Source organism: Hoplias malabaricus, chromosome 14, assembly GCF_029633855.1.
Source record: "Hoplias malabaricus isolate fHopMal1 chromosome 14, fHopMal1.hap1, whole genome shotgun sequence".
Lineage (NCBI taxonomy): Eukaryota > Metazoa > Chordata > Actinopteri > Characiformes > Erythrinidae > Hoplias > Hoplias malabaricus.
Window position 1 is genome coordinate 12,435,428 of NC_089813.1, and position 144,179 is coordinate 12,579,606.

Genomic DNA, 144,179 nt, shown 5'->3' on the forward strand with positions numbered 1-144,179 from the left:
TCCCACCTTGCGCCCAGTAATTCCTGGTAGGCTCTGGACCCACTGCTACACTGAACTGGATATGTGGTTACAGACAGTGAATGAGGCGGCACGGTGGTGCAGCAGTTAGTGTCGCAGTCACACAGCTCCAGGGACCTGGAGGTTGTGGGTTTGATTCCTGCTCTGGGTGACTGTTGGTGTGGGTTTCCTCTGGGTGCTCCGGTTTTGTCCCATGTTGGTAGGTGGATTGGCGACTCAAAAGTGTCTGTAGGTGTGAATGTGTCTGTGTTGCCCTGTGAAGGACTGGCGCCCCCTCCAGGGTGTATTCCCGCCTTATGCCCAATGATTCCTGCCACCGCGACCCTGAACTGGATAAGGGTTACAGATAATAAATGAATGCATGTGGTCTGATGATTTGCAGCGTTAAATAATAATCTTGTGATTTTTTAAGGATCTCAGTCAAGTGCCATTTTCTCTTTTCTTTCAAAGATAAGCTTTAAGCACAATTTAGCAGACAGTGGCACTGTGAATAGTGCATTTATGTTTGAAATAATATTTGCATAGCAAATTAATAAATTTATTGTAAACTAAAATAAGCTATAGTTAGTTGTTGATGAACATACATTTTGTAATGCTGTACATCTGGGTATGAATACAATGTATTTACCTGAACTGACATTCACAAAAAGTCATTGCAATTATACTGACATCAGACTCGGGTTGTCTTGTCTTGCCCCCCAGGGCCATGTCATCAAGTAGAGTCTTTTCTAGAATCTGTGCCAAATGTCCATATCAGTCTGTGGCTGATATTTTGTTCCATCTGTCCTCATATTGTCATCACTGCATTCACAATGTCGGCCTGTTTTGTGCTTTGTCTACGTACAGAAAATCTCTATGTATGTCTGAAATAATGTGCCTCTTTAAAGAAACACTTCAGCCTTTTTTTTTTACTCTGTCTCTATTTGTTGCATCTGCAATCTATGTATTAACTGTATTTGGAGCATTTCTATTGGTCCATTCATTTTGAAATGTGAAGGACATCTGATGTGTTCAAATGATATAATACACTACAATGAACAAAAATGGAGATACATGTTTTTCCTTGGACAGTGATGATATAAGAGTATGATAGGTCTGTAAAGCTAGCTTGGAGGTGGGGTGGGTCTGGGACACCCTTCCCTCTCACACAAAGGGAAGTGCCTACCTGATGACCCCTGAGGGGAGTTAGAGATTTTGTGGTTGCTAGTAGGAAGAGTGCGGACTGGGCCCGTTGTGAGACTCTAATTGACAAGCACCAGATATTTTAAATCTTATCCTGTGTATAATTCACCTACACCCGTAACAAGATCTGCAACATGATACAGGCCTCTCTTGATAAAACTATGTATAAATGTGAGTTGATTTCTGTGTTCTTTGATAGTATAGCTGTGAAAAATGAATAATAAAAAAATGCCCTGACCGCTATCTACAAAAAAGGGCAGTTTAGTAGAATGTACAGAACAGACAGTCATTTAAATACTTTAAATTTGCCTGCTCACATATATAACAGGAAGAGAAAGAAAGGTTCACAGCAGACACAGGGAACTAGAACATCATGTGATGCATTACTGGCCAAAGTATGCAAACTGGAAAAAACCAAGACAGCACCTCACTTCAAATCACAGAATTTCAGTTCCACTAGGGCCCATATTTTACAAGTTATTAATGTATCGTGAAGCAATATTAAATAATATTTAATAAGTTATACTTTTCCCTTGGTCATTGTGCGTTTAAAATGGCTATATGTAAATTACTTCTGTTCTGATTGGATGCCTTGTATTTTGTCTTATTCAAAAAGCAGTCCAGATTGAAAAACATTTTTACACGGTTACAGACAATTAATGAATGACTGAATGAACTAATGAATGAATGTACTTTAGTGTGAATGAGCTCTGAGTAAATGTCATGGATATTGAGACATATTAAAAACAAATAAAGAAATTTTAAAGAAATACTATATTATCACATTAAAACTGTGTATTTCAAAAGAGCTAAATATTCTGTATTGTGAATTATATCTGTTTTGAAAAAGAAAAGTTAAAAAATTACATTTAGTCATTTAAAAACACTATTTTTGGATAAGTTGGGAATTATTTCTGTAAAATGTATTAATTCATTCATATATTCATTCATTCATTGTCCTTAACCGTTTATCCAATTCAGGGTCGGGGTGGGTCTGCAGCCTACCCGGAATCACTAGGCACAAGATGGGAACACACCCTGGAGGGGGCGCTCATCCTGTGATATGTTTATTCTCTTAAATACAAAGAAAATATTTCCAGTGTTTTTGGGTTTACCAATTTGATCATATGTTGTAAATATAGACAAATTTTTAATTTGATGTCTTGCAACACATTTCAAAAGTTAAATAAAGTTAAAGCAAAATAACTGAATATAACTTAACAGTTATGCTAAATAGGCAATGAAGGGGGACAAAAATGACCATTTTGTCTCAAACTTCACAATTATCTTACAGACCAAACAAAATAGTTCTCAGTGCACAATTATGAAGTATTTTACAGCACATAATATTGTGATTTTAGAAATCCAGTGAAATTCCAGTCTTTGTAGGGCAAGAAACCACTTTTGAATGTGTATGATTTCATGCCTTAGGATAGCACTGCAAGAAATAATGTCATGGTAGCAGGATAAATATAGCCAAATGGACTCAGGAAAATTTTGGAAACCATTGTAACATAATATAACAGTCTGCTGCTACATTTCATAACTTTCTAACAGTTATGGATACAGGATTTAGAAATAACTACTCTGATTCCATGCTGGGAAAATGTGAATAGTGGATATTACAAAAATTATAAATCATCATCATCACCTTTTTCGCTTATCCATTTCAGGGTTGCGGTGAATTACAAATACTGCTGAAGTTATTTGGATTTTACGTGTTTGAGTGACGCTAGTCATTTTGCAACTCTTTATGCGTTTGTCAAGGATTTACACAATTAGACATGTGGAACATCTGTTACAACACACACACACACACACACACACACGCACGTAGATTAATGTTTAAAAGCTATAAAGTATCACATGACTCGAATGACTAAGTGAAGGGTCACATAGAGTTATATACAAAAGTTTGGACAGCACTGATCAAACTAACACAAACAAACCCAAACATGATATTGTCCGGCAAAATCCTATTTGTTGGATAGGTATAACATAATGGACATAATAATCCTTGAGTTTTGCACATTTTTCAATTGTTAAATTTATCCAAATAAATAAATAAATAAATACTGTGACATGTCTGTGATTTTGTGTGTGTTCTTGTTTTCACTTGGAAAGTTAACAAAACAAAAATTTAACAAAAAGTCCAGTGGTAAACATAATTTTGCATGCCACTGAAAAGTGACTTCTGGACTGAGAAAGTGAAAGAACAACAGTAGATAATTCATATTTGTGCACTGAAAATGTGTGGTGTCTTGGTCTTGGTCCAGGTTCACTAGAAATTTCTACACAATGAAATGAACAGCTGGCAAAAAGAAAAACCCAGTAATAACATAAAAGTTACAGGTTGTTGCTCTGTGAGCATAACACTGGCATACTTGTTACCTGCATCTTACATGTATGTTTAATGACTTGTCCACTGTCCTGCCCTGTGCAAGGCATGACTGATCCCTGTGGACACATGGTCCATTTTTCCTAATGGACTCTGCATTTTTAGAACAGTTGCCATGGCAACAGTTCATTTGGACTTGCAGGATTTCTGTCATCTGCAGTTTAGGCTTCTGCAGTGCATTACAGGGTTAGAAATGTCACTCTAACCGGATTTATCTACTTATCAGAATGAAAACACATGCATACACATGGCCAAATCCATTCATATACAGCAATGAACCAAAACATTAGGACTATTATTATATTAAGTGAATAACTTGGATTCATTTGTAGCATGTGTGTAGCTGTACAAGTTCTGACCCCTTAAGGAAATAATGAGTTGGACCCATAGTCCATAATGAGTTGGAAGATGTGGCTATATAGATGTACTATTGAAACAATTCAAGCTAGCAGATCAAATGTGATGTGCTGGGCAACTTGCTATTGGAGACCACTCTTTTATCTCTACCAAAACAGCAATTTAGGCAGGTGGTTATAATATTTAGGGTCAGTTAAAAAAAGTAAAAACATGTCACTGTCATGTTATTCAAATATCTTGAATCTATATTTAATCGCTGTCTTTCACATCATGTGAAAATTCCGTGATGAACGAACCAATAGAAATGCTCCAAATTTCTTGGAATAAAATCTTTTTTACATTTACTTACATAGAAAGTTAAGAAGGCTTTTACATTTACATTTATGCATTTGGCAGATGCTTTTATCCAAAGCGACTTACAAAAGAGGATCTAACATTCAAACTACAGCACAATTTATACAAAGTACCTTAAATTGAGTGCAATATGCCAGGAAGTAATAAGTGCATTAAAGAAAGACTTTGAGTGTAAGAGATACTCTCGGAAGAGTTGGGTTTTCAAGAATTTATTGAATAAGGATTACTTTTTCCTTCTCCTGTAAAGTTACTATTTTGAAAGATGCAAATTTTTAATCAGACAGTGACCATTTGTACACTTCCTGCTAGGCTGTTGCTAGGCTGTGGTTTCTATGGTGTTCCTGGCTGGATGATATGGAGGCTCAATGGTTGTCATAGTACTGCTTGTTGCTAGATTGTTGCTATGATGTTGTTAAGAGGTTGCTAGTGTGCTGCTTGGTGGTGTGTGCTTTGGTATCCCAGGGGATTCTACGAAGTTGATAGGTGGTTGCTATGGTACCCCAGGATGTTGCTATGTTTTTTAAGTTGTTGTTAGGTGGTTACTGTGGTATTGGCTACTTTAAATTAAGTTGTTGCTAAGTTGAAGCTAGGTCATTGCTGAGTTGTTGCTATGGTATATCTTTTGGTAGCTGTTGCCTGTTTGTTGCTAGGTAGTTGTGGTGTTGGTAAATTGTTGCTAGATAGTTGCTATTATGTTGGTAATTTAAGTATTTGCTAAGGTGTTGCTGTGATATAGTTGTTGGTTGCTATGTTGCGAGGTTGCTAAGGTGATGCTGGGTGTTTGCTATGGTGTTGCTGTTGTATAGGTGTTGGTTTCTAAAGTGTTTCTATTATATAAAAAAAAGTATTTTTTTTTAAAAAGGCGTTGGTATGGTATAGATGCCGGTTGCTGAGTTGTTGGTTGCTAAGGTGTTGTTTTGATATAGGTGTTGGTGCAAGGTTTTGCTTGGTGGTTGCTAAGGTGTTACTATGGTATATATGCTGTTTGTTAAGGTGTTGCTAGGTAGTTGCTATGGAAATGGGTTGCTAGCTAAGGTGTTGCTAGGAGGTTGCAGTGGTGTGGGTGTTTGCTTAGTGTTGCTGAAAATTAATGGGAGTAAATGGAAATGGGATGAAAAAACAAGGGATGAAAAATTTAAATACAGATGAGAATGGGTTAGAGCATGGGAACCTGCTCTGATGGAGGTCATGAAGTTTGCCTGTCAGGCAAAATATACTCTATGGCTTGGGCATGTTTGAAAATGAATGGAAGTAAATGGAAGGAACATAGGATTATAAAAAGAAGTGGGAGGTATAGAAATGAGATCATACGGGAGAAAAACTTGATTTATGAATGTATCCAAAACATTTATACAAGCTCGAATCACAGAGTCAGATCCCACAATCTGGAGCTGGAAGGTTGTTGATATCTCAAAAACTGCTGGATAGGTTATGTGGCAGAAAACTAAAATAAAAACAAAGCAAGAGTAATATACAATTGATAATATATTACAACCATAATTAGTCAATATTCAGCCAGGTGCAAAATACAACAGAAACAAGCGAGTACAGAGGTGTCCCAGATGTTCTCTACTTGTCTCTCTCTGACCTGGTGACCATGCTGTAGGGAAATGCTCCATCACTTGGCTAAATTCAGCAGCCAAGGACAAACAACATCTGGATCAACCCATTAACTTTCACCAGAAACAGAAACAATAAATTCAACTTACATATAACCTCTAACCCACAATCACACAGGCAAAATGGAGATACAAGGTTTTGTCCTAAACCCATAACATGAACAGATTAGAAAAACAATATGTTCAAAATGTTTCTGTGTCATTGCTGCCTCTTACAAACATTTAATTTCAGCTCCAGATAAATGATAACACATTGTTTCACAGAAGTCTTTATGTTGAATGAAATTACTCATGCAAATATCAGGTGTGGATAAGAGGATACTTTCTGAAAATGGCATAATTTTGGTATGATTATGAGTTGTCTGCAAGGTATAGGAACTGGCATTTTTAAAATTATTAATTTTAATTATTATTATTTGCCATTGTTTCAACTATATTTATTCTAGTTTCATCTGTTTCCGGAGTCAGTTTGGTTTTTTTTGGTTACAAGGAGACAACTAAACCATATGCACAACAGGAACTTGACCCATATCCTGCTGAAACACATGCCTTACTGTAACACGCCACTGAGCGCACACACACACACACACAGAGAGAGAGCGAGAGAGAGAGTGTGTCTGCCACCTGCTTTGTAGTACATGTCTCTTTTCTTGTTTCTGTATTAAATTTTAATGACTTACACTAAGTCCATATGTAGAAACCATTGCAAACACATTGTGGATACAGGAGTTTAAAAGTGCATGCAACACTTGTTTAAATTCTGTAGAAAAAAAACATGAAATGAAACAACACACTCTGAAACAGCCACACACAAACCTAAGTCCACCATATTCAGTGTCAAGTGTAGGTAACAGTGTATAAAGCTTACCAGAATTGGGCTGTGGAGCAGAAGAATTGCATTCTCTAGTGTGCTGGAGCACCATTTAATATCTTCAGTTGAGTGGCTTTTGTAATCAAGACCTAATCATCTGACATCAGCAGCTGACCTCATTAATGTGGTTGAACATAATCAAAACCTCACCAATGCCTTTCCTAAAAGCACAGAGTGAGTTAATGTAGGGAAAGTTCCAAATATTACCCTTCATTTCAGAAGAAATGTTAAGTGAGCCTGTGTCCAAATGTATAGTGTACTTTCTTTTGGGGTATGCCAAAATAATTTTAATATTTTGAGGCTGTAAATTATGAAATAACAGCATATCAATGAGTCAAAAGTAACCTGAGCCTGAATGGGCATAGAATGGGTAGGTGCACAGAAAATAAAAGAGTAATTATTCTAGTGTCGCCTGCCAGTCACAATCTGCTCTTGTTGGTGTGCTAGTTTCGTTTCTTTGTAAGCGCATAACCTTTATTCCTTTAAACTTTGTGTATTACTTGGCACCACCCCATTTGAGTTTAACCACATCTTCACTACTGCAACAGTGACAACAGCACCCACCCACATACACATTCAAAACACTTGCAAAAACAAAAAAATAAAAAATAAATAAATAAAAAAAACCCTGTGGCACAGAGCTGTAAGGAGCCAAATGTCAATGGTTTCATTTAGTTGCAGATGTTGGTTAATTGATTCTCTGGAAATTACTGGAAGTATTGGGTCACTACAAGCAATTGAAGTTAAGTGCAAGATTTAAAAAAATACAGCATTGTGTAAGAGCCACCCTTCATTTACCTAATTTCTGGCCCAGTTACCTGTTGACTGCCAAGTTATTCATGTTTCAGAAGCTATATTTGAAGAGATAAGAGTATGAGAGAAATATCTCTAATGGAAGGGAAAGAAAGAAAAATGCGATAGTATTCTTCTGCTTCAATAACATACAGAGGACATTGGACTCAACAACAATGCAAGTCCTACCATAACACGGCAAATGTCCATATCAGACAAAGAGTGCTTAAAAGGTTTTTCTTTCATAAAAAGTGACTCTGATAAAATTTTTTTAGTAGATCCTTCCACTGTGAGAATATAACCACACTATGTTTCTGAAAAATATGTGTAGCTATTAAGACACTATGGGGAAAAAGGAAACAGATAAAAAAGGAATATGCAAATCAAACAAAGCAGCTTCTGGTTTTCTTTCAACTTTAGCATGGCCCTGGAGCCCACACCTCATGATTGCCATATACTTTTAATAAAATTATTAATATTACTAGAAATAAATGAATGAATGGTCTTTGACTGCCGGTTCTGTTGAAGTAGAAGCAAATGATCATGTGAAACTTGAAGACCAGGTATTGTTTTATTCCATGATATGCTTGACAGGTTTCCTTTTGAGAACATCTCTGGTTTTAAAAAACAAAGAGGGTAAAATTAATACTGGTCCTGTTTGGTTAAAATTCATTATTCACAGACAATGTATACTTGCTGGACCTTTAAAAGCACAATACATAAATATGGAGATATTACAGAGTCTTGAAGCTCTCCTTCAATGGGAGCTGGGAGAGCTCACAGTATTTAAAGTACAGTACAGTTCTGGTTCTATGCTTGAATATGAGTGGGTTTACAGCAGATGTATTGGGTGGGGGGTGATATGGTTTACCTGTGGCCACAAAAATAGGGCAACGATGAGCTAGAGAACAAAACTACCGGGGTGATATATTCTGTGTCCTTTTCACATTTGTTCATCTAATAAAGCAGCTTCCTCTTTCTGAAGCCTGCTCTACAAAGTAAGGCAACAAAACCAAATAAGCAGAACCAGGTACTCAGGCAAAGAACAAAAACTGAACAATATGAAATAATAAGAAAAAAGAATTGCATCTGTCCACACAAGTGAAGGGTGAGTTAATGCTTCACAAATAACAACACAATTTACAGTAAATCATCAAATAACAATTCTTAAAAAAACATCCATCTTATAGTATTCCATACCAATCCAAAACAAACTTCACCTATTATAATACAAGGGGTCGCTGAAGGAGAATTTATATTAAAAAAAATAGTGGGGGGCAACTGTTCATGGGAGAACAGAATTGTGGCTTACAGTTGTATTCAAAATGTAGGGGGTTCCTGGTGGAATTACATTACTGATTTCCAAAGCGAACATTAGTGAATTTTGTGTTTTTTTTTGTTTTTTTTGTTTTGTTTTTTTTTGCTCCAGTTTAACATAATGACAAAATGGCCAAAAACTAAAGGTGACATTGCTGTGCTACATGCTAAACTGTTAAACTCGGCCAATAAATAGAATCTATTTTCAATTAGACAATCAATAATAAATGCCATTTGACCAGGGCTGCCTAAACTGAATACAACTATAAATGCTGGAACAGGGTGTGTGTGTGTGTGTGTGTGTGTATAATCCTGTGCGTTTGTGAAAGGGAATAAAGTAAGAATGACCAAACACATTTTTAAAAGAAGAAGAAAAAAGTGCTGAGGATAAGGTGAATTCAAGTAATTCATAAAGTTCTGTACAAAAGCTCCAGCAAGAGGTGGGGCTGTTGTCCTTTAGGGCTCGCCTCATTCGCTCTTCCGATGGTCCGTTACACTGGCGGACAACTCCAAGGCCTCTCCTTTTGTGGCGTGGGAAAGAAGCTCCATCCACTTGGCCACGAGTTCCGAATCCTGAGTGCTGAAGAGCCATGCATGTTGAGAGTTGCTGAGTCTGAACACATGCTTGTTTTCTGACTTCTCTGAAGGTGGTGGGGATGTGCAGACCTCGTAACCGGGCAGACAGATCGTTTTGGCTCCACGTACGTCCTGAGAAAAGAGAAGAGTGACCAGTGGTCAGACGCTTATCATTTATTCCTTCTGAATACACACATTTTTATGCATTAATAGTTTTATTTATATAAACTACTAACAATAACCCCATAGATACTGTATAAGCAGAGACCTAACAGTGCAAAATAAAAGTGATCAGACACCAAGCAATTCTTTTATTCTTGATAACCTAAATTATTATTTAACATTTAACATAGCTAGTTTTTAAGTGAGCAACAACAAAGTACTGGATTCAGAGAGAACACCCAAAACAACTATTTTTATAACAGATATTTTTATAATGTGTGTTATGTGAGGTAATGAAAGGAAATGATTGTGGAGAACAAGGAGGCTTTAAGTATTAAAGGAGAAGTTCAAGGTTGAAAATGATAAAATAGATAATTAAAATTAAACGCGTAAACCACCCTCACACATCTGTCTATAACTCATAAAGATTAGAAAATGAAGATTAAAGAAGAGTTAAGGAAGATTAACACTCACTTCTTTAAAATAACTTGAAAAATTTAGAATATTGAAAATTATAGTTCCATTGCTTGCTGTATTTAATTCTACTTTATTTATAGTATTGTTTTACTCTCGCCTGTTTTATTTCACTCTGTATTTTTATTTCAATATTTATATGTAAATTATTTAAGTGTATTTTGTTTTAGCTCACTGTAATAAATTCATCTGCAAAGTGCTTTTTAAACTCTTTTTTGAAAAGAGCCATATAAGTTCTTATAATAACAATAATAATAATAATAATTAAACTCCATAATAAATAGACATTAATTCATTATGGGCTGGTAATAGTTGCAGATAATTACAAGCCTAAACAACTGTAAGTAGCACATAATCACAGGTCTATATAAATAAGCGAGAGGCTGGTACGCTGTCTGTAATAAAGTCTTTTTTCACACTGCTAAAACCTAGTGAACTGACAAATACAGCGACAGCATGTTTTCAGAGATCATTATGATTTTTGTGCGAATGATGATGACTGTTTAATGATCTGATTTAACACTGTTTACTGCTGCAGCCACATGTTGTCACTCAACTAACTTGGGTTTGTTGGTAATGCCACGACTGATGCCAACAAACAACACATTTTACCTCGCCTCGACCTCTGAAACAATTTCTGCCACACAGTCTCCAAAGCTTCTCTTTTTTGTCTTTCGGTCCTCCATTGAATTCACTATCTCACATATAAATTAACAGAGAAGCCTATATTTATATATTCCGAAGGTTATTTGCATTGACCATTTATAGGTAAATGTGGGCTTTATGAAGGCGGAACATGAGACTGGTTCATCTGCCCATGTTTTGAAGAAGGTTATGGTATATAAAGAGAAAACAACGTTCAGGTGTGCGTACACATGGTTTTATAAATCAGACTTTTTTAGGCACACGCTATTTTCAGGCTTTTTTGCTCACACTCACTTTCACTCCAGAATCCACGCATTTTATTAACATAAGGATCATATACAAAGTGTGCCAACATATTATAGCCTGTAATATTTAGAATAAACAATGAATTAGTAGTTACAAACATCATCATATAAAGGCCCCAAAAATCACTAGAAATATCTAAAAGGTTTTATGGCCATTGTCGTTCCTTGGAAATTTAATAAAAAAAAAAGACTGGAATATGAATTAACATGCTGAATGACATTCCTTAGGAATTAGGGCAGAGACCAGGATTTCAAAAGCTTTCAGGTCTTTTAGAGGTATTATGATCCTTACCACAATAAAGCCTCTATAATAGTTTCATGAAATCTGGTCAAAGGTTAAGTGATCAATTTGACCAACACATGCCATATACGTTTGAATATATCCAATGCTTTACAAACTGTACTGTAGTGAAGCTGGGTGGGGGTAGTTCAAGCTTTACTGAGCATAATGCATGTAAAGCAGGACTGAAAAATCCCAGTCAACTAATCCTGTCTATAATCCTAATAGACTGTCGCTATGGCAGTGCGGATGGTGGGATTATTTTGACTTCACTTTCATTTCTTTGCCTTTTGTTAAGAACATAATGGGAGTAGAAATAATTTTAAGGCTGAGACACAAGACTGAAGGTACTTCTACAACTATAGGTGAGGTCACTCACTCTAAACAACACAGCAAAAAAATAACTGAGGTTTATTTAAAGATTTCATCTCAATATTTGCTGAAGGCTTTAAACTTAGACCAAAATGGCATGCGTTTAAAGAGTAATCAGCCACTTAGTGGGGCATAAAGTGGTTAATTCTGGGCTTATAAAAATTGAGAGTTACAATCCATATAAAATGAATAAATAATTAGATTTTCCTATGTTTAAGAGGTAATAAAGGACTTATTTCTTATTAGAATGAGTAATGTACAAATTATATCTAAAAAAGAGCTTAAAAAGAAGAGAGGAAAAACAAAAAGCAAGAATAGGAAAGAGTGAGCTTGTATTCAACACTGGACCTGAGGTCAGGACAGAATCTGGAAAATCTCTTTGACCTCAATCTAGTCCAAGGCATGAAAACACACACACACACACACACACACACACACACACACACACACACACAAATAAACAAACAAACTACCTGGCTGCCAGTCTGCAGGTAAAGCACTAGCGGCTCTGCTTTTGTGACGGCCGCCCAGGTCTTGGTCCAGATCTTCCCTTTCTCTTGAACCAAAAGCTGGCTGCACAGTACACAACTGTCCCCCGTCAGTGAGAGCTGCTTCTGCAACACACACACACGGTACCTTAGTCAAAGGGTTTATAAAGTTTTCGAGAAGTAACAGGGTTTTTTAAACATTTTAGAAATGACCAGGGGTTCAGAAACATCTGGTCTAATGTTGTGAATGCTCTGTGACTACAAGCCTTTCAAACACTAAGCATAATTTGTTTAAAATGTGGGACTATACATTTTTAAAATCTTGTTGTATGCAAAATAAATTGAGAATTCCTGGTCAAAACAAACACCTACATTTTATGTTTAATATGTTAATAAACAGAAACTGTGCAGTAATGTGCAGTAACTGTGCAGCAATAATTCCCCTGCAAACTCTTATACTAAGTTTTCAACATTATTGGGCACCCCCTTGTGGCTTGACCTTGATATAACCCCATATACAAAGCGGCATGTGACTACAAAGATGAAATAATAAAATATACATAAAGATATGAAATAATATGAAATATTATAAGATATGAAGATATGAAAAGATATGAAATAATAAAATATACAAAGATATGATAATAAATCTATACTAGACATTCGTTTCTTAGTTCTAAAAAAAACTTCCTCTATGTGGATTGCTGTTGTCATATTGAATTTGGTCACTCACTAACAGTGAAAAACTGACTGAATGCCTGTGTGTGTGTGTGTGTGTGTGTGTGTGTGTGTGTGTGTGTGTGTGTATGTCTGCATAAAAGGATTGCCTGGGTATTATCTCTTATCTCAGCACACTGCATATAGAACAGACGCTTCACATTTTACAACAGAAGCCACAGGTGTATATGAATATGTACATATTCATATGATTTCCTAACGAAGCAGCTACATATTTTTTTAAACATAATTAGCCCTCATTACACATTCCATTCTTTTTGGGACTATCAGAGAGCAGATACCTCAGAGACCACAGTTCATTTATGAATTTTCTTTCAAAATTGCAACAAGTCTTTCCATTTTGACTGGCAAATAGATAAAAAAAATTCCACAATATTTTTTTGTCTTTATGCGTGTCAACTATATGCATTGTGTGAGAGTGTACTGTGCAAATGTATTCAATGGAAAGTTTTTTCACAGGTATACAGTAGGTGAAGGTGGATGGTGGGAAGTGAAGAGTGTTTATGTGCACATTACTGTTGGTATGACCTTGTACCTTTTTTTTTTTTTTTTGGCAAGTTTTTTCATACTTTGAAAATGCCAGATATCCTTTATATTGTGACATGTCAAGACCAAAAGTCCAAAATTACTTGGAATAAATATTTGCTGCATTATTCTTCAGTACATATAAAGGATTCCCTGACTTATGCCCTATGATTCAGAGTATGCTTTGGACCCATGGCTAGGTCTGAACAGGATGAAGTAGTTAATGATAATGAATTGATGAATGAATGAAAATAAAGGATGTTTTTCTTTTTCTTTTTTAAGGTTTATTCTGATAGTGATAATGTATTCCAGTATTCCCTTTTTGTTTTTTATCATTAAATGTTACACAACCAATTATGCAGTGCAAAACGAAGCACTGGGGTTGTAGATTCAAATCCCAACTCCATGTCCATGTGGGTTTCCTCCCTCCAAAAACACACATTGGTAGGTGGATTGGATACTCAAAAAGTGACCGTAGGTGTGATATTTGTGAGTGAATGTGTGAGTGTATGTCGGCCTGTGAAGGACTGGCACCCACTCCAGGGTGTGTTCCCACCTTGTCCCCAGTGATTCCGAGTAGGTTCCGGAGTAAACGCGACCCTGAATTGGGCATGCAGTTAAAGACAATGAATAAACGAATGAATGAGTGTCCCCTTGGGAATCCTATTTACAGCATGGCGCAGAACATATACAAATATATGTGGGATGGCTGATATATGGATATTACTAAACCTTCTTACCTCTACCATTGGTTTTTTCTTTGGCTCAGCACTGCTGCCTGGTGTTCCTTCAGGTCCTTGCAGAGCCTCATAACACTGCTTACACATGCGGCTGTTCTTACTCTCTGAAACCTTTGAGCATTTACCACAGATAGCCTACAGGGGGCAGTACAAACAGAGGAAAGACAAGCAGATAAATGCCAAAGTATCATGAACGGATCTTTGTTTTTTCTTTTTGGTAATTTTTAATTTTTAAGTCTAGTACATAGTTTCAGCTGCTCAAATACATGTTCTATGTTAAGTATTTTTCAAAATATTTCTGCTAGTACTTATTGTTTTTAATTTCTTCACTTCTACATAACTATTTTGGTGTAATCTTCTTTTCACTAAGCTTACGATGTAGCCCACAGAGAATTATCTACTACTACTACTACTAATGTCCTGATTGTTATGCCTCATGCTTTCACATAAATTGGAAACAGAATTTAATTGAGAATATCTTGCATATAAGCACACTCACCGCTCCACAGCTCTTGCAGTGGTGCTTGCGTTTGGTGAAATTGAAGGTTTCATTACAGCCCTTACAGGTCTCTTTCTCCTTATCACGCTTTTTAGAACTCCGCTAAAGAAAAGACCAATACACAAGTTAAAGTTGCTTAATATAAGGCAGCTGTATCTAATGCATATTTATAATTTATAAGAGTATCCAGTGACCATCTAATCATCAAGTGAGCACGAATTTTATTTGCCTCTATATTACCAAGATACTGAGAGTGTGAATGTGTGTTGCAGGTTTGTCTCTCACCCTTTCATGTACACCTCCATCTGAATCTACATATACATTATTCCATGTACCCTATGAAGAGATGAAAACATTGTGTCAATAATTATGTTACATCACACTGGGAATATAGCAGCATGCTAATTAAAGTAATGAACTGATATAAACTACACTCCGTCCATTAGAGTTGTCAATATCAATTATTTTAACTATAACTGTGAAGTTATTCTGACAATGAAAAGCCACATTATAAAAATGGACTAGCCTTTTAAGCATTCCTAGATATTTTAATAGAGAATGAAAACATATGTATAACCCAAAAGCACACACTGCACAGAACTGTGCTAACTATGTCTTTCTTTTACTTTCCAGTGGAAACACATTCATTCAGTCATTCCCACACCTTCAAAATTCAGCTTTAGAAGTTGGTTGAATTTTACTTTGTTGTTGAGAGACATTCTGCCTCTGGGCTGCTCTAATGGTCATTCTGTTGTTCGGCTTGACAAGTATTGTGTGTGTGTGTGTGTGTGTGTGTGTGTGTGTGTGTGTGTGTGGTTAGCAAAGATCCTAAATTCAGCCATGATTTAGCTGAAAAGGACCTCATGATAAGAATGATATGCACAATCAAAGAAAGATTCACAGATTTACCAGAAATAAAAAAAAAGCACAACCATAAACACAACCACAGCCTGAGTCATAATCGCCTGGAGAAAGGAAGAAAAGGAGTAATGAAAGGATGCTTTACCGGTGAATCTGGTACACTCATGTGATCTTCATCACGAGACAAGGAGCTGTTGAAGGCTTTATTAAATGTCTCACTGTTCTGTTTATGCTTCTCTATGGTGGCAGAGATAACCTAGAGAGAGTGAGAGTGAGAGAGAGAGAGAGAGAGATTTAATTGAGCCGAAAGACAAAGCAACATTGTATACTACAGTCATGTCTATTGTCTCTTTTATTCAGATCCAAAACACACCAACAATTATCAGTGTGTTTATACATAGTCTAGACAAAATGGACTTCTCTGTGCTATTGTAATATCCAATGGATCTCCTAGGAACTTGGCCTTGTGTGTTTCTGCATGTGCAGTGTGTGTGTGTGTGTGTGTGTGTTTGTGTCCGTTCCAGTCTAGCAGACTACTGAGAATAGTTCATTCCAATGATTTTTCCAGAACCGCTCACAATACATTGATCTTAGCCAACTCTAGTAGCTCCACTAGCCCCCACTACTATTGATTCTCTCTGTCTGTCTCTCTCTCTCTGTATCTCTCGCTCACACACATACACACACACATACACACAGCAGCTTACCTGTATCCAGTCCTCCTTTTCTTCAGCGGTTCTGTCAAAGATAAATAAGATGTAAACAACTTTTTTTTACCTTTCCAAAACCAGGCACTAGCAGTAAAGCCACTCTTTTTATGGAAAACTCTTTTTATGTATTAGTTCCAAATGCAGACTTCAGCAAATGATGTCTACTCCTGTGGCATATGGTTACTGTAGGGCAGTGTTCACAAGGCACATGGCTAAAAAACTAGGCTTTTATGTTTTTCTCCCTGTTGTTTTGAAGAAAGGACCCCCGCAGGGCAGGTATTTTTGGGACGGTGGATTGTTGTCAGTGCTGCAGTGACACTGATATGGTGGTAGTGTGTTAGTGTGCTGCACTAATACCCGTGGATCAGAAACTGTGTTCACTCACTGGCCACTCTGTTAGCTGGTCTATCTTGTTGGTCCGCTACTAGGTGTAAAGTCAGAGATAGTAGATTATCTGTTGCTGCTCAGTTTTATTTAGTCATTCACTTGTTTTACATCACTGGTCACAGGATGCTGATTGCTGGTATGTTTTTGATTGATGAATCAATCATAGTCCAGTAGTGACACGTGGGGGTTTAAAAAACTCCAGCAGCACTGCTGTGTCTGATCCACTCATACCAGCTCAACACGCACTATCAAAACAATCAGTGTCACGAGTAGTGCTGAGAATGATCCACCTCCCATCCTGTGAGGGTCCTGATCACTGATGAAAAGGGTCGACTCTCCATAAAAATGTACCTAGGTGGTAGGTGGAGCTGACAAAAATGGACAATGTGTGCAGAAACATGGAGTTCATTAAATACTATGGCTGAACTGTGTGCTATAGTTTACAAAACCTAACTTAAGCTTGTCAAGTCGTAGTAAATACAATTATATTTAAAAGCACAGATAAAACAAAGCATATTTTAAATATAACATGCATATAATATGCATATAACATTAATTGATAAGGATATTTTAGGAAAAAAATAATACACCATAACACGGTTGTGGTCTATTGTGTTCTTAAAAACAGATTTTGAATACAACATTATGAAACCTGACTTTATTACGGTGTCTAATTTTGCACACATCCTCAGCAGAGAACAGACATATACATATTTTATTAAGCATAAGCACACACCTTGCCTGCAGCTCCAGACTACGCTGCTTGCCAGTGATGGTGAAAGTGTGGGGAAGATTCTGCTTTACATTCTCCTGAACCTGAAATGGTAAAAATTCATCAGTTCCCATATACAATCATAAAAACAAACACACACACACATAAGTCCCTGATACACATGCACTTTTATCCAGGTATTTGCCAGAAATGATCTTTAAACCATCTCTAACATCTCATTCTTTGAGAGGAAAACAAATCACAATAAACAGATGCTAGTCATAGCAAGTCATAATTACAAGATGCTAAGTCACAAACTTAATTTGTCTAAATAAATCACACCTTTTGTTTTTACATGCAGGAAGCACACATACACTCATTAACTTCCATATTAGTTTGTAAGAAGAAAAAAAAAAGGCATGAAGGAGCTGCTGTCAAGCATCAATATGTCAAGACCAGAACTTCACCTCAGGTCACTGGAAAATGATGATACAACTCATAGATGTAAATCTGAATATTAACTATACATTTAACCCCATGGCTTTTATTCAGGGCTTTATGTGTAAAAAGATCCACACACTCACAAAGCAAAGCACATTTATAGCACATACCTCCATGCCTGCAATGTCAATTCGTTCTCGGACGCTAAACTTCTGCCCCATCAGTCTCAACTTGGGCACGCAATACAGCAACATGTTATTGAACTGTATATAGAACACACACATACAATACAAACTCAGAACTCACAGTAAATGTAGTGGCCGAGAGCCATTTACAGAAATATTCCTTACGAGTAAATTTATGTTATTCTTGCTTATGTATTAACATTTTGGATGTGTGCATATTGCCTGCTGCTCTGTAACAGACAAAATATCTAACTAGTCATCTTCTACTGTATAGTTTATGATTTAAATCTTATCGGTGCAGTTACCATGACAACTGTGTTCTGATTACACAATAGCTATTACCGTAAGCAATTGTGGGTTTTTTTACATTAATAATGTCATCCTAACTCCAGATAAGAAAAGCTCACTACAAAAACAAACTTGACTAAACATCCAAAATACAGTCTTACCTGTTCACCAACCTCAGGGTTATCATTACTTACAAGTGTTTCTTTATTTTGATTACATGTTTATTTTTCAGCTGTGTGCATATTGCTGGAAAGTTGGCAATAGACATAACAAATCATTGTTGACCCTGATTCAGTAGCTCAGGATTTCCTTCACTGCGACAACTTGAGATAAGATGGTGTAATATCTTGTCAAACCGTAAGTTAGGACAAAATGGCACTTTTCCACTGTATGGTAGCTACTCTACTGATTGGCCACAGAGACATGAAATGCAGACCGCCAACATAAACGAGCCATCTGTAAAAGCTCTTAGTTATAGGTGCGGTCACATTTGTTTTTTTCATCCAAATCACAATAACAGCTTGTAAAATTACACCATGGTCTTTTGAAGAAGTTCAAACACTTCTTGGATCAGTGGTCGATGAAAACTCAGAGAGCCAAATGTGGGGTTTTGCAATGCCACTGACTACATTTTGTGGGGAACTGTGGTAGTGGCAAAGTGACCAAAGAAAGCGCGTCAAGCCATGCCGAGTAGATACCACACAGTGGAAAAGTGCCAAATGATAGACCATTCCCCATAGCTGTGGGTGACACTACTGCATTCCACAAAGCAGAGTTTGGCTTGATTTTCAGTTTATGCAAAAACACTATGCTGTACTAATAGGAAACTTGGGCATGGGCATGTCCTAATGCTTGATTGGCCAACTTCTATAAAACAATTCAAATTGAGAGTCACTTTAGATAAGAGTATGTGGCAAATTTTTATATTTCCAATTCAATGAATCATACACTCACCAGGTAGAGATATCTGTCCTGTGCAGTGCCATTTTTAGCTGACATCTTCTTTATATGGCCTTCTTTGATGAGCTCATTAGCAGGGTTAACAATGTCTTCCTCACCACCCAGTCGCTCATACACCTCCAAAAGCTTGTGCATTTTCTCCTACATGAGACATGCTGAATTAATTATCTTTAATCAGATGCGGTTGATTAGCTGCCCTCCACACACAAGACAAGATTATAATAAGTATCTCGGTCAGAAACACCAAAATGTACACATAAGAGTCATTGGGAAAGACATTGGGAAATTACATGAGCTTTACTCTTTTACTCTTTAACTTATTGATGTTCTGATTTGATTGGGAATGTAGTAACCTATGCATAGTACAGCATTAATATATTTTTTCCTTTTAAGTAATTTAATTACAAAGCAAGTAAAAACACTACAGAGAACACTACACTATAGGTAACAAAAATTCATGGCGGTAGTGAATGATATAGGACACTATCATGCCCTTTTTATTTTTAGTAAACAACAAACTGGATGGTGTGTACACTAATTTATACAGTGCATTGTGGGATTTGTACATTGAAAATTGTCCACAATGTTTGCAGACACTGTAACAAAATGGCGGAACACCAAAATATTGTACTATATAGTGAAAAGGTCACAGTTTCAGACAGAGAGAGAGAGAGAGAGAGATAGAAAAAGGGAAAAAAAATGCAGTGAAAATGAAAACACATTTGCTTAGAACACAATTATCTTACAACGGAGACAGGAAGTGGAAATAATACATCCTGTCTGACAGACATAGACAAGCTCAAAAAAAAAACAACAACAAAAAAAACCATCACACTCACCATCTTCCGTATGGCAGCATTAGAGTGGTTTGCAGCTGTGGAGATCAAGTCCAGAGCCTCTGAGAGAAAGAAAGAATGAAAGATAGAGAAAGAGTGAGAGTCATCACACACACACCCTCCCAAAGTGTACTTAACTCAGAAGAAAGGATTAAGGTGTCCAAATGCTTTATGGATGTTTTAAAACCGTGAGTTTAAACATTAGAGTCAGTCTGTAACACACACACACACACACAAGTGGGATGACTAAGTTTAGAAAAACATTATTGTGAAACGCAGTAATGGAATGACCTTTTATGGACATAAGAAATACTGGGGTAAAGAACAGTTAGGATTCATTCATTCATTCATTCATTCTCTGCAACAGTTTCATCCTGTTCAGGTTTGTGATGGGTCCAGATCCTATCCAAAATCACTTGGCACAGAGCTGGAACACATGCAACAAGAGCACCACTCCATAACTCTGGGATAAGTTGGAGTAGTGTTTGTGATCCAGAACTAATCATCGTCCAGCAACAGTTTCTGATCTCAATAATATTCTAGTGGCTAAATGCCATCAGATGCATGAAGACATGTTCCAACATCTAAAGCCTTCCCATATGAGCAGAGACGGTTAATGCACAGACGAGGGACATACTCCCTCCTATTGTCATTAGTTTCAGAACAAATATATATAGGAATCCACAAACATTAGCATATGACCATACTACTAAGCCTCTTTCTGAAGTGCTCATGACCACGTCACATGACCAGTATTATGTTACCAAAAAAGCTGTTATAACAACATGCAGCTTCCAACAATGTCAGAAATAATTCAATGTCAGCTCATATAGACAAAAGCAGTTCTCTTGGTTTGTGACACCTAGTTGATAAAGCCTTTATAAATGTAAAAAAGCTATGTCTGTAGTAAGGAACAGCTTATATAAATACAATGTAGCCTTATAAACACTGACCTACATCGGCATTTCTGGAGTGTATATGTATGTCGTCGCTGGCCAATGAAATCCATACATCTCCAAAATAGTAACTTTATAGGAGAAAGAAAAGACCTTTTTATCTTTTAATGGAAGCCAAGATAAAAAAATATATATTATTACGTATTAAGTAATTTTGGAGGATTTCTATTTGTCTGTTCATCATGAAATTATCACACAATATGAAAAACAGATGCTGTATTCAAGTGATGAATTAAATTTAAAATGGACAAATAATTGGAGATGCATGTTTTTTATTGGACAGCGACTTCAATTGAAAGGAAACATGAAAAGGGAAAGAGTATGTGTGGAGTGTTTAAGGCAGAAAATTTTAGACACACACACACACACACACACACATGCGCACACACACATACACACACAATGTTTTTATATGCACTTTACAGTAGATCTGGCCAATGGTTTGTGGAAATATCCAATTGCAAAACTGTAGTGCTGTCCAAGCCTATTTGTTACCAAATTTGGCTTTTTAAGTTTTAAACTGGGGCTTCAGGATCCCTAGTTGCTCAACATTCTAAAGGCTCATGTATGCTCAACGTTAAATATGGATACGGATAGGGACAGAGCCTTCAGTCCGTACTCTGCATTCACTTTGTACGTAATTTGGATATTTTCTGAAAGCTTATGGATGCAGACAGGATGGAGCAATACCACTGGAGACCCTGGGGGCTGTGCAATGTGCAAAAGGTGATGGTAATCGCTTTGCCTCATTCACAGACGCACTGTGCGAGTTCTCATGCCTGATGTGCGGGGCTCCTTAGTAAAGCAAGTTATAGAATGCCCTGGCGGACATCCGCAATTATTGGAAATGAAGACGAGAATAAAATTCAAGTCGAGACCAAAACTGACTTCTCTTCGTCGTTTGTTTACTGACATACCAGATTTGGGCACTTTGTGCTGTCCACCAAGCATGATGAGCTATTTAGTGGCTTTGTGTTTGAAAAGAAGTAGTTGCTCACCTGTCTCCCAAAGTTGGGGATTGTGTGCAATTGGGGAGAGTCATAGCTAATGGGTTGAATTAGTGACACATATATATGGGGAAAATGTATCCTTCAATGAAGTATTTCTTTAAATGCATATATTGAATGATGAGTTTCTGAATGGTGAACTTACTCTCCGCATCCTTTCTATCCAGTGCATCGCCAGGCAGTTTCTTAAGGTAGTCTTTAAGGAGGAGCTCATAGCGTGGGATGCGTTGCACCGGCTCTAGCATGTGATGCTGCAATGTCAAGTTTCCGCACACGTCTTGTTTCTGTACACACACATGCATACATAAAGATCATATATGACATTAACCTCATTGTTTCTGTAAACATAGAGGGGCACTTGTAGTTCTATCATTAAAGATGGTAGCCTATATGTTGCTCTGCTTACCTTTCCCCCACTACTAACATATCACTGAGAATGGTCTACCAGCTAAATAATACCTGCTCTGTGGTGGTCCAGACCACTGACAAAAAAGGGTTAAATTTAGAACTTAAACAGTGAATTTAGAAAAAAGTAGGTAGACATAAAGCCATGGTTGATTGTTGTATACAAACATGCATCAGTAAATACTACTTATTATCATGTAATGTCATCAAACTGGCATTTTTTTATTCGTAAAATAAAAAATAACATATTTAATATCAAATGTTGTATATATATATAGTGAGAGAGAGAGAGAGAGAGAGAGAGAGAGAGAGAGAGAGAGCTTAAAAGAGAAGTAATATTTTGTTTAGTATTGTAGCAGGATTCAAATACAGTGCAAGTGCATTTTTCTTACCATGATATTTACATCAGAAACGTCTATTCATATTGTCTGGTTGCTTAAATCAAATGATGTATTTACATTAAGCAGGCTTATTTCTAGGCGAATATGAACTCAATTATGGTCTTAAATATGTAAACATAATACATGTAAAGTAGTATATTTTTCCAAGGGGACAATTATGGAATCTGTGGTTTGAGTATCATGTGACACACAAGAATATGAAAAAATAGCTGCATATGTTGTGCAATTAAAAGATGTGTTGTAATAATTTCAGAAATAATTACATTCTAAATTGACTGGTCCCACTCAGCGTGAGCTGGAAATTGTATCCAGACCCCTGAAGGAATGTCAGATATAATGTGAAATTATAGCGGATACATGTGAGATTTGAATATTAATCACTATAATATTCTGTATATTTTAAATGATTTTACAAACAGACGTTATAAGCATAAACATTAAGATGCTTAATCAGAGACCTTAAAGAATCAACTACACACATAAGCAACACCCGGGCCATTCTCTGGTTAATAAACGAACACACATCCACACACATACCTGGATGTTCTGAACTACACTTTTGAACTGGGTTGACCGCTGCGTCCATGTGTTGACCAAGTCCATGGCACGATCAAAGTTTTTCACATACTCTCCATACATCTTCATAAACGGAGCTAACTTCTGCAGGATGTCACCTATACGCGGATTTGTGGTCCTTTAAAACACACACACACACAATTCTAATATCAATTACATGATTCTATGTATGTAAATAGCTGTCTTTACAAATTGTTTTTTACTCTTTTAACATGCATTAGGCAGCTTTTTGTGTAGCGATAAGAGTGAGTGTTTTATTTATATATTTATTTAAAGGAAAAAGCACTCACCACTCTTGTGTAATTCGTGTCTTCAGTTCAGGCAGCAGGAACTGATGGTGGAAGCAGTAGATAGAGGAAATGTTGGAGAAGATGCCAGTGATTACATCACTAGGAATACCAGCCGCTGTCAGCTTGGTACAGAACACCTAGAGAGAGGGAATGACAAAGAAATGACAAATACTTGTGATTATTTAGCTAAAGCCTTTCAACATTGACAAGGCCATACAGTGTCACTGATGTGAAGCACCACATGCTAAAAAGTCTTCAGTCAGCTAAACTGGAGTGAATGACTTACTGAATGAGTGACTGAGTGAGTGTGTGAGTGAGTTACATGTGAGTTCCTTGAGATGCTTCACATCTAAAAACACTTTGGCCATTAGTAATATTACATCAATATACTTCTATAAATGTAAACACTGTAATAACAATCAACTATAAACAAGTAATATATTTCATAATTAATTTCACCTGTGTGTGCCAGTTACAGACATACAGAATTTGCTTCTTCCAGTAAGGTAAGGGAAAAGTGAGAGGAGTTAATGGAAGAGTAAGAGGTATAGGACCGGGCTGTGGTTTAGGTTTTAAGCAAGAGCTAAGAAATGGAAATCAGTAGAGGAAGTATATCTGAAACAGGAAGCCGTGTGTGTGAAGATCTGGTCCATCTATTCTGTTCTGATGGTGGTGGTGGTGTTGATGAAAAACAAAATGAAATGAAGATTGTTTTGAAAGCGGCAGAAAGTATATATGCTCATTGTGTAAGATAATAAGATAATTGTGTAATAAGAGGGTTATGCACTATAGTCTTCTCTAATGCAGTATATATATATATATATATATATATATATATATATATATATTCTTTTCTCTGTCTAGAGCCTGAAATGATGTAGTGTAGGGTCTTCCCAAAGCCTTTAGACTAAACAAAAATGAGAAATTACTGTGTTACCTCAGGCCATTGAGTTCATTTGTATATTGATTGAAGATTAGCTATCTAGTGTAGGAAAACTGCTACAGTTAACTAAAATGTGCTTTTTAAAATAAAATTTATATAAATAATTAACAATTTTTCATATCAACCAGACCAAATTTATAATAACCACTTCCACCCAATAAGTACTCAGTTTGAGACAGAGTACAGACATTATAAGGGAGGAGACGAGTCTCTGGATGAAAAACGGAAATGAAAGCTTGGGATGCTAAACGTGGTGTAGGTTTACAGGAGGAAGTGTCCCTGTTTAACAACTCTCTCTGTGTGTGTGTGTGTGTGTGTGCGCGTGTTACCTGGTCCAGGAGGTTGAGTCTTTTGACATAAGCTTCTTCTGTGTGGAGCAGTTCTTGAGCGATGTTCAACAGCTTCTGAGAGTCAGTCTGCAAGGAGCAGAGACAAAAAAAAAGAAAGAAAAGAAACATATGAGCATGGGCCATTCATATGGGATTTATTGATTTTTGTCTTAAGCTTTTTTTTTAAGTAGCTTGATGGGAGCTAAGCTAATTTCCAAAGTCATTTTTTCCTTTGAGTATTGTGTGTGGCACATGGCTACAAATTGTATTCATAGTAATATATGTACAATATGAAAGCATCTCTTTAAACAGGTCAAAGGACAATACCAGTGTCCCGGTAGTAATTCATAAGCCATATAAATGTAACCAAATAAACTTAATCTCAGTGAAGAGAAATTCATTCATATTAAATGGACGGAGAGACATGTGGACAGACAGAAAAACATTACAATAGTGCTTATTTACTGTTAATAATGCTTAAATACTGCTAGTAAAAAAAAATGTAATGTGTATATTTATGCTATGTATTTTAAATCCGTTGTACGTATGTATGTTTATGTGTACACACATATACACACTAAATTCTAGGACTCTTTCAGTGAGAGATTAAAGTGGAGCTTTACTCCATCTTTTTTCTTTCTTTCTTTTTACTGCCCTCTGTGCACTCTTCACTCTTTTTTTCTGCAGTGAGCAAAAGTCCTTGCCCACATCCTGTGTGACAGCAGAGTCATTAAAAAGCTATCAACATGTCAGCTAGCTTGCTCGCTCTCTCTCTCTCTCTCTTTCTCACACACACACACACACACACACACACACCTTTCCTTTAAAAAGCTGTCACAACCTGGGCAACCAGGAAACAGGACGTTGTCTTGGATAGCTTGCTGTGTGTGTTTGTGTGTGTGTTCATTTCACAGTGTGTGTGAGCCAAGTGGTAGGCAATAAGATACTTATCAAACTTAATAATCGGTCCAATGTTGATGGCTCTTAAGTAATTTCCTGCTGATACATCAAAAAATGTGGAAATGTTTGTAGTCACAGAGGGTAAAGTCTGCTACTTTAAATCAACACTTTAAGGAGAACAGAACCTCCATCTTCTGCCACATCATGGCAGAAACTGCACTCCAACCCCCTTCATTTCTGGACAGTGCTGAAAAAAAGGGAATTACACTCTGCAAATGTAAGAGGAGCCCAGGAGCAAAAACACCAAATCTTACTTAGTGCCCCTTTAATATGCCCACACCCTGGACACAAATCTTCATTTGTGTGCACAGATCTTTTTGTATATTGTCCTCTTCTGGTTACATCTTCAAACAACAGGCCACAATATATATTTCAGAATAAATTAATCATGATCAGTATGTCTACAATGCCGCATGCAGATTTAGACCCATTACAGAGAGCCTATTAACACCCACAACAACAACCAGCGTATAGTAACTGCCAAAGTTGCCTAGTAACAAGCAGCTGATTGGATATCAGCTCATTATGCCACATCTCATTTTATTAAATACTTTTCACCAGCTTTCTACTACGGTCTTTGCACAGGATCATTGTACTTTTTTGTATGATGTCCTCTTGTTTAGTGGAAGTGATACAATATGTTTTCCATATCACCCCTCTTTATGGGCTCTGGGAAAAATATTAAATCAAAGGTATGTAATTACAAGGGAGGATGATAGAAGGTGAAATCGGCAAATCGTTAGGGCGTGTGTTCTGTCTGCATTGTGTGTGTGTGTGTGTGTGTGTGTGTGTGTGTGTGTAGGGCGTTTCCTGTAAAGAGGACCACAAAAAAGAACTAAAGCTTCCTCAACACACCTGGACACTCCCGAAGTTAAAGCTTCCCTCTCCCTCCCTGTCTCTCTCTCTCTCTCTTATTGTACACTCAGTGTCACACTCCCTTTTTTGCAGCTGAAAAAAGGCAACTTTTACAATGAATACAATCTTCTAATATTAAATTTAAAATAACATCTATTACTATTAAAATGGTCAAGTCTTACTTTATCCTGATCAGGGTTGCTCAGGGTCCAGAGCCTACCTGGAATCATTTGTCAGGAAACACACCCTGGACAGAGTGCCAGTCCATCCCAGGGCACACACACACACACCTGTAGACAAACATGCACAGCCAATCCACCTACAAACATGTAGTGGGGAAATGGAGCACCCAGAGTAAACCCACACAGACAAAAGGAGAACAGAGCAAAATCCTCACAGACCCACTGTGAAAATCAATCCCAGGACCCTGGAGGTGTGTGGCAATAAAATTACCTGCAGAATCGCGAGGACATTCATAAATCAAATTCATCTCAAGTGCACCTTGCCTAGTTCTGTTTTATCATGGTAAAGGAAACTGATCCTAGATCAGAGAACAGCTGTGGGAAAGAATCATTCATTGAACCAATATACCTATACTGACATTTCACTTCTTTGTTCCTAGGTTTCTGTCTCAAGCCCGTCCTTGTACAAACCCTGTAACAGACTCCTTTATTCTGTATTTTCAAATCACTTAATGCGCTTTGCAAACACAAATAGGAGCTTTTAGAAAAGGCAAAGCAACAGAGAAAAAGTATGTAGATGGGATGGTCAGATAAAGGGGACAAAAACTACTCCTCGTTAAACCACCCGCGATGATTCAGTTAATGGTTCTTTGGGAAATTATTCAGCACATCATCAAACCTCAAATCTGACCCTGCTAAACTCCAATAAATATAGAGAAAATCAATATTGCTTTTGAAAACTGCAGAACACAGAATATTGTTATTTGCGTATTAATTTGTACCTGCACAAATTATCTCATCGCAAAATACCTTTTATTGTTAACCCTTTACAAAGAGTTAAGCCTAAAGCAGGGAGGGAAAAACTACCCCAGTCAAACCCTTGATTTCAGATGAACTGTTTTATATCCACCAAGGGTTGACCATGTAGATTATCTCAGAATGTATAATAAAACAACCCAGTCCATTTTATGTCTCTTAGTCAAAACAGTTATACAAGAGCACAATGGTGAGGTTAAACAGAGCAAACAAATATATTACTGATTAAAAATGGCAAAAATGAGAACAAAACAGAGTGAAAATGGCTAAAATCTGCCCCTCGCTTCTCAATTCTGGGTATTTGCGCTTAACCAAACTATGGATCTTTCTCACTTAATGGAACAGGTGCTGAAACTGATCATTCTGAACAGGGCTGTGAGCACAGATTAGAATGTTGCTGGGTTCATTCTGATATTTTGAGCAAGGCATGTCACAGACCCCAGTGAACTGTTTTAACTTGTGGAAAAAAAAGGTCCCCTTTAAAGTCCAAGCATGAGAAATTAAATGAAACTCTTGAGGCTGATAGTATCAACCACACGAGCAACAACAAAAATAGCTGTGGCACTGCTGCTCCTGCTGTTAGTTACCAGCAGAAGATCAACTAGAACAATAAAAGCAGAAGCAGAGGGGCTGTATCTGTCTTTCACATTTATTTTCCTTCACTCATTATAGCATGTATTTCTATGATACAGACTCCTTTGGTGTATGTCAATATTTAAATCAGCTAAAACATCAGGGTCAGAATAGAGCAGATTTCACCTATCCAGTCATTTAAAAGTGAGAGAAACATGCAGCCATTTTACTTAAATTGGTTAAAATCTTCTTAGGAAAAGATTTTCCAGAAAATTTACCTTAACCCCTATACATATCAGCTGTTTGTGATGGAAGATTATGAATGGATTAGTTAGCATCTGGCAGCAGCTTTAACACAAAGAGCAACAACGAAATCCTTAACAATCCTGTTATACTGATAATATTTAAAAAAGTACTGTCCAGAATTGGAGATCAAACCTCAAGAGAACAACTCAATTACTGTATACAATTACTGAAGAAATATTTTGTATTTAAGTGGTATCCCTGCTCAGGGATTTGAATTTTGTGAATGTAATGATCTGCTTAAGTCATATAAATTCCATTCATGGTAGATACTATTAAAAATCAAACATGAAATGAAACCATCTGGTGCCTAAAAAGTGTTCTTAAAGGATGTTTGGTAAAGGCTATGATTCCATTTACAAGCATGAATTCTGTATGTAACCAATTTGCAACCGTTCTTCAGATTGATGGAGAATGTATTATAGATGGTTCTACTCAGAATCTTTCTGAAAATGGTTCTATACAGCACCAAAACTTACCATCTATTGTAAGAGAATGGATATTGTAACAATAGTAAAAAAAAAAAATAAAATTGTGGGTCTACACTGAAACAAATCACAACACATTTACCATAAATTTCAAGAAATGTGAATTTCACAATGCAACTGGTTATATACAGAACTCATGGTTCTTCTGTTGCCTTTACTAAAAACTTCATAGGGTCTTTATTAAACAACACTACCTTCTTTTGATTGAGTGCACATAATGAGTTATAGTGGGGAAAAATGGAGAAAAATGAAAAAAGAAAAAGAGAAAAATGGGCAAGGTTCTGCAGTGTTTCACAAATATTTTCTGCAGTGCACTCCTTTTTTTTGATAAAAATATAAAGTGACAAATCACTTTTACAGTGGAATTATTACAAGTAACATGCATTAAATATGCATGTATTTGCTTTGCTGAAAATATTTAGCAATTCTGATTCAGGTACAGAGTATTTGTTACCAGACTATCATGAAAAAGCTGTTCATGCTTAACTGAACTGCAAGTGTCCTCATAGTACCATATGACAGATAAATGTTGCTAATTATGTGAGCGCAGAGTTTCAAAAAGCACACAGGCACATACATGTGTACACTAAGTGAAGCTAGTAACAACATCTAACAGTAGATTTCCACTCTCTGTGGGACGTGGTGTAGGTCAGCAAAACAGAACAAAGCTGGCAAATACATACACACACAGATCAGAGTGACCTACCTTTGTAAACTAGCTTTTCAAATCACAACAGAGGTCCATTATCACAAAGAACAAATGTTCTGCCCTGTATTTTAGAACATCTTTTGGAATATTCATACTTCACTTTAGTATAAACATGTTTTGTCAGAGCTTTTTTTTTATAGTTTAAACAAGTTGCTTCATTCCATGCAGTTCAAGTGGAAATAGAGTTTAAGACACATTTTAAGTAGTTTGGATGAAATTTCCATGTAAATATAAGTCTTGCGTCATATTAGTTATTTTCATGTGAGGGTTTTTTTGGACCATAGATTTCTTTGATTTGTTCAATTTTCCCTCTATATTTACTTTTACTAAAATATGACTAATTTGTACATTCAGAACTGTTAGATACAACACTGCACAGCAGCTAGCACAGAGCTATGTGTGTGTGTCAGCTGTGTGAGGACTGGAGTGTCATTTGTGAACTACTAAAACCACACCAGCGTCATTTCAGGGAGGAAGTTAAGGTAAGTTGGAATAAACAGGAAGCTGAGGTAGCTTTTCTACAGTTCATCTGTTACCATCTACACTTTGGGTTAGCCATCGTCCAGTGCTCTATACATGGTCATCAGTTGTTTTTGACCACAGAACTTTTATGGGCTGAACATTTTTGGGTGGTAGATCATTCTTAGCAGAGACATTTATGCTGGTAAAAACCCACCAGCACTACAGTGTCTGATATGCACATTTTTGATCTGAGAAAGTTTTTTTTTTTTTTTGCTCGTATGACTTCTGTACCTGTTGTACACAATGCTACTTAAAAAAGGGTGCAACAGAGGGGCCAAAGTTTGTAACTACACAGCTACAGGGTGGACTATACATACTGGCCCTAAAAATCTGGCAATTAAGATATTCATTTGTAGGGTAGGTATTTAGATATTATTTTTATTTTTTTTACTAACTTATTTAGTGTTTTCCCCCTGTCCACGTGGGTTTCCTCCCACGGTCCAAAAACACACGTTGGTAGGTGGATTAGCGAATCAAAAGTGTTAGTAGGTGTGACTGTGTGAGTGAATGTGTGCGTGTTGCCTTGTGAAGGACCGGTGCCCCCTACAGGGTCTATTCCTGCCTTGTGCCCAATGATTCTCTGGACCCACCGCGACCCTGAACTGGATAAGTGCTTACAGATAATGAATGAATGAATTAATAATTTATTTAGGCTATCGATAAAGGCAAAGCTCTACTCTACAGATATTCAGGCTATCCAGTGGTAAAAAATAATAATAAATGTTCTACTCCAGAAAACTCCACCCATATTCAGGTTTGTCAACATAAAAGTCCTTGCTAAATGAAGGCTAAAAACTTTTCACATGCTAAAACAGCCAACTTACAACAAAGTATGGCAACACCATAGTTAGTTAGTTTCATACCTTGAATTAAACCAACTCAATGAAGTTCTGTTTAAACAGTGTATAGCTGGCACTGTGTGTGTGTGTTTATATATATACACAAATACAATCATGTCTTACTTTGCCTTCCTGACTCTCTGGTTCTTCGCTGCTCCCTTCATCCAAGTCGCTGTCTTCATCCTGCGTAGAGTCTCGCTTATTTTCAGTGGTAACACATGACATGCTCTCCGTTTCTGTAGCTATGCTGTCATTCCTCTCCTCCTCTTCAATGGGGACCTCGTTAGGAAACACTTCACCCTCAGCTCCACAAGATGGGCTATCAATACCACTGTCCCGGTTAGGAATTTTTCCATTCGATTCTGTCACTTCATTGTCCTGCCCATCGCAAGGGCCCCCTGTTAACCTGTTCCCATCAGGTTCTGTGTCGCTGTGGTTACGCTCCAGGTCACTAAAGATGCGCTCCACATCGCTGTGGTTACCATCTGTGTCACTGTGGTTAATGTCTTTGCCGTGGTCAAGCTTGTCCTGGCTTGCACATTCTATTCGTAAACAGTCTAACGCTGGTAATTCCACATCCTCTGAACTTTGAGGGGGATTAAGTGTAAGTCCTATGGCCCCTGGCTGTTCACACTCACCCAAGCAGGTGGGTGGAGCCTCCATGCTCAGGTGCAGCTGTAGAGGGCTCTTGGGTGGGGCTCTTAAAATCGGAACTCTGAAAGAAAACAAAATAAATAAATAAAACTTAGACAATCACATCAATACATCAATACACATAAATACAGTTCCACTCTGCACAAAGTTTGCAAAATCTTCATAGGAAAGCATGAAAGTTCTGGTCTTCTTATTCTCCAATGTAGAAAGTAATTAAAAACTAAACGTATTAAATAGACAAAAATTATATTATTCATAACTTCTTTAAGCTGTTTGTGAGATCCTAAATCAGATAATGTGTTTTACCAGAGCTCTAACAACATCATTTCATAATCATTTAAAAATAGAAGTCTGAGATTCATAAGGGGTTTATAAATAAATGGAAACTTTCCTGCATTTAATCAAAACAAAGAAGCTCAATCTTTCATTTCTACATTTTCTTTTGTTATTTGAAATATTGGCACCACCGAAGAGAAAATTGTTCAAATTTTTAACCTAAACCAAATGATAATCCATTTCTGTGTGTATCCTTTGTCTGAACAACTGGCTTCATGATTTATTTCAACCCCTGACTTGACACAATACAGAGAGAATTGGGCCAGCGAGACCCACTGTCAAAGAACACCCGAGGATTGGGAGGAAAGACTCTTTAGGATGTAATGTTGCTCTATTACTTCCCAATACAGGCTGAATCAGGGCAAACTGCTCCATACCTCCACTGTTCAAGGATGAAACTGCACAAGATCTTTGATTATTTATCTCCATTTGGAAAAAAAAGTAAAGTATAGGATGGCTCTCTGACTCAGCCGTTTTTATTTTGCCCTGTTTTACAAGGCTTCTGGTCCAGGGTTTTTAATTGCCTTTCAGAAGCTCCTAAATTACCGCTGGGTCTGGGCCCAATAACCATAATCTGTGGACACACTACGGCGCTGTCTGCTCTTCCAAATCATCTACATCATGTGGTGAGGGCTGGTATGGCTGAGGCCAAAATACTGACTCACTTAAACTGGAAATTGCCTTCTGGGCCATTGTTTAAATGCTGGCTGTCTAAGATGCTCAATTTTTCCTCCATAGGGAGTTTGTACAGCTGTAGGGTACACAAGAGTACATGAACTAAACCTAGGATCCCATAGTGGAATATTTCAAGGTGTTTTATATTTATATATGCTTTGTTTTTTTATTGTCTTTACTTTTTTATTATATACTATTGTTTTATATTATTATGTTATTATTTCTGTTGGGGAAAAAAATGAATAAAAATGTGATGCTCTGGAGTTGCTGCACGTGAGCTTAAGATCCCCATTCCCAAAGATAAACATCACCCAGAAGAGCATAAATCTCACCAGCAATGGGCTGTGGAGCAGAGGTATTTCATTTTCTAGAATGATAACGCCATCCTATAACTTAGGAATGGATTGAGGATGGAGAGGTGTTCGCGATTAAAAATAAATTATAATAACCATCTACAGTGCTTGACTAATGTCCTTTAGCTAGCTGAATGCCATCTAACACTCATAACAATGGTCCAATATCTAACATGAAATCCATCTATAAGAATCAAGGCTGTTACTGCAGCAAGGGGAACCTGGATGAACAGATGTCCACAACTTTTGACAATTTAAGATTACTTCAGTTATCAAGAAATCAATTTTTGCAGTTTTATATGAGTCATAGTTACAACATAAGTGTGTATTGAGGACAACATGTAAAAAATTGTCAACTTCACTCTTTCCATCTTCCTTTTTTTTTAGTTTTTTTTTTTTAAATTGGATGAATAATGTGATTATAAATATATGTCCCAACAGAATAAACACTTGTAATTATTGTGCTTTGAGTGTAATGTGTGGTAATGAATTCCAGTAATGTTGCATGGAATGGCTCTTTATGTGTATTAGGAACATTGCATAATTAAGTAAGTATCTCCAGGCAATGAAGCTATTTTTGTTACTGTTATTTGGATGAGCAAGAGAGAGAGAAAGAAAGAAGAGAAGAGAAGAGAAGAGAGAAAGAGCGAGCAAGAAAGGCAAAGAGACAGTGTAGGAAAGAAGGAGAAATGTGAGCCTTGGCTTATTCCTCATATTGCAACCACGAAACCAATATTTCCAATATTTTCAAGGACAGGGATGATACAAATGCAAACACAGAAGTAGTGACTACTATAACAACACAAACCACAAACACAATGGGGAAAGAGAAAGGAACATATAGAAACAATTAAATCCTCTCTGGTCCATGTCCTGTAAACACAAGTATACTGGTAATAGTGTCAAAGAACAATAATGCACAGTAGAGCTGGACAACAATTCAATATCAACATATAATCACAAAATAATACTTTTCAATAACAACTAAATGACTTTTGAACACATTTAAAATTTCAATATACATTTACAGCATCTGTCACATATTGACGTTAATTTTAGGATGCTTCCATTAGTTCATTTCACACAATTTTAAAGTTTTGACAAAACCAAGAGATTTATATTTGATGTCATGTTTCTTGTTTGTTCTTGGCAGTTTATCGTGGCTTTTATATGTCTATATCAGAATTATGATATCAAACATAATTAAGAAATGTATTGTGAAATCAATTTTGCCCATATCATCCAGCCCTCCTATACAGCAATTGAAACTCTGTTGTAGGAGTTGATAATCAGCAGAAAACTCAAGATGTACTTTTCTACAAAACAGAGATGTCCAATTTATCGTACCTGTGGAATTAACTGTAGTGTGTTAAACCGGAAAAGGGGGGGGGGGGGGCAATCAATATAAGCCAATCAAAACAAGCTATGTCTATTTTGAAAGAAATTAATTTACTATACGGTAGCTGTCCATATGATACATAATGGAAGACGATTGACTCCTAATAAATAGGTAACAAGCTGGAAGACCACCACAATATCTCCATCAGATAAAAACATAATTAAAAGCAGTCATTCGTTTTGAGACAGAAGTAAACTAAGCTCTACTCTTGCTTCTGAGCATACGCAAACGTGTGTCCATTCTTTCACTATGACAAGACAACTCAACACTATGGGTCTGAAAGGATGTGTAGCTGTCTTTACTGAGAAAGTCCTTACTGAGAAAAGTAAATAGACTTAAAAGACACAATACTATGAACAGACCAACCCAGAGTCCAACCACATTAGTGAAATTGTTAGCTGCATTTTCTACTTTTCACAATCTAAGACAAAACTTTGAAGGCATGGGAAAATATCTTTTCATATTTTTCATTTATTTATTGGATAAAGGAAAGCCTGTCTACTGGAAAGATTGGAAAACTAAAGCTGGACACACTAAACAAGCCATTAAATTATTCACTGATTCTCTCTTTAACTACCTCTATATCTACACCTGAACGGTTAGTACTTTTTACCCAGTGTCTGTCAGGCCTGGAAAAAAATGAATGACTTATGTCCTCTAATTAATTAGTATTAATAAAGAATTAATACACAGCATATGTTAGTCATCCTTACCTGGCGTTCTCAAACTTCTCAATGAGCAGACACACAGTCTTGGGCTGCTGTTTGGTCTGGTCAGAGGCGATGAATTTGGGCTTGGGTGGAGGGGTCGGGAGAGGTCGTCTCGGCGCTGGTGGAATATGCACTGGACGCTTGTCCTGCCCCAAAGCCAGCAGATGCACAGGCTTAGGGGGCACTGAGAGAGAGAAAGAGAGAGAGGTAGAAATGTAGAGGAGTCAGGAAAGTTTCATCACCACTGCAACGATGCACTTCAAGTTCTCCCACTTTCATCCAAAAGACGAAGCCTCCATATTTGCTTTATTACAATCCATAAACACCAGGATATTAAAAACACAAAAACAGTAAATAAAAAAGAGCCTTCAGCTGAAGATACAGAGCTGCAGACTTGGGCAACTAAGTAACTAACAGCTTCCTGCATTGCGAACAGGAAGTAGAAAAAATTCAGGCTGTGGTTGCTCAACAGTACACACGCACACACACAGTGCAGACATGTACACAGTACTGATACGTACACTAGCACTGTAGAGGCTTTGAAACACAAAGCCTTTCTTCTTAAAAATAGAACCCAAGGAAAAGCAATATATATTTCATATAAAGCACTTGGAAAGTTGGCATAATGTAGATATGACTTTCATATACAGTTCTAATAAGAGACATGACTCTGCGGATGCAGATAAGTTTGGCCTGTCTCGCTGAGTTTTGCTCATCCCACTTCCTTCCCCTCTATTCTCATTCTCATTTTTTCTCTGTCTATTTTCTCAGTTGTCGAGAGAGAAAAACAGTATCACGCTTCTACATATACACACAAATACTCAGAACTAGAATACACTGAAGTGACAAATGCCAAGAAGTATATTTTGATGGGTCTGACTTGCTGCCCCTTTAAGTGTACTGTACATTTTGTGGCTTTGCATTACAATGAGATGCAGAAGCGATGAGTGATAGTGGTGGGACATATGTGGAATCAAGTAACTAAACCAGTCAGAAGTAGTTTGACCTCTAGGTGGCAAGATAGCATCTACTGATCTGGCCTACTTTCATTGAAAGTACAAAGCTTACAAGTTCAATCTCCCTTGATGACACAGCTATCCGCAATAGAACATAAGTCGCATCAGGCTCACATTTTCTACCACTCCTACCGTGATGGTGACTCGCACCATAACAGTTATCACAGACTTATATCACTAATGCCAAAGGATTATAAATCAGGGCTCCCAAGTGACTCAGAGTTCTATTACCAAGCGATTGCCACTTCAGTCTTCAGTGATGCATCAGGCAATTGGCTTTGGGATGGCCCCTCACCCATCAGACAGCATGGTGCCAGTATGGTTATGTTGAGCTGGCGGCAGTACAAAAAGAGGCAGTGGCTGACCTCACGTGTCTCAGAGGAAGCATGTGCTTTCCACACCCTCCTAACGTTGGTGGTAATGTGTGCGATGGGGGAACTAAGAGCTTGGTGAAAATTCTGGCCAAAAAATAAAAAATAAAAATTTGGAGATCTCCTCCAAGCATGTTGGGCTGTCCAAGTTCATTCTTTACCTTATGCCATTTTTCACTACAAGCCAATTTGTTCTGCAAGTAATTACAGAATCTGATCTGTTATTTCTTGATATCTGGTCTATTATTTTCCAATATCAGTCTGGTACCCATTGTATAACATCTACTCCATTTCCTTCTTTATAATTAAGGCTGGGAAAAATATTCATAACTGCATCAAACACCTGGCGAAGGGAGACATTTAGTTGCCCCTTTAGGAGTTCAGGTCTGGAATTCAGCATGGCTTTGGTATCTGACAGAACAATCCTGTGTCTATTTTTATTCCTATTACATATTTTTTTTCCTCAATCTAAACACAAAATAATAAATGTTCCAGTTGTTTATTAAAATCCTCAAAGAGCCAGTAAAATAAGAGACTTGTGATCAGCTCAGATGCTAAAATCTGATTAGATAATATTTGAGAAGGATTCTTGGTATAACGCCCTCTTCTAATCTTATGGATTTATTAATGAATATTACACAACAAAACAGGGCTCACATGTGAACCTCCTCTCTTTGCTCAATAACTGGTTATGCCAGGAATCTCCTCTTGTAACTGATCAGACTTTTTGCTTGCCCTGAATCACTGCCAGCTTTTTCAGGCAGCTTTAATTCCGTGGTATTTTTGTGGGTTTTCAAGTATGGACCGCTCCTTTCAAGGCCAAAAGCTTCAGCTACCTCTCAGTCTATAAAGAACAGAATTTACAGCTCAGTGGTGGAAGGTGGGTCAGGTCTCCATGCAGCACTTTGTTGACCACTGTTAAGTGTGCATTTGAACAATATTGGATTTTTAAGAGGTTATAAAATTGATCCAAACATTTGTGAATGCAAACTTCATTATTTGGATTAAAGTTTGTTGGTGATTGCTTTCCCAGTATTTTTTCTTTCTTACCAGATAGTTTGGCCTGCAGTAAGAGCCTCTACTCTTCTAGGGAGAGTATGATATACGTAATTAAACACCAGTGTGAGGATTTTATGGAGCATTTCATCCATCAGGGACAGTTCAACTGTCCAAACTTGTCATTTGAATTTGAAGATCCCTTAATGCTGGTAGATATGAGTGCAAATATATATCACGATTAATTAAAAATATGACCTCAATTATGACTAATGAAAAATTATTTTGTTGTTTGCCCTCATAGTTCACTGACAAGTCTGGTATTGTAAATATGCTCAAGGACCTTTATATCTAATATTGTTGGGAGCTTGTCAGTCTCATTTGTTGAGCCATGCCCTGTTCATATTTGGTGATGTGATTTGGTCAAGTGTTGAAACCGACTGGTGGGATTATGACATGAACATATAGTGTGGGACATTAACAGATTTAACAAAAATTAAAAGGTAAACATTCATACATTCATTATCTGTAAGCGCTTATCCAGTTCAGGTTCATGGTGGATCCTTCACAGGCGCTAGTCCTTCACAAGGCAACACAGACACACACACACACACACACACACACATTCACACACACACATTCACTCACACATTCACTCACACATTCACTCACACACACACACCTACGGACACTTTTGATTCACCAGTTCACCTACCAACGTGTGTTTTTGGACTGTGGGAGGAAACCGGAACACCCGGAGGAAACCCACGCGGACACGGGGAGAACACAAAAGGATAAACAGAATAAAATAAATAAATAAATCAACATAATCGATATAAACCGAGACTGAGTTGATAAATCTTTTTGTGAATGACGATTTAGATTAGCCCTGCCCTAAAACCCATAGTACATTCTACATGTAGAACAGCATATTTAAATAAGAAGCAAGTGTCTTCATCATGAGACCTTCTTCAGGACTGAAAAGGAATGTATTAATATTGTTAAAAGCTTATTTACTAACTTAGGTTAATAACGTTGACATCAGAAATAACAAAACTGAATACTGGTTTTCCTAGTGACTTTCTGCATCTTGGACTATACAACCCCTAATTTGGGAACCCCTGATTCATGTGTGGTGGGGGGGGGTAGGGGTGATCATGAACAAATATGTAATACCTTGAGGTTTCTGAGGGGTGAGATTCCGGGGTGCAGCTTTGGGCTGTGGGTGGGGCTTCTCTACAGTGTTGGTGTGGCATGATCTGGGAGGAGGTGGGGTTTTCTTTTTCAGCACCAAATCCACTGATCCACAAGAATACTGTAGGACGGAGGGTGGCAGGTCTAGAGAGACAAAAATAAAAGAGAGATGAGACCTAACACACATACAGCTCTCCTATTGAAGTACCAGAAATAGGAGCAGACGTTCGACCTTCAGCAGGACACACATTTACCCAAAATACCTCTCAGGCAGGAAGAGATTGCACCCATCGATTTCTCGATCAATACATGCTTTCCAGAGCCAGAGAGAAGCAGTGATTCTCAAATGAACTGTACAGTTCTCCAGCTTTAGTTTAAGCATCGGCCTGTTTTATGAGTATGGACCTCTCCTCTGTCTGAAATCTGATAAATGTTTTAAGCAAAATATCACTCGCTGTGTCTTAATGGAGTGGGTTACAGTGGTGATTCACTGTGTGAGATTCTAGTCTTTTCATCACAGTAGTACCCACAGTGTTAGTGTTACCCACTTTTCTTTAAGATTAGACATACAATGTGTTTCAGACTTCATACATACTTTAAGCATGTTTTTATAGTTTGCTTTTAAAATAATCTTTAATTAATTTTTTTTTTCATAATTAATTCTCTGGCCACATTTGAAAACCACAGTAGCTCTTCATGTGATGTGATCTTGTCAAATAGACTGATAGAAATGGCCAAGTGTAAACAGGAATATAGTATTGGAGTAACTGGCATTTCATTTATCCCTGGTTTGGCCGTTGAAATATAGGTTCCTCTGGGACAACTCTGTTAAAAAGCAATCACCAGTTTCTCCAATATTTCTTCATAATTATATTTTTAATATAAATGTATGTCCCTTTATTTTTTATTTTTTTTGTATGTAATGTTTTCCTCTGGTCATCAAATTCATTAGTAATTCATCGCTGTTCATCAAAGTATTTCCAAGCTTAATACTCCCCTTATGCCTTAAAGTGGCTTAGATGCAACTCCACACCTTCACCCACTTTCAGTATGTGCAGATCTACTTGCATGCAATTAGTCCCCACCTCTATGTCCACATACCCCTATGCCACTCATTTGCAGCTCCAAAGACATTCCCCACAAGCCGACCAGAACGATTCCTTAGGTTTATGTCATAAGAACCCCTGGCTGTCTAAGAGTTTTCCATTAAAGCTTGGCTTTGGAACACTGCAGTTTCAAAGTGGAAATGCTTAGTCATGGTGCAGACTGCTATTTTTGGTCATGATACCACTGGACCTTAAACAACAAAACACGGACATGTTAACAACGAAAACAATTAGATTTGTTTCTGATTTTTTTTCCACACTCTTTTGCTGTGCACCTATAAACACCTCTTTACTAAGACTGCATTAAAAAAAAAAAAACAAAGAAACAAAAACAATCACACACAACATCCACATTTTAAAGCAAAACCTTATCCCTAACCTACACTCCTGAAATATAGTAACTTTTCCTATCACTGTGGTGGTCCCCTCAAGGGTACATATACAGCACACTTTTAGTCAAGGAGCATAATTGTGCTATATTCTATATCAATCATAGATTTTTAAATAGCATAAACCCTATTTAATCTCCAGGACTCCACTGCTGTACCTTTAAAGGTACATTAGTGACAATAAAGTACCTTTTTTGTCCTGAGAGTGCAGCATCGAATAGTGTCTTATACATAACTATTTAGTGTAAAGAACATTCACCTGAGGTACATCAAAGAGCAATTACACACATCAGACATCTGTTTCCTAATACACCAAGAGTGAATTTATGAATCAGGAGCTGTGATTGATTTTGTTTACAACTTAAAATTAATCCTGAAAAATCAATCAAAATTTTTGCTAAAGGTGTTTTCTTTAAATTTAAAAAGCCTCAGATTCAATTCACAGCCTTAAAGAATTCAAACAGGATTAATAAAGTTTGTAAAACAGTTCCATATTCTATTTAATATTCACTCACTGCTTGCTAGCAGGGCTTGTTTATGGGATGGACCATCTGGTCGGTCCCCGCTGAACTGTTGGATTAAATCAGATTCCTGTTTATTTAACAATAAATTTAACATCTCCTGACACAAAACTTTACAAACTCAGTTAGCATTTATAGATACGGATTTTTCCTTTTAAAATTAGAAATATGTATTTCTTTACAAAGAGAGGATTATGAAGACATTGCTTCGATGCTAAGTGTAAGCCATGGCCCTCATCTATTGGTACTGAGGTGTTTTCAGCAGCATATATAAAAGCAAATTATGCAATTATGAAGAGAATCCAGAAATAATATACTTTATAATGTGTGAGTGTGTTGAATTGCTGGAAGAGCACCACAAATATTTGGTCATGCATTGTACATTTTCATACCTTGACTCCATTTCATCATGATCATAATTTTTGTATTTCTGTACATGCTGGCATGCTGTATGATTATGATAATCAGATATAAACCTCGCCTTGCTTGCCTTTAATGCCCCAGTAACATCCAGTGTGTGTGTGTGTGTGTCGTCTGTTTCCTAAGGGCTTACCACCAATAGTGCAGCAATATCCCGTAAAATGCTACTCCCTTCCTCCACTCACTACACACAGACATGTATATATATATACACACACACACACTTCCAGACATCATCTGTCCTGGATTTCCAAACTGCTCTAGGCTCAGCTTCCCACTTTTTCCCCATTAATGAAGCTCGTTTTGCCTCCCGCCCTACTGACACTCCCAAACCGGCTCGGAATTCCCACCAGCACTTCCACAGGTTTGGCACTAGAAAAATTCACCAATTTTCCAGCACCTCATTCCAAATGCAAAGACAAATCCCTGTGGAGAAGGGGAAGTATCCTACATCAATTCGGCCTTGGGGCAAATTCAGGGCAAATGGGAAGGAAAGGAGAAAGGACAGAAAGACTGGCTGGTACATTCAAAAACAGAGGAATTTTTCATGAGATGTTTTGAGGCTTATCTAGGACAAGACCTATATTACACTCGGCTGTGCCGTCTGTAGAGATGGACTGTTAACAGGCTATGAAACTGGTCCAACCCCATGCAAGTGTAATGAATATTGTCACTGTCCTAAAAATTGTGCTTGTCAATTATTTAATTAATTTTCCACATTATTTAAACAGAGCCGCTGTTAATATTTTGAACATTTTAATGCTAAATGGACAAGTAGAAACACTAATGTCTTTAAATTAACTTACATGACAATTTTGAGTGTAAAATTAGTATTAGACACTAACCTTACCCTGCCCTCTCTTTTGTTTCTACATTAATTTTCCATTTTGTCAGCTCCACTGACAATACTGCAGCACTTTGTATTTATACAATTACAGTCTGTAGTTCTAATCATATAGTGTGTGTGTTGTGCTGCTAAATATCTTGAAAAACTTCATCTGTTGCTGCAGTTTGTGTTGGTCTTCCTCAAGTAGTTCATCAGTGGCCATAGGTCACTGCTCACAGGACGTTGTTGGCTGGATGTCTTTGGTTGTTGGAACATTCTCAGTCCAGCAGTGACACTACTGTGTTTAAAATTCCAGTAGAACAGCCATATTAGAGCCACTTGTACAAAAATCACAAAAATAATGGATGTTACTCAATCTCACCAGAAAGCGCAGTTCTACTGTGCCACTTTAATACCTCTTTACCCAACACTTGGCACCAAGCAAAGTGAAATAAGACAATGTGCAGCTGCTTCAGAGCACTTGAGGCCTGTAGTGTATGTCTGTCCTTTAAGTATATTCTAACCTTAAATGGTTTATTTTTATTATATCACAAGGTAATCTGTAAAGAATGGATTATTTCATTGTAGAGTTTAGAGTAACCTATTTCTCTGTAGAGCTGGACAATAATTCAATATCAATAGTTATATCATAATATAAAATGTCTCAATGACAATGATGATTTTATTTAAACACATTCAATATTTCATTATCAATTACATAATAATTGATCAAAATTAAGAAATAATTCGCAATATAAATTTTGGCCGTATCATCCAACCCTATTACGCTGTGCTTAAACCAATAATAAGCTCTGAATCTGAATGTAACATAAAATCAGACATTCTACAGTTAAACTCACCTCAATAGATGTTCTAACAACAGTTTCTGTCTCCATGCCAAAGCTGTTAGCTGTTACCTATTCATTACAGCTGCTTCACCACACCTTCTCTCGACATTACGCACTCTAATGATAATCTCTTGCCAAATACGATCCTGTGACACTGCAGATAGCACTAGGCTAAGTCTGTTTTGCTTATAAAGCACTGATGGACAGTGAGATTACTATTTTTACTCTCTGTGACCTTTACATTTCTCCCCATTGTGTACTGACCGTTAAATGTTAAGCAGATTTACATAACAAAATATATGAATATATGAAGAGTAATAATGAGAAAAAAGGGGGAAAAAATTCGCCATTGCAGGTGAATGTCCATAGAATGACATAGGAATCATTAAAAAGCTTTACAATAGATGTGGTAACATTTCTGTGAGGATCTGATTGCAGGCAGCCATAAATTTAAGGTTGGTATTTCTGTACCACAAAGCTCAATTCATGTTTTCCAAAGATATTGGACAGGGATTCATTTGCCTAGAGAATGTTCTTGGACTGCTCCTCAGCCTAAAACTGGGAGATTAATGCCCCTTTACCTAGCACTTGTCAGTGAGCATTATGACCATTACTATGTTCACACATACACACACTTTACCATTATACTATAACGGAGGGTTAAAATTGTGGTTAATCTAATAGGGTCTAGTGCCACTTTCTTCTTTAAAACATGTTTGTGTATCATCAACAACAGATGTGTACTTAAAAAATACAAAATATAAAAACTAGCCCACGTTTCTCATAAAAGTGCATCAATAAGTAAGATACTCCCTTCTTCATAACAAAACCAATCTGCCTTAAACCACGGACCAATCTATCTGAAATCAATGCCAATGCCATCTATTTTTCATACGAGAATTCCAAAAAAATGCCATACATAATAAACACTTCTCACAAAAACATGAATATAATTTCCACCCCCAAAAACAATACATAAAATGTGAGATACCAATGAACAGTAAGCTCACCCACTATGAGCTGACTATAAGTCATTTTTAATAAATCAGCTTCCTTACCATAACAACTCACATTAGTAATGAAAGAGAAAGAGGATGATCATAAATATGTAAAATGATACAAGAGAAAGTAAATTCTTACCATAGAGTGGTACCTGGTTTTATTTTTCATTTCACTCTTCTTCAGAATGCTGCTTATATATAAGTCAGATTCATTTCTAGCTCCTAAACACTCCCTCTAAGTGTCTGCGACTGAATCTCTGCTCTTGTGAATGTATGTGTGTGTGTGCGCGTGTGTCAGCAGCTGCACTTCCAGTTCCCTCCCTCCACAACCTGCTGTTTCTGCAGAGCGCACACACACACCTCCGGTTGCCAGGTGAGTGCGAAAAAAATACACACCTGTGTCCTGGGACTGCACCTGCTATCCTAAGCAGGACAAAACTGCACCTGCCAAACCTGCTCTACACACTCCACATGTGTTTGTGCCTGAGTGACAGTGATGAATAAACATTTAAGTATGTAAGTAACACACAAAAAAAATGTACAAAAACAAACAAACAAAACAAAACAACAAAAATAAGGAAATCACTGTTAATCCTATTTTAAACCCTGGCAGACACTTTAATCCGATACAGAATATATCACCACCTACAAAAGACCTTAAGGTCTCTTAAGCAATAAAGTGACAATTATAGCATCAAAACCTAGTTCTATAACTGGGAATTTTATCCCAAACTGAAGGATTTCTTTACTTAAGCCTGTGGAACTGAACTGCAACTGTTTGTTTTAATCCCAATAAACCCAGGTGTGAAGAGTTTCTCAACCATTCTTAGATTCCTAACAGTTTCCATGTAGGACAACGCTACCAAAACTTTAAAATCCTTAAGAAGTTACATAGTGCAGTTTCTGCAGTGTCAAGCCCAGAGTAGCAACAAAAGAAGTTCTATTCTCCCTGTTACATATCAGTGATGCATCATGATGATTTTCAAGATGAAATTCTAAGGTATAAATACTACATAGTGTAATCCCATAAAAGCCAAACATTTAATAAATGTAAAATCTCCATCTGTATAGCTTTTATCTTCACTTATTCACATCTCCACAACATGTGTGGGATTTTACCCACAAGTTGATAGAGAACAGTTTAGGGTCATTTATAGAATGTTCCAGTGCTGTGCATTTGGTTCTAATGGAAGCTGGGGTATTTCACTGAAGGGGCATGATTTGGGAGTCAGTGGAACAATCGGAAAATTCCAGACATCACCAAACCCCTGAGTTGTTTCCAAAATAACATGAGCACCTACTCACTTCCCCTGCTGTTTTCAGGCGGCACGTCTGATGTAAGGACAATGGAACGTTTTTAAATCTATCCCATCATTCATCTTGTTCAGAAGGTTCAACCAGAAGCACTTGAATTGTATCTGGGAATAGACAGAGGCTACGTTAATGGAAACGGAAACCTGCGCAGGCCATAAACCTGATTGGTGTCAGAGAAGCAGACACTTGAAATCAAGTCTCATGTATTCTGTATAATCTGGTATTGGAATGGGGACAAACACGAGGGTTCTTTTTCACAGTAGCAGTTAGTGGTAATATACGACTCTATCACAGACTTGGCCTGGCCTCATTCTGACACCATACAGCAGACAGAACAAATCAATATGAGAGAGAGAGAGAGATGGAGAAGGGGGAAAGAAAGAAACATAGAAAACACACTGATCTCCCTAGAGCTCCTCTGACACAAAAAACTTTTCCAAAACGAGTATCCTGACCTTGAAGCTGCTTTGTGCTCTCTCTCTCTCTCTCTCTCTCTCTCTCTCTCTCTCTCTCTCTGTGTCTCTGTGTGTGTGTGTGTGTGTATAGCCACACTGACCATGATCCCAGAAGCATCAGTCCTTCTGAGTCTGTGGGAAATGAATCCGACGAGCAGTTGGCATTAATTCCTTTCTAAATCAGGTCATTTGTAGCAGAAGCTGTGTCAAATAGAGCTCTGGCTTTAACCAAAGATACATTTTTTTAAACCCTTAGACTTAAAGAACTGTGATGGAGAGAAAAGGGAGAGGTCAGGGAAAGTTCACATTTAGCTACAGATCAATATGAGATTTTCAAATAAAAAAGGTATACACACATGGACATATGCATACACACATACAGTGCTGTTTAAAGTAGGCCAGATCCTGTCTGCTTTGCTTTCCCCAAATGGTTCTGAGTGTGCGTTCAGATCTCTCTCCCTCTGTGTGTGTGTGTGTGTGTGTGTGGGTGTGTGGGGAAAAAAAGTGAAAAAGTAAGCTTGAACTGGCAAACATCAAGGCTGAACTAGGCCAAGACTAAACTTAGTTGACACTTTATTTAAATTGTCCCAGTGTACACCAAGTACCAACCATTTAATGTTAATGATACATTTTAATCCTGATACATTTTTTCAAAACATTATTTTTAAAGGAACACTATGTAATATATTTACCTTTGGATTACAGCTTCAAAATTGTCATTCTCCACTGACCTGTAATAGGGAGAATAGAGCCTCTAATGTTGCTACTGTGGGCTCCACACTGCAGAAACTGTACTTGTAACTTGGGTAAAAAAAACCACCCACTTCCTCCACCTCCCTACAAATTTCTGCACAGTGCTGAAACTTATTACACTCTGGGCCAAAAATATAAATAAAAAGATTACGTAGCGTTCCTTTAAACTGGAACATCATTGTACAGCTCAAGTGTTGTGGAACACGGAGGGCCATTCTGTCTACCTAGAGAGAACAAAGCTGACGATGCACGTATAGATTCCTACTCAGGGAAGGCTGTCTCTCTCTGGGGATTTCCTGGTGACCAACTCAACGCTCAGACACTTTGCCAACTACCAGAATTTGGCAAACTCTGTGACTTATTTGGAATTTCATAACGAAGTCTCAGAGGGAGAGGATCTCCTGCACAGCAACATAAACACCAGCATAGCCTCAGGTGTAAAAGTGTAATTAATCCACCCTAGATACGCCTGTATTCAGCTGATGATGTCAATAATACACCTCTATATTCACTGACCTTTCTATGACACAGAAACTATGACTAGAGAGAGAGAGATTTCCTCAGATTTTTAAAATATTCAAGTTTAAAAAAAAACTTAAAATATTATAATAATTAAACACATTAAAAGTCATTATAACACATTAATTATTTTAACACATGGATAGAAAGAGTAAGTGACCTGTTATTTGCCAAATAGTGAACCCACATCCATCTACATTGTTAAACCTCAGTTCTTGCCAGATACTGACCTTATTTTGTCTTCTACATCAGTCGACTTTCACCCTGTCAACTTCAGCACATATTTGTTCATGTGTTTAACCATTTAAACCCCAAGTTTAATCATTCATTCATTCATTATCTGTAACCGCTTATCCAATTCAGGGTCGCGGTGGGTCCAGAGCCTACCTGGAATCATTGGGCGCAAGGCGGGAATACACCCTGGAGGGGGCACCAGTCCTTCACAGGGCAACACACACACACACACACACACACCTACGGACATATTTTGAGTCGCCAATCCACCTGCAACGTGTGTTTTTGGACTGTGGGAGGAAACCGGAGCACCCGGAGGAAACCCACGCGGACACGGGGAGAACACACCAACTCCTTACAGACAGTCACCCAGAGTGGGAATCAAACCCACAACCTCCTTTCAAACATTGAAAAGCATGAACCAAAATAAGGATTTTGCTCTATTCCTGCATCATTGATATTGACTTATTTTTGAGTTTCTAGAGTTTTTAGGTTTCAGATTACTCAAAATGGAACTGACTACATTTGTAAATGCACTAACTACATGAAAATAAACACAGAACCAATGTGCTGAAAAATCAAACAGCTTGAGTCACAATTGAACATATGTGGTAATTTAAACAGTGAATAAAAACTTAGCCATGTACAAACATCCATCCATCCATCCATCCATTATCTGTACCCGCTTATCCAATTTAGGGTCGCAGGGGGTCCAGAGCCTACCTGGAATCATCGGGCGCAAGGCGGGAATACACCCTGGAGGGGACGCCAGTCCTTCACAGGGCAACACAGACACAGACACACACACACACACACACATTCACACCTACGGACACTTTCGAGTCGCCAATCCACCTGCAACATGTGTTTTTAGACTGTGGGAGGAAACCGGAGCACCCGGAGGAAACCCACGCGGACACGGGGAGAACACACCAACTCCTCACAGACAGTCACCCGGAGCGGGAATCAAACCCACAACCTCCAGGCCCCTGGAGCTGTGTGACTGCAACACTACCTGCTGCGCCACCGTGCCGCCCATCAAGTTTAATCAATTAATTAAATTAAATAACTAAATTCACATTCTCAAGTGTTAGTTTTATTCTTGGCATTTTCACTAAGTTCTCGGACATTTTCAGTATGAAACAAAAAAATAGGTCAATATTACAGACCTTTGTTTAAAATCGAATTAATAACCATGTAATACACATATTTGACTTATTTTAATGTGGTACCAAAATATAGAATTCAAGATCATTTTACACCAGTTCGATTGGTCCATCTGTTCCAACATTTACAAATTATATTCAAATATATTTGTCATAAAAGCCTTATTAACAATGACCTGCAGTCAAGTGTTATCTACAGTTTTAGAGATGGTGAGGGAAATAACTTAGAGGTATTATTGCTCCTAATTCCTGTTTGAGGATTTTGTCCAATTCTGCTCTAGTGAGTCAGCACCTGTTTTGCTTTGCAGTTGATCACAACTCTCAGTTTCGAGCTTTAGCTTTTTACTTTAGACCTAAATATGTACCAAAAAGAGAAGCACAGATACTTATAGTCTTCAGTTCCAGTTGCAGAGTGTACAGAGATGTTCCGCTGTAATGTCATAGCTCCAAGTTCATTTTTGTAGCGTGCAGATTAAGCATAGCAGAACAGTAGCAGAGTCATGTAATTAATGTCCAGTCTTAAGGGGAATGAAATTACATGATCTTAAATAGCTGGGTTCGTCACCCATTGCTGCCTGTTAACCTCCTCAAGGAAGGCTTTACCCTTGTTGTTGACAGTGTTATAGACATTTAAATACAAGATGATGAGGTCCTCTACTGACATTAACCAATCTTACTCACTCCACAGGAACTGGATGAAGCTCCATCACTCCACAGAATGTAGTCTGTTGTCCCAAAGCCCAACGCCAAGGGATTTTATACACCTCTGATCAATGCTGGAGACTGTGAGTTTAATGTCACGTCTAGCTGCTACAAAGCATTTATTTTTGAGAGATAAATACTTTTCTGAACCAACATCTTGAGACAGACATTTTTAAAAAATAAATTTACTTGGAGAAAGTGGAGTGTTTAGAAAATTGTGTGCATGATAAAAACTGACAAAACAACTCACTTGGAGGAACTTGCACCCACAAACCACTTCTGTTTGCACATATAAATATGTTCTCTCTCTCGCATACACACAGACACACACACATGAATACATAAATAGCCATTGTTAAAACTCCTTGGACACAGTCACTTTCAGCTTTTACAGGTCACTCAAATGCACCTACAGCTACCAGAGCAAGAACAGAAAAGAAGGTAATTACTCTAAAAGACCCAAGCACACCTAAACACCCAGACTTGTGGGGAGACACACACACTTCTACACAGCAACACAATTAGCCACAGAATACAAGAAGTGTCTTTTAAAGAAGCTTGTGAATGAGCCTGGCCTTCTTACAACACAGTTGCATGTTTCTATATTTCTAACTCTGTAGATGCAAGAAAAACAATTGAAGACAATTCTTTTTGCAATTTTTAAAAGGAATATGCCCATTTCTATCTTCTGCATTTGTGACATATAGATAGAGGCCAATGTGTGGTTGTTAAACACACTATAAAACTTGAAGAAATTTGTCACTGACAGTGACTTGGATGAGGGCTGGACGACATGGCACTTATCCAGTTCAGGGTCACGGTGGGTGCGGAGCCTACCCAGAATCACTGGGTGCAAGGCAGCAATACACCCTGGAGGGGGCGCCAGTCCTTCACATGGCAACACACACTCTCACAATCACTCACACACTCACACCTATGGACAATTTTGTGTCACTAATCCACCTGCCAACATGTGTTTTTGGACCGTGGGAGGAAACCAGAGCACCTGGAGAAAACCCACATGGACCCAGAGACAGTCACCCAGCCTGTCTCAAAAGCCATGGAAAAACTGCTAAGAACAAACAAGAAAACTGACATCACCGTCAAACATGTAAGTCTTGGCCTTGTCAATTTTTATTATTATTTTATTTTTAGCGCAATAAACTGAGGACAGCACCCTGCAATGAACATCATTCAGTGACTGATCCTGTAAATAATTTATAATGAAATATTTAAAATGTGTTTAAATATAACATATCATTGCTATTAAAACATTTTATATTGGAATATTGTATACTGTATATTCAGTGATTCAATGTGATTGAAACTGGACAAACACCATCCATAACACATTATATATTTTCTGTCATATCCTGTACTACTGAGGATTACAAACAAATTTAGGATCAACATATTTTCAGTTCAGTTCTAAGTACAGACAAATGTGTCTAAAACATTGCCTGTGGAAATAGAGGGAAGACACAGAAGGCTAAAAAAAATTGTTGGAAAATTCATTGAGGAATGAAAGGCAGGAAGGTTGCTGAGATAGAGGAATGAAAAAGCATGAGCAAAGAGGCTAAGGAGAGGAAGAAGGAGAGACTGCAGACTATTATCACTTCAGGGGGGGAAAGATGGAGAGGATGCAGTCAGTTGTAATGCACAATATGCCACCCGATAATTACCATACAGCACTGCTGCAGCCAGCAAGAGCCAGGAGCCTCCAGGCAACATCTACCAACACATGCACACATGTGTGTCTGTGAGTGTTTCTGTACATTTATAGTGCAGAAATCTCCTTAATTTCTTGAAAAAGATTGCTATATTTCCAGTCATTACAGCAACTGAGTAGAACATACTTTTCACAACACCTTCAACACGCTGAGGTCTGGGTTCTGATGTGACATGTGGTGGTGGTGGGTTTGTGTATTGCGCTGGTACGAGTGGATCAGACACAGCAGTGCTGCTGGAGTTTTAAAATTCTCTGTCCACCTTGTAAATGTTAAGCCAGAAACAGTAGCTCATCTCTTGTTGCAATATATACCTGTACATCGAGAGAGAGAGAGAGAGAGAGAGAGAGAGGGAGGATGGATGTACAGTTCCATGTCCTGATAGTGTATAAAAACAAAACTGTGTGTGTGGTTAGGTGGAAACTGACCTGAAATCCTCCCAGCTCATCCTGCTGTCATTAAAAACATTGGTACATCAGGTGACAGAAAGATAATTACACACACACACACACACACACGCATATATATATATAACCCCCAACCTACAAGTACTCCCATGATGACTGAAATGGGAAACAGGTCAGCAGAGAGGAGACGAGAGGTACACCAATGCTTCCTAAGTACCGTGTCCAAAAAAACCTGTCCTCTGACCCTTCTGACGCAGTGTGTGTGTTCAGGCTTCAATGTGTGTATATGTGTGTGTAAAATAAGGCATGTCCTGAGGTGTATCCAGAGTACGCCTTTCTGATGAAAACATTAATGGCCCATTGGGGTCCTTACATTTGTGACAGAACACACACACACACACACACACACAGACATCCACAGATCTACAAGGAATTACAGTACACACACACACACATTTATACAGAAAACAGACAAAGCAAAACACACAGAAAAACTGTACAGTGAGCATCTTACCCGAATTCAGCTAAACGTAGCAGGATATGACTTTTCCAAACGTTACAGTGCACTACACCCTTAGTGAATAAGATGACCAAAATCAATATGACTCAGTCTGCCCTGACCCTAAAAGGAGCATTCTGACTGATGATTCATATCCAAGAAGGGTGCCTAGAGTACATTCAGACTCAAAAGAGCTGTGTCAGGCTGACTCAAATCCAAAAGAGTAGTTTAATCATAATTAACATTAGAAATAAGTGGAGCCACACACTGATGAAAAAAAATGAATCCTTATGTACCCCTAAATGAAACAGTAACAGACATTGAACACCATGGGGGGGGGCACTAAAATGCCTCAACACCTACAACTTATACTTGTATAAAATACAGTTACATTCCAAATTGTAAAAAGGTCAAGCTTTAAAGGTTTTAAGGTTTTATTTAAGAATAGCTGCTCATGTAGCATGTACTCTCCTTTTACCACACAGACCTCAGAGCTGAAGCAGAGCCTCCACCACGCACGAACACACACACACACACACTGATTCACTGCTGTGAAGTTTTTGAAGGACTGTGGAATTCTTTGCACTGTTTATTAAGCTTTGTTCACAGAATGTGCTGTTACCCTCTGTCTGCATCTTTGTGTCACACTTGATAAAAGACAAATGAATACTTCAACACTGTGACAACACAATAAATCAATTTCTTCTCATTCTTTGCCTTCTTATTGCATTCTCAGGGCTAGAAAAATACAGTTCACCGGACTGGATGTGTGGCTGTTAGTACATTTTTTATGTGCATTTGTGTGCCATGTTGCATGTGCTTGTTTTCTGCTGTCTGACACAGCCTCACTCCAACAGATGGCATTCCTTGTATTTGAGTGACCAATCAGGATGAAGGACATTTCCCTGCGTAGCTCCAGTGTGTTATTTTGCAAATACCAAAAAACTATTGCCCTTTGAACTTCTCTTCGCTGCACCTTCCACCAGACGTAGCTGAGTATCTTAACAGTATTAAAGATGTTCACGATTTTAATCAGAAACACTTTTAAAAAATTGAGGATGTTTCCTCACCATTTACTGCTCTTCTATCGGTGTGCAGTCTCAAAACTAGGCTAATGTGTTTACAAAGCCCCAATATCTGTAAATGGGTTTTTAAAAAATGCTAGGCTATGCTAGGCGTTCTCTCCCTTTATTCACAGCAAATAGACCTTCAAACATTGAAAAGCATGAACCAAAATAAGGATTTTGCTCTATTCCTGCATCATTGATATTGACTTATTTTTGAGTTTCTAGAGTTTTTAGGTTTCAGATTACTCAAAATGGAACTGACTACATTTGTAAATGCACTAACTACATGAAAATAAACACAGAACCAATGTGCTGAAAAATCAAACATATGTGGTAATTTAAACAGTGAATAAAAACTTAGCCATGTACAAACATTCATTTTTCATTATTTTTTTTGTCAAACAAACCATTCCACCATAAGACGTGGAGGTTCTGAACATAAACTAAAATGAGAGCGCTAGTTCCCCAGAATCGTAGACATTGGATATAAACCCATAGAAAAAAAATCTCATTTGTTCATTCATTCATCTTCTGTAACCACTTTATCCTGATCAGGGCCATAATTGAAATCACTGTGTTCAAGGCAGGAAGACAAACAATATAATAACTAATATTAAATTATAATATAGCATGAATAATACTCTTTCTGGTGGCATTTTCCCTGCGTGCCAGCAGACCAGTGTGACATTTACTAACACCATGCTGCACAGGGGATATCAGTAAGTAAAATCAGGCCTGGAGTTTTGAATAATAGATTGGCATAGTCTGCTCACACATGCAAATCATTGAAAATAATGATGAATTCTTCTTGAAATTCATGTTGTTGTTTTTTTTTATGTATCAAATCAATAAGTGGTGCCAGTCCTAATCTTTATTCTTTCTTTCTTTTTCCAAAAATGTAAAGCATACTAAAAGAAGCAACAATTTAAAGCAGAAGCTACAGACCACAACACAGAAGAAAATACAATTCTGTTATAGAATACAGGTGTAGACTGTGACAAGCACCATAACATGTCTTGAAAGGCATTGGAGAGCATTTACTCACACACACAGCTTGAATTATTCTTTTCAGTAAACTCTGCTCAAGTCAGCTCTGCTCCAATTATTCTCTTTACCCAAAGGGTATAGACGTGGCAGGGCATTCTTCTCTCTCTCTCTCTCTCTCTCTCTCTCCCTCTTTCTCTCTCTCTGAGTAAAACCTCATAGAACTGCCTTGCAAATCACTCACTCGTTCATGTTTAGCAACTACAGCATAAGAGGGTGCTATTGAGTGCTTTGCTTCAAAGACCCCATGCATCAAGATGTGGGGTCATAAATACATCCTTATTCTTAAATATATGTAACTGATATGTAATGTAATTATGCCCCATGTATATTGGGATACTGAGGTAGGCGATGTGTTAAAATTATATTTTTTATATGTTACATCTGAACATTCATGGAGCGGCACAGTGGCACACCAAGTAGTGTCATCGTCCTGGAGGACACGTAGGGACCTGTGGGTTGTGGGTTCAAGTCCCGCTCCGGGTGACTGTCTGTGAAGAGCTCTCCCTGTGTCTGCGTGGTTTTCCTCTGGATGCTCCGGTTTCCACCCACGCACCAAAAACACAAGTTGGTAGGTGGACTGGCTACTCAGAATTGTCCATAGGTGTGAGTGTGTGTGTGTGTGTATCAGCCTGTGAAGAACTGGCGCCCCCTCCAGTGTGTGATCCCGCCTTGCGCCCAGTGATTCCTGGTAGGCTCTAGACCCACCGCGGCCCTGAACTAGTTTCTGATTGCATTAAAAAAAAAAATAAATCGGTGGGGTCAGATACTGATGTTTAATGGAAAAGACTCCCAAGGATTGATACAACTTTAGCTAACGCCTGGCATTGGGCATGGTGATATTTAACTTGGGCACCTGCTCCAGGAAAATCCATTCCATTGGCTTCTGAGTTCTGTGGAGATTTTTCAAGGTATACAAGCTATCTATTATTCAGATTATTTAGGTGTGACATATACTTTATACTCATAAGCCCTAACACTAACCTTACTTACAAAAAAAATAAATGGATCTTCCCTGTCAGGACCACACAAAATCAAATCTGTGAAACCCTTTGCGTGTTTTTCCTGATGACTGGAAAACAACCAAAAGAAATACAATGTTCTTTAACATAACTTTTGAATTCACCCCTGTGTTAAATTTAGCTGCAATGACAGCTCCTATAAATTAAACAACGCATTTCAGGGCCTTCACACAGCCATCACTCCCTAATCTCAAAACATCAGCAATGTTTTATGGCTTGTGGATCTTGTATGGACCGTAGAAAGCCCCACATTCATCTCAGCCACCGCTTTTGGCCGAGCACTGTGGACTGTGTATTAGACAAAGACTGCTTTCAGTAATTAGATATATATTGCAATATTAAATTGGACATTTACAATTATCAGTGCAATTGGCTACACAGTGTATTGTTTCATCTAAGAGTTATTTTGAGCAGCACTAATGGCTTCTGTTTACACAAGCCCTAAGTACACTGCTATTTTCTGACCACATGATACAGTCTCTCCTCTGAGTGGATCAGACACAGGTAAACGTTCACAAAAGAAGAGGGAGGAAAGGTTCCAGAACTTAACCCTGCGTAATAAAAATGATGAAACCTCATGTCTTCTCCAGCTCAGACTGAGAAAATGAAGTCAGAATCTTACAAATTATATTTGCATTTATATTTACTGAAGTAAGTGATGCCAAAATTCTTGGCCAAAACCGAAACTGAAATTCAGGACACATTTTTTTAATAAAAAAAAATGGAAAATTCAACATTAATGGTTAACACATTTGATGCAGCTCCTTATTCTGATTTTCTGTTTCATTTTTTGACTGTTGAATTTTTTCAACAATAGCCTACAATAGCCTATATCCAAATTAGCTAGGATCATAATGCGTCAACACCCACACTACACTCAAAGAAACCCAGTGGGGTGAGTATGAGAGTGCATGTGCAAACACACACAGCTGTTTTACTTAAGGGTTGGGCATGGGATCTAAAACAGTTACTACTGGATTTCATCACTAAAGATGACTTACAAACTCTTCGAATGCGTGTGTGCATGAGAGAAAGAGACATTGACAAGACCATACACATACACAATAGTCTATATAACAGAGTGTGTGTATATATATGTGTGTGTTCTGAGTATGTTAAGGCAAAGAGTACTCAGCAGGATGGCCTTAAAAAGGTAGCCTCATCAGACACACACAGTAAACTGATCTTGGCTTTGAAGTTCACATTTACTACTATATAATCTTAGTTTACTACAGGACAAATAGTGTAAAATGTGTGTGAGAGAGAGAGAGAGAGAGAGAGAGATTTTTCTGACTGACTGAACCATTCACACACACAGGATGAAACACACTGTGAAATATAACAGAACACAGAAAAGGAGGCACACATTAGTCAAAAGTTCACATGCTGGCAGCTGACACACACAAACATACACACAACCATGAAAACACTTGGTATTTGAGGGAAAGTTCAGGCCTAGGATACAGACGATTGTTACTATAACAACAGCCTCTCCAGCCAGACCTTCTCTCAGGCTGAGGCACTTTGGCTTTTAGGGACCTCCTAAATAACACACAAAATTCCATTCATTGTGTGAAGACATGCCCACCTTATCACTAACTACTTCCAGCCAAACCTTTACCCTAACCCTAACCCTAACCCTTCCCTAACCTTAGCACATGTCTTCACCTTACAATGTAATGATTTACACTGCAGAGAACTGTATGTAATCCCCACAATGTGAGTGTCTAAAGAGGTTATGATCCCCAAATATAATATGTTTCTTGTACACACACACACACACACACACACACACCAACTCTTAAGAGTCCTTTACTTTCAAGAACTTCATGAGAACAAAAAACAAAATGTACTTTAAACTTCTTGCAAGAGTGGACCCTCAATCACTATTCTTCATTCAGAGTGAAAAGTAAACACTCAGCACTGCCCTAACAATGAATAAAACATCTACTCTACACCTCATCACCTCATATTCATTAGCTCGGTGTACACTCGGTGCTACATTTGCAAAATAATGACAAACGTCATAAGTACTACTCCCTCTATAAAAAATGAAGGGAAAATCTTCTGAGAAAACTCCCTCTCCCCAACACAAAAAATACAGCAGCAAATACAATGGTGGAAGTAAATGGATCAGATTTACAAGGCTATGGCTCTGTTTACATTTGGCTTTAATATCCAATCACCACAAACAGATCATGGTGATTAGACCATCATCCATCAGAGCACAGCTTGTTGTTACATGACCTTTTCAAGCAACTTGTGTCTAAAAATCAGTTATTTTCCACAAAATAATCTGTTTAAATTATATATTGTTAATTTTTGAAGCAATAATAAGAGAGTGGGAATGCTAAGGTTTGTTCTGAGTTTTATTTTTATTTTTTTGTTATTTATTTTTTCATGACATCGGATCATAAAATAATCCTTCATGTTTATTTTTTCTTGAAAATGACTTGCACTCATTTTCCTCAGTTCTCAAACATGTTTGTTTGCAGTGAACATGATTGGGCAGTTATATAATGAATAATACAGAAAAAAAAATGTTTTTAAAGGTGCTCCTGTGTGCTTTTAAATTTTCCTTCATGCTACTGAACATTTTATTGTGTTAGTACAAGTGTTAGTAATTCTACCACATGGCCTGAAATGAAGGTTTGCCAGACATAGCAACAGTAACTGATACTGCAAAACTGTCAACTCATTTGAGGTGAAAAGAGCACAGATGAACATCAATGAATGTGCATAAGGGCAATCATTCACTCTCCTCTCTATCTTTCTCCCCGTTTCTTCCTAAGCACTAAATACAGAGAAAAAGAAAGCCGTATCAGCGTTCAAACATTTTCCATCACTAGTCTGACGAGAAAGAGTCATTTGTGTTTTCCAGATGACAAATTAAACGTTTCCCGTTTCCTCTCTACCCCACCCTCCGTTCCCTTGCACAGGTGGCCAGCTTTTCCAACACTTGTTAAAAATACAGAAATGTGACATTGGTGCAAGAATGAACACTCAGCAGCTTTATATTGTGAGCTCACAAAATTTGAGTTAATATTTATACAAAAGGGTTAAACTGGAAAGTACTTGGGTCAATATTATGTTACCAATATAAATGCCTGAGAATATTTTACATATCCTCGGTACTCAACACAGAACAACCGCACTGTTTACACAGGGGATGTAACAAGTCACAACATTCATTACTGGACGTGATGTAGTACAGTGGCGTGCCTAATGGTTATATACTGATATGTTAATGTTCCTATTTTCAGTCTAGGAGAGTGTCCATAATGACAAAAATACAACAGAAACAAAAGCTGTGGAGAATTTTGTTAAATGTGAGTGAGTGAGTGAGTGAGATAGAGTTACAAGCCACGGCGTAGTTCCCATCTAAATGTCATTGCAATCTTTGCATGATTACTTTGCAAAATGTAGAACCAATGGGTCTTTTTGGTTGCTACCAACTTATCAGATCGTTAGCAAAATGAAATGTCAGGCATGTTGTAAAAATTCTGCTAAGTAAATTATAATGTCATTTGTTTTTTAACCTTGAATAAATGGGTTATGATTCGGAAAAAAGAAAAAGACTAGCATTTCTGAGAGGAAGCCAGCAAGCATGAATTTGCAATGTAAGTAACTTGATAAAACATGTAGGACACATTTATATTTCAATAGCCTCGAGAGAGCCAGTGCTCCTCCTCCTCCTCTTACTACTACTACGACGATGAAGGATACTACTGCTACTACTACCACCACCACCACCATAGAGTGTGCACGGCAGCATTGAAAGAGGAAACATCAGACAGTATTAGAAACGACAGAAACTAACAGAATCACAGAGACAACATTAGCATGGCATAATTAGGTCAGTATTAATAGTGGGGTGAAACAACATTATGAAGAATACCCTGCCCTTTACCATACTCAAAAAATAAATAAATAAATAAATAAATAAAAAAAAGGACAAGAAACCTTAACGTTAGTAAGAACTGAAGGCATAAATGTGAAGACACCACCCAGTGATATTTTACACACTCATACACTCTCACACAGCAAAGCTGAAGTTGGCTTCTAATGAACCCCATTCATCACCCAGCTAACACCCCACTCTTCCACGGAGAAACATGCGGAGGGTAATGGCAGAAACTCACAAGCAAAGCTCTTTTCACCATCTGCACCTGCTTCTTTCCTTCTCCTCCAATCTGTTGCTGAGAACAAACTGCAGGGAAGAAAAAACAGCCTCCGCTCTTTTAACACACAGTCCAGGTCAGTCTGGTGAAAAATAAAAACAGCTCTGTAAAAGGCACGAGGAACAAGCTCAGGACTCCACTCACATGCTCCTCCAGCCGGCTCTGCTTACTGACTCTCCCCCCTTCTCCCTCACACACTCTCTCTCTCCATCCTGCACACTGACGCTCTTCTACTCCTCCCCTCTCTTTCCCTCTGTCTTCTCCTCCTCCTCCCCCTCGAACACAATCGTCTGGTCAGCCCCCAAAATTCACTACCCCCCCCCACCTCCATCCCACTCCTTTCAGATTCACTGAGCTACCAACCCTATGAGCAATAATGCCACCAAGAGGTCTCCATAGCAACTAATGACAGTGGGGGGGAATGGGGGGAGAGTGAGACAAGCGAGAGAGAGAAGGGGAGGGGGGGGAGTCAAGAGGAAGAAGGATAGAGGCAATGAGAGAGAGAGAGAGAGAGAGAGAGAGAACGATGGAATGAGTGACAGAGGAATGCTTTTTATCACAGTATTCAGCTGATTGGTCACTTTTAGAAAATGTATTTAACTTTTTTTTAATAAGAATCATGGCTGTATTGTATAAATACTGTTAAATACATTTGTTTTTAAAAAAGATAATAAAAATAAAGGAATCAACAGTATAAACAGTATCAAATCTAAAGGCTATAGATAGTTCAGAAAATGGTCAAGCAAAATGTATAATGGACTTCACTTGCAATGGACTTTTCCTCACCAACATACTCACTTGTTGGTATGGTGTATGAACAGAAAACGCACAAATGCCATCAAGACACTGAATGCATGCTCCAAAGTGCCTGCTTCATATGCATATACAATCATTCCTGCTGTTACCCCATTTTCCCCCTTCTCTTCTACCATTGCTTCTTTATTTTTGGTGTAAAAGTACCCTTTCTTGTACTATCCTCCTTTAACCCTCACTTTAAAGCTTTAGCAGTACAAACACTTCATTATTAGTAATGCCGACGCACCCACCCCCCAAAGTGCAGTGAAATGTATTGAGTGATGGGTGGGCGAGGGTGACGTCAGTGGGTCCTCACATGCACTCTCACACGGTCAGAGCTGAAACACAGTGATCACCGTGGAAACGCCAGCAGCCAACCACAGCCCTGCACGTGCTCAGTTTAGAACAGGAACGAGGAGAGGAGGACGTAACAACAACGAAAATTGTTATTGGAAAACCAAAATTTAAGACCGAGTTTGTCGGGGGGTGGGGGGTTGGGAGGGGCTTCTTAGTTTGTTAAAATAACTATCTGCTCCACCTTAAGTAGTCCCACAGGTACATTCTGACACCAAGCTTCTTATCAGTGAAAATTTTCCATAGAGGATAGAGGATGAGTGGGGGAAGTGCTTGAGAGTGGGTTGGGTCAGTTAAAAAAATGGAATTGGGAAGTGACAGATTTTAATAAGAAAGGAAGTGGGATTAGTGAAATAGGATTTAATCTGATCCTGCAAGTGTGTGCCTGCTTGGGTGTGTGTGTGTGTGTGTGTGTGTAATGCCTGTTTGAGTATATTATGGACATATTGGATATAAAGGTGATCCTGTGTGTGTGTGTGTGTGTGTGTGTGTGTAGACATATTCTAGTGCTGCAGGAGCTTACTTTCTTGTCTCCTCCAGTTCTTTACACAAACCCCACTCTAATAATCTTACACACATACACTTCTATCCTATAATCTGCCACAAAACAAGCCCTGTTGTACAAATTGGCTTCAGCTAGCTTTGGGGCCAGTTTTGCTGAGGTCATATTTGGACAATTTGCTGACCAAAGAGACCATGGATTTTAAATAAATAAATGAATAAAAGCTCACACTTAAGCTCCTTTGAGTTCCTTTTGAATAAAATTACACCAATATACTGGGCCAACGTTTCTTCTCAAATGAAAGGAGTCAATAGGGGGTTTATCCTTATGGTGGTCGACAGTCTGAAACTTGGTTCTATCTGGATCCATGACCAATTTGTTAGAAATTCATGAGAATAAATAATAAGGTTCATGAAGCATTGTTTTACAGACAGTTGTGGCAATAGAATATAGGCAGAGCCAATCCATTATGATAAAACAAAGGCTTCACTCAGCTGAGCCAATTAAATTTCTTGTTGATTGTTTACTCTGGGTAGTTCACTACAGAGAGCGAGAAGGAAATGAGAATGCAGACAGCATTGCTTACTCCAAAATAAGAAAAGCTGGTTCAGAAAAACTAACATTAAAAATGAACGAACCAAGCAGTTTAGGTTCTTTCTTAATGAAGCTGGTTCTAAATCAGGTTCTGAAAACATGGCCTTAATCCAAAGCAGCAATGTGAAGTGCCACCGTGAGACACAGCACACAACTTTAGTAGTTTCACTGCTCCAGGGATTTATACTGCTCTAGCTGATACATGGTGCTGGGCACAGTGACCTTAAGATCAGTTGTAGCTGATCCACAGTGATTTTTCAAGGAGATCTGTTTGCACAGATTAACACCTGTTCCAGGAACGTGTGCACCTTAAAGTAACAGAATTCCTTTGTACATGGAGTGCATTTTATCTGAAATATAGTTGTAATTAAATAAATATATTTTAAAAATGTATAAAAACTATATCTTCATTTTGGTTGAAATAGTGTAAAAATAGCACTTATTTGTACATTTTTATAAATGTAGAATTAATAAAAGGCATCTCTGAAGTAATAAAATATATATAAAAATAACAACAATATTACTATTATTAATAAACTATTTGTATCAAATATCAATATATATTAACATCTGTCTATTGCTAGTATATATTTCTGGCAATGCTGCTATTATACACCTATAATTGTGCACAGACAATTTAATGAGTATTTGGTGCCATTTGTTTGGGTTGTGTGTACTTTGCTTGTGTGAAGGAGGATTGCATGGATTACAGACTGGTCTGTTATTTACCAGAGATGGGCAGGGCTAAAGAGATGTATATACACTATGGAGGATTCTCATAGCTTAACAACGTCTCAGTCTTTAAAACCCCCACGTCTGTAACCAACATATCAGTCATGTGATTATCTGATATTCAGTGTGTGTGTGTGTGTGTGTGTGTTACAAAGAGTATTCAAACATCTATTCAGCAATGGTTGCTTGTCTCTAATGTGAAGAGAGTGATATATTGGATAACCAAACAGTGCTTTATTTTTTAAACATGATTCCAGAGTACCACTCTATTAAGGATTTATTTAGACAAATATACCTCAAAATCAATAGACAACTATTCAGATAGACAGATGTAGAGACAGACGTATACAGAGCTGTGCAAATACACACACAGACAGATATACAGATAAGTAGACAGAGGGATGTGCTATCACTTGTTTCCCAGTCAGTAACATAGCTACTGTTTTCACAAGGTCTACAGTGAATTTTTTCCTTACAAAAAAAAAAAAAAAGAAAACAGTCAGATGCAAAATAAAAGCCACAGCATAAGCGAATGATTCCACTGCTAGTTTTTTTTTTTATTATGCCAGTGGACCTGACATATTAGTCCTTCGTGTGGAGCAGATGATTTTCAAGTGTTCTGTGCCAAACAATATTCGGGGGAAATGTTAGTGGCACGGATACTTCCTGTGCTCAGAAGCCTTATGCCCTACAGTAGAAAAGAGGCTTTGACTGTTATAGGCTACTGCCAAGGGTGTGTGTGTGTGTGTGTGTGTGTGTGTGTGTGTGTGAGAGAGAGAAAAAAAAACTGGCTACTTGACGACACAGATGTTTCTACAAGACACACAGATGGAATCAATGTCAGTCAAGGGAGACAGTCTGGTGGAGATAGCACTTGACCTCCAAGGCAGCGGCAGAGGGGTGTAGTAAAGCATAATACACACACTCGCACAGACGTCTAGATGGATGATAGGTTTCTCTGTAATATGGATTACAAAATGGCCTTTAATGTCCAAAAAAAAAACCAACAATAAAATAAATGTGTGGTTGTCATGGCGATGCGTCCTGGTGTGTATGTCTTGAGGACGATCCAAGCAGCCGGATGGTGGAGGAAGGATGCTGGCCATCATCATGGACACTATGCCAACATTCCACAGCATGCTGACTGAATTCCAAGACCCCCAACCACAGAAAATCCACATAAACCCTCTCACACTACTGCTCCTAATAATCCTGCTCTCTTTCCATGCGCGCGCGCACACACACATACACACACACACACACGTGGTTTAACTATACTCTAACACGACTGTCACAAATGCTACTCTAACACCTACCTGTATAGGATCAGTAGATTTGACATAACGATTCTTCTTCACACTGGGGAACTGCCTTTATGTGGACATCTATTGGCCTGGATTTGTCACAGATTCTGTACTATACAGATTCACTTTTAATCATGGTTGCCCTGAGCATGAAGTATGGAGCATAAACTGCATCATTCAAGGACCATGTTTAGTCCTTACAAGGGTAGAATAATAAGTTCACGCTCTTAGTCTTGTCTTTAGTTCTCATGTCAAAAAGGTTTCCCCGTCTCATTCCTTTTAACACTCCTTGAAAACCACACAGGGATATTATAAATGCACTACGTCTGACTGACACACACACACACACACACACACAACAGAGCTCCATATTAGCTTTCTCCTTGAGTACTCCTTCAAAGGAGCCCCTCAGAAGTAGAAGAGGGTGTGTGAAATGGTCATGAATATTTCAGGGAGTGAAGCCTTTAATTTATTATTAATTTCAACACTGATCCGGCTCAGAGGAGGCCATTAGAATAACAAACACATGTTTATACAAGACTTAGAAGTAGCCATGTAGACCAGGGCTATATATTCTATTCATGAAAAACACAACTACCGCAAACACATGTAACATTACGAAAATTATACTATGAATGGAAATGTCTAAACGTGGCACGTGCACAGAAAAATCTGCATATTCTGCAGTATATAAAAAAAAGACTATACTGATGTGTTAAAAAAATCCAGAGGGGTCTGTCGGGTTCATGGAAAAAAGGAAACAGCAATGTTCTCTGTGACACACAGACACAACAATCAATCGCTGACGCTGTGGCAGAATAGGACGATCATTTTAATCAAATTTGGAATAGGCCTCTTAAAATTTGATTTCTGGGTCTAAAGTTTGGGAACAACTCTTTCCTATAAGTAAATAAATAATGGCATCTACACTAGACACATCTACAAGGCTTTTGATTATATGCTGGACCACTGCTGTGAGCCTTTAAAGGGCATTCAGTAATAAGAGAGTTTTAAGAGGGTTTATTCATCTGAATATTGCCTACAAACTTTTGCAAGTACAGCGTATGTTATGTAATGGCTTAAGTATTGAACAAAACACAATCATAGACGACAAACAAAATTTGCAAGTAATTGGACTGTTTCCTATTGTACAGACACATTTATAGATGTAATTATAGAGATCAGCTCCACATTTCTGGGGTTTTGGGACATGTCAGATTTAGTGTGTGTTGGTCATCTGCTGAGCTGTAGGCAGCTCTCCCCACAGTGACCCAGATGGTCAGTAATTACACACGGATCAGCGAGATTAAAACAGAGAGCGCGAGAGCGGGACAATGAGGAAGAGAAAGAGATGGAGAGAGGGATTAGAAAGGGGAAGAATGCTGGAGAACAGGGATGGTGTGTGTGTGGGGAAGGATGAATAGAAGGATTGAAGAGGAGATAAAGAGCAGGGGTGGGGGGAACGGATATTTTTCACACATAAATATCCTAATAGCCCTCATTTCAGCACCTGCTTATTGTGATCGTACACAGCAGGGCTGAGCCATAACAATTACGGAAAATCTTTACAGCCAGAATAAGCAGCTAATATGTTGAGGTATATTATTCTAGTTTACATTAATTTTTTGTTTGCTTTTCAATTCTCATGTTGTAAGTCTTAAACACTTTGTCAGGCTATGCTGAGCTGAACTGCACAGTGTAAAAAACCCTTCACGCGACTTTGTGCTCAAAGATACGAAGCTCACACAGCCTGATGGTATAACCCCCCACCACCCACAGTAATACAGTATACAGTGTTAACATTTTGAGATGGTATACCAGTGTGCAAAATGTGGATATTTAGTTGGAACACAAAACCCCAGGACAGAGACATGACAGTGACACTAATCACAAGTCATTGTGCCATCATAAATCCCAGGTTCTTCGTGTTCAATATTCAATTGAACAAATTCAAATGAATAATCAAAAGCACATTTAAATATATGTTTTTAAATACACTGAACATTTGGATACAGACAAAATATCGTACTAGTGCCTAATCATAAAGCCCATTGTCACTCACACATACTGCCTTCTATCACAGTCTCCCTCACTAACACACTCGCTCGCTCACTCAGTCCATCACTTTCATTCACCCTCACTCCTTAATTCACTCCCTCCCTCCCTCCTGTTAACAAATGCTCCAAATGTGTGGCATCGTGTGTCCCTGTTATTAAGCGTTTCACACACTGCACTTCAGTAAATCCACTGAAATAAAACCAAATCTGTTCTTTCTGTAATGGAAGAAGTAGTTGCTCATGTACTAATGACATACGCATTATGCACAGAAAAGTGTGCTGTTTATTATAAGCAAAATAATAATCTTAACACAGTATATTTGTACAATATTCAAATATATATTCTGGTCAGAGGCATAATACAGACATCTTATTGTTGCAACTGGGGACCATTGCAAAATGTATTGTATAAATGTCATCTGTAGCAATATGGAATTTCATTATACAAGCCTGATATTGCAGTGGTAGACAATAATGGCCTGTACATATTGAAGGCAGGAAGTGTTTGGAAAATATTTCTTTGTCTTACACACACACACACACACACACACACACTTTGATTGATCATGTCTGGTCATGTTTAATCAGTTGATGCACAGAGGGAAGTCTCTGCAGACTAAAAGGATGAATAATATACTGCAATCACACTCACAAACAAACACACACACACTGCTCAGTGAATCACACCTTACATTACAGTAGCCAGAACCTTCTTTGTGTCCATATATAGATATGTACTGACAAAGACAGCCAAGAATAACTGAATGTTTGAATAATAGGCTAAAGTATTTTAGATTACAGCACAAAAAAGCAGCCCATACTCAAGCTTGTCCAAGAGCTAATGAACAAATCTTGCGTTTAGGGCTTCAGTTATCCAGCTAACTGTTTGCGAAATCCCACCCTGCTTCCCCACCTGGAGCAACCTCAGGTTTTCCATGCAACAGCACACCCTCTCCAGCTCAGGAAGGGCTTGTTAATGAGCTGATTAGGTGGATCAGGTGTGTTTGAGCAGGGAAAAACAAGTCCCGAAAGGCACACTTAAGCCTCTGGTCTTCCTCCAAGACCGCACGTGAGTGACATCATCGCCATGCCAAGCTTAAGGAAAACAAACCAAGGGCTTGAGGTTGTAAAGTGTGTGTAAATGAAGAACTCTGACTGGTCTTTGCTGGCTACGTAGGGTGAATCAAAAGGATAAAGTAATGTGTGGGTGGGCCTATCGTTTATGCTGTATCCAGGCCGCCATCTTGAAAGCCACCATATTGGATTACGGGCAAGTTTTTCCAATTGGAAGGAGGTCATGTAGTATATCAAAAGAATAAAAGGGTGTCCTGTGACTTTTGACTCACCTTGTACATTGATCAGCCTTAACATTATGACCACCTCCCTGTTTCTACACTCACTGACCTTTCTTTCAGCCCCACTGACAATAGAGAAGCATTTTTGTAGTCACTCTGTTGATCTGCATACTTTTTTGCACCCTTTTACTCGGTTCTTCAAATGATCAAGGCCCCCATAGTAGTCCCATGATGGATCATTCCATCCTGATAGTGGTGGTGGTGTGTCAGTTATAGATATGTCCCGGTATAGACGGATTAGACACAGCAGTGCTCCTGGAGTTTATAAACACTCACTGTCCACTCTAGCAGATACTCTTACCTTGTTGGTCCAACTTGTAGAAGAGAGTCAGGCAGTACCTCATCTTTTACTGCACAGTTTGTGTTGGTTTGGGTTTTTCACCTGCCTTTAAATCGTTTGTGATCAAGTTGCACCAGTAGGCAGGAATAACAATATTAATCAACAACATCAGGTTTCAACTCCTCCTTCCACCTCCCACAGTGATGTGGGAGAGCCTCTCTAACTCTGGGTTTTAGTCAGAAATACATAAAGAGGAGAAATGCATCATGGGTTCCCATCCATCCTGATGCTAAAAATAAAGCAGTTGTGAGAACTTTTTAAAATATTAAAAAAAAAACTTTATGCATAAGCATAAGGATTAAAGGTTTCTGTATGCAAGTCGCTCTTTGCCATTGTTAAACTGTGTGTGAGTACTTTATAACTGTTCATTTAATTTGTTTCACAGTTTAAACACTGCAGATTTCCAAGTATCACCATCATCATAATCTTTATTATCATCATCATCAGGGTTGAGGTATGAACAAATCAATAAGACCATTTACTACAGGGTACAATATAGGGTTGGTTTTAAACAGTCAATGGTCTGAACCCAAGGTGGATTTAATTATATGTGTAATGCTGCTCCCTAGTGGTCATAACGTGTCAATGCATTCAAAATTCAAAAAGGACATAGACTTAGACCTAATGTAGCTGACAATTTATCATTATTTTTTCCAAATCTGCAATTTAGCACTTGATATTGTAGTCCTTAATTGTATTTATCATATAACATCTTTAAAAACTGCAAACAAACATCTAATGGCATAAGTACTTATAGACAGTAGTCGCTAGTAATTCATGACAATGCCCATTTTATTGCATAGCATGGTGCTTGAAACATTGTGAACATTTGAAATTTTACATATAAGAAACGTTGAGACATTCCGTAATATTAAATTAAAACAAGAATTTCTGATTTGTTAATTATCTTGAAGTTCTATGTAACAAACTACAAAGAAAAGATTTCTTGTGTTTTCACAATGTGATTGTGGTTTGTAAATATAAATATATTTAGGATATGATGCATGCAATAAACTCAAAAAAGTGGGACAGATGCATGTGTTACATTGTTACATCATGTTTTCCTTTAATGATACTTTTAAAACTTTTGGTAATTGAAGATACTTATTGCTGCCATTTTTTACATTTATGCATTTGGCAGACACTTTTATCCAAAGCGACTTACAAAAGAGGATCTAACATTCAAACTACAGCACAATTTATACAAAATACCATACATTAAGTGCAATAGGCCAGGAAGTAATAAAAAGAGCTGGGTCTTCAAGGATTTCTTGAATGCAGAGAGGGTTTCTGTTGCTCTGATAGTGTTTGGAAGCTCGTTCCACCAGCGTGGTACCAGAGATGAGAATAGCCTCGACTGACCTGTACGGGGGGTTGGCCGTGTTAGTTGGCGCTCCTTTGAGGAACGGAGAGGGCGGGCGCTAACGTATGGTTTTAAGAGTCTATTGAGGTAGATGGGAGCAGAACCTGTGAATACTCTGAAGGCCATCATTAGTGATTTAGATTTGATGCGAGCAGCTAAGGGTAGCCAATGCAGCTCAACTAATAGGGGCGTGACATGTGCTCTTTTAGGCTGGTTGAAAACCAGGCGTGCTGCAACATTCTGGATCATCTGTATCATGTGGTCTCACAGCACAGGCCTGAAGATCTGTCAGGAGGGCGTTGCAATAATCTAGACGGGAGATTACTAACGTCTGAACAAGGAGCTGTGTTGTATGTTGAGTTAGGTATGGCCTAATCTTCCTTATGTTGAATAGAGAGAAGCGGCACGATCGAGCTACAGTGGTAACGTGATCTGCGAAGGTCAGCTGGTCATCAACCATGACACCCAGGTTTCTTACAACCTTGGTGGGAGCCACTGATAGGGACTCTAGCTTGATGCTGATGTTGTGGAGAACTTTTTTAAAAGTTGGATTTAGGTTAATACTTGCTTTATACAAAAATTCATCTACTCAACAGTCCATGGTTGCAATCATGTGATTCTCTTTTTTCATGATGCACCATATACATATTTTTAATTCTAAACAGACCTGGACTGCAGGTAGACCAATAAAACACACACTCACATGCTGTTACAGCAAAAGCAGAGCGAGGCATAGCATTGTCTTGCTGAAATAACCATGGACTTACTGGAACTGAACTTACTGAAACATTGTCTTGATGGCACCTAATGTCTCTCTAAATCTCAGTATACAACCCCACACATATGCAATCCATCCATACAGTGAGCACTGATGGACCTCAATATAATGCAAGTTGCCTTTTACAACACCAATCTTTATTTACAAAGACTGCTAAAAAAAGGCTCCTTTAATATACACTCTTTTCTTACTTGTTACCAATTCACCTGCATTGAATGGAACATTAAAAAATTCAATACCATTTTCACTCTGATTCAGACACTATCCCAACTTTGAGTGTGTTGCAGGCATCAAATTTATTCATGAATTCATTCAAAGTCTGGAACCCCTTCATCCTGACCAGGGTCACGATGGGCCCAGAACCTACCCAGAATCAAGGGCACCAGTCCATCAAAAAGCATCAACACTCACAAATATGGACACTTTTGAACAGTCTATTCACCTACCACTGTGTATTTATTATTTATTTATTTATTTATTTATTTTTTTTTTTACAGTGGGAGGGAGGAAATAGGAGCACCCGGAGGAAACCCACCAAAGACCTCTTCAAAAGATTGAACCCCACAACCCCAGAACCCTGGAGCTGTGTGACAGCAAAACCACATGCTGTGACATTGGCAACAGAGTTAATGCATTGTTTTTACTGCATTTTACAAAATATCCCATAAACTTTTCCAGAAATGGGTCGTGTATTAACAGGGATCTGATCTTTGCGATACATTTGTGGGAGAATATCATTGCACAAACAAATGTGATTTCTGAAGAACTCAAAAGAGCTGTTGTTCATTAGACCCTTTTTTTTTTTTTTTTTTGAAAAGGCCAAGTCAAAGTCCTGACAATACACAAACAGAATGCTGTTGGAAGACCTGAAGTGAGAGTTCCGATATCCCAGAGTTGAAGCTGTTCTGCAGGGGGAATGGACTGAAGTTCCTCCAAGCCAAGACAGATCAACTCTTGGAAACCATTATTTTCAGTTACTTCTGCATAAGGAGGTCTCATATGATACTGAAAGCAAAGATTCGCATACTTCTGACACTCACAGATCTGTAGTATTAGGCCATTTTCCTCAATAAATAAATGAGCAATAAAATATTTTTGTTTCAATTGTTTAAGGGGTTTCTCCATCTATATTTAGGACTTATTTAGGAAAATCTGGTGATGTTAAAGGAATATTCTTAGGTTTTTTTCAGCAGTTTTAATCAAGCAAGAACCCACAGAAACCAACTCAAACTAAATGTATTTAATGGTGTTTAGAAAATGCAGTTTTACTAATCCAGGGTTAGCTCATGTGCAGCTGCTCCAGAATGTCCCGTTCTGTTTTGAATTTTTAATGTATGAATGCACCCCAAAGGAACATTTGAATTTATTTTTTTTGCTCCTGGAGTGCCCCCTAGTGAATTTCACTTTTACAGCACTGTACAAAAGTCAATAGAGAGGGGGAAGGAGGGTGATTGTTTTATACCCTCCTCCAAAAGTTACATAGTACAGTTTCTGCAAGTTCCTCCCAATGTTTCTTCCTCAGCTGACGGAGTTCTTCCTTGCCACTGTCGCCCTTCACTTGCTCACCTGGGGATTTTTACATCTTTACATTCTTTACATTAGTCTTAATGGAATTCTATGAAGCTGCTTTGTGACATCATCAGTTGTAAAAAGCGCTATACAAATAAATTTGATTTGATTTCTGCAGTGCTGAGCCAAACGTAGCAATGGAAGAGGCTCTATTCTCTTATTAAATGTCAGTGAAACATCACGATGACAAAAGCTGTAATTTTAAGATAAAAATATATCATAGTGTTCTTTAAAGTACTTAAATTTGTTTTTTGCTTTCACTGTCCAATTAAAAAAACTAAATTTGGAGCATTTTTTCTGGTACATTCATCATGAAGTAAACTAAAAACTATTTGGTCCATAAGAGGAAAGAATGATATGACCATAAAATTAAACCTGACACAAATCTGCGGGGTGGGGGTATCCAGGCCAGTGTAGTGATGCTAAACAGCTTTACATTACACACACACACACAGGTGTTTCCTCTCACTAGTCTGTCTCAAGTACGTTGTCTGTAAACACGGATGGACAGACAATCTCTCTCACACACACACACACACACACTCATCACTACAATTCCTTCATCCTTTTCCTCCTCTATAATCTGCTCACTAAACACTGAGCACTGAACATTCTCACGTCATCTTTCTTTCTTTCCCCCACTCTTCCACACTCACGTGCTCTGTTCCCAAGACTTCCACTGAACATATATGGATGTGGAAACAGAGGGAGTGTGAGAAAAAGAGAGAGAGGGGTGAAAGAAAAGAAGGACAAAGCTTGCAGTGTTATTGCCATTGCCCAGTAGAGAACCACAAAGAGGAAGAGAACACACAAGAGGAAGCCTAAAATCCCCTCCACCAAACCAAATGCAGCACAGGACCAAAGAGAGAAAGAGAGATACAGTGTGTGTGTATTATTCAGGCATTATGCTTTAGTGAGATATATAACTTTGTCTTATATAACAAAAAATAACTCTGATGTAGGGCTGAAACTGAAATTTCGTGGGCAGTGGTAGATAAAGTTTGTTTACCTGAGCTCAATTTAATTTGTTCATTAAATGTAAATTATAATTTCATAAATGTAATTTTTTCATTGTCTAATTCAAAATATGTCAATATTTTCAACAGAGAATACAACATATTTAATTCACAGTTGCTGTTTATTTGCTGAATTTTAGTTGGAAATACATTAACTTTGGCCTGTGTAAAATGTAAATAAAAAGCATTACATAAAATAAAATAAAATAATATACACTAATATTTGACTAAACATCTATGACTCTTAATTACAACAAGGTCTTGCTACAGCCAGGTGGCCCTCTCTAATCCAAAGTCCATGATCAGGAGTCCTGACCGCTGTAGCACTTAATTAGGTCTGCTTTTGGCATTGGATGCTCCACTGAATCTCATGGAACCAAATTCCTTGACTGCACTCACCGGAAATTAGTAAATGCTTGTTGTTAGTGAGTAATGGAAAGTATAAGAAAACAGTAATTCAAGAAGGAGTCTGAGAGTGGAACTTTGGCCCAGGTTTCATTAGGATTCATTGCTAAAGAACAAAAACAAGAACCATTTTAATTTATTTTCTGTTAAATTCAGTTTAAATCAGTTTATTTATGTGGAGCATTGTCCCAAATCATCTTTACAGAAACCAAGGTCCAAACCCCTAAGGTGCAAACATTTCATAACCATAAGGAAAGACCACCAAGAGTCTAAACCTCATCATGCAATGCTGGCTAATCCCTCCCTGTTGGCTTAAATTCCCTTGACCATAAACAAAGCATAACTCTAGAACACCATTCTTAGTATACTGTACATTTGACACATAGTGTACACAGTAAAGCTAAAACACTAATAAAATACCATTAAAGAATTTTCCCTTTTTATCTATGCTAATGAAAATTTTGCAAATGTGCAAAGAAAAACCTGAAAGAAAGAAAAAAAAAATCAACAAAATCAAAAGTATTAAGGTGTATAAATAAGAGTATAAACAAAATAATTCTTTCACAAAGAAGCTCTGCAGAAATCTGCGAAGTGTGAATAATATTAGTATTATCCTCCTCTAAAACTGTAGTACCATTTAGGACCATGCTCAGGTTTTTTGGAAAGCCTCTTGCTGTTAGAAGACTAAGATGCCTCAAATAGCAGAAGCACAATGATGAAAGCTTGTAAAAAGCTAAATCAGTTGTAGCAGTCCCTTCCTGGACCGAGGCATTGTTGTGACGGAAGGGCTTATGTGTTCTATTGACCTCCAAGTCTATGTTGTCAGGAGCTATGACCTCCAGGCAGAGTTTCCCATGATAAACAGGTCTTGAGTGAACATCCAGACAAACACAATCCATGATCACGTTTCTGATTAGTACTCCCAAAATAACAGTGTGTACCCTGCCCAGTGTGGGCTGTGGAACCAGACACCTTGATAGGGGTAAATTTCTCTCCTACTCAGGAGCTGCCCACGGTGAGAGGCACCAGGAGTGTGTTAGGATACCCACAAGTCCCTGGTTGGTGACCGTACAATTTGAGTTTGTTCCTATAAACGAGAAGGTACCTTGATGAAGCTTCAGATTACACAGTTGAAACTTTTACTGTTGTGTGTGCATATGCACCCGACAGAAGTTCAGAATATTCACCCTTTCTTGGAGACAAACAGAATTCCATGCACTGACTCTATTGATTTGCTGGGTAACTTCAATGCTCATGTTGTCAGTGACTGGGAAATTAATTTGTGGTCATATCTTCTGACCTGAGGCTGAATGTTTTAGACACACTGGTAAAGAGGGGCTGAGCTGTCATCTGGTGGTGAGTTGGATCAGATGGCAGAGAAAATCTGAAGCAGGTAGAGGACAGAGTCTGATGGGACCCAGTTTTTGGCCTCTGGAGTGCGTGCACCAATTATCAGGCATCACACAGCCTCCCTTGGGAAAAACTATGCCAAGATCCTAGAAAGGAGAATCCGTCAAAGAGTCGAAACTTGGATTCAAGTAAAACAAACAGAAGGCACATTTCATTCTACATTGTACAATGACAAATAATTGCACATTTACATTTTGCTTGTATCCTTAGCAGTAATTATGCTTGATCAGTGTGGTCTCTGGGCTTTATCGGGGCTGATCCTTGTCTCCACTTTCGTTCCAGATATGGAAAGCAAGGCATGGTCTTGGACACATGGGCTTCCATGTGGTGGTGGTAGGGGGAGATGAGACAAAGCAAAGCTCTCAATTTACAGGTCAATCTATGTCCTCAACCTCACCTACAGTCATGACCTATGGGTAATGACTGAAAGAACATGACACAAGCAGCTGAAACTAATTCTCTCCAGCAGGCTGCTGGGCATACTCTCCCCTGGACAGTTGAGGAGCTCAGCATGCCAGGAGGAGCTTGTGACAGAATGCCTTTGAGCACCTCCGGCTGGAGGTATACCAGAGTTGATGGAATGCTGCTACAACGATGAGTTGTAGCAGTCAAGTGAGTTGTGTCTGAATGTTTTTATAAATGACAGTATGCCAGACATTCTGAGAAAGCTCACAAGCCTCTCTATTTGAGATTTCTTAACAATGCAGCATGGTTTGTGGTAACTATGGTGACATAGAAACAGTTTGCACAATGTGCAGTGATGAAATTCCAACACTTGGTAGTGACATTAACTTTGAAGTTCCTGCTAAAAATCAAAGAAGTAAGTTACCAAACATATCTTAGGTAACTGACTACATCTGACAACATTTTTCACCATACGATTCCTTTAAGACAAAGCAAAAGAAAAGTCACAGAAAAAGAAAATGGGACCTCAGGGTAGTTGACATACATAATAGCACACCTGAGCATTCCTGGTGCACCATTCTCACTTTCTACCTCCGGGCCCCTCTTTTGCCCAAATTACCACCCAACCATTTTTGCTCACTGTTGACCAGCAGGAATTAATTTCTAAATTAATTTGAAAAGACACTCCCCATATACATCTCAGAGCAGATCTCAGTATTCCAACACAAAAAAATAACAGGGTCCAAACCACACAAACATAATACAAAAGTCACCCTCAGAGCTAAATGAATCATGTTCTCTGCCCCAAGGTACAGTAATCACACGCTTGTACAAATAGAAGAGAAAACACGAGGATAAAGTGAGCCTGACAGGCAAGATCAGTATCACTTACATCTTACATTACAGCTCAGCTTCTGTACTCAAAGCCCAGGACTGACTCCAGGACATTCAGGAGAGGAAAACAAGAGGAATATCTAATAAAAATAAATCATTTATTTTATCTTGTATTATTTTGATTAAGAGTAATATCATTTTACCCAGTATGCAGCAAATGTGGTTATTTTTTTATATATATTTTACAAACGCAAGTTCTATGCTATTTTTGCTCTACCTATTAAATGTTATGAATTAGCTTGCAATTACATGCTCACAAAATTGTGGTCGTGTCATTGCTAAATAGCATTTTAAATCACCTCCTACATAATTTAGAGATAAACGATTGACTAGTATACTTCCAATGCTTACTGTATAGGTCTGTTATTACTTTTAAAACTGATTAACCAATTAATTACAGGCATTTTAAACAAATTTTAACATGCTGCTTAATATTAAACAATCACTATCCCCATCCCACTCTTTAGAAACTGACCGACTACGCAGAAAATTAGTTGGAACTTGAGTGCTACAGTTTTTTCCATTAATTTATTTCATTCCTTCATTTATTTTCAGTGACATGTTCAGGGTCTTGGTGGACCCCATCCCATCGACACTGCTCCAGTCAATCTCAGTGGACCTGCTGTCATTAATCACATTCATCATAAACATTTCCTTGTCTCCTGGATCTACTTCCACTCCATGCAGGCTCTCCAGTGGTGTCCCTCAAGGCTCTGTGCTGGGTCCTCTTCTCTTCTCATTGGATACCCGTTCTCTTGGTTTCTCTTGCTACTGTTATGCTGATGACACTCAACTAATACTTTCCTTCCCACCTTCTGACACTGGCATCTCATCATGTACGACTGCCATTTCTTCTGGGAAGACATCTCATCACCTGAAGTTCAATCCTAGCAAAACATAGCTGCTTTTCATCCCTGAAATGGCCTGCCTTCGCCAAAATATTGCCATCTCATTTGAGAACTCCTCAGTTGTTCCATCTGGAGATACAAGGAGCCTTGGTGTGATGCTGGATGACCAGATATATCATTTGCAGCCCATATCATGAACTTGACTCAGTCATGCCGATTCCTACTGTACAACTTCCGGCGGATGCGACACTTTCTTTCTCAGGAGGCTGCCCAGGTGCTTTTCCAGTCTCTGGTCATTTCAAGGCTTGATTACTGCAACTCACTCCTGGCTGGTGTTCCTCTGTGAGCCATCAGGCCCCTTCAGCTGATCCAGAATGTAGCTGCACGGCTTGTCTTCAATCTTCCAAAGTTCACTTGTGTCACTCCACTGCTGTGATCTTAACTGATTCTTCACACTTCACTGGCTTCCTGTAGCTGCCCATATCAGGTTTAAAACTCTCATGCTTGCTTACAAAGCCAAGAACGGACCAGCCCCTCCCTACTTTATGGCAATGGCCAAGAGTCAGACTGCACCTTGAAATCTTTGAGCTTCTAGTCCAGCTCAACTTGACCTGCGATACCTAAAGTCACATGAAGGACTAGTGTCAAGACTAGTTCGCGGTCTTGGCACCCAGATGATGGAACAAACTTCCACTGGCTGTCTGAACAGCTGACTCTCTTGCGGTCTTCCATCCCTTTCTCACCCACTTAGGTGGGCACTAAAATAAGTGCTCACCGCAACATGTTTTGCACTTATTTGAAATTAGCTCCTTTCATTCTAGGCATGAGCAGTGACTATATTTTATTGTGTATTGCACTTACTATATTTTGTTTTTGTTCTGACAAGTGACTGAGCTCAGAGGGAATTTGGACCCTAACTTATTTAGCTAGGATACACACTCTATCTGAACACTAAGCACTTTTGTAAGTCACTTTGGATAAGAGCATCTGCTAAATGCTGTAAATATAAACGTGTGTCCAGGGCCTACCTGGAATCACTAAGCAGGAGCAAACCCTGGAGCAAGCAACCACTCCATAATAGCGCAGCACACACTCACACATTCACTCTCAATTATTGGATTGTGGAAGGAAACAGGTGCACACAGAGGAAACCCATGCAGACACACAAAGAACACACCAATGTCATCTCAATCAGACAGTTACCCAAGGCAGGGTTTGAGCCCACAAATCCAAGGACCCTGGAGCTGTGTTACAATGACAGTACTTGCAGTGCCAAGGTGCTGCCTGCTGTCATTTTATTTGTGTATAATTTTCATACTGATATTGGGACACTAGTTTTAGGATGATGCCACATTTTATATTAACAGCTGCTGTTTAAAAGACCTGCCATTTTGGAGCTATATACTCATATAATCTGGTCCAAAAAGTATTTATACCATGAGAATTTGGCTTCCACTTAAGTCTATTTGATGACCTCTGGATTATGGTGTATAGAAGTCTCTTAGCATCAATTACAGAACATATAAGTATTACAGACTTTTTTAAAGTAATAAAATCCACATGAACCGTCTATTTTAATCTTTGCAGTTAACATTTGCAGCCTTAACACATCACTATCATCTGCACTCAATAACCCTAAAACCCTGCACTGAATACTGACTTCTTTGAATGTCTCTTTTAAGCATCAGAGCACTATCTTTTGAGATGTGGTCTTGAACAGACATAATTTAAGGCCTACACTACAAACACTGCAGAACCAAAAGAGGAGCCACATGCACACTCACACAGAGACACCGAGCATGTGACAGTAAACAGGCATGTGAGGTCCCAGTGTGTGAGTTAAAGAGAAAGACAGTGTGTTTGTAGAACCATGCAGATCTCTGTCTTCTTCCTCCAACTGTAAATATGGCCTTTTGTAGCTCTGGCAAAGAATAAGGCCCTGAGTGACCCTAACACTTTCAAGAAGTGAAACGCTATCACTCAGTCTACATCTGTGTGTTCCTCTCACTTTCTTCCCGGTGCATACACACAAACACTCTTTCTCTTGTGCTCTCTCTCTCTCTCTCTCTCACACACACACACACACACACACACCAAAGGGGAGGCCGGACTGCAGCACTGTTGGAAAGGACTTCTGTTCCTTCCGTTTGACCAGCGAAGGGAAAAAACATGATTCTTCCAAAAATGGCCTCGCACACAGAGATCAGATCAGATCAGAGGCGCACAGCGGTAGGGAAGAACGCTCTGCTGATTCTCCTCCGGCCATTTAGGTTTGAGCAACATTACAGAAATCAAAGTGACAGAGAGAAAATCAGATAGACAGAGACAGCTAGACAGAAAGAGGCAGAGAGAATACTCCCACTACATATACACTGTAGCAGGAGAAACTAAAAGGGGGGAGGGTAGTGGGTGACATAGTGAAATTACCATGAAATACCGTAGTAAAACTGCACAACACTGCAGCTGGATGGCTACAGAAAAGCAGTTTGAGGAGTGTCTGTAAAAGACTGCAGCAAGCGCACACCAGAGAACAAGAGAGCGAGAGAGAGAACGAGTTAGTGAGAGACACACACTACCATACAGTCACGAGAGAAGGCTCATAGGTTGAAGAAACAGATGGGGGGGGGGTGGAAAGGAGAGGGTGTAGGAAAAAAGGAGTGTGTGTGTGTGTGTGTGAGAGAAAGAGAGAGAGAGAGAGAGAGAGACGGTGAGAGTGGTCTACTGAGAGATATAGAACAGCAGAGACTAATGGAAAACAGCAAATTATTTATCCTCTGTTCACCCCATGACACACATACACACACCATTTCTCTGCTGTATTCGTCCGTCTCCACTCCCCCGCTCTCCTGAGTTCTTTCCTCCTATTCATTCTCTCACTGCACTTTGGTACAAATGAGTGTTTATAGCCATCCAGGCAAATCCAGTCACAGCCAAGAGCTTCTGTTATTAATACTGAATATAAACACTCATCCATAGGCCACACACACATGGCCATACACACACACAGACAGACACACACTCCCTGTCTGACCAACTGGCACAGTGAGAGAGACACTTAATCACATTTGTTAGTATCTATTGCTGTTGAACTCTGCAGAAGTGAATTCCAGTTGCCTTGGTCCAGAGAAGGCCTCCCTCTCCTTTTCTCTCTCTCTTGCTCTGTGTCATACACCCACACACAGAGACACATCCTCACACCTCTGACCCATTTGTGAGTCAGTGCTGGCCTGGAGAATTGTCTGTCCTGAGCATCTTCTGTTTTTTCCTGTCCTCCACGAGTGGCTGAGTGTGATGGTCAGAGCAGTGTGGACACTGCTGCAGCTGAACTGTCTTTCTGTCTTTGTCTATTAAGCTTCTGATTGATGTAATCTGACATATATTGCCTGCTAACATAGATGACCCTCAGTTGTGTGTCCAACGTCCCTTTCCATCAACAGACATGAACAAAATACGAAGTGATAACATTTAGTCAGTGATCATTGCCAATGCTAAACTTAAAACTGTAAAAACCATGCAGAATTAGTTCAATTTTGTGATTTTTAAAAGCTACATTTAGCTCATGTAGTAAGCTACGACATTTATATAAATTACAAGTGCATTGTGGGAGACTGTAGTCCCCTCAAAATCACTTTTGAATTTGACTTTATGAGTCAGACACCCCAAAAAATGCCTAACGTATTCAGTAGTGTCCTAAAAAATAATTACGGTAAAGTAAGTTAGCACAAGCAAACACACAAAAATACTTAGCATTATTTAGCATGCTCCTCCAAGCATCTTGAGCAGTCCAGTGGTGTTGTATTTGCAGCAGTTTGACAAGTAGTGCTACTTAGATTTACATGTCTGGAAGAAAGCATGTGCTTGCCATTACCCTCTCAGCTCAGCAGCACTGTGTGCAATTGGAGGCATTTTAAAAAACAGGTGGTGTTGCCAACAAGTAAACTGGATAGAAAATTACAAATGAAAAAACAAAAAGGCTATTCTTAATGAAAAAGCTGCTTTATAGTGTCTTGGTCTAATGTATTAATAATACATTAACTCTGGGTCAAGGCTGAGACCAAGGCTGTAGTCACAAGGTAACATGTTAGTCATGATACAAAAATGCAATATGATACAATAAAATTAAACTCTTTTGTTCTTCACAACAGTAGCACATTTTATCCTCTTGGAATTTTATCTTGCTAAGTATGGCATTTAAGTGAGTGTCAGTCTTTTTTAGTAAATTCTAAAACCTGCAATTTTATTGACAAAAAATTGTGCTTTGTGACTCATTAGTTATCACCATAGCTCTAGATTTATAATCACCAATGTTTTGCTAACAGAATAATCCTTGTGTTTCAGTCACGTTTTGTTTTGGTCTTTTTTCCACAAAAGTTCAATCACCTCTATGCATCAGCATGAAAGGAAAAGGCTGTTATAGTTTGTTAGCCATATTAGCATTTTACTCATTGAATCTAATGGAAAACTGTCCGCATGTTACTCTATTGTAAGCCTCCAATGCATTTTTCTGTGCTTGTGATGGTATCAGTCATTCATAGACAGAGAGAATACAAACTTCAGTGACCATGTTATTTCACTCATGTTTTGATTCAGTGTGACATCACTGGTGATGCTTCCATGCCAAAGCAAAACCAAGGCTGAATCTCAAATGCCTCACACACTATATGTAATGCACACTGCACTTTTAGGCTACATTTTTATAAAGTGATTATCAACAGTTCTCTGCACATGGTGTTTTCCCTGTTCCCAGCATCCAACTCTGCTTCATTTCTTTAGATTTTTAACAAGCCTTTCTCGATTAAATAGGTTTGTTAGATCAAAGAAAACACTAAAATGTGCAGTACAGGTGTTCACCAAGACCTGGGTTTGGAACATTTGCTTTAAAGAGAACATATTATACCCCTTTTTCCAGACTTTAACAGAAATGTCAATGAAATGCTATGGTTAAAATAACACAAGGATCAAACAACACAGCACTGGGAGATTTGACAGCAGATTAGCATCAGCAAACAACAACAAAAACATGAACAAAGTTATATAGTGTCCCAACAGAGTGCTTTAAATTAATATCTGTTTATTTAAAGGTAGCGAGGAAAAAAAGTAATAAAATTGCTCTGCTTGGATTTAGACACTGTTAAATATAGAGTTTTTAGTCTCCGGAGCAGAACTTGCACACTGAACTATGGAGATTTTTATGTTTTGAAGAATGTTTTATTCATGACTCAGGACAAGCACCACATTTTAAAAGGTAAGATATGGATGGATGGATGGATAAGCCTGTTAAAACTTTTCAGTCTGTCAGTTTTTCATCTTCTGGGCAGGATAATCAAGATGTAAATTTTCCTAGGTCTAGCAAAATCTTAACCAATGGATTTGAGTAGTATGACTGCACCTGGAGAATATGGAAGTATGTTATTACCATGCATTATTATATATTGATCTTTACTGATAATTATCGTGATAAAAAATATTTCCATATTGTCCATATGTAGTCACAGCAAGATGTCGGGTATCATTTTCAGCATATTTCATCAGTAAATGTATCTCTCTGCATTGAATGTTCTGTTTATCCCATGGTCTGTTTTATACTGATTAGCCATAACATTAATACCAACTTCTTATATATACACTCACTCCATTCTCTCAGCTCAACTAACCATGCAGAAGTACCTTGTAGTTTAACAATTACAGATTGTAGTCCACTGGTTCTTCATACTTTGCTTGCACCCTTTCACCCTGCTCCTCAATAGTCAGGATCCCCACAGACCAGATATGATTTGGGTGGTGGATAACTGTCAATGCTGCAGCGACACTAACATAGTGTAGGTGTGCTTGTGTGTTTCGTTGGTGCGAGTGGATTAGACACAGCAGTGCTGCTGGATTTTTATTTTTATTTTTTTTAAAACACGGTGTCCACTTACTCTCCACTTTATTACACACACCTGCCTTGTTGGTCCGTCCTCTAGTCCTTTATCAGTGGACACAGAAAGCTGTTGGCTGGAAATGTTTTGGTTGCTGTATTATTTCTTCTATTTTTTCCAGGACTCCAGAAGCATTGCTGTGTCTGAACTCGTAGCAGCACAACACACCACACCATTGTTACTAAGGCACCAAGTATGATCCACCACTGAAATCATACTGATCTGTGTATTTTATGGTTTGTAGGTTGGTAAGCACTCCAGATATAAAAATGAATGTTCTAATGCACAGACAAAGTCACTTTTCATATGTCTCCTTTAATGAATATTATGACTTTATTTATGCTCATCTTCCTGTAGTACAACTGGCATTTAAATTAAAATTATATTTGGTAAATCACAACTGCTGCTACTATTACTATTAGTTTATTTGACTATGACTTGTCTGAGTCTAAACCTAGAGAATCTAATCTGAGCTCAAATTGGATAAAACGTTTTATACAACTGTAGTTAAACTGTAAACTGGGATGGAAGAACAATACAACAAAGTCATATTAGCCAGTGTCATATCTGGAAACATCAGATACTGTGCTAGTGATGATAATGGTTTTGGCTTTTGCTCAATAAGCAGTGAGATTTGCCGTGATGAGTTCACAAGATATACTCATTCTGTACAACTGGCTATTTGCCCAGGCCTCTGCTCACACTAATATGGTTCTTATGAAATTGAGGGGAAACCACAGTTTATTTGGTTTTGGGTTTTTTTGTTGTTGTTTTTTTGTGCGCGCGTTTGTGGTTGTGCGTTTTTGTGTGCGTGTCTGTGTCCTTGAGCAAAGTTTGTTCCCATGGTCAAAGAATAATATAAGAAAAACATTCTCATTCAACAGCTGTTGCTCTGAGCAGGAGGAAAAGAGAGAGAGAGAGAGAGAGAGAGAGAGAGAGAGAGAAAGAAAATATTAAAGATGAGGGGGAAAAAAGTCATATTTTTTAGAACAGTTCACTCCCTACTGCTCATAGCTCACTCCATTGTTTTTCCTCAATGCCAACCAATCACTTCCCGGTCAAATGTATACACTCAGTTACTGATGGCATGAGGAAATGTGGCTTCCCATGGGAAAAGGCCCTGAATAATGTGGCTCGCTACAAAAACAAGTTCAGCTCTGAAACCACATATAAAGTCTATCCATTTGACCAGTTATTCAAAACAAATCAACACCAAACCAGTGAATGTCTGAGGTATAGCAGACACTCAAATCTTCCCACATTTACAAGTCTGTTTTGACCACATCATTTATAGTCACCCTGTCTTCCCATCATTTTCCAGAATTGATCTTCCTTAATCATCTTATTTATGTTCTTTACTAACCTATATCTAACTTATGGAAATGCTTTCATACAAATCTGACTGGCTGCAACAGTCCAATTTTAAAGGAAATTGTAAATAAGTGACTACAGTCGAAAAAAATGATATGTTAGTACTTTTAAAGGAAGAATAAGTCAATGTTATCTCTGGGAAACAACATATATGGGGAAAGTATATGTTACTCATATTCCCCATGAATCTCTGATATACCCAGGCCATTATGTATCCACAAAATGGTTGATTCATAATGTGAAGTAGAATCATGGAGGAAAATGACTGATTCCTGTCGCTTAAACTATAAAAATCAGAGTAAGTTATTAATAAAAATGACCACCCTCCCGACATCCCTAACATACGCTCCAATCCATGACTTTATAAATGCCCCATCAGTGCCACTATCGTCATGATCTTAACTCATGACATCATTGCTGTCATGAATTTGTCTCCTGACGTCATTCTCCTGCCCCTCATGTGGGGTCAGAGCTCTTTGCGGACACAGACTGGGATGAGATTCAGTTTCTAATAGAAGAGATGGAGTACAAAGCCGGCTTTCACTAAGAGTTTTCACTGTAGTTTTGAAGCTGCCGTGGTGCAAAACAGAGTTAGCGATTTTGAGGACAGTAAATTAGCATGGTGTGTCAGTATGATGATGTCAAAAGCTGGTCCAGAATTCTCTTCTGTTTTAAATCTGTCAGTCAGGAATTTAAGTTGAAAGGAATTCGTGTTGTCAAAGAACGTTTCACTGCAACAGCTATGATTCTCTGTACTGGTCTGGCCACTTCTCTAACCTCTCTATTGTTGATAACAAAACTAGCTTTCCTTACAGTGTTACAGACAGTATTTTCGGTAAATAATAAAAATATATTATAAAATATTACAAAAAAAGAGCTAAGAGAGTCAACACAAATGCGGTGCACATTGAGTCCCACTGATGTACCTTTGACATATAGAATGATAGGAGGCTTGTCCAGGAACTTTTATTAGTGGATTATGGTGAGCTTTTCTTGTCAGGGAAACAAACCCTAGGTTGTGGGTTATTTCCGTTATTCAACTGTCTTTGGAGTACTGCAGTTTCTAGAGATAAATGGCAAACTACAGGCTGTTCACCGCTTAATGTGGCCATGAAAATTAAACAAGAAAAAAAGTATATATATTAAAAGTCACCACATAGAAAAATAGCAAGGTGACATACTTAATTTTTCTCTGGAGGTGGTCTACAAACTTGTGATAATGACTGACAAACTCTTTGATATTAACTACAGTTCAGAACTGAATTTTACACATAAAAAATAAATACCGGTGAACTATTAAAAAGCTCGATACATTCCCATTGATAAATTAGGTAATGTTTCGAATATGGGTGAGACATTAGTCTAATGGATACACGAATGTTTTCTTAATAAGGTCAGGACTGATAAAACTGCTACTAAAAGTGGTAATTTAGGAGTAGTTTCTGCACCCGACAGAGCCACAACAAATAGTCGCGTGCACACAACGGCCAAAAGAATCAGAGCCTTTCACCGCTGACTCCATTCACTCCAACACTACGGTGGAGAGGACGCTATAAACTCAGACAACTCACACTTTCTCACACATTCAACAGCTACTTTATTTTTTAGGATTCATTTTCATTAGCGTGTCTCTCAAAACCTAAGACGAATCCGAATTTGTCTTCGAATTTTCCAAGGCTCCGTTCCACCTTAAATGGTGCAGCACTCAGTCAAGACAAGTTCAGCAGACCAAAAGACTCAGGTCTGCGGTGAGTAGATATATTACACATTGTACTAGTCTCAGTAAGGAATTAAACGCCTCTTACCTTGTGTCTGTGTTCCCTGCATTGTAGATTTCAGTCTCTTTATCTCCCTGTGGTCTGACACTGTTACCACATTTTAGCTCATCTGCCCCCAAATTAAAATCTGCAGTTCAAGTTTCCAAACGGATCTCAGTTCAGCTCCGAGTTCTCTTTGCATACGGTCCCGAATCTCTCTCGTTTATTCGGGCATTGATCCGTTTATTCTCCCCCTCTTTCCCCGCTCAGTCCGGTTTCCTGTAGAAAGGACTGCTGCTGAAGTTTTCCCCCTCACTGTATCCCTCCCACTTGTGTGTGTGTGGGTGCGTGTCTGTGCCGGGTTTTTATCACGAATTGAAATCTGTTTACAAACTCATATTGTGACGACTGCTCATCCCTGTGGGTTAGTCAGGGTTAGTGTTAGGTAGGTAACATTTTTTCAATACGGGAAGAGAAAGTCGAGAGAAAATGAATTAAAGACTATGTTGTGTCCCCACAACTCACAAAAACAAACCCGCATGTGTGTGTGTGTGTGAGACATTAACTCTTCCCCAGTGAAGGGATATATATATATATATATAGTTAAAACAAGTCTGAAAGGAAAATGAACATATTTATATAATTATATTTGTCCCTTCACTGGATGAGAGAGTTTATGTCACTTAAGTAATCTTCTTGTGACCACACTTTGGACATCTTTGTGTTAGATTAACATAAGTGACATGTTACAATGTGTCAAACCTCAGAGAAATTTCCACTCAACATGGGCCTTGTTCCACTTTTTACAGTTAGACATGACAAACTGAAATCATCATAAGGCTGTTACGATTCTGAGTTCATATGAATAAAATGTCCCCATCCCCAGTTTGTTCTCCATCCCAGGACAGCGCCTGAAAACCAAAACGTTCAGCCCTACGTCTTCACCACCTCCTCAGCAATCATTTAGCAAAGGTCTGCAGGAAAGTTTACAATGACTTATGTTCCCAGGGGACTGTTTGAGGAGCTGCTGTGTCCATTCAGTTATGCCTCATTACCCTTCTTTATCCAGCACAGTGCCCACGTGCCTCACACATGTTGCACAACACACCACATAATAAGGGCCTGGATAATAACTTTCTCATCTGGCTCATTGCCAAGCTTTTAGCTGTGCTCTGTTTTACATCATCTGTCAGAAAATGCAATCAAGGCACTGAAGAGTTAACTCTGTACTGTAGTTAAGGTTTTGGTATTTTTTTAATTATATAAAATAGTAGTACCTTAATTTGATTGATTATCCATCCATCCATCCATTATCTGTAACCGCTTAAACAATTCAGGGTCACGGTGGGTCCAGAGCCTACCTGGAATCATTGAGCGCAAGGCAAGAATACACACTTGAGGGGGCGCCAGTCCTTCACGGGGCAACACACACTCACACATTCACACCTACAGACACTTTTGAGTCACCAATCCACCTACTAACGTGTGTTCTTGGACTGTGGGAGGAAACCAGAGCACGCGGAGGAAACCCATGCGGACACAGAGAGAACACACCAAACTCCTCACAGACAGTCACCCAAATCAAACCCACAACCTCCAGGTCCCTGGAACTGTGACTGCGACACCGTGCCGCCCTTGATTGATTATTATTTAAAAGTGGAATATCACAAACCAAAAATATGAAATATGAAAAAAATGAAATAAAAATTGAACACATTGTTTTATTCAATATTATTCATTCATTCATTATCTGTAAGCGCTTATCCAGTTCAGGGGGTGGGTCCAGAGCCTACCTGGAATCACTGGGCGCAAAGTGGGAACACACCCTGGAGGGGGCGCCAGTCCTTCACAGGGCTAAACAATGTTATTATAAACCAAACAAATACTTAATAAAACTTAATACTAATTACTTTTTTTCAGAATCTCTGTTATTTTAGCATTATTAACCTTCTCTGTGAAACATACCTTCTGACAGAAAAAAGCTATATTCTATATAACCCCAGAAATTCTTTGTTGCACCAGGAAATGTACCACGTCTTATAAAATCACATCTCTATGGTGCAACAATACAGAAAAAGCTAAGTTCAACAAACCTTTTCAAATCAATCTTCTAAATCTACTCTTAGGACATTGCAACAATGTGACAAATTACCTTCTTAGCAACAGTTGAATTTGGTGCAAATGTATGGTATTTCAGAAGGTCAGCTACATGATTTTAAACAGACTTTAATTTTGACATGTCTTTTAAACACTGGATGTTTTGTGTACTCAGACACTGACAATTTTTTTCAGCAGACCTTTGGGTACTTGGTGTGTAAAGTGATTTAGAGCTCTTTAGGATTGGATGTATGGGGAGATAAAGTGAAAATGCACAGCAGATGGGAGGGGGATTGAATCTGCATTCACAGCAAAGCAAATGTCTTGGCTTGTATCTGCCTCCTCCACTCTCCCTTCATCTCTCTCTCTCTCTCTCTCTCTCTCTCTCTCTCTGTGAAGTGTCTTTAGCACATGCTGTTAGAGAGAAGGGACAGTCCATTTTTCTCCAGTATGAAGTCGTCCGGTCCCCTGCAGGCACAACTGCACAGCTGTGTTGCTATTGGAGGTCTTCTTTTCAGTAACACTGTGCCAAATTTAAAGGGGAAATCCACTTATTCTTTCTACATTATTTTCAGTAAAATAAATAAATAAATAAATAGATATAACAGATCTAGACAGATTAGATATAACAATTTTATTTACCATCAAAAAAGACCAGTGAACCTAAACGTAATCATTAATAGTGTGGTAAAATAGGGCTAAGTCTGAAAAAATATTGTTAAAATATTTATTTCCTTACAATTTCCTGTATGTACCTTTCCATCACGAAAGTATTTATTTAAAATATTGTTATATATATAGCATTGAACCATGTCTTGTAAGATGTATTTCAGTTTTTTTAAGTATTTATAAAAACACAAATCTCTCTCTCTCTCTCTCTCTCTCACACACACACACACACACACTTATAAATACACAAAGAAAGACTTTAAGGCAATTGTATGTGACCTGGCGTACCACTTTCTGGGTCTCTCTAGCCATGAGTGTGTGAGCAAGATAAGAACAGACATTAGACATGGGGATTTGAGACAGAGGAAGATGTGTGTGTGTTAATGATTTGAAACCCTTATGGGAACTGTAAACAGAAAGACAGACAGGACTTGTGCAGAGAGATAAAAGCTATTCACAAGAAACACTGCAGAGAGCCATTAGACACATTTTGATCAGAGCTTTTGTTATGAGGTGGACATTGAGAAACACAGATATGATACAAAATATGAGCAGGGGGTTTATCATGATGTTTATCAGTGGAGTATTTCTATCCCTATTCATTTTCAGCAGTGTTGTGTCCATGCATGATATTTCCCCCCCCCCAAGTTCTGTTAAAAAATATTATTTTAAAATATGAAGACAGGGTACTTGGCGCTTTAAATTTAAAATGAATGAGCAAGTATGAGATATACATAATGTAATCATTATTTACCTCAGGACCGCCAACTTTATTAACTATATTTTCTCGACGGAGATAGAGCTAATTGGCTAAACCAGCCTGGTAAATCTGGATGACAGCTCTCCATTTAAGCTATTGCAGTTTGTGGCAATCACTAGAGCTTAACATGTACTTTGACACACTTAATATATATCAATAAAGTTTTTTCTAATTTCATTTCACTTCATTTCAGTGTTTATGTGTCCTGATTTTAAGTTTCTAATTTCATGTGAGGTGGCACGGTAGTGTCGCAGTCACACAGCTCCAGGGACCTGGAGGTTGTGGGTTCGATTCCTGCTCCGGGTGACTGTCTGTGAGGAGTTGGTGTGTTCTCCCCATGTCCGCGTGGGTTTCCTCCCACAGTCCAAAAACACACATTGGTAGGTGGATTGGCGCCTCAAAAGTGTGTGTGTGTTGCCCTGTGAAGGACTGGCGCCCCCTCCAGGGTGTATTCCCGCCTTGCGCCCAATGATTCCAGGTAGGCTCTGGACACACTGCGACCCTGAAGCGGTTACAGATAATGAATGAATTTCATCTGATTTTTACTCCATTATCGAAGTACTATACAGTGTTTTATGGGTTGCTTCACAGAGGGAAGGAAAATGGTCAAAGAGAATTTAACTGCTTCAGAAACAACTGGATTCACAAAAAAAGTGGTCAGTTACTTTTTTTAAATAAACGCTTAAGATGGTTGTGGACTTATGAGATCATGTTACAGCATGTGTGTCTGTGTTCTCTGAGAGGACTCCTTTGGGCTCCACGTGTATGCTGACCATCATATGACATGATAAGCTGAAAAAGGCATCTTTGTATTTCACACAAACACAGAGCAAGGGGAGGTAATAATTAACACTCAATTAACCCTATACTTATTTGCAGTGTAATGACACCTTGTGGTGAGTGTTGGAGTTGCAGGACCGTGAGCAGCAGTTGGTGTAAAGTCATGCTTAGCTCTACACTGAATGACTCCCTCTCTCTTTTTCTCTGACTTTGGCAGAAGAGGATATTCTGCAGTGACCCTGATTTGAGTGCAGTGATCTGGAGAAGAGGAGCTTCCTCAAAGAGCTCTTTATGGAGAGTGCACAGATGATGTCATGAGCTAACAATGGGGCAGCTTTGGGTCATTTGATTAATCCGTTACATTTGATCTGAAAAACTGAGCTTCTGAATCTAGACCACAAAGCTTTAAACTAGATAAAATATGATTTAATAAAAAAGTAACTATGGAGATACTGGATATCCTTGCTACTTTTAAGAAGTTGGGATGTCATTTACCCTTTAAAATGAACCAAACTGGCTAATCTCACACGTCACAATAATGTGTATTACTGTGCACTGCAGCTGTAAATGCAAACTGGATTTGATATGAACATTGTGATAAATATATAACAGCATACATAGGTCAACAACTCACATGTCCAGATCTTTCATGGTCAGATGGTCTTTAGACTATCAGGGGCTGATTTCGCAGTCTCACTGGTTTAGCTTCAGTTCTAATATTTTCATAATGACAATGACAAGAGGGATACATGTGTGTTTTACAAGTGGATCAGACACAGCAATTCTGCTGGAGTTTTTAAAAATGGTGCTTAATCAGACACGCCACACATGTTGAGACATTAGCTCATTTGGTGTTGCATTTTGTGTTAGCAGTCATCCGCTACCATCCAGTGTCCATTTAATGTTTGGCTGATGTGTATCAGTAATGCGTTCTGAAATCTTTCCATCTGCATAATTAGTTGTTTTGTTACGTGCATTCCTACAATTGAAAATACTTACTATATTTAAAAAATATAGCTAAGTTACCCAATAACTAGTTAGATCCAATCTGTTCTTGATTTTCTTGATTTTGTTATTGCACATTATCTGTCTAAAAGTTTATTTTGGATGGATAGGTTAGTTTTTGTCAGTTTTTTTAACCAAATCCATCTATTTTACATCACTTCAGCCTGCACTGATCTCATAAAAGTGAGTGTCTGCCAGCTTTAAAAGTATTTACAAATTGCTAAGTATTCAACATAAAAATATTGGTTCTTTTTCAGCGAGACTTTGGCTGACACTAATTTAACTGTTAAACTTGAAGTTCTACTTTCAAATATACACTAAACTGCCAAAATGTACTCCTCTAGAAATGCTATAGACCAGATGTTGGAAGATTGTTTTAATGATTTGATGGCAATAATTCAGCAACAAGAACATTAGCAAAGTCAGGTGCAGGATTATTTGTTTCAAAGTAAATACCAGTCCTAGGAGAAATTCTGAAATGTGAGTCTTATTCAATTATAAATTCCAGATATTCAATTGTTCAGGTCTTGCTATTGCATTATATGATAAACACTGAGTGTCTAAAATGATGAGCTTACCATCCACAGCTGGGGAAAACCCTTTGGGTGAGCTTTGAAATTGAGTGCTTTGTTAACTACTGATATACAGAGATATACAGCAATCAAATCAGTCTACTGGAAGCTGTGAAAAAGAAGCAGGAATAAAAACACGGCTGACTGATGTTTTAGTCCCATTTATTGATTTTAACCAGCATGACTACCTTTACACAGACCAAGTCACCCTCTACAGAAAACAAAACAACACTTTTTCTGGGTTAGTTCAGCAGTAATACGTCACTTAAAAGCCAAGTACATTTCTTATTTCCTTTAAATCTTTTTTTTATTATTTTATTTTATTATCTAACCTCTTTAAAGTTCTACGTTTGTTTTCAGTTCTGTGTAAAAGTTTCCATGACTTAAGTAAAACATGCATATGACATTGAATTTGAGTTCTTTTTTTGCCACTAATCATAATGCACGTTATTGATAAAGATTACAGTACTGCAAGACATTTCAAATAAATACCAACGTATGGATGAATTCATTATTTCATATAAAGGTATCAAACTCTCCTCGCGGATCAATACTGAAACACAATATGACCATGTAAATTTTGCACAGCTAGTTGAATATCACAACGCTATCGCTTCCAGCAAACAGAAAACCTCGTTCTCTGAGAAAATCACATTCTGAGTTGCACTTGATTCAATTTTTTTTATTTTGCTAGCATCCCAAATGTGCTAAATTATGTTTACGCCTCAACAAACCAGTTGTGACTTTCATGGCACTGTTCAAGCTTGTTGATGCAAAATTCTGTTTTCTGTTTCCTGAAATCACAATGCTTATAAAGATTATGTATAAAAAAAGCATTAAAAAACAAACCAAAACAGCAAACAAAAAGTGAGACTCAAAATGGACAAAAAGAGGACTCGCGTTCACACATTTGTCAACAATACTATCGTTACCACGTTACCTTCACCAAACAAAAGCTATAGATACACCAGTCTCCATCAGCAAAAACACCACACAAACGTGTGGTCTCTCTTTTTTTTTTGTTCATTATGAGGCAAAAAGAATTCGGATTCCCACCACTTGATTAAAAAAAGACCTTTTGCTAAAACCCCTGAATTTGCTATTGGGATCGCTGATCTCAAGAATTCAATGCAACTTCAAAGTTTAATTCACCAAATGTCTGAGACTAACAAAACACACGCTCGCAAAACCGATTGTGTGTCTTCTGCATTTATTGCTGCTTCTAATTGTCCTCTGAAGGAAGAAATTCTTTGTCAATTGCCTTACCTTCAGCAACATAAACTACAAAAACTAAAAGCTAGATTATAATTCTCTCTTGAAACAACGAAAGGCACTACTGGTCAGAACGAAGAGCAAAAACGAAGAAAAGAAACAAAATGGAGGGTATGAAAGTGGGGACGGCACCCACCGCAACAACACCTATGCCATCTGTCCAAAGTCAATCCTTTTTACTTTTCATATCAAACATAAAAATGGTGTACCGAGACTTGGCACGATAAATAAAGAGAGAATGAGACCATTCCAATTTGGAATTGATTCGATTACGTTCGCAGAAAATTCGTAAAGTCAGCGATCCCTAGAAAGCTTGAGTAAAGACGGGCAGGAAGAAAAACAAAATCCACGCATTTTTTCCTCGCACCGTCGCACATTTTGGTTTTCCCCAAGCCTGCTTTACCGTGTTAAGCCAGAACGTTGTCAAGTTTCTCCACGTTCACTTTGAACTATTCCTAAGAATAATAAATAGACAAAAAAGCCCAGCATCTGACCACCCGGGATTTTGTTTCAGAATATGGCAGTAGAACAAATGTGAAACATAATTCAAATACAATAAAACAACAATAAATGATCGACATTATAAATGAAATATAAATGTCAAATGCTTGTAGATTCATTTCACAGAATACAACAGGACTGGTTTGCAGTGGGAGTAGATTTGGATAAGTGAGTATGTATTTCTCTGTTCGTTGTATACAGAGGGCATATATATGCGTGTAAAATCTATTACTATCAATATATATGTGTAGTGTAACATATACTTGAATTGACTCACAAACCAAAGCACTACAAACCTTCCCTAGATTAATAATAAAGCAATATTCTCCTATATTAAAAGTGCACAGGTTAAAGGAAAAAAAATTATAATAATAAAAAAAAACAAATAAAAACAAAACAAATGACTATTTTAGTATAGCATCTGTTTAACCCCTTTTCTTGTTTTCAGATTAGGATTTAAACGTACTTAAATAGCCAATAATAATTTATATTGGGGGAGTTTTCAATTCCTTGTGAGCACAGGCTTCAGGTTAAATCTTAAAGCAGAAAAAATAATGAATTTCTTATTAATCATTACTCATTTGTCAAATGAGGGTAAACTGGGTTATTATCCAGAAATTTGAATAAATTGTTTTTAAATATTTAATCTTCCAGTGGATTCCACCAGTCTATAGCTTTATGGCAGACTGAGTGTGTCAGCAGTGACGGAAGGTCGACTTCCCAGCTCAAATAGGGGGGGTTGAATTTTACTGCAAAATGGAAAACACAAATAAATTAAGATATTAGCATTACTGTTATATTATAGCAGTGTGAAACATGCAAACTAGAGGCATGCTGGCAGCACGTTTATTAAATGCCAACGCAAACCAGAAATGCAGAGAACTAAATAAAATGCAAATGCACAGTTGGAAAGACAAAATTAGAAATTATTTTATGAGCAAGAGTCAAACTGGGTTAGTCACCAAAAGCCAAATATAGCTTTAAGTTGAACCCCAGAAAACAGGAACAGCGAGTGCAGAAAGCCATTAGCTCACAAGTATCAAAACCCCGCCCATTTGCTTTTGAAGCTCCACAGTCTCAAACTGTCCTCAAGACAGTGGCACAGCACGTGGAGCTTCTCAAGTGCCATGCAGGTTAATAATAAAACCAGGCATGTTATTGCATGCATGCCAACCAATGAGAAAGCAAAGTGGACTTTGAAGAGTGGACATTGACATCACACATCGTTGTTAATTCTGAATACTATATTAAATTAAACATGGCATACTGAATCAGTTGTCTATGACTAGTATAAAACGTCAATGTCCTCAGAGCCCAAGAATGACAAAAACAAACAAAAAGACAAAATGTACAAAGCTTAATTCCTAAACACAATTCATTTTTTAGCCCGTTCACAAAGTTCTGGGGAGTTTTCCACCCGTCTCGTCAAATCTGAGCAGTAAACTCTCCTTTCCTGACAGAACTTTTTAAAAAGGTCCAACATCTTGCATTAAGCCTTCTGTTGCCAACAGAACGAATGAAGGAACAGAAAAAGAGTGGTCAGATCCAAGCTGTGTTCATGTGAGTGTGTGAAGGTGTGCATATATGTGTGTGTGTTTGAGATAAAGAGAGAGAAAAAGATGAGAGCGATAGCTTTGTGTCTGTTTAATACAGTACGTTATCTAAAGGCCTAACAAGGGCTTATATGCAGCACAGTCAGTAGCAGAGTTGAGGACTGAGGTGTGGGCTCTTCCTCTGGCTAGGAGGAAGTTCACCTGGGAAAAAGGTTTCACCTGAATAGGCTCTTGTTACGAATATATATTGGTTAATAAATTTAATATAATATAAAAACAGTGATTTCCTCATCTGTCCTCAACTCTGCTTTTAGTGTAATAAAGCTAAGTAATTTTCATCGCCAGCATTGTCATCCTCATCTAAGCTCATGATTATTATTTTACTACAATCTCCACCCCCTGTGTTTTCGTTTAATGTAGCCTAGCATTAGCTTGCAACTTTAAAGCTTTATTTCGTTAAACAAAATGAGATGGGTCCCCCTTCCTCAAGTTGAAATGCCTTAGAAACTAGAGACATCTGGCTTGTTTATCACCAATAAAAAGGATAAACTCCACTCCGCCTCTGTTTCCTCAGTGCGCTCCTTGAGAGGAGGTCTATGACTACGTTATAGGAGCATTACCTGTAGTTATTTAAAGGGAGAATGATGAAGCGTGTGTAACAAGCTGCTGACAATCTATAAGGAGGAAGGTGGCAGGAGGAGCAAGGAGAAGAAACAGACGTTAGACAGGATAGAGGCCAATGACCGCACACTTATACACCCTACAACTCACTTTAGGTAACAGATGGAGAAAGGGAGGGGGTAAGCACTAGCTTTCAGCCACAAAGGACGGGGCTTTACACTGAGAAATGAACAGTTGCTAATAGAAATCAAGAGACAGGCACTTTTTCTATGGTGATGTCTGCTGTCATTTTACTCATTTTCATTTTGACATCCTGATCAGGGTGCTTTCTAGGTTGTGCTCTTTTTTTGGATAAGTTGGACCACCACCAATCAAAACAATTTATTTTCAAAGATTGTTATGTTTGTGTTTTGTTTTCTTTTAATCTGCCATTTTGTGCGGCAAAGTACGGAACCTGAGGCCCCTAGCTGAAGTGCACTTGATTTTGAGGGAGAGGCTTGATTTTTTCCCCTCCCCTCCTTCTTTATTCTCCAGTGATATGGCTATAAAGGACCTTCTCTATGATTCAGATTACAGATTCATGGAGAGAAACGTTCCTCTTTTGTAACTCCCCTCTTATGCATGTAGAGCCCTGTTTCATATGTGCTCAAAGTGGAGACGGAACCCAAGATGCTGTACAGTTCTAAGAAAGACAAAAGACAGGTTTTCGCAGCCAAGAATCTGTTAGCAATTGCAAATCGCATGCAAGTGCCAAAAAATACAAACCACCTGAATTTGAGCTCGTCATTCTGCGAAAAAAAAAAAAAAAAAAAAGTAAAACACGATCACCCCTCTCCCGCCCACCTCCACTAGAGCGAGGAAGGATCAAAAATGTCCTAAATTTTTTGGCAAACCCGTCTTTTTCACTTTTGTATGTTTTAATTTGTATCAAAAATACTTGTGGTTCTCCTCTATGGTGAGAAGAAATTGTGGGAATTTGCATATTCATGAGTTTAACAATGTAAACATTAGCCACCTGATTGGACATCGGGTTGCCGGGTTCAGGTTCTCCGAGGCAGGAGAGAGAGGGAAAGGGAAAAGGTTAGAAAAAGAGATCATGGGAAGGACATCTGCTGAGTTGCGGAGGGCAGCTACGTTTACAGCACAACCACAACACAACGCCCTCGTGGTTCCAACTAGCATGACTAGCTATCATGTCAGAATACACACGCACGCGCACACTTTTGGATACGAAGCTGCCACTTAAGATACAGCACCATGAGTACAGAAGGAAACAAATTGCCTTCTGTGTGGAAAAAGGGGGAAAAAAAAATCAATTTGGCAGCATTGAGCTAGCACTACCATATTAGCCACCTTCATTCGCAATAGCTACTAGTACAATGGTAGGCATAAACATATACAGCCCTAGTGGACACACATACACACCGTACATGTCAGCAAAAGAGCGAGCAAGAGAGCGCATGTGAGTGGGGCTTTGTACATTGACTTAGTGCCATTTAAGACACGCACACAATAGCGAAAGCTTTAGTCGCAGTAGATCTTGTATTTCTCGCTGCAGAACACCACAGGTGTACCCAGAAGGCCGTTGGGCTCACCGCGACCCCCACAGGTGGCTTTGAGGGTGGGACTTACATGCGGCTGCTGGATAGGATTCTGGGCAGATTTGGCCCGGGACGACTTGGTGCGGCCAGCTCCACCGCGGCGTGACTGCTCGTGGTCAAATTCCAGGTCTTCTAGACGCTGGGTCAGAGCCAGCTTCTGCTGAATGGCCATGCGGAGGAGAGAGTTCAGCGTTTTCTTCTCATCCTCTGCTGCTGCCAGCTGCCTTTGCATCTCATCCAGTTGAGTAACATACTCGTCACAGCTAGAGAGGGAAAGGTTAAAGATACATTAATTTATTATGTAATGTAACATCTTAATGTATGTTACAGGGCCTATTTCTGTTGCAGTACATTTATTCAAATTGGGCCAATGTTATATATATTTAATAACCTAGGATTCTGAGCCTTTTAAGTTTCTATAGCACTAAGTAAAATAGTCTGACTTCCGAAATTTGGTTCATGTCTTTTACAGTTTTATTAATTTTTCCCATTCTTATTTCCACTCTATTTTCTGTTTAAAGTAATTATGCATTACTCTGGGCAGAACCTAATCTCACAATATACGTATTACTTTCATCAGATAATAGTTTTTCAATCATTTCAATATATTTCAAACTGCAATTTATTTCAGGCAGCGCTGAGCTGTGTTCAACCACAAGATGGCGCTCCGGAGGTTTGAATATTCAAACGTTCAAACTTCCAAGCTGTTTTTTTTTTTTTTTTGCAGCCAATTGCATATTCTAAGGGACTAAGTACTTAGTACATACACTAGTACTTAGGTCTTAAATCTGCGATAAATTATTTAAAAACAACAACAACAACAACACAAGTGTATGTAAAATAATAAAAAATAATCCCATACACACAATGTGGCCATCACCCTGCTAGCATTACATGCTATGCTAATATATGCAATATGTATTTGAATGGGGAGATTTGAACAGTTATGAATAACAGATTCATAAGAGGCCCAGGCTTTGAACAGAGTGTTAGCAATAGAAGGCTCTAAAATAGACAGTAATGAATGAAATGGACATTCTTATAATGTATGTATAGAATCAATTTCTCTCTCGTTTTGTTCAGAATTTAAATTTTCTTCCCAGCTTACATTTTCTCATTGAAATCAATTCAGCTAAAAAAAATTTTCACTCTACACACACATCTTTTACTGTGTATTTTGTGTAATGGTCATGCAGGTGCTGAAATATTGTCTCTTCCCTCTGTGCCAGTGTATATCCCACCAGCATACTTAAAGAAACTACATTCAAATATGCTAATAATAATGAATGAAAATCAGCAGGGGGCAGGCCTGAATCAAACAGATTAATTCATGCTAATGAACTCTTATTAGCATTTATTCATAGTATGAACTTCTTTCCTTTAAAAGGCTTCTAACCAACATTTTTTGGATTTTTTGCCTCTATACATATATGAAATTTCAGTGATTGTATGAAAAAAAAACTGCAATATTTACATTACAAAAGCTGTAATATTTACATTACTATTTTCCAACTTCTCTTTATACCTTAGCATTGAACAGACTATTTCTTCCTTGTTTCTTTAAGATTAACACTAATATATACCCTGTGTTGTACGTTAAAAAACAAGAACAAACACTACTGGATCATTGTGAACCATTGTGGCTATGATATTTGTAAATATTTTGGTAATTGTGATAAATACAACGACACAATTATTGTATTAAATCAAATTTTTGAGGAATATTCACTTTACGATGCTATCTGCTATGCCCTCTTCTTTCCTTCTCCCCTTCTCCCTGACTCTAGTTACGTAACCTGACATGTGAGGACTCCTCTGTGATATGCCACACCTTGGTAATTATATTAAATGGTCACTCCTTTGCCTTAGGTTGAGCTTGACAGAACAGGTCTAATCTTTACTGATTGTCCAAGAGCATCAAAGCTTTATATACCTTTATTCTCAGCTTCTCCAGTTATTTTGCCTAGTAATTATGAAGTTATAAAGACAGAAAATCAAAGGCTTTTGAAAAGGAGTGGCAGGAGCAGTCTAACGGTTCACATGTATGCTTCTATGGAATTGGCCAATAGGTCTGTCACAATTATTTGTAACTGACAGATCACAATTATGTGCATTGATTGTGCTAACCGTAATTATTCTAAACAGATTCTGAATATATAGTCACATGTTTTCTCAACAAACAGTATGGGATATTTGTTTGTTTGAGTGAGATGGGATTAGGCAAATGCAAAAAAAAAAAAAAAACATAAGCATTTACAGACATACAGCAAACATCTTTTTGATTTGGACTGTTTTATAATTTCTGGTACTGTAATATATTTAGAAGACAGTTGATGAGAAATGTTTGTCACTGTAGCTGTGTCTCATCAGTTGGGAGCAATGAAGTAACAACAGTTAGGATATGTTAGATCATCCACATAAAATGAATACATTTTTATCTTATCATAACATTGTTATCTAAAATGCTGGAGGACACTGTTACTCAAGCTCATGAGTGAAATGAGACTATGTTACTAAGGCCAATAATTATGAGAAGAAACAAAGGCCAAAAATAATTTCTGATTTAAAAATTGGGTAGTTACAGGAATGAGTCACTAGTGCTGATGTATATTGAATAATTTTGTTCTAGGTATGTTCTGATTGGTCACTGGTGAGCTCTTCTGTGAAATGTTATTGGCTGTCAAGAGTTTTATTGACTGCCTTACAGCTATTTCCCACGGGGATGAACCTTAACCTAACCTTGGTCTAGACGACCCAAACACACACCCTCTTGTTTGTGTGTGTGTGTGTGTGTTTGTGAATCAAAATGAGAGTCAGCATGAGTGCAAGTGTGTGTGTGGGTGCTAGTCTTCCAGGCCATATAGACACACACATACACACACACAATGGAGATCAGTGAAGCTCCATTAGCCACAGTGTTCCCTTGGGAAACCTTCGTTCAAAAGATGCTAAAGTTCAGATGAGGGTGGGCAGATTTTCCCGGGAAAAGTGGAAGTGGGGTTTCTTTGTGTGTGTGTGTGTGTGCGCGCACACACTCATGAAGAGCCGAAAGTGAGAGAGTGGTAGAGCATGATAGATATATACACAACAAAATCCTAGAGGGGTGGGTGAAGTTGTATTGTGAGGAACGGTCACCACATTCAACACACACACAGAAAGGAGCTGCACTTTTACAAGGAATTAAAGGGCTACACAGTCCCTTCAGCTGTTCATAGGCAAAGTGGCATGGTCCAGAGTTAAAGAAATAGAAGAATAAAGAGAAAGGAAACAAAGAAAGTCGTTCAAAAAAAAAAAAGAAGAAGAAAGAACGAACACTAGATTGTATCTAAAGAGACACCCACTAGTGCCGAATGCAGGAGCCTGTCTAAGAGGATTTCTGTGATCTAACACCATTTTACCTGTTACGCATTGTCTACAAGGCCACTTAATGGTCCAACTCTGACACTAACTTATCATTATAGATTTTCAAGAATAATTCGCACAGCTGAACAGGCCTACTGCAAACTCCTAGGATCACTTACAGCTCAGTTGGTGGAAGAATATTTTCTTATGCATTTCCTAAACCCTGGAAAAAGTACAACTGCAATCTCGATTAATGTTTAGGCACGTAAATGCCTACATATTTTGTAGTTCTTTTAAATTGTGTTTATTTGAAGCACAATTCAATTATTTACTAATATTCCTATCTAAACCATTCTGAAATTCTGAAACTTTGTGAAATAATCGGCATATAAATAAATCTACAATATACTAAATAAAAAAATAAATGACAAATATGTAAATATTGTTCTTAAATATCTTAAGAGGAAAACAAGATCAAGAAGGAAAAGAAGAAGAAGAAAAGGGGAACCCAATCACACAAGCATATCTAATTCTGTTAACAAGAAGCTATACAGCTAATGGCGTGTGTGAGAACAGGAAATGGGTAAGGGTCACTATAGTTAAATTCAATAAGGACATGTACAGGCAAGCCTGAAAAAGGACAGGGTCTCTAGCACACACACACACCCCTTTCTCCCCAATCCCCTTAATCTGAAGTGCACTTGAAATACTGCTTACGATAAGAGCTAGACCAAATTTCCATATCTTCAATCACTATTCATTTCTCCCATAGTGTTATGGAATAATTAGCATGATAAAATCCTTCAAATATCTCAGGCCACCAGCATCCTAACATCGTCTACTGACCTCCTTTCAGCTTTTAATGTATCTCTATCACCAGCTAACCAATGAGAACTGATTCTAGAACAGCACTGGGATGGTGGGAAATTGGATTCAACCTCCTGCATGAAAATCCGCTAATTACCATAGCAATACCAGGCCCCTCCCTTACTGGGTATATATGAAGCTTTCATATGCAAAACCCAGCCAATCAGAGCCCCTTCCATTCACTGGTTTGACATTTGGCTCAGATGAGGTTATGAGAAGTCTATTTTGTAAAACTGAACTAAGGGAGCGTGTGGAAAAATGTGTGTGGTGTCTTTGTAATAAGACATGCTTTAAAATAAGTGGTAAAACCTCTTAGAAAGCTGCCTATATAGATGCTTTACGGGCAAATGCCAGAGCATACACACACACACACACACACACACACACATATAAACACAAACACAAACACAAACACATTCAGGCTGGTAATGGTTGACAATAGCAGTTACTGTGGCTCCAGGGTCCAAGGCAGTATCAGATTCTGTAGTGTCTTAGAATGGCGGTTACCATAACAACAGCATTCAATATAGGTGACTGCGTCTCGAGATAACATCCTGCCACCATTCATCACACAGTATTAGCTCATAACGTGATTATCAATGATGAAACTTATTACATATAAATGTAGATTAATATTTATTTTTCCACATGTAATAAAATCCACAGTAGAAGCACTAGAGCAACTTAGAACTGTAATCTTAGAACTGAATTAAAACGTTTTGAGCTTACAATCAAATACGGGTGGCTGTATGTGGGGGCTGACATTACTGATTCAGCAATCCTAGATACCCTTTCCTGCCAGGCTGCTTTTCATCAAACACCATACTGGCCACAGCATGTTGATATAAAGTTGCAAGACAGCTGCAGGCAGCCTCTATGATCAGATACAGCTATTGGATTACTAGACAAATTGCTTGGATATGTTGGGTGGGTGGGTATCTAAGCCACTTTCATGAGTAAGACACAGACAATGTTGTCACTTAAAATCAGTACCACAATCTCAGGCTTTTGGGAAGATTATGGCTACATTCTTATTCTATATAAGCAAAATATGGGTCAGAGGAAGACTTGGTAAGACAAACAGGTACAGAAACTCTCATCTCTGTAAGCAATCTAGACACACATCAGAACATAATGCAGATACCATCCAGGTGCCTGTACTGTGCCTTTTTTAAACACTTTAATCTGTAGGGGTTTTTTATGTAAATCTTACTTCCTGTTTTGTAATGGTTATGTGGAACTGAAGTGTACAGGCATTCATAGAGTTGATGTACTCTGCTAATATTTTCTACATGTCTGTACTTGTTTCCTGACGCTTTAAATGTTTATGCTATTCCAAATTATGCTAAAAACACAATGCTTTTAATATAGGATAACACCGAACAGACCTGATGACTGTCAAACTGATTTACAACTAGCCCATTTAACTAGTCCAAAGAAGAGGATAGAAAACATTTAAAGACTAGATGAAAACTGTATCCTCTCCCTGTGTAGATCTCCATTAGCCCCATATGCAAAGCAACACAAACACTTTTCATTTGTGTCCAGCCCTAGATTAGGTTTGGCCTCAGGCTAAATGGCTTGGGTAGTGGGGTTTTCCACTGAAAATCCTTTTTTAGTACACTAGCTAATCTTAATCTGTCTCTGAATACCCAGCCCTTTGTGTTGACATGACACACAGTCATATCCTTAACCATATGGCCTGCCTGCTGATGTTGTTTGATTGTAGATTAACTCTATCTCAAGTTCTAGTGCTTGCCTACTCTTTTGCTGGCTTTCAACCCACTCACCTTACACTGACCTGCGCCCCAGGAATGAAAGTTGCTAGAATATTATAATTATTATAAAATATAGAATGCTGGCCTTTGAAAAATATGTACATCCAGATATTTCTGTGTTATATCAAATGAGAAAGTAAGAGTGTGTGTATGTCATACCGTGTGGCGAACATGGCTCTGAGGGAGGAGAAGGTGGCAGCGTCCTCTTTCAGGGCTTTGAGCTCGTTGCGAAGCTTCATCATGGTCTCAGTCACCATGGCCTTCTCATTTTCATACTTGCTCTTAAGATTGGCCAGTGCAACCTCAGCAGTCTGAAGGGAAAGAGCACAGAAAGATCATAATATTAAGAAAAGGCAAGAACCATATCGAGGTAAAAAAAAATTAAAATTAAGTAATAATAAAGAAAATTAAACTATTATTAGTACAAAGCATTATGGCCACTACAGCTGAAAATCAACAAAACAAATGTGTTAAAAATGATACTTTAAATTTAGCTTTAAAGTCTACAGAGCCTGGAATATTATTGTGTCTATGTACTTTTAAAAGTGTTTTTTATGACTAATTTTATTTCATGGACTCAGACAAAGCACATTCTTTGTGTGTTGGACGGGCAAGAGGTCACATAGCACCTTCAAAGAGCTGAGAAAGACAGACAGCCACCTACCCAGACCAGACATCCTTTAAAACCTTGATCTTTATACGGTACAAAAAAAGAAAAAACAAAGCACCAAGAGGGTCAGCTGTCTGCAATAGAGACGCTGTGATGCGTCAGTGCCTACTCACCAGACTACATTTGCTCTAACAGGTGTTCCACTTTTTCAGTGCTCTGTTTTGTTTTCTACTTCACTCCTCTAAATTCAGCCAGTACAAGACCACACAAGTCTTGGAAAGAAGCCTGTTATTCTTTTGCTAGTGGATGCTTTAGTAATTTTGCATATTAACACCGCAAGCACAAAGAATGAACTATTGGATTTTGGCCAGTTTCAGTGGTAATTTTCACATTCACACTGTATGTGAACGCTGCTACACTTAAACCTAAGTGTTGTAGTGTAATTATGCATTACACATTATGATAAATAGCCAGTTGCTACTTATCTTTTACATCATAACACTGAAAATAAAAGGTACTGGCTTTACAGTGTTCTATTTTGTCACTGTCCAAGGAAAAACACGCATCTCCAAAATATTATCTTTACAGGAGAAGTGGAAAACCTTTTGGAGCATACCTATTGGTCCATTCATCAAGAACTTTTCACACAATGTGAAGGTTAATGCTGTTTTCAAATCATGGAGATGCAAGATTTTTTTGTGTAGAGTAGCTCCAGTTATAGATTATAGACATAAACCTGTCTTGGCTGATTTTGTGGAAAGCTTACTGACCTGCTTATTGGCCTTAAGGACAGTTCGTAGGGTGGCAATCTGCTCCCTCTTGGTGCTGAGGAGGGACTTGAGCTTAAGAATCTCCTCCAAGCTGGCCTCCTGGTCTCTGTCTGTGCCAGGGCCCAGCTCCATGGAAGCCACACGCTGGCGGGACAGCTCGGTGGTACGGTCAACGGCCAGCTGAAGGTGGCGGATCTGGTCACGGATTATGGCTACCAGGTTGTAGATGTTCATGGGCTCCTTGCGTGGGTCAGCCACTGGGGAGGGCAGGGAGGAGGAGATTGGAGATGGACTGTCTCCCTCAGGGCTGGGGAACAGGCCTCGGGTCAGCAGGATGGGTGAGCGGCGTTCACGGCTTTCGGGGCTGCTACGGCCGGTGGGGTTGGCCTTGCCCTCGCGGTAGAAATCTAGCATGACGCGATTAGGAGTCTCATTGTTGCACATACAGACGTGGTTGTAGAGGTTGGCTAGCTCTTCGCTGAAGGTGGCTAGCTCATCTTGGGCAACACTGAGGCTGCCTTGAGATTCTCCGGCTACCTCGCTTGCCTGCCGCAGCTCCTTTTCCAGCCGTGCCAGCTGCTCCCGATCTCCCCGGCTACTGTGCTCTAAGGCACTCAGCTGAGAGCGCAGGGAGACGACCTGGCTCTCCAGGCGAGATCGGTCTTCCTCATACTGCGACTGACAGGTGGAATACTCTGCTTTCAGGGTCTTCAGCTCCTCCTTCAGGTGACCCGCCTCAGATACAGCAACCTGGGATATTAAAACAGCAGGAATGTCAAACACACAATTCGAGAGATTATGATAAATCTTAAGACAATTTGATGAGAAATTTCTGAACAGTTATCTCACCTTGTACTTGCACTCCAGGATCTCAGGGCCATTGATGTCCACCTCATAGTAATCTCCATCCTCGTTGCTATCGCGTTCCTTCTCATTGTCCAAGGCAGACTGGCGCTCCTTGCTGGCCTGGAGCTTGCGCATGGCATTGAGGTTCTCAGTTAGACGGCTGACTTTCTCATGTTCTTCTGAGAGAGCTCCGCTAGCTTGCTCCAGCTGCTTTTGAGAATCCTGTAGTGTGGACAGTAACGACACCTTCTCTCTCTCCACCTGACAAATCAGAACAAGACATGATCACATTTTTTGTTCACAAATGATGAAAACAGTAACATTTCATGAAAACTCAGAAGTGCCTACATCGATGAACTTAATGCTCTCTATTTAAACATTTTCATTTTGAAGAATTTTGAAGTTGGGTGTGTCAGCAGATCGCTGAAATGATTTGTTTGTATTAAAGCTGAGTTTCGCCTAAGGCTGTTGTTGTGGCACTGTGATATTTGAGTATCTTTCCAACTGAATATGTGATTACACTGCCAAGAGCTGGGTGGGACTAATGAGACAATCTGAAATGATTGAAATCCCACACCCATGGGCTGATTTATGGTGATTGATGGTATACCGGTGTATATTCATTTATTCATATTAAAGACCAATTTATTGCCTAAAATAGCAGCATTAATCAACATCACAGAGGTACAGAAAATTACACAGCATCTGAAAAGTATACACACCAAACTAATACAGAATAATAATACAAAATAATACAGAAGTAAGCCTGTCAATTTGCTCAGTGATGGAAAAATAAGAATTTGTTTTGTAAATTCACTCTAAATTTGTTTTGTTGGATCATTGTTTTCAATATGGCCAAAAAGTAATAAAATATATATTGTTGGTATCAAGTTGAATTTAATAACACATAGTCTGTTTAAAGAATGATCAGCATGTTGCTACTCTGGTGTTGCAGCAATAATTGCAACTGTAGCTTTATCACAGATTCATGTTTTTATTACAGCAATGTACGTATGCAGTGCTCAGCTATCTTTCAAATATTACACTGAATCTCAGTTGTCTAAAGAAATCTAGAATATATTTTATAACAGAATGACATGCACAAGGTTAGTGGCATGTTATTGTCTCTGCTGGTGAACGTGAATTCTGAGTTTTTACAAGCAATTGACATTCGTCAATGACTTCATATTCACTTTATTTACTTTTGAGAGATGACTCATAGATAGTTCACATGTTCTTCAACTTTAAAGATAAACCTTTTTAAAATCAATTTTTCTTCACTGCCACACACACACACACACACACACACACACAGAGAATGGTGGAGTCTTGGGTTACGCTATCAGACCAGGGCTCAGCGGGGTGTTATTTTAGAAAGGTTCATGTTTAATTCCTGAGTCGCAAAATCCTCATTCACCTTCATTTATAATTCAACAAGGAGGAAATACAACCCCTTGACATGAGAGATCATAAGCCTGGATTTAATGAATATATCCATGTAACAAGCCAAAAACTACATTCCATGTTGTTTAACTGTAGGTTTGTAATGTCAAAAACCGCAAAAAATCGTCAACAACATTCAGTGTTGTCCTCTGATATCTGAATATGCAAAATCACTTTCAATGTTGTCTTATAGTATTTGATGTGATGCTATTTAATGAGTGTTTTTATTTCACCTTGAGCCAATTAAAGATTTCTCAAAGGCAGTGCTCAAGAGCAGCTCTTCGTCTAAGCTACACTAACATACTATGACGTGACCCAAATATGCATGAGGCAAGTCAGGAGACATCTCAGGACACTAGCTACTCCCTGACTGAGTGGTGGTCTCACTCTCCCAATGGCTGTGATGCTAGATTTGTTTAGCCTCGAAGAAACCACCATTGATTGGCTGGTGTTTCATGGATAGCTCTTTGAGAAAAAGGTTTCAGCGAGCATCTTATTGGCCAGATTCAGATTACCACTGTGATGATGCTTCTCCCAAACCTGCTGGTTGTGGCTTATAGTGCATGGTTAGAACAAGCAACTTCTTTGATGAATTCTTTCAGACAGAAACAAGCAGCTCACCCCCTTGCCAACAACTCACAAGGCACCCTGGTTTCTATGGTGATGGCCCTTAGAGGTCAAAGTTCATAGGCTGATTTCCTAACAGATGGCAGGGCTGACAGTCCACTGTGCCAAAAGTGGGCGGGGCTGGGGAGCTAGGCTCGTTCTACTAATAGGATTTAAACAGCACAGCTGTCAGCCAATCACAATATGGCATTCGTCACACAGAAGACACATTATTGAGTAAAGAGCTCATTTTACATTAATGGCATCAACTTTAGTGGAGTTCCCATCATCATGAGCAAACAGTCAGATTAATCACATAACTTTTTTTAAAATTCTCTTGTTCTAATTATCATGTAGTTTTATTCACAAGTTGACTGATTAAATTTTTTTTGCATTATTTACTGAGATAACTTATAGTGGATTAAAACCTGGCTAAACATTTGGAAACAAGAACCTTACTTTCCTGTACAAGGAACAGTTCTGTTTTTAGATTCACCTTTTGACAAATAAAAATGAGGAACATTTTTTGGTTAAGACAGATGAGCTATGTTTCAGACAAATATCTCAAATAAAAGGCATCACAGAGTAAATGCAGAAAGGAAAAGCTGCACAAATATGTGTGCAAAAAGATTCTGCAAGATGTTATATTGCCTCCTGATGACAAGTCAGCATTGTGTGTTGCCTGCAGAAGAACAATTTTTATGGTGCAATATTGTCTCTTGATGGCAGGCCAACTTTGGTATTTTCTGCTAGGTCTGAATATGTATGTTTAATATTGGCCAGCTCACAGGCCAGATTTGTTCTTACCTGCACAAGCTGTTGTTTGAGCTTCTGAATTTCTGAGATGTTGAGTTCACTCAGCAGGTCGTCTACAAGGCTGGGGGCAGGATGGAAAAGGTCGCTCTTTTTGGGTGTGGAGATGCGGTTGTCGTCGCCGTTGGTGATCTTGTCGAAGCCGTTCTCGTAACCATGAATGGGGTCGTCGTTGTTAGGCTCAGTTGCTGCGTCATCACTGAACTTCAGTCCATCCAGGGAGATGTTCAAAGGATTGTGGTACATGGTGTCCCCAATGCTCATGTAGTGGGACAGCTCCTTCCTCAAGGCCGCCTGTGTCAAAATAGTGATTCTTCAGTTTAGTGAGCAGTACTTTTGCATGCAGCATAAACATTATCATAACCATCCAACTGATATGTAAATTCAAAAATTCTAATAAGCTAAATCCAGACAGACAATTTCGTATAGTCAAATATTTCATCTGGGGCAGCACAGTGGCCCAGCAGGTAGTCACACAGCTCCAGGGACCTGCTACGCTACGGGTGACTGTCTGTGAGGAGTTTGGTGTGTTCTCCCCGTGTCCGCGTGGGTTTCCTCCGGGTGCTCCGGTTTCCTCCCAGGGACCAAAAACACACATTGTAGGTGTTCTTTACCTCATTGTACAGCTACACTATTAGGGGACTGATGCCCCCTCCAGGGTGTATTCCCGCCTTGCACACAATGATTCCAAGTTGGCTCTGGACCCACCGTGACCCTGAACTGGATAAGCGCTTACAGATAATGAATGAATGAAATATTTCATCTCCATTCTGAGCTTAAGGAACAATTAATATAATTATTCATGATTAATTGCAGCTAATTGCAATGAAACTAAATTGTTTAATTTGCTCATATTGGACTCGAATATATTTTTACTATTAAAAAAAAATTATTTAATGAATGTATGAATGTGTTTTGTTTCAATCTACATTTAGAAAAATACTATTGGTTCTTTATTGGCAGTTGCAATAAATTCATGTATCTGTAATATCGGCCAAATTTATGGACCATTAAATACCTAATTATCATTATTTGAACTAATTTAAGCTTATGTTTAGACTCATACACAGTACACATAGGGTCATCCATCAAAAAGTCTAAATGTAATTACTTAACTGGGATAATGTGTTTATCCCCACTCATTATGACAGATATTCTAATTTGTTGTATGCTATGGGCTGTGTCTGTTTAATTCTGCTACAGCTCTTGCCTTCTGCTCTCTCTCAGTCTTGATGGTCTCCAGAGCTTCTCCCAGCTGCCTCTCTGCTATCTCCTTCAGACGGATGGCATCCTCCAATTGGCTGTTCAGGAACTGTGTGTCCTCCTCCAAGCGACGAATCTCATGCTTCAGTCCCTCAAACTCCACCTACAAGAGGAGACATCAGACAGGAAGAAACAACTGATACATTGTCGTTTAATACAACCACACTCAATTTTCCAGGACACGAATCACTTCGCAACTGAAAATCAATGAAAATTCATCAATTTAAACAGGATTTTTCTCTTTTGAGGGAAACCTTCAGTTAATACATGTTTGATTCATTTTTTTGGTGCCCATTTTTTGGAGCCTAAACAAATTACTCCATGATTTTCTATAGTATGCTCATATAAAGGCATTAAAGTATTAAGAAGACCAATGGTAGTTAAACTATTGCAGCTTTTAAAATCTGCACACGTACAAATGCAAAAGTTTGTAGACATCTGCTCATTCAATTCTCCTGAAATTAAAAATATTAATAGTTAATTTTTCCCCCGCTGGCTGCAGTAACAGTTTTTACTCTGCTCAGGAGCTTTAACACGGTTGGATGTTGGAAAACATTGTGACTGAATTCAGCTACATAAACATCAGGTGACAATCACCACTTCAACCTAACAATATGAGTACAGAAGAGTTTTATAGCATGTGATATCTCCATGTAAATTTACCTTTGAGAGCAAACAAATTAGATTCTAGGGCATCGTTCTAATATGACTATCTATAATTATATGAGACTGCTTAAATAAATACATAACTGTGACAATTCTAAACTGTGTCTTCTGAAACGTGTCTTTCAGCATACAGTTTAAGCTGTAGATTTCGGCAAAGCTCCAAATCACTTCCAAAGTTATTTTAAGAGAGCCAATTACACTGTGTACTTTTGCCTGGAGAGCATGTACTAACATGTATTGGACTATAATTATTAACCGTTATGGTAGGCATGTTTCAGCAGAGGCATTTTTCTGCAGAGCAATGTCTAATTCATCAGTGACTGGTTGCTGAACTTACCATTCCCATGGACTCTTTAAGGAGAAGTACTGATTGTCATTTAGGTAAGTTTGAAGTTATTGGACAGTAATAACAGATCATTTGGCACTTTTTGTGACAGAAATTGCATTTTCCCAGCGTGAAATTAAATTGTAGCATTAGGAGGCATTAGGAGGAATCCACACCCAGTTTTGTAGTGTTAAAATCTATTAAAATATACAAAAGGATTTTCTTCAGACCAAAATCAAATGTAATCTGACTACAATTTAACGGGTGTGGTTACATTCATCAGTGAATCAGTGTTATTATCTGGTTGTTAGTGCTCATAGATGTGTTTCTGAAAAGGTGAGCTTAAATTGATGGTAATTGATTGGCGGTTTTACCTGGCCCTGTTTGAGCACAGAGACATGTTTCTGCAGAGCGATGTTTTCCTCCTCCAGCTCGCTGTAGTCCTGCAGCAGACGAGCCTCACGGAACTTGTACTCTTTAATGTCATCGCGGAGACGGGCCCTCTGCAGCTCCACCATCTGACTGTTCTGTTAAACAAAACATAAAAAGACACACAACAGGATTAGGTCAGTTACATAAAACACGCTTATTAATGAATAACACTCAGCATCTTGCCCACACCTTGTTAACCCTAATAGTGTAGCTGTACAATGAGGTAAAGAAACAATAATGAGAATGATACATCCTCTTGAATAATGTCAAGGGTATGTGGTGTGCGCTTGTTGGAGACAGGCTATTCCCAGTTGTCATAGCAACCACCTAATGGTTCACTGGATGGCATGGAGGTGACACAGATGGTGTGCGTATGAGTGTATATGTCTGTGTGTACAGTCTTGTGTGTGAGTGAAACACAATGGGAAATTAACACTGAAGAAAAGTCAGATAATAACCAGAATGCGAGATACAAACACAAGATCACTCACATGCATGTGTAATGATGTGCAAACCACAAAAACACACACTCACACACACACACACACACACACACACACACACACACACACACATACCCATGTATAGAAAGAATCATGAGGATATTTGTGTGTGAGTATGTGTGCTCCACTGTCACATTGGGTAGCTGAGACTGGCATGTCTTGACTATCACAGCCTAAGGTATAAGCATGGAGGAAAGCAGAGAGAGCATGAACAAACAGGCTGCAGGCTCCTAGGAACAAATCAGTCAGGCTTAAAGCCCAGTGTCTCACAAATCATTATTATCGTCTCCCATCCCACTATTGTATGTACCTTAAAAATCCGCTTTGATATTCCATTGCATCAGTCATTAACTGAGTTCAGAAAAATCACCAGAAAACCCTCCACCCCCAAAAAAATAAAACTTAAAATACAATTTACTTTTTATATGAATAAAGTTATTTACGTTAAGACAATGAAACATGCAGTTGTTAATGTATAAATGAGAATACACTGTATAATTGTTTGCTACAATAAAGATATTATATTCCTTACTACTCCCTGTGTATGGTTTATTGTTGAGTTAATCTCACTGTTGTTTAGTGTTTACTCCAGTAACTAATATCATCTAAAATATCATAAAATATCATCTCACTGATAGCTTGCTCAATTAATCATATTACAGCCGGTGGCTGTAAAAGTTACCTGATGAGTTCAGTAAATAAAATGTATAGCATGCTCAAGTTTCCTCTGTAGTAGAAACATGTTGTTCATACTCAAATGTATTACGCAACATAAGGCAATGTATTCATTCTGAGAGCTAAGGATAATGCGGAAGTCACCCTGCGCAAGTCACAATGTGGTTCCCTCATCGTTTGAAGTTACTACATAACATATATGACATAACTGAGTATCAAATTACTTTTAACAAAAGGGTAATATTGCACTCATGGCCTTTTGTATTATATATACACTTTCATCTCAAAAAAGAGTGCCTCGCTTGCGTGCCTTCACTCCAAAGCTTCAGCTGCGTACCTCTTCATCCATTCACCCTCTCAACTTCTAAGCCTTTGGATCTGAGACATGCTACACCTATTTCTTTATCCCTCTCTCCATCTGTCTTTCGTCCACAATCCCAACTATCAGAGAGGGCAAAGCCCAGTCCCAGGGAGACATAGGTGGGGCGCTGAGAGGTAGGCCTATATATAAGCCTTCAAAGAAATTTCATATATTATCTATACACACACAAACACACACGCACACATACACACTTTTATATTTTAAGATTCTCTGTATTTTCTTTCTTTTTTTTAAAGAAATTCAAATTAGGATTTTAATAATGCTTCCAATTAAAATACCCCTAAATTCCAAAACACTTTACTTGGAGGGGGAAAAAAGCAGAAACATGTTTAACAAAATATTACACTAGACTCAACCACTAAATATTTACAGCCTCCAATATTTTTTTTTAAAAAATGCTTTCTAAACTTCTAAAGAAATTTGCAGGGATACTTTTCTAAAATGTTGCTTGTTTTAGCCATAGCACAGTCTAACGGAATCCTTAACGTGATGCTAAAAACAGGTCTACTAATACTTTTGAAAGACAAATGATCCTTTCTGTTTAAATATTTATTTCTGCCTAGTTATTTTAGGAACACAACCACAAAAGCACAACAGCAGAAATGAGTGTGTCCTGTTTGCTGTGCATGCATTAGTTTACAATGCCATTTCCTTTTCCAGAAAAGCACTGGAAGATATATCAACAGTCTTGCATTTGCACATACTCTCAAAAACACACCTAGTTCTGAAAACATTGATTTTGACCTAGTACACTACTTACAAACTACACCCATCAGGTAAATACTGATGAGTCTATGAGCATGCACAGTTATGCTCCTTGATGATATTATTTGTGTTATTTATGATTGTAAAGGTTAGAGAAAAGGTTACAGATAACATTATACTTGACCTGAGGAAATGCGAATCATGTGACAAGTGAGTTAACCAAGGCCACAATCATATATTTCACTGAGCAGCTCTAAACATGTCGGCACCTCTCACAATTCTTTAGGCTTGAGAGTGACCATGTGAACAGTAAATCCACAGGAGGTCCCAGTCAGTTTCAAACAAACAAGCAAAGCAAAATTATACATTCTGCCTGGCAAGAACTGCACTTGCAATCGTATCATAAAACCAGGTTTCCCATGTAGCTAATAATCTTTCTAGAAGTGCTGTGAACCAGCTAGCCTGTTTAATTAAACATTATATTTCCTAAAGAAATATAGAACCAGGGTTGTTTCATAAATAATGCAGCACTGCTATGGAGAGAGCTACAAGACGTACTGCTACATTAACTCTAATTTTGTTCTTAGAACCAGCAAATAAAAAGCAAACGTAACATTTTAAAACAATGCATAATAAAGCAAAATACTTTTAAACCATATTCAAATAATGCTTAGTAGATATTTTATATGTCCTATTTCACAATGCAAAATAATTGTCAAACAAAAGGTCATACATCTGACATTCTGACAAAATAGTCTTGAGGGGTCGCCTTTATACTTCTATGTAAACCTTTCACACTTTAACATTTATGTCAGTAAAGGTTAGGGCTTTTCATTTATAGTGACTGAATGTTCCCTACGGATACATGCATGTTCTTGATTGTAAATTATGTCCGATGTGACGGTGTTAGCTCTGTGTGAGCATTACATTTAGTAATTTCAAGACCCCAACTGTGTCTAAAGCATCGGATACTATACAGATAATAACCTAAGCCTAGGTCTGAACATTGCTTATCCTTTTCATTTTAAATGTGCAACTGGCATATTAAAGTAAAACTAACATCCAGCTATGAATTATTACACTAATATCAAACTTTACCTACTCAAGTGTGCTTAGACTAACTCGCCATATTCAGACTGTATCAGTCACCATGCTTTCTGTAGTTACGAACAAGTACTCGTCGAGAAGTCATGCAGATGGAGACAATTTAGTTTGTTTTGGAAAGAACGGAGACAGTTTATTTTAACGGCAGAGACAATTTACCCTGCCCTTCAAAAGACTGCACTGGAAGCAAACAATATTGAATGACCTTAAATGATCCCTAACTCAAAATATCCCAGACAATTCATGTCTAAACATTTGACCTACAGAAAAGTAGGCACTTATTAATTTAATTTTTTTTTTAAATGCAGGGACTCCTAACGTCAGTAAAGTCAAATACAACATTGAAATTTAATACATACATGACAATATACAGTTACTTTAACTTTTGCAAATCTTGCAATCAAATTAAAAGGGATTTATCCAGATCCAGTCATTTCTATTTAGGATTAAGTGACAATGCCAAGAGCAAAAACACTATTGATTTATCTCAAATGAAGAAGGAAAAAACTAATTAATCTTGGCCTCCTGTCTCCACATTTTTACAAGTATGAATCAGTTTTTACTCTCTCCTCATGTGAACTTTTCATTATTTTTCACATCAGATTAATCCTGACAGCTATGAACCACGCAGCAGCTAATTTTCAGTTGCTTTTGGCAAAGTCACAAGCTCCTCTCTGTGTCCATCACAGTAAAACTGAGGTTTAAACACAGTGTAAGACTTTTAACTTCGATTTAAGCTCCTGTATTTAAAATACATTGTATATACACCAAACACAAACAGAGAATGATGGAAATGGCCTGTTATAGTCTGAGTCACTCTCTAAAATTCCTATCTGGTGAACTGCTTTCTCTGTCGTTATAATCAGAACCAGCTGTGAAAGACTACAGAGCAGGGCTGCTTGATTATGGCAAATTTTATTTGCTTGTTTATTTTAGGCAGTACTGAAATCACAAATATTTAAATTGATAACTGCCAGATGAATACACACACAAAATTAAATAAACAATCTAAAAGTACTAATACAAAAAATCAGATCATTAATGTGGTAGTACATTGTCACAACCTGCTAAAAACTGCTAAGCATATATTAAATTGTTCAGTAATCTATTTTAAGCATATTCCAATAAGTAACTCAGTCCAAGCAAATGCTGGACCACTGTCATTTTAAGATTTAAAAACACAACATTATTGATTTTATCTCAGTAATCTTGTTTTTAGTTGTAGTTTAAAATAAAACACTTTCACATTATGTTGCAACAATTATAATAGCAGTTATAATAAGTGAAGAATTATGAGTGACTGAAATTTTATGCCATCATTTTGACCATTGTGTATTATAAAGAGATGAGGTCACCGAGGGCTACATATTTTTGGTGGGTGAGCTGTTCTCAGAGCAGAAGTGACAGTCTAAAAATGGCTGTAAACTGAGTAGCCACTTTCACTTCAAGATTTCTTATCTAGTTTGTATCCATCATAAACATTGGTGATGTACTGTGGTAAAATCACATTACCCCGTCTCCCCGTGTAAAATTAATGACAAAGCAGCAGTGTTACATTAGGTGTAGATCGTTCCGTCTGTCACTCTCTAATGCTGACCTGTCTGGCCGCCCCTTTTTGTCCAAGGTCATATGAGCCCCAGCTGTGAGGTCATCACTACAAGACTTAATGAATACTGAGCACCAATCAAATCAAAACGAACCACAGTTTCACTCAAATAAATCAGGATGCAAACTGAGGGCATGACCTCACAGCCTGGGTTCTATTCAAAAGCTAAGGCCCAATGGAACTGCAGATGCTGCCTGTTATTTCGTTTTCTTGTTCTCTAACGGAAAGAATGAACTTGATATGGACTGAAACGTTCCCTGACAAGACATGCAAGATGTGAACTGGGTTAAGCAGACGAATGCCCATCAGTAACTGATGAATGATATTTACTCAGACAAGCGAGGGAGAACTCCCTGGAGACTTGTGTATGAAGTTATAATTTAGGACTTCTACATCCTGGGGGTCTACAATTAGCATAACACATTTAGCAATTAGGACCCCTTTGAGCAGACAAACTTATTTTATTTACAGGCTTGTTTTTTCTGGTTATTAGTGATGCTGATCTCTGTTCTAACACTTTACCCTTAGTGTTTAGACTGGAACAATCAGCCATTATGCATGTTTATTAGCAGGCTACATTACACATAAGGTATTTTCAGCAATGTAATAAACAATTATGTAGCTAATGTCTCCTAGCCAAGTAAGTAATCCATGATCCTTTAGTTTAATGTGTTATACTGCCCTAGATGCAATTTTTTCTTGGTCTATGCTCTATACTATTAATGAGTAACTGTAACTTCAGGCTGGTGCATACTTGAGGAAATATCTCACCCAGAGAGTGGAGTAATACATCTTTCTTATATTTCTGCAGATTTCCCAATCTCTCACCTACTTTATTCTCTATATCTAGATTTGATTTGCAGTTGGGGAAGGGGGTGACAGTCAGATCTGGGAGTTGGACAGGTACAGTGTAGATGTAGTGCTGCAGCGTGCATGAGTTGCTCAGGATGTGACTTGTATGGAAGGAGAACATTTGTTTTGACATATAAATGCTTGGAAACTGCATCCAGAACATCAGTGATCTTAATTTCATGGAAAACATGCATTTTACTGTATTTTTGTTTTAAATACATGGGTTTGAGAGCATGTGAATTATGTAAAAGTTTGTTAAGATTCAGTCCATTAAATTTATAAATGGAAAATAAGCTGCTGCAAAAAATAAGCTGCCATTTTGAATTAACTGCTTTTGCAATGTCACAAACAAACAACATATTAAAATATTTTATCTCCTTTTATTTTCAGCTCATTTTATTTTATGGGATATGGAGTGATTAAAACTGCCATATAAAGATGAATGATGACTATTTGAGGTTTAAAAACCTACACAGACATTGTGAGTGAAAATTAGGAAAAACAGCAAATGTAATAAAGATATAGAATCAGGGCCATTAACTACAATAAAAGCACTTTTAGCATGCTGCTTTACTAATACCCTTTTAAAAGGTTAATTTAGATTTAATATTCCTGCTGATTTAATGTTTCGGCTAATGTCTTCTATTTTGTCTGCTCCTTCTTTTCCCTGGAAGGAACGGGGACTTCCAGGCAGCACGAGAGATTACAGATATGACAGAAACACCACAACACCCCTCCCCCACAGTGCTCTCTCCATCTCTCTCGCTCGCTTTCTCCTTCGCCTTCCCTCTGGCACCCTGACTCACACCATCCCCCACTCTCCGCCTCCTTCTGTCCACCCATCTAACACATTTCTCCTTTGACCTGGTTTCTATCATGCTTTTCTCACTGTTTCTTTCTCCTATTTCAATCCAAATATGTATGTAAGTATGTGAAGACATTGTTTAACAGATTATCTGCTTTTAGTTCAACAAAGCTAACATATTTATATGCTGTGTGCCTCATATGTCTTGCCAAGCCCTACATGGATAAAAACAGCCTTAATAATTCTACCTTCAGGTCATGTATTCTCTCTAGTGGATTAGCTTGAGCAAACATACATGGAGAGAGTGTTCCTGTAACAGCTCCAAAATATAATGTGCAAGGGGGAAAACAATGCCTCGAATCAAAACTCCATTAGTACTCTGAGGGCAATGCTAACCATGGTTGGACTAAATCAGTAGCCACCATTTTCCTCAAACAAAAAAAGAAGACGGAACAGAAGAAAATAAACTAGTTGAAGTGAAAGAGAAAGAGAAGAAGGAACAGAACATTGGATGTGCTTTGATTGGTGTTGTGGGGTGGAGGGACTTGCTGTTATAAACTCCTGATAGACCATGTTTTGCCGTAATGAAATCTCAAGGTCATGACTCGAACCGCCTGGTGCCCCTGAGGACAAATGAGATTGGTTTACGGCAGCAGAGCAGTTTGTGAGTGTGTTTGTGTGGAGATGATCCAAAAGTCAGTTAAGAACATAAAATACACTTGTTTACAGATGTGCAGGTACAGATGTGAGCAGTTATATTTTTTTAACAATAATTAAACTGTGAAATCTGTACAAAGTGAAAATAAATTTATAACAGAATAAGCTCTGGAAAATAATACTGAATAAAACTGCCTGAACATATTTAGTATGTTTATTATTTATTACTAAACATTATAATTGACCCTTAAAAAAATAATATTGCAAGCAATTCTAAACCTTTAAACGTTTGTATGTGTGTGACCCTGTGCACTGGACATAAATAAAATAAGTGTCGATATATGGGCAGTTGACCTAAATGCAACCCAAGCATATGAAATACATTTATCTACTGATGTGCAGGTACAGATGAGAGCAGTTATGTACTCATGTTTGTGTGTGTGTGTGTGTGTGTGTGTGTAGATGACCTAAATGTCAGCCAAGCACATAAAACACATTTATCTGCAGATGTGCAGGTACAGATGAAAGCAGCTGTGAGTTTGTGTGTATAAGTGTGTTGCAGCTATCTTTTTTCAGAGCACTGATCCTGGTCTGAAAGCTACAGTCTTTAATCAGTGCTACTGTTCCAAGGTCCAACAGTCACAGTGTAAACACACAAACATGAACGATGAATCACTGGCAATGTGAATAGGAATTTAGACACTGCTAAGATAGGCTTAATTTGATTAGGGCTTGTGGTTGTACATTTGGTACCATTTGTTCTGGTAATTGTGGAATTTAAAGGAGAAGAGAATGAAGATTAAGACAATTAAGAACTGATTTATACAAAATACAATATTTGCTGTAATCTGTAAACGAATTACAACTGGGAAACTAAAATATTTAGAAGAGCACATAAAAAAAGAAATAGCCAGAAATGTTATAATGAACCCAGTTCGCTCACTTTCACTATCAGATATGTTGATATTCCTTTAAGTGTTTGGAATGGAGTCAAATGCCTTTCACACATGAATTTCTAGAGAAACTCTGGAGTACCAGGTCCGGAGATGTCCGGGAATGGTTGTTCACATATGCAGAGCACAGCAGGAGATTTTCTGCCTCTGGCTTGCTCTCGCAGTGGCAACCGAAACACGTTATTAGGTGAGGTGCACAGAGCTTGAGGAGGATAAAGACCGGGTAAGGTCAGAGACAGTTGTTGCGGGTGGTCGCGTAAAAACTCTGGAACATTTCTGGATTACTATGCATGCTTAAAAGAGTCATCTGTGAAGAACTCAAGTTTAAATCTTTGAGTCTTTGTCTTGATTAATTAAGTCGTATCAAATGACCACTAAATCTACGGAATAAATGACCCAGGAACATAGCCAAGTAACCATGCCCTCTCTCCTTGTCTATAATCTACCGGCCTCCAAACAAATTTTTCTTTCTTAGAGTCAGAAATTGAAAACAGCCTTTTTGCTTTTTGCAAGGATTAGCTTCATTCACCTCTTTTAGTCTTTTTCTTTTGACTTTTTCTCCATCCATTTTTCCGTGCCAAATCAAGAATCTTCTCTCCCTCTCTGCCTTCTACTCACTCCTGCTGTGCCTAGAAATGGACCACTCGAGAGCTGTAATTAACAGCCCCAGTATAAGATTTATACACACACACACATATCTAATCCACCTCCCACCAGAAGACCAATTAGCCCTCTTTTTATACTGCCTGCCTGGCACCAAGTCAAGCCATGTACAAGCTTTTGTCTGCAGCCTATGTTGGCAGTACAGTTTCAGACAGCACCTCACAGGGTAATGTCCAGTGAGGCTGTGTTTGAGTCCATTGTCTTTACATACAGTAGTCTTAAAACAATTCATACAACTTTACCCTTACTCCAAATATACTCAATTATTTAACAAATTCAAACCAACACTAATGTAGTTGTAATGTGATGCATTTTTTTAACAAATGTAGAGACGAAAATAGCTACAAGGTGTCTACTACTTTTTAGCTATGTTTTTTGTGTGTGTGTCATAAACCAGATGAGTAATTCTATTTATGATTTCTGACCTTTGCCATTTGGGGTAAGTGTGCAATGATTTAATCAAAGTCTACTCATTTCTAATCTGTAAAGCTACATTAACCTTGAAAACAACAACCATGTTAATATGCTGATTGGTTACATTTGAAGTAAGGACAAAATGTTCAATCTTTATTACATCCTTCCTCCAACTGTCCAGTTTTAAAATGTGACCAAAACTGCATGTGATTTGAAGAGGTTTTATTGATTTTGTTAATAATCATTATTTTATATGAGGTGTGTGTGTGTTTAAGAGGAACCTTTTCAAACATATAAAGAATATATTTATGTACAGGTATCATTTAAGGACCCTTATTTTGTAAGAATGTAGCCTCTATATGAGTAGTCATTCAGTCTGGTAAATCTCTGCTTTACTAAGAAGGAAAGCTCTCTTTAAATCTCCCTCTGCAATTTAATCTGTGGCAGGAATCTCAGAGTGGCTGCATCTGTTAGCGGAAACATTGGGAAAAAGCAAAAGCATGTGTATATATGCCTGAGCCTAAATATGCCAGAAATACAAAGAAAGACTTTAAGTAGATTTGGCTGTGTGTGGCTAATTTTTGCCTTTTTCAGGTTAAATGTTATACAGCTAAGGCAGAGTACCGCAGACAAACAACAGACGCAAGGAAAGCTGCTGAGTCCGAAAAAGAAGGGATTTGGGGGCCTCTCTGCAGGGAAGATTGGTGGAAGGAGGGAGAGGGGGGGAAAAGTACGAAAAGACGTCCCCTTAGACAGAAAAACAAAAACATCCTTGAAACATGATTAGTGACAGAGACTCTTACATCCAAACACACAGCCTGGGGTAGAGTGTTTCTTGCCGATTTTTACAGACAGGGAACTGTGAATAAATTCACACATTAATCAGCAGAAAATCTTAATTATAGCTTATTATAGAGCCTTATGCTGTCACTAATCATGTTTCAGGGATGTTTGGTGTCTTTCTATCTAAGGCAACGTCTTTTCGTACATTTCCTCCCCTCTCCATCCTTCCACCAATCTTCCCTGCAGAATTATATATATATATTCCACCAATCAATATATAAACACACACACAAAATGCCAGATAACCTTAATAACCTTAACATTGTGCATTTAATGATGAATAGATTACAGAAAAATGTTTTTAATCTGCACTAACAGAATGTAACAAATTTTCTCCCTTTTCTAATGTTACCATTTCAGAGATAGCAGATTTTCTTATGATACCAATGATAAGTATGCATACAGGATTGTGGATTCCATTGGCGTCAGCCTGGTCCTTATCTGATTCCGGAGCAGTGGGTGAAGCTGGCAAGAGGGAATGACAGTGTTTGCCAGATCAGATACTGGGAGAGGCCCAGCAGACGCAGAACGAACCTGCAGCCACAAGGGATCTTATGGCAACAGCATTCAAATGACACCCAGTCAATTGATATCCATTGGAGGTTATCTGAATTATAGCCACTTTCACTATCCATAGCCAGTATTACGCACATCAATATGACCGCTAAGTCATTATGAGGGTATTGTGTGTATATATACAAATGTATGCAATAAATGCAATGGAAATACGCTTGAGATTACTTGAACACTTCATAATAATTGGACTAACATACATTTTGAAAGCAAACCATTAGAGTTATTTTTGGTTTTATTAACTGATGGTAGGTTACAATTTCAGAGTCTTTTCAGAGAGTGGAGATATATAATTCATCAGCATTAACCTAAAATACTTAGTGGCAAATAATACCTTTCATTTTTCTACAGGAAACTGATTAAGCTTCCATCCAACTGAAATTAAAGTTCATCCACACGTGGCTAATAATTATCAAAAGTTGCTGGGGTTTAGCCTGCAGATTGCATTTTTAAATGTAGTATGCCTTTATTTGTGTCCTGCAGCTCTATAAGAACCAAAATCTCTCACAGGAACATACACTAACACACATTATTGAAAGTAGATGTAGATGGGTGCAATAATGCATTTACATTGTTAGAATTTGGGCATGGCCTTAGGGCTTCAGTCTCACCTCTCTGAGCTCCTGTGTAATGGTAGCCAGGCGTTCATTCTCAGACTGTGTGTTGGTGAGTATATTGCGGGTTTGCCGCAGCTCGGCCTGTAGTTCCTGTACGCGCTGCTCATAATACGCCTCTTTACATGCAGACTCCTGAATCAGAGACTCCTCCCGACTCTCACCATCCGCCGCCACCTTCCTGTGGTTAGAGTGAGCCTGACCGAAAGCCTGTGTAGAGAGAGAGAGAGAGAGAGAGAGAAGATGTTGATCAGACAACATTGTATGCACTCTTTTAGCCCTAGGTCATAAGAACACTAATTTCCAAGACAAGAATGAAACAGCTCCTCTTGTATTTAAAGTCACCAATTTGGGATTAATTAAGTTAGGAATATGCACAAAATTGCTTGTTTCATAGCTCTATAAAGAGTAGTACTGAATAGCAAATTACCCCAGGTTTTTGTTTATTGTAACTTCAGTGTTAACTGAACATTTAAAAAAAATCTGAATCCATTTTCTGTGTCGCCATGAGAAGTTAACCATAAAAGTGTGATGTTCTCCTAAGGTAGCATTTACATTAGTGCGTGCACAGGGCTTTAGGCTTCACAAGTTTCAGTTCACTGCACTGTGCCCTTAATATTTTAATGGATGGTCATTCTGCTTCAACAATATCCAACCATCTAGGCAGTATGGTCAGCTATAATGAATTTAGGATAGGCGTTTATTTTAGATGGAGGAGGAAAAAAAAAAAGATTTCTAGAAGTGGAATAATTTTCAATAACAATAAAGCACCATTCTGTTGGAACCTGCCCATACTAATCTTCTCACAGTTTAGAAATAAAATCCTTCATGCATTTCACCTGAGGGCAGCAGAATTCTAACCTTGTTTTAAGCCAGCCATGGCTTTCTCGCTCACACACACAAATACGCACGTCTCACAGACATGGAATTGCAAGGAAAGTAGATGGCAGTAATCCTGGCTAAATCCCTGAAAGCGGGAGTGAGAAAGCAGCACTTTCAAATTACATTTCTGAAATTGACCTACTTATGGAAAGGAATCAGAGTGAGCCTGGTTCAGTGGGTTACAGACACACGAGGTCATTGCTGCAGAAACGGATTGCATATAGTTGGTATTTTAAAAGCTAGATGCTATTGGCTGAATCTGCAAAGAGCATCAGTACTCCCATAGGAAAACGCCAGACAGGCTGAAGGCACTGATCTTGAGAAAAGAAGGAATAAATAATTCAAGCATGAAGGTGAACAAGGAGACAGTGTCTTTAATAACAAGCACTAAAAACCTTCTGCCTTTATGGAGCAGTACGTAAAATATGAGAGAAGCAATGGGCTTGCGATGCAATTCCTAAATGTGAAATGTGTGAGCGAGTTACAAGCCAGTTGAGGCTACACAGAACAGCATAAACACTGATCTAAAGCTGCAAACAAACAGTAATAAGTTTTGGGTCTGCTCATGTGTGGCTGTAAAGAGGCCATTAATGAAACAAGGAAACAGACAAAAATGTAAAAGAGCAGATGCAACGATAGAATTGGCTGGTGTTCACATAATGTGTAAGGTGTATTACTATGGTGTATTAATCCAAGTGTGTTCATTCAATGAATTTTCCAGACTTTAGGAGATGTGGAAAAACATCCCTGCAGTTATCTTTAAAAAATTAAAAGAAGGCGCCACAAACTAATAACTAATGTCATTTCTAACTGTAAATTAAATAAATCAAAAATAGTATCTGACTTTGTATAAATCAGATAAAGTTTTTTTTTAATTACTTATCAAAATTATACTAAATCTACTGAGTGTAAGCGGTGCAGAACCAACACAACCCTAAACACTGCAGCTGTGACCAGCCATGGCCTAGTTCACAGCAAACCAAAAACCTTCACAGTGCTTTGGTGCAACAAATCAATCCCACTTACAGCTCCAGTTTCCATTTGAATCACAGATTAAATTAATCTGAACACTCTAGAATCCCATCATTTGAACCCGGGAAGGAGTACAGCGTCAGTGCAAAGGGACAGCATCAGTGCAGGGGGGGGGGGGCTAATCTCTTCGATTAAAAAAATAAATTTGGAAGAGTCAGTCAACCTCATCACAAAATTTACCCCATGGCCTGTCCTGAGGGCACAGCAGTGCACACATTCTGCCATCTAATCTCTCAGATTTGTTACACAGAAGTAAGGCTGACTCTTAATCTGAGGCAGGTGCCCACAGTAATTACTGCCCAGGGGTCTCGTGCAAACTCTGAAAGGATTGAGATGACTATTCTTTGCCCTCAGGGTAAACAACCAGACGCCAGCATTTCAATCAGCTTTCTGAAAAACACTGCATGCAGGGTTCAATAAATATTAAGTCTCTCTAAATCATACTGAAGTGGTAAGTAAAATACTTTAAACAATAACTATTTTAAACAATACAATATTAGTGGTTGAGAAAATTTTTTTAACCGTAACTGTATTATTATTAATTCAATAAACCATTACTACTAACTTAGTTATACTAGTGTAGTGTAAGTGTAAGTTGCAGCCTGTTTTGTCGAATTCTGAAGAAGAATCTATAAGAATCTATCTATAGGTTTGGATATTAAATTCCAAACCATTTGTTGCCCAAGTTATCAAATAAATACTTAATAAATGCTTCACAAACTGGCAGCTACAAAACAACATTCAGGTTAATCTGGCGAACAGCACAAAACCTGAAAAAACAATTAATGTTATTGCAGGAAAAGATTATTCTGGTAGAAGATTTTTTGTTGAAGCACCAAAGTTGTAATGATAGAGGAAACGCTACTTCACAGAAGTGTTCTACTGCTAAGTATGTGCATTTGAAGTACATTTGAAATTATGGCATTGGGTAGATGCTCTCGTTAAGAGATGTATACAATTTGTATCATGTTTAAGTGTAGGATATGGTAGTGTTAGGAGTCTTCCCCAAGGACTATAATTGGTTCAGCTATGCGTTACTCTCCCAATCTGCTGTGTTGAATGCAACTATATATAAACATATACAGCAACTATCTATACACTTGATCATCACATGACTGACAAGAGCAGTTGTAGCCATTCAGAATAGTGAATTGGGTCTGCCATAGTAACTTTCACAAAATGAAACTAAAAATATTGAACTGTAAAGAAAACATCTTTCCTGCATAGGTAGTTAACTTCCTGAGTAAAAGTACAGGTGTGAAAATTGCTTGTATGTTACACTCATAAATCAGAGCCAAACTGGCACCATTATTTACATAAGTGTATGAAAGACCATATGGAAAATCTCAGAAATCTAGGATTTCATGAGAAAAGATTTGTGAAAAGAGTCTGAGAGTCATGTGGGAAAATCATGGGTATATTGTTAAAAGGCTTTGAAAAATCTCTTGTTTGAAGTCCGTGGTCCATGTCTGCTGCACCACAACTGAAGTGTTTTATTTCTCACTGCTGGGAATAAGACCAGCACTAAACACACACACACATACCCCCATACATACACAGACTTGCAGGTAACTTAGAGGCATAGCAGATATTTTCGAAGTAAAAGATGAAAGAAGGATCTTTCTCTTTTGCTCTAAACCAAGACTAGCCAATCAATATTTTGAAAGGTACTGCCAGGACGTTATATTCTCTTTTATACTACGGACGTTTCCTTCTTTCAAAACTTTGCATTCTATAAGCTACAACTTCATTTCAGACACAAACAATACAGTCCATTTCTCATAGCATCCTGCAGAAGTGCGATAAGAACAGCAGGACATGGAGGGAGCGGATGGAAGCTTTGTATGTAAAGTAGACAGGAGATCTGCTTCATTCATTCACATTCAATATGCTTCAAACAATAGCAAACAGCCTTGTGATACTTCAGCTTAATAATACACATATAAATAGGTCTGAGGGTTCTTAATTATGAAAAAAAGGCTTTGTTATCATTCAAGTAGTGCAATCATACAGCCATACTGACCCTTGAACACTGAAGTGTCCTTTTAAATCTTGACTGTGATATGATAGAGAGAGAGTGCGAGAGCGAGGGCGAGAGAGAGAGAGAGAGAGAGAGAGAGAGAGAGGGAGAGGTGGGGTTGAAGGAGTTAACAGTTGTTGAGCAGCCTCTGCATTGCAGTTCTGGTATCTTGCAATGGGGAATCTCTAATCACACTCGCATGCACACACATACACACACACTCTTGGTGCGACAATCTCTGTGGAGATCTCTACTTCACTACTGTACAAATGAGAATATTAACACACACACACACACACACACACACACACACACACACACACACACACACACACACACACACACACACACTCTCTCTCACAGAATTAAGCTGGAAATAACGCCTCCCACTGCATGTCCCAGCATGCTCTGTGCATTACTCACTCCACAGGCATGAAGCTCGCTATGACACTGAGGGTCGGAACACATTTGTTATTGATTTACTTTAGCTTCAATGTAATGTACTGCAGTTTAGCGAATGTTTACAAATCAGAGAAGGCCATGCTCATGGTTGACAAACCCATCTATTACCTCCACAGCAGATAAGGCTCAGTTTATTAAAGAAATCATTTTTATGCAGTGTGGAATGGGAAAACAGTACAAATTTAACAATAACCGCCGTTTGTGCGTGCGTGTGTGTGTTAGCAGTCATGGGAGGCACAGAAATCATATACTTCAGCAGAGAACCAGGCATTTTAATGCTAGTCATGCAGGAATGAGGATGAAGGTGAGCAACATGACTTTGTACGGAAGAGAGAGAGAGAGAGAGAGAGAGAGAGAGAGAGAGAGAGAGAGGTTGAGTGAGTGAATGTGTGTGTGTGAGAATGTGTGTGTAGTCTTCCTGCCTCGTGAATCTCACTGCACATGGAGCTGAATCAGGCAGGAAAAAACAAAACCTCTCCCCCTCTCTCACACACAGAAATGTGTAGAATCACAGAACAATGCATGTAAGAAAGATATTTGGAAGATAGAAAGTAAAGAGAGGAGGAAGAAGAAAGAGAATTATGTAAAAAAAAAGCACAAAAAAATAGAAAACGGAGAGACATGACAGAATTAAAGAGGAACGCACAGAGAGAAATAAACAGAGGGAGCGAGTGAGCGAGAGGATTTTCAGTTGGTGAATTATTGCATAAACACCCGTGTTTCTACAGTACACACATGAAGAAAGACATGTACAGGACAAGTCAATGTGACCGTGACTGTATCTAAACATTTCTCTTTCCTTTTCCTGAGTTGAATACAAAAGTGTTAATAATTAACAAAGCTCCAGTTAACAGTAAAGCAGGCATGATAAAAGAGGGAGACCGAATGTAAAGGAGAGTGTCACAGAGCGTTTAAGAATACTAAAGAGAAAGTGGAAAGGAAAGTGATATGGTAGCTGAGGGAGAGAGGGGCAGTGAGCCCTTGGGCACTGGCAGGGAGCCCTATCGATGTCTCCAACTCTGTCCGTTCCCCTGCATACACTCTTTCACCCTCCAGTTAAGTATCCTCCACACCTGCCGCATGGTGTGCCCACAGAATGCAGAATGCGTGCAAACACACACTGCTGTGCCATGCTCTGTTTAAGATAACGTACACACACACCCAAGGCCTGCATATAATGACACCACAGCAGGGAAAGGCATTACAGTCAAAGGTGATAATCCAGTTTTCACGGCATGAAGTGATTAACTGATTAATTAATGCCAAAATGTGCCAGTCAATGTACTATGTAGGGTAACAAGTAACCACTATAGGAGCTATAGAGTTTTTATTCAGTAATAATACCTGAAGATGATCATAAATTGTTGTATTGTTATTTGGGGCTAGTTTTGTTGAGAGTCATTGACATGCGGGGATTGGGATTAATCTGAATGTGAATTTTCTACATCTATTCCACAAGTCGTTAAAGTGGAACTACATCGTCAGACAGACAAGGCCTACTGTTCGCCCACAAGCGGAATATATGTCAGCAAGGCTGAGCCCACCCGACTTTTAAGTGTTTGATTTCTTTCCCTTTTGTTACAAGATCAACATCAGAAAAACATAAAGCCGTCACTGGTCTTAAAACATAGTAAGATGGACTATCATTAATTACAATATACAGATCAGGGATAAATGGCTGCTGTGTTTAAGAGCAGAAGGAGAACAGAAGGGAGCATGTTTAAAAAAAAAAAATCAATCTGGCCTCCAGAGAACGCAGTTATGGTTACCATGCCAATTAGAGTGACAGAATAGAGGGGCATGAGGCACCCAGATGGCCATAGACAAAACCAGCCCAGATGCCCTGTGTGTGTGTGTATGTGTCTGTATGTGAGACACTATATTCTGACTGCCAATTACTCATCTTTATTCATTTCCTTTCTAACAAACTTCTACAGTCACTACACAAAGCTCTTACACTATGTTACACTATAATGAATCCTCATTTTCTGATTTTCAGTCCGTCCCCTTTCACCCGTTTTGCCTTCCTTCAGCATGACATTCCCATGACATCAGCCTATCCCACGCAGATGACTTATCCAGCTGATCGACTTCCTGTTGTGGCCGTTCCACTCAGGAAAGCAGCTGCTTCTCCTCAAAGGCAGAGTCATTGTGAAGAGGGAACTGACAATTTTACACAACAAGCATGATATCATTCAAGAAAAAAAAAATGTATATCACTGCCTTGCTTGCATTTACAAACCATTACAAGAGAATTTGATTTGTAAGTCTGCTGAATGTTCAAAGTTTAAAGTTCAGAAATAGTTCATAATAAATGTAACTGAATTTTGTTTACTATAACTGTGGAACAGGGACCAAATGGCTGCTTTGGACCAACATACTGGCTTACTGTATTACAGTTTAGTAAGGCTGCACTAATCGTGAGTTTTCATGACAAGTTTAGATACATGAAACTGCATGATCCTTTGGGACCAATTTTTAACTGCCATTTTGTAAGGCAACGGAATTCAGGCATCAAAACCAAATAAAATATTTGAAGTTAAGGACGGTTACCTTTTTCTGGGCCTCATTATTGCATCCTAAGCAGACCACTGGGAAGGAAAAGCTCTGGATTTGGCTCTACACTATGTCCTAACTTAAAAGAAATGTAATAATTTGGGTCCAAAGTGGTTAATTCAAAAACAGCTTTGACACTGCGAGACATGTCGGTAAGTATAATGCTAGACTTTTAGATACTTGAAAAAGAAAGATGGGGAGAAGAAGGCAGAATGTGAAGAGGGCGAGAGAGGGAGCGGGAGAGAGAGAGAGAGAGAGAGAAAGAGAGAGAGAGAGAATCATATGCATGTTCTTAGATATGTCATCAGATGGTAACTGTAAAAATACAAGCAAATATCTGCTGTTGTTATGATTTGACATTTCTCACGTGTGAGAGCATGAACACACAAGGGAGAAGCCAATAACCGAATAGTCAAATGCAATACCAAGAGCACATATGGATTTAATGCAAAATGTAAAGACGGATATGGGGTCTTTTACTAATCAGGCTGTCATTAATCTAACGTCAGACATGATAAATCAAATCACAGCCTTGCAAGACATGTGCAATCAATCAGAGTTGGCATGTTGTTAATACCATCCTTGCATGTTTTATTCCCCTCTGGCACATGCGTGGTATTGAACATGGTGACATTAGGTCCCACAGCAATCCATTCTGCACTTTCAAGCAGCTGAATTCACTAATGAGATGGAGTGTTTGTTCAATGTATGTTTATATTTCCTATATATCAATGACATCATTGTTTATCTGCTTTGTTTTAGAGTTTGAAGGTGAGATCAGTTGACATGACATGCCTTTTGGGCAGGAACAGCCCTAGTGATTATATGTTTTTAATGATGCGGTGTGGGGTGTTATGGTGCTTACTTCAGACATTCTAAAGATACCCACAGTGCAAATGCTCATCTTAAGACTAAATTAAAAGTTTTGTATTCAAAATAAGAGAAAGAGGGAGAACCCTTGAGATGCATAGTCTCCCTCTTACACAAACCCATCTATTTATAAGACTGTGCCTCCCCTTTAAATTATGGCCATTTAAGCTGGTGTTTCACTGTTCTGTTGAGTGAACGCCCAAAAAGAACCCAGCTGGTTCCCACAGGAACACTGGCATCTACCCGCACACACAGATATACAGTCTTTCACCAATTCTCAAGAACCACTAAGCGCCTGGCAAACGTCCAACCCATCCCCCTCGTCCAAACCATACAAAAAATACTCTGCAGACCCCCTTCATCCTGTTGTTATCGATTCCGTATACCCCAGACCCCCCCACCTCTTTTCTAACTCACGTGCAGTTCCTGGACAAAAGCTGAAGCAGAAGAGAACTAGAAGCATAGAGACATATGTACACTGTTGCATGCAAAGGCTTAAACACTTGGTCATGTTATATATTGAATTTTATAACAACTTTTAATAATTATTTAACAGTCTGATGGCACACTTTTAGCCTCTAAGGGTCTACTTTCCAGCTTAAAGAAACATCCAGGCTAAACTAGGGGAAATCTGCTACAATTTTCATTTGTGATTCAAACATGAGAAATTCACTTGTTTTAACAAATGGGGCTTTCCTCAGAAATGGCATGAGGGACTCTGTATTCTCCGGGGTGCTCTTTTCTTATATGAAGAAGCCTGCAGCTGCCCTGGATGCTGAAGCAAATGTGTTTCACTCCCTGGCACTGGCCCATTGCCCTATTTACAGTGCTAGGTGTGGGTCTGGGTGAGTCTACAGCCTTCAGGGCTGCACAGCACCCTAAAATGGGTGTGGGTGAGGGTGTAGTGCAAAATATAAAACAGTAAATAACTGTATGCCCAGCATTTTGCTCATCTGATCCATACTCGTTGCATTTATATAGTACCATATATCTTAATATTGTAAAGAAATATATGTAAAATTTGTATGTGTGAAAATCTATTTAATGTTCTGATATTTGTTTAATAGTTTATACTGGAATACATTGTTTTTTCCATATTTTTCAAAAGGCATTCTAACTATTTTGATGCACTAAAATACATTTACATTTTTGTAGATTTGTAATATTTATATAATTACTCATGGAAAAATCATTATTGAATACATTTCAAAGTTAAGAGCAAATGTCCCATTTCCTCTTTTATTCAAAGTCAAGTGATCAGCAGATAACTGGTCACTGCAGTCCACCATTAGAGTGGATCAAGCAACCATCTGGTCATTTATAACCCTCCCCCACCACATACACACAGAAGGTATTACACTAATAAGCATGTTTGCTCTTTCGTTTTGTGGGCCTCTCTCATCACTAGACATTACAGAGATTATGTTTATTTATTCTATACTTTTGTGTATCTTTCTCTACTCTTCAATTGCACATCAAATTGTGCTCCAAGAAAGATTCAACTGCGAAGATCTAAACTATTTTCAATATTGAATTTAATTATGAAGCAGTGCCTCAGTTGTGCAAATATCCTTCATTAGCATCAATAAACATTGGACGCTTTTTAACTGTACTTCAGGTTTTAAATTTAATGTGTGGTGTACCTATTTTACAGAATTTTTCTTAATTTTTCAATTTTTTATTAAAATACTGTGCTCAGAATGTCTATTTTAACTGTGACCCGGATGCTTCAAATACCCATAGGGCCTTGCCGACATAAACAGGAAATGGCAATTCAATGGAGGGAAGAGAAAGGGGTGAGGAGGTGGGAGGAAAGAGTCAGGCTCAGGAGATGGATGCTGGACGGAGTTGTGGTCAGTCAGTCTGTTTAACTCTGACGTGTTTGTCGTCGCAACCACAAATGTTTGTGTCACTGAGGGCTTGTGGGTAAGTAGGCGCCTCTGTCTGAGGCTTAGCTCGAGACTCTATTAAAAGGACCTGTGCTGGCAGGGATACAATGGAAAACACATAGGTGCTTAACGTCTGTACAAACGTACACTACTGCTTTATTTGATCTGTTTATGTAAGGTCATCTGCAAAATAACAGAGCAGCACTAAGTCAACAGACCTTACTCTCAGCCTGATCACATTACCGAGATAATACCAGAGCTAGCTCTCATTGTTTTGCATAGATTTACATAAAACAGTAGTCTTATTTCAAAGTGAACTGGTTCAGCACATGATGAAGAAAAATGCAAAGAGACAAAGGGGCTATTATTTTACTTAATGTTTTATGATACATAAATCATAGTTTCATGTAATTAGCAAAGGACCAAATTAAAAAACAACAATCACAACAGGTCAGTATTCAGTATATAATTTGGACAATTTATTTCTATGAAAAAGATAACCAGCTAAAATCAGCTAAGACAAGTTTCATGTCCAAATTTTTGCTTTTGTCATTTCAACTGGGGCTAAAAGGCTAATGTAGCAAATAAGTAATCAAGCTTACGTATTAAATATCATTAAAGATGCATGCTTAAAAAACCAAGCTGTGGTGAAGTTGCTAAGCAATCTCCTACAGGTTTGTTTATGGGTTATAAAGCTGGACAACGTACGGTAATTCATAAAGACTGCTGTGATTGTTTTTACGGCAGCTTGGCAACTCAAGTTAAAAAGCAAAGAATTGAACTTCTGTAACCAAACAAATCCTGGCTATCAATTTGTGTAAATGATGCGCAAATCTGATATTTTGCAAAACTATTCCCTAAAGCCTGGCTTACACTACAGGATTTCAAAAATCCGATCCGATATTGAAAACGTCAGACGCACCACATGAAGATATTTTTCACAGATTTGTCAGTGCTTGATCCTTGTTAGGCCTCAAAGTCCCCACTCGATCCGCCCTGAGTGAACTACCAAACACTTTCCGATAACACACCCCTACACGCAGCTCCCCTCCTCAAAACCTCGCGGGAGTTTCTCCCGAAATGCTACATCCCAAGAGTGGGCGGGATTTTCTCACACCCTAGGGCTCTGTCTAAAACAGAAAGCAGCAGATATCTTGTGCTCTTGTTGCCTCATAAGGCAGTTAACTGAATCACTTTAGAGTTATCAGTATTTCAGCACATAGCCAGAGCACCTGTACACTAACGCTCCGTCACCAGAATAATTACAACTTTGAAGATATTGGAGCAAAAACAGGCAGCATTTTAAACGAGCATAAAATACAGACATGACCCTGCACCTTCCTCCCTCAGAACACTGCCTAAGTTGACAGCACTCTGGTCATTTCAGACAGAGCCTGGATGTAAACAAACATGGTGGATGGGGGGAAATTATCCCGGCTCGACTCTCATGGGTTTATAATTTTTCAGACCTGATGCTAACGTGGCGTTCCACACCCGAAAATCAGAGTCCATCCCACACTACAGGATTTGAACATGTTTCATATTTATGATTCAAAACCATGACTGATTGAACCACACGAAAATCTGAGTAAAGTTTGGATTATAGAATTATAGAAACTACAGGAGAACCTGGGAAGATAATCGTTTACAATCACCCAGAACGGAAAAGGTTTTGCTATTGCCAGGAGGACCCAGTCAGCCTCAAGATCCATAATAGAAGCTGAAAGTGAAAGTGATTATGGGCTCATCAGGTAAATTCCTGAAACTGCAGCAACCTCTCAGACAAACAGCACAGCAAGGTGAAAAGTGAAGAAAAGTAAATGAAAAGTAATAAGGATGTTCATCCCGTTGGACTGCACCATGTGCACATTCAGGAGGCTTTGTGTCCAGCTGCTTGTGGAGGCTGAGTATGCTGGATGCTTGCACGGTCAGACCATCTGAACTCTGACTGGTGACATACGGCTTTCAGCTCTCTGTTAAACGATGAGGTCATCCTCTACTTTTAGATGCACTGCCGCTCAGAACTAACCCGATTACCAAGCCTCTACCCTTCCTTCCATCTCTAAATGTTCTGTATACTCAAATTCAGCTGCTTCTGTGTACATATTTTAAAATGACAAATGAATAACATGACAATAATTTTCAATGTGATGCCAATAACACATTACAAAAAAGTTGGACAGGCATGTTTACCACTGTGTTGCCTCACCACTTTTTCTTGCTACAGGATTTCAGCTGCACAAGAGTTCTTGGTCTCCATTATATTATTTTTAATTTGCTGATGCTGTCCGGATGGCAAAATGCTACACCCGAACCTGTACAAATCATTCAGCATTAACTGTGACTCCACAAATAAGTCATCCATGCCATGCACTCCCAAACCGTCACAGATGCTGGCTTTAGAACTGTGCGCTTATAACTGGTCCTTCTCTGTGTCTGTTTTTAATGCAATGCCAACTGAGGACCCAAAGATCACAGCCAGCTAATACTAGTTTTGTGCCCTGTCCCTTACATTTTGAGATTGTCTGACATTTGTCTGAAACCTCTGGATCTATCAATAATATAATGCAATGGTGGTGAATAAATCCCCAGTTTCTCTGCTATATTACATTGAGAAATGTGATTCTTATATTGTTTCACTTTTCGCCTGTAGAGTTTTTTACAGAGTGTTAAGCTCTACTGAGATGTACACAATTTCACAACTTTTTTGAAAATGGGTATAGTATATTCTGAACTTCATTTAAAAAAAAAAAAACAGTAATGGTATACAAGTAGTTTAAAACTTTTGGGTGAAATTGGCCATTCCTAATGGATGCTGCAAGTCATATATTTTTCAGGTTGCATATTTTTAAGGTTTAAAGATGTGGTTTAAACTCACTGATTCTGTCAGAAATAGCATTGAAAAAAGGGTAAACCCGACAGTGTAGAAGAATCAGAGCAGGTCTGTCCACCTGCTGCACCACCAAGGCTTAATCACACATAATGTCACCTGCAATAAGAGGCATACAGCACAAAGCAGCTTAACAAGCTTCCCTGGGTGAATTCAAACAAACAAACACACACACACACTAGCTGCAGGTTAACAATTGCTCTCTCATACACACAGACACAGCATAAACAGAAACTGAACTACCCATGCATTTGCTCAAGGGATACAATCAGAACTGACTGTCAATATAAGTGTATTCCATTGGACGCAAACAGTAGCAGACAAACTTGGCAGGTGATTTTTAACATGGTCCTCTGTATACAGCAAAATATTGCTCAGTTCCTCACCCTCCAATAGCTTAAGCCACACCCAGTAGGCCTGAACCTGACCTGTGTGGGGGTGGGTTCAGATTTAACCCCACCTCAAGTTTTTGTTTCAAGTTTGCAGGCATATTCATGGTTAAACTGTAAATGAGAACTGATCAGTATGAAAAATAAGACATTAGGGGTACAAATTTCTGGCCTGGGGGAGGGGAGCAATAGGATAATATATATATTATGTTATGTTATATGTGGTTGTATATCATTATAACTCATTCTAACACTTCACATCTATGCAACTGCTTCACAAGTTTCCAACTGATACATTATGATATATTACATCTGTTATTTTTGGTCCGTGAAATTTACACCAACATATGAATAAATTTCATATTTCAGGCACCTCTTCGACTAAATTATATAATAACTACAGTAATCACAAAGTGCAGCCATAGAATAGGTTCTTGTCTGGGCTGAGGCAACAAATGATATGGCAGGTATTGTGATCTCTAAGCACAATATAGTAAATTTCATGTGCAGAAAATTTTTTAAAATGCAATAAATCGTGGTGTGTGTTTGACTACAAGACCATGTAAATTGTCTATGGACTATATAAAATAAATTCACACTGATTTTAACTAAACTGTGTTCCTGTTAGTCCCTAACTGTGTTTCCATTTAAAAATAAATTATAGCACAAGCCTTGTTGGAACAGAAAATGTACTATTCATTTTACTGGAATGGTAATTTCTATAGGGATTTTATACAAATTCTACCTTGGGGCTTCATACTGTGATGGTCCATTGTTTTAAAAAAAGCATTAAAGCACATTAACAGCATTAAAAGCCCATGCAAAATATAAAACCGAAAAAAATGTAATAAATACCCAAAAGCATGCTTGTTCAAACACACACTCTCTCTCTCTCTCTCTCTCACACACACACACACACACACACACACACACACACACAGTCTAGTGGGGTATCCTGGATCCACTGCCAGTCTCAGTAAGCCAGCCGATTCATCCTCTTTGGGCCGTATGTGCAGGGATTAGCCACTGCATTCAGACCCATTTACTCTAGATTAGCCCTTAATTGCAGAGCTGTCACACACATTCGCTCACACACACTGAAGGACTTTGCATTATTTCTGCGTACATTACATGCATACATAAATATTAATGCAGAAATTTGATTTTTCCTGACATGGAAATTGTGGGCACACACACGCACATGCACACGCACTAATAGCATATCTTTTCATACTCTTCTATACCTTAAAAAAATGATCTGCATGTCCATTTGAAGCATGCTGTTGCTAATAAAAGTAAACAGGCGAAAACATGTAATAATTTTTATTTCAAAAGTGCAATTAACAAATCACAAGAGCTTCAATTTTGTTGTGTCCCTCATATTTTAAAATTCAGTTTTTAAAATGTATAAGTATTTTTCTCTGTGGCTCCCCCTATATTTGCTACATGTATTTAACTTCTACAGCACTGTCCTGAAATCATTGTGGAGGGCAAGGGTGGATGGTTTTCTGTGCTACTCCAGAATTTACATAGTGCACTATGGTGTTTTATTCTCCCTATTAAACATTTCAATGATTTTGAAGCTGTAAGTTTAAGGTAAAAATACAACATAGTGTTCCTTTAAGTGAGAAATCTAATAATGTAGTCTGATATTCACTTAGCATTCAGACATCAAAACTGAAAAAAAGTGTGCTAATGTTCTTGGCCAAAAACGGCCTGGAAATTCATTTACATCTAATAACAGTTGATAGAGATTTTAAAACACCATTTACACACACACACACAAAAAAAATAATCCAGCATGCTTTTACTTCCTGTTGTCCATCTTAGCATGTCTACATTTAACTGAAACTGTGAACTTTCATGCAACATACACAGTGCACACACACACCTCAAACATTTCACTTTCATTTCAAAGGGCCTTCATTCCATTGTTGGAGCCAAAACATATTTTATTCTGAATCTTTAAACTGATAAGAGCTATTCAGACTATTAAAAAATGTCCAACATCCACCATCATTAACACTCATCACTCAGTTTCCCTCAATAGCTCCTTTTCATATGTTAAACACAAGAGGATTCACTTCCAAACTCTTGATGTACCCACCCAAGGACCAATCACAGGTTCATAACCCCATGTATGGCCCCACCCTATCTTCCACGCAGAGCGAGGAGAAAAGGCGTTTGGCAAAGTGGGGCTCTACTTCTGAGAAACAAAGCAGATGCCTATTCAAACGCAGGTGCCAACTTTGCCCTTGGCAGACCAGAGTAAACCTTCCCACGGCAGAATAAAACCCCAGGATTACGCTAAGACCCAAAAAGTGTGGCCCAGAAAACAAGGAGGCACTTGAGGTTCCTACCCTCAATCTGCGTACAGCCTTCTGAATGAATTGTATTTGCTGTTAAGTGTGTAATTAGCTACCTATTAGTTAAACCTGCCAGTGTTTCTGCTAATGAAGTATCGTTCAAGTGACAGATTGGGCTGCAAGCAAGACATAGGATTTCACCAGTTTATTGTGCTTTGGGAAGTTTATGGCATTGATTGTCCTGAACAATTCTTGTATGCAGCTGTCGCAGTAGCAGCCGTGGGAGTGTGTGCCCTAGTGTGTGAGGCTGAATGCCTTCACTGTGTTCTTCACACTCTCCACATAATGCCATGAGGGTCTTTGTCATGACAACAGTGTTGGGTGGGGCTTGGTGTGTTGACGTCTTCATAGTCTTCCACACGCCCTTGTGACATTCCTAGCTAACCTCTGAAACAATTTATAGCATTGCGATACTACACAATCGTCTGTTTTCTCCTCCACACTCCTTCGGTGTAGTCATCTTCCCTGATTCAAATCTTACTTTCCATCTGTGTTCAACTTTGGCCAAGGGTCACAATCAACAACCAAGTTGATAGTGGAAAAATATGAATAATTTATAGAACACAAAAGCTCATTATAAAATTCTATGACTTGTTGCACAAAGAGAACTGATAATAAGAATAAAGTGAGAGAAAACTGCAGAAGGTATCAAGGTTTAATACATTTAGTCGGTTAAATAAATGCGTTAAATTAAATATACAGTATTTAACATACAATAAATGTGCCTTTAACAAAAGATATCATTTAAAGGGGTCCTCGTGATTACTGTCAAAATTAAAACTAGCTTAAGGCTAAGCTCAGTATATTCGAAACATCAATCAGCAGTAACCTGCTTTTACAAAAGCCTTAAATACTTGCACTGTTTAACCACTATAAACCAGCTCTAAAATTTGGAGTTGTCTATCCCACCCAGGTTTCTCATGTGAGTAAACAAACTAACACAATCATGCACAGAGTGAATGACCACCTGTCCCCTAAGCAAAGGTCAGGAGTCAGCTCATAGCACACAAAGGGTCACAGCCTCTGTGTGTCACAGTGTGACGTCTGTGTGGAAACACTGCAGGAAAATTTGCCTGCACCCACACAGCACTGTGTTTTTCAGAAGACAAATGACCAACAGCAGCTCAGTGAAGAGGACTGGTGAGCATCTAGAAAGGTCAGACTGAGAAATGCTGCAAAGGACACAGTAGCTAAACAGAGCAGAACAGGAAGCGTTGAAACTGGATGTGAAACCTAAAAATCTTTCACCCAAAATTACATGTATCATTAGAGATTTGTCATCCAATTCTGCTTATTGTTTACTAATCACAATACCAATACTGAGCCTTCCGTATCATTCAACACCAAATAACACTAAATTAATATTTATTTCAAAACTACTACATTTTAACAGGAGTTGTTTAATTTAACTTTTGACATCAAAGACAAACAACAAAACATTTTCATTTATGATCAAGCACTACTAACAAAATGACATCACACAATGTGAGTCCATGCTAGATTTGTTACAGGGCCATATCAAATTCATTCTTATTTTGCCCAATATAATTGCTTGGCATTAGAAACATATTTTTAAACAGAGATGTAACCATCAGTTGTATCACTGTATAACTGCTGTATCTGCCAGTTCAAGACGTATCTATAAATATCAAATAAAATATGTTATTACACGTTAACTGTGACACCAGGTTTTAAAAAGTGTTATTTCCAACTCCTGTTCTTAGTGTAGAATTTATAAATTAGCAAACTGCAAAATTCCCAACCCACTGACTATAAGCAGAGTACTAGCCAAGACAGTAAAACATATATCTTCATGAGACATTGGTCAAGCATATTTCGTTATACAAGAAAATTCAATTATTACTGAACACTATGCAAAACATCAATATTGTAGCAGCCTTACTCAAATATCTACGAACATGTCCTACTGAATCAAGGGATTTTAAAAATGTGTGTATTGCAGTAGCAGTTGACAGCCAGAGATTTGCAAGGCTCAGACTCGGTTACTAGGCAACAAGCTCAATTTCTCCATCCAGGCTCCAGTAGCTGCAGCACGTTTCATAGTGTGTGCCATAAGCATTGCTTGCCTTGTGTTATTTGTGCTGCCATTTTGGATCTTCCTTAAGCTGGGGTTACCCTACATGACTTTTAGCCTGATTCTAATAGAGATTTCCAGTCGAGCTGATTCTGCACTAGTTGGATCTAATGTACACACTGTGATGCAGTTGGAGTTGACAGTTAGAGGGAAAGTTAGGTAGTGTGGAAGGGGCTAACAGCTTCAATGATTTGCTATTCAACACCCCTACTACTGTATCTGCAGTATATAGAGACAATGCTGACCATGTCTTCCCATCAATGACCATAAACAAAGACAAACTCCATTTTTCTCTGCATCTCCTAGGTAAAGTGAGTCATGTGTCTGGGGTGTATTTGGTTCATCTGAGCAGAAGATGGGAGTGCAGAGGTGTTCAATTTCAGGCAGGGATTTTTCAATGGCCAGCCAGACATTTTAAAATAATGGCAGAGAACCTGGATCCTAGGTCTGGATTGGAAGACCTCTGTTGTTGTGAATTATCCCCAGCCATTTAGTATGTGACTGATATAAAAACTGGGAAACAGTCATGTAGTATGAGATTCTCAATCTGTATATAATCTGCTCCAACTTTAAGTCATATAGCGTACCCAAGGTTTAGAGCAGCGGTCAATAGGAATTGATGTGTTCCCTCTTATGAGAACACTTATTAAATACTAATGAGAATTATTAAATACTAATGACTGTACATTTGTGAACTGAATAAAAAGCAAGTAGTGCTGACTTGACTGCTAAATTCTGACCCAATTTCTATCTTGCCAGACTGGCACCAAGGACATCTGTTTTTTTAAAGTGCTACCTAAATACAACACAGAGCTTTTGGAAAATGTGTGTGTGTGTGTGTGTGTGCAGAAATGGGGTCATCTGGCACAGAGTCCAATAAATGACCACAATGTAAATCAGAGATGTAGCCTTTCTTTCTTAAACCCATCAAGAAAAGAAAAGAGACTAATGTTGACTGTTTACCCCGGGCCAACACTGTGACAGCTGTGCTTCACAGCAGTTTATACCCTTAACAATACACCCTGCCATAAAACTGTCACCACAAATACAAATATAAGTTTTACCATTATTATAAATCCTTATCCTTTCAGTCATTGGAAATGTTATTGTTATATTTTCCTCACAGTTATTAATAATATGGAAGCATCAAAATGTTTGTTATTTTAATCATAATGAGAGGGAATTGTCATAGATCTATATCAAGGATCTAACAATGTAGCTGGCAATTTTTTGTTACATCAATAATTGCAGTTATTAATTGGTTTGTTTGTTACTGTATAAATGAAAAGCCAAAATGAGCTGAACTGAATGACTAGCCTATGCCAAAATAAAAAGCATTACTCAGTGGTGCACTATAAAGTATGTTCTAAATAGTTGGGCTGCTGTATTTTTAGAATGTGTTGCAGTCATGTTGAAAAATATACTGGTATTGCTCTGCTGAGGGGAAATTTTTCAAATGACTTCCTTCCTCTTACCTGATGATGTAATGAGAACACCAGAATGGAGGCATTGGGGGAATCTCTTCATCCAAAACCTCTGAACTGCCAACTAACAGTAATATGACGAAATGACAAGGCAAAAAAAAGCCTCAGTCAAAAGCCCTTTGACTCATTAGCACCCTGTACCACTGCCAGCTTTTGCATTATCAGTATTTGTCTGTGCCAGGCTGGGAGAGTGAAAGAGTGCCACAGTGAGCTTCACTATGTATCTAAATTAGCTCTTCTGGTCATCAGGGATGTCACCAATACTCTGTCAATTTCAGAAAATTAAATAAAAGCCCATGGTCATATTTTTGTTGTTGTTGTACACAACAACATAGGCTTTTACTTAATTTTAAATTTTTTATTGTTTGGCTATTTTAATTCCTTGTGAAAAAGAAAGGATATTACACATATATTATCAATGGTGTGTGTCCTTCTCTATATTAAACTACCAACCAGCTTAGTGGGCTTGCATTAATATTTGTTGCTCTGGTTAAAGATCTGATTAATGAAATCTCATTCACAATGGCCCATAACACCAATTTCATTACATGAATTCATTAATTAACTTATATAACTAATGTCTCCTCATTGTGATTGCTGTTCCTGGAACAGAGGATCCAACCAAAGTTATAGTAAGCAACAGCCCAGTAGTTCAGAGATCCAGTCTGAACAGAGTCAGGTCAAGAATGACTTTCCAGGACTGCGGTTTGATTCAGATATAGAAGACTAGGCACCCCGAAGAGAAACTCTTCCAATAAAAGAAGACTCTCTTTGAGACAGTTACAATAGACGCATCCTGCTTCAGGTCACGCTGTCTTTCTGCCTGTTTCCAGCCACTTTTCACTGTGAAAGATTTAGTTGCTTTTTTTTCTCGTTTCTATTTTTTAGAGGAGATCCTCTGGAATGCATGGGAAATCACTTCAGCAGAACCCCAAGAGAGAAAGAGAGAAGGGATAATGGGCAAAATAAAGAGAGAGGAAAACCAAAAGAGGACGACCCGACCACTATAAACTGCCTTAACATTTGGTCAGCCATATATTCCCCTTCTATTTGATTGTCACTCATTCTCAATAACTCCAGTTTTACACTGTAGAACTGTTCATACTCTCTCTCCATATTCAGGACAGATGTGCTAGTTAGTCATTTGCCATGGTTTATTTAGAGGAACCTTTGTGTGGACCACACAGAAAAGTCCTTGGGAGGGAAAATTCTGACAAGGTAAAATCAATTTAGTCAACATTTTCTCTCCTTGTGTACTTTGCTCCTAAAAAAACATGCTAACCTAATAACTAAAGTATTAAGTATTGATTATCAAACAAGGGCTTACAGAGAAAATCTAACCACAAGGTCCCATCCAGACATTGTCATCCTAGAGTGCTATATTACAGTCGTATTACAGATGCAATCGTTGGTCACTCTCCTAACTCTTCAGCCTACACATTCTCACTCTAACGAGAATCACAAGACAAACATCTGTCTGGAAATAAGAGAGGCATTCTTCTTCAGTGTGATGAGGAAGACAGGATGAAATATCCCACCCACTGACAGAGTACAGAGCTTCCGTTTATCTGCAACTTTGCTCAGGGGAGAAGCATCTGCATTCCCATCATGCCTGTGTAGGTTGTAACTCGTTCAGCTCGCTAGTCACCCTTTCCAGGCGGGGAATACTTTCCGCAAAAGGAAAAAAAATTCAAACTCAGCCCGCCATTTTTCAACCAAGTGGCATGAAGTCAAAAAAGTCACATGCTTCTAATTCAGAATTCATATGTATGATTATTTAAATCTTAATATTGTCAATAAACTGTATTTATTTCCTTTAGGATATCTTTAAGGATTATACTCAGGATGCATTTGGCCTGACATTGTGCACTGCATTGTGGATTTTTGGGCAGCAACCACATTACAGCACAGTCAATACAAAAGTAAAGGGTTGATGTGGTAGAACATATTTTCTGTCATAAACAGGACATCGATAAGCAGTAAAACCTCACATTATTAGCTCTTTTTGGTGATTTATGCAATAATCTGATATCTTAGCTGCACGTAAACACTTCAAGCAGCAATAATTGATAGATTTGAAATGCAAAGTCTCCTCCTGAATATATCACCAACAAGAAGGGCTGTAATAAAATCAAGATATCCTAACCGTGTAGAGCTGGTAGGCAAATAGACGTGTGTGTGCATGTATGCGTATATGTAAATGTAAGTGGCATATTATATATATATATATATATACAGATAAAAAGGCATATTTGTGTATAGTTTTATAGCTAGAGAAACATCTTATTACCTGACTATCTACATTCCTAAGGCTAACAGTACTAATCATAACCTTTTATCTGTATCAGTATGTTGGTACAGTTCTCGGACTGTGTCCGTTAGAATTCAAACAGTTCCTCACGTCACGCGCCCTCAGTGATAACGTTAGCGACCGTTGAAAGTCAACACGGACCTGACCCGGCTTCTTGTTGCAGTTTTTTCCGAATTAAAAGGTGCGGGAATCTTCAGTTTTCAAATGTAAGACTTTAAACCGGAGCTGTCCGACACCTCACGCGCCTTCAGTGACCCTTAACGGTCGTTACCTCACGAAGCGGACGGTCTTATTCGGATATCCCATTCCTGCTACCCAAATTAAGGTTGAAACAAAAACTGGAATAAGACGCTGTTCGGCGAATATTAACGTTAACGTACCTCCCGGAGCTGTTCGAGCTCTTGTCTCACGGCCTCGTACTCGGCCTCCAGCTCGTCGTAATGCTGCTTCAGCGCCTGCTTCTCCTCCAGCACGGCGAGCCCGTACTCCGCCGCTTGGATCTTCTCGCGGCTCGCCTCGCTCAGCTCCCGCGACATGCGCTCCAGCTCCACGCGGAGCCACTCCGCTCCGGCGGTGGACACCAGGGGATCCTCTGCAGACATTGTAACCGAGGGAGACGCGCCTCAGACGGCTCCACCGGTGAAAACCCGCAGCCCCGAGGAGGAGGTGAAGAACACACCGTAGAGCCGCGCGTTAACCGGCCCGCGGCGGAGTCACAGTCTTATGTGTGAGAACATGTTTTTAGTTTTCGCAGATGGTCGTTTCGGGAGAGGATTCCGTTGTAATTGTTCTCTCAGAACTGCTCCATGACTGACAAGCTCTCTTCGCTCCTCTCTATTCCCCCGCTGCGTGTGAATGAGCGCAGACAGCCGCCCTCAGCCTCAGCTCCAACATCATCTCCCTCCTCCAGGTGGAGCAACGAGTCAACACCGAGGTCATCTGGGAAATGTAGTTTTACATTCATCAAGCTTGAGGTAAGCACTTTTTTTCTTTTCTCACCTTTCTACAGATTAGGAAATAAACCTCATTTTCAAAATTTCAACTGTTGCAACTTTTTTTATAATATTTTAGAATTGATTTCCTAGAAAAAAAATCCCATACGCCTTAAAAAGGACTCAAATGTAACTCTTCAAATCTTTGTATGAAGATCTATGAATATAAAATTAGTCCCTGCCTCTACCTCCGTTTACACTTCTTCTGCTCCTCTGCAGCTCAAAGGATTGATGGGATTGCTTTCTTAGGTTTATGACGTACAAAACTGTAGCTGTCTGAATTTGCCCGTTTTGGAACAGCATTGACTGCTTACTTTCTCATCTTCTAGCATAAAAGAACAACACATTACCTATATTTTTAATTTGTGAACATAATAAATTTAACCCGAGACCTCGATATATTATTTCCTATATTATAACATATTATAAACTATTAAATAGTTGCCTGAATATAGTCAGATACTATAGCTTATATTAACTTC

The 144,179-nt window shown here is 38.4% G+C and overlaps 2 protein-coding genes across 5 annotated transcripts; both read right to left on the bottom strand.

Annotated features, from left to right (window-relative positions):
* Positions 1-8,155: 8,155 nt before the first annotated feature.
* Positions 8,156-85,204, bottom strand: fgd (faciogenital dysplasia). The gene is made up of 19 exons (XM_066643391.1): positions 84,967-85,204; positions 38,933-39,094; positions 35,377-35,557; positions 31,370-31,961; positions 25,000-25,086; positions 23,728-23,864; positions 23,399-23,555; positions 22,201-22,339; positions 20,096-20,154; positions 19,251-19,397; positions 17,994-18,086; positions 17,407-17,486; positions 16,281-16,311; positions 15,719-15,829; positions 14,998-15,048; positions 14,713-14,814; positions 14,214-14,348; positions 12,196-12,336; positions 8,156-9,616 (listed from the first exon to the last, which is right to left on the bottom strand). Exons 1-19 carry the CDS (start codon positions 84,986-84,988, stop codon positions 9,377-9,379), a joined length of 2,667 nt encoding a protein of 888 aa, XP_066499488.1. The 5' UTR covers positions 84,989-85,204; the 3' UTR covers positions 8,156-9,376.
* Positions 85,205-90,790: 5,586 nt separating this feature from the next.
* zgc:171572 (protein bicaudal D homolog 2) lies at positions 90,791-143,664 on the bottom strand. 4 transcript variants are annotated; one of them, XM_066643394.1, is made up of 11 exons: positions 143,086-143,664; positions 121,457-121,669; positions 110,053-110,205; positions 108,635-108,790; positions 107,419-107,718; positions 104,566-104,823; positions 103,717-104,466; positions 102,496-102,647; positions 96,381-96,612; positions 94,748-94,801; positions 90,797-93,323 (listed from the first exon to the last, which is right to left on the bottom strand). In XM_066643394.1, exons 1-10 carry the CDS (start codon positions 143,305-143,307, stop codon positions 94,754-94,756), a joined length of 2,484 nt encoding a protein of 827 aa, XP_066499491.1. In that variant the 5' UTR covers positions 143,308-143,664; the 3' UTR covers positions 90,797-93,323; positions 94,748-94,753. The 4 variants fall into 4 exon arrangements, with proteins under 4 accessions (XP_066499489.1, XP_066499490.1, XP_066499491.1 ...); XM_066643393.1 differs by having other exon boundaries at positions 90,794-94,801; XM_066643395.1 differs by lacking the exon at positions 94,748-94,801.
* Positions 143,665-144,179: the final 515 nt, after the last annotated feature.

Coding starts and splice junctions, on each gene's coding strand:
- fgd (XM_066643391.1), bottom strand. CDS start 84,988: ATGCAGGGAACACAGACACAAG. Junction 23,865..24,999: donor GACTCAACCTCCTGGACCAG/GTAACACGCGCA, acceptor CCCTCTCTCTAG/GTGTTCTGTACCAAGCTGAC. Junction 19,398..20,095: donor ATGCTGCCATACGGAAGATG/GTGAGTGTGATG, acceptor TGTCTCATGTAG/GAGAAAATGCACAAGCTTTT.
- zgc:171572 (XM_066643392.1), bottom strand. CDS start 143,307: ATGTCTGCAGAGGATCCCCTGGTGTCCACCGCCGGAGCGGAGTGGCTC. Junction 104,467..104,565: donor TCCTGGAGTGCAAGTACAAG/GTGAGATAACTG, acceptor TTAATATCCCAG/GTTGCTGTATCTGAGGCGGG. Junction 102,648..103,716: donor TCCTTAAGGCCAATAAGCAG/GTCAGTAAGCTT, acceptor CTTTCCCTTCAG/ACTGCTGAGGTTGCACTGGC.